The sequence below is a fragment of the Gossypium arboreum genome, chromosome 12 (genome assembly GCF_025698485.1).
Source record: "Gossypium arboreum isolate Shixiya-1 chromosome 12, ASM2569848v2, whole genome shotgun sequence".
NCBI lineage: Eukaryota > Viridiplantae > Streptophyta > Magnoliopsida > Malvales > Malvaceae > Gossypium > Gossypium arboreum.
Genome location: NC_069081.1, coordinates 115,353,027 through 115,467,440, shown reverse-complemented (window position 1 = coordinate 115,467,440; position 114,414 = coordinate 115,353,027). Strand labels below are relative to the sequence as shown.

Genomic DNA, 114,414 nt, shown 5'->3' with positions numbered 1-114,414 from the left:
CCAAGGAATTTGAGGAGATCAAGCCCACGTTTTAGATGAAATGTTATCCTAAAGCCAATCTTCCCAACAGTCAAGATGTGGAGGGGTGTATTGGACCTAGTGACAGATAGACTCCTATAATGCAACTGTGAAAGGGCAATCTTGGAGTAAGTGATGGTTATTTTCTTGATCCGAAGAGTAAAAGGAATACCGATCGATGATAGCCCAACCTCTTCGGGCTAAGAAATGATTTGTAGGAAGAGCTTTATGACCACACTTCCAGAGAAAGAATTTTAATTTAGGAGGTAGTTTAACTTTCTAGATCGAACTCCAAAGATTACTACTTGAGCAAGGGGTTACCCGAGTATTTACTGGCAAGCGCAAAGAAACCTGTTCCCATCCTATAAAGTTTAGAGCCATTCTAGACGACAAATACTTCGATAAATAGAAGTTTTTATCAATAAATTTATAAAATCATTTCATAAACCTCCTATTACTTCAATTCTTTTCTCATGTGATGGGATAAAATAAAAAATAAAAAAATAATAACATCTCAATTAGATTAAAATAAGTAGTCTACTACACATTATTGAAATCTTGGGTTAATAGTTGTGGGATACATATTTCTAAAATCCCATCAATCTATAGTTTTACTATAAAATATTTCTCATAGTTTTTTTTTTTTTTCTCGTCTTTTTATTCACGTGAATACACTTTATCTTTTTTTCTTTCTCGTAGGAGATTTTCGCTTTTGCTTTTTTTTCTTCTTCTTTAGCATATGAGAGCATAGCGAAATTAAAAGCAGAAAGTGTGATAAAATTGGAGACGAAAACTAAAAAAGATGAAGAAAATAATAATAATAAATGAGTAACAAGTTAGAAAAGGGGTGAAATCATAATGAGCCTAATAAGTGCACACATGAGAGACCATAGTTGTAGAAGGGTGGTCACTCACGTGAAGGTGGTCGATATTTCTCTAGAGCTTAACCGGTCCCATACATCTTTTTAATACAATAATTCCATAGGGCTTGTTTTGATCCATTTGTATCCTCATTTAATTTCGTTTCATACATTTTATGTATATATATTCTCAAAATAAGAATTATTTTTATTTTAAAAAAAATAAGCTGGATAATTTTGATAAATACTTAATAATTATTGTGATCTTTGAAGATATATGCATTGTTGAACACATGGTACATTTACGATTTATCTCGTTATGGACAGGTGTTGAGTAACTCTTTTATGTACATTTACGATTTATCTCGTTATGGACAGGTGTTGAGTAACTCTTTTATATAAAGTATACATAAAGCCCATGTGGGGTCTCACCAGCTTCACTTTAATCACATCTTGACCTATCTAGAAGCGCTACCATGTTCCTTAAGAGACCAACCATGACGAGACCAATGTGAACATGTGCTAAGTGTAATGCTAAGGAGTGACAATTCTTAACTATATACGCCTCCTTAGCCTTGATGGAAATCGTTGTCTTTTTTTTCTTCATGTTATATACTTCTCTATCTTTTCATCTAGTATCTTTGAACACCTCATCACTGTGTGAACAGCCATATCTCTCCACCTTGTTCTTTGATCATAAATTTTTTTTTTTAATACATATACACTTATTAGTATGTACATTTACATCTGGATTGTGTTTAGGACTCCATTACTACACCTATTTGAAATTTCTAAAAAGGTGAATCCTCTTAAAAGTCGATCCATTTAAATTGGACTTTGTTCAGCGGTGATATCACTATTGAGCCCATTTGACTTTTATTCAACCCAAATCCCTATAAATTACAAATTCAACCAATAGGCCCAACTCATATCAATGAAAAGAAAACTGATTCTCCACTTGTATTCTATTAATATAAGATTTAATATTGCTATGAAATATTACATCGAAAAAGAAAGAAAGAAAAAAGGTGATTAATTCTAATTAAAACACGTTACAAACAACTTAACCATACGTTTTACTTTTACCTCAAAATTGGACATCAAATTAGGCTGACAAGCAACTGCGAACTACGGTTTCTCTAATCCCATCAGCGACCAACAACTCATTGTTGTCTTGTCGAAATGGCGGCGGGCCGGTGGCAGCCATAACTTTCTTACCTCTTTTTCCGTTTTCTTGATTTCCTCCGCCACCATATATGGAGTCATGTTCCCACCAATGCCGGTTGCTTTCTTTTTTTTTTTCCGGTTCTTCTTCCTATTACATACTCATCTGGAATAATAAACATATCATTTTATAACTAATATACCCGAAATCGTATGGATTGCCTAAAATTATGGTTTGAAGAAACTTTGGTGAATGCAAAGTGCAGTGATTTTTTTTGAATACTATATTTATGGGAGAAGGGAATCCAGTCCACCAACATATGTTTTTTTTTTCATTTTAATTTTTTAATAAATTTATTGGAGTGAGTTCAATGATTAATTTTTTTTATTTTATGTAAGTTTATTAAGAGAATAAACGTTGATAACGAGTTTTAAAGTTATTCCACACCTAAGATAAAGATTAAACTCTCAACCACCAGTTAAGATAAGAAAAAAAAATTTCATTTCACTTAATCCCTGTGATTGAAGGCCATATGTTTTACAGTAGTTAACGCTTGAAAAGAAAGAGCAAGTGACAATGGCATGCTTTTGGACAATTATTAAGTGAACTGAAATTTTGATGGAGCCTATATTGGCTTTTGTCACAAACTTTTTCAACTCCCCTCCCCCCCTGTTTGTATTTCCCTGTTTCAGTTTCTGTTTGTTTTAAAGAGATAAGTGGTTCTCCAGGGAGTGATTATTTTACATGAATGCAGGCTTCCATGCTCAAATTTTGTTATTAATCCATTATTTAGTAATAGATTTACTCTTTATATTTTAATTTGGTTAAATTTAATTCATGTACTTATTGAATTTTAAAATTTTAATCCTAATCCAAATGATAACAACAGTTAAATTTATTTGGTTAAATTTTATTATTAATTCTATATTATGTGTAAAGTTGTAAATTTAATTCATGTTTTCTAATTTGATCATTTTAGTCCCTATACTTTTGAAATTTGAATTTTAGTCTTGACATAAATGTCATATGTTTAATCCATTTATTGGCTTTTTTTATAAGCAATGTGTGGAAATAAAAAGTGACATGATATTATACATGTGATAATATATTTGTAGCATATGATTTTAAAAATAACAAAACTTAATGAATTAACAATTAGCTTTTGGTAAGGACTAAAATTTCAAATTTTAAAAAGTATAGGGACTAAAAATGACCAAATTAAAATATAGAGATTAAAATTTCATAACTTACACATAGTGCAGGAACTAATAATAGAATTTAACTTTGTTGAGGGAGGTCGACACTTTTCAGAGAAGTCTTCAATGTGTCATCTGTTTAAAGTTGACAAACGCCTTAATGAATCAGTATTACCCTCGGGATGAATTGAGGTTTTATCCCTCGACCCTGTAGAAAATTCGAGCCGGAGGCAGAGTTCATAGAACGGAAATGCCTCGTTGGATCAACTGTAACTAAGTCACACGTAACGTACAATCACCTACAAAAAGAAAGTGAATGTCAAGCACTTGATAAGGTTTGAGCGATTTCCCTTTATAGAATCTTAGGGCATATACACTACCACTTGCTTGTGAATTATGATGCAGCGTTTCCTCTTCTAACCTCGCACAAACAGGTCTTGCTTGCGAATCTAAGGGCATATACACTCCAATCATAGTGTGAAGTGTATTTTACACTAAATGTGAAGAGTAAGTAGTTTTTACCTTTATATATATTATCTTGAAGAAAGAGGAAGATTTTAATTATTTTTTAAGTGAATTAGATTCGAGTCTTGAATATTGAAATATAAGTGTAGTTCATGTTCTAAATGGATTTATTTTTTTTTTTTGCCCAAACTCAAATATCAAATCAATATTTTTACTTAAACTATCTTAAATATTGAGCTAGCCTTCAAGCTCAGACTAAAAACCCAACTTTTAAACAAATCTAAAATACACAAATTATACTTTATTAAAAATATGCTAAAAATTATATTTTAACCTTTCAAAAAATTGTAATTTAAATTTCATCATAACATAATTTTTTTTTCCTTTTCACCCAAGGACATAGCTAGGGGGTTAGCAGGAGTCTCGACTTCTCCTAAAATGAAAAATTTTAATTTAAACTCTTTAAAATTTTTAAAATTTTAAACTAATAAAGATAAAATTATACTTTACCCCATAAAAATAATAAAAATTTAATTTAATTTATTAAAATTTATAAAAATATAAACTATTAAAATAATAAAATTATATTTTTACTATTATAAAAATTACAATTTAATTTTTATCTTCCTCGAAAAGTTTCTGATTTTCGCGTACACTATATAAATGCATTGTTTTCTTCACACACGATGCACGTTCATGAATTTTCGTAGTTGTTCAAATACATTTGCCGATTCTGTTTTAACGGTAAGAAGCAACTGTTGAAATCTTTGGACGTGTGATTTAATCCCATATATCTTAATTTATGTTTTATTTAATTGTTTGATTGAGATTCGGTTTGACCAATGAGAGACAAAGGTGCGAAATGGCGGTGTGCCTAGGCCCTGCTTGTTTTATCTATTAATTTTTCTTGTTTCCACTAATATTATATTTGACGAATATGTTTTTTTAATATTTATTTTATTTTAACCACAATTATTTAGTTATGTGAGATATGATCCTACTACATTTGTATCAAATCTATAAGTCAGATGCATTCCGTGGTCGGTTTCTTTGATTTCTTTAGGATAATTAATAAAATAATAACAACTGTTTTAGTAGATAATAATAACATTTACAATCATCTAAAACCATAAAGTCCTACACTTATCCCAAAAACAACAGTAATAATAATATTTTTGTTGATTGTATCTTAATTCAATTGATATAAATATTATTATCATTATAGGAAGGTACGAGTTTGAGTCTATTTGAACTATATTATTTTTCTATTTATCGTTAAAGAGGGTCTATAAGTAGTTCTTAACATTATATCAAATAAAACAGATATAATCGAATTTATAATAAAATTATTTAAAAAATTTAATTGTATATTATTTTAAAAATATTTATATTTTTTATTTTTATAAATTTTAAAATATATATATACATAATTTAAATCCGACGATTTCTTTTATTTCAATTTTACTATTTTAATTAAAATCATATTTAATTTTTATAAATTAATTTTTATAAGTTCGAAACCTTGGTGAGAAGTTGTAAATTTGGTGTTTGGTTTTATTAAAATTATAAAATTTTAATTTAATATATTCTTCATTTTCATCATTTTGTAAATTTATTTAAATTAATACAAAAATAAAATTATATTCTAACCTTTTAAAATTTATAATATAATTTTAGCTCAAATTTTTTGGCTTTGTTATTGTAATTATTAAGGATGTGTTTGATAAACCATTGAAAATTTTCAAAATTTTCATTTCATTGAAAGTGAAAATTTTCAACATTTAATATTTTAAATGTGTTTGGTAGTCATTTTATTTTTTTACTTAATATAAAATTTTTAACAAAAAGTGTTGAATAAGATAAATGGATAGATAACTACTTATCACTTAACTTAAAAATATTATGTTGATTTTATTTTATTAAAAATTAAAAAATTAAAAAATTAAAATTAACATATTTATCTTTCATCCAAAATTACTCAAAAATATACAATATTATATAAATAAGATTAAAATTAAAAAGTAAATAATATTTTAAAATCAATATTTATTTTTATCAAACAACCTAAATTATATTCAGTACCTATACTTATTAATTTATCAAAAAATTATATAAATTCTGCATTTATAAGTTGTATTTAATTTTAAAATAAATATAAAACATGTTAAACTCGAATAATTACATATATAACAGAGGTTAGTAGTTTTGTGAGAGTCTAAAAAGACAAAAGGTGTTCCAATATTTAAGTTAACAAGGAGAAGGGAAATAAAAAAGGAGTGAAAATTTTTGAGACGTATTTCAATGGTAAGTGAATTAAAGAAAATAGGAAATAATTAGTAATATAATATTATTATTGCCAAAACTATTTCCCCAATTGATAGTGATATCAAGGTCCATCTACTTCTAATTTGCAGTGAAGTAGGGGCATCGATAATAATGTCACAACTTCAACTCACAGGTAATACTGTTCAAACTCTCTATCACACCATAAAATTTGAAGCTACGTTTTAATGAAATTAAAAGATTTTAGGCGAACTTGGATTATTTTTTGCCACAATTAATCTATTAGACCAAACATGGAGACCTGTACAAATGGAGACAGACAAGAAGTTTGGCAAGTCGGCTGTCAAAAGATTTATATAAAGAAGCAAATCTACCTCCATGAAATGTTCATCAATTAATAATTTAAATAGGGTTTAACCAGCTTGATTGGGAGATTCTTTATCAAAGATATAATTGTTGTATTTTGGGTTTTACCAATTGGTGGACATTTGTTCAATTTTAAATGTTGAAATATAGGACATATTATAGAAAAGGGATTTAACAGAATATTTATTTTTTCAAACAGCCATACAAATTTTACAAAGAGTGCTATTAAGGTGTCGAATTCCACTTTAGTTAAAAGAATTAATTCACAATTAACTAAATTGTTATAATGGTTGATTCAATATGTTTCCAGATATCATAACAAAGAGGTAAATAGTCGAGCTAAAATATCTATTAATAATAATGATAATACTCAACTTTTTGAAATGTTCCCACGAGAACTTAAGATGTATCTCTAAATAATTTCTTTTGTAACATGTTTCATTAAAAAAAACATATAACATTTTGTTGATGAAGGTTCGAGGAAATTTACTTAACAGAAGCCACAAAAGGGGAGAAGAGAGATTCAGGCAGCATAAGCCATTGTTGTACATTTGCTCCTATGTGTTGGAGCACGGTCACATTTGGATCCCACAACCTTATAATGAATACTGGACTTTAAGTTTTATTATACATTTTTGATGTCTTAATCAATAATGTTGGAAAAGGTTTCTCTTAAAAGAGAAACGAGAATGAGTTTTTTTTTGGACGAAAATTAATTTTTCTAAACATGTAACAATATATTTATAATATGGAAAATAACATTACAAAATTGTACCTACAAATTTTTTTGTGACACGTAATTTTGTGTTAATTCTTTTTGTCAATAGTCAAAGTCATATATACATAAAAAAATCTTTTATCAATTTTAAAAATATAATTATTTATATGATTTTTGTATCATTTCATATTTTGATTATTTTCATATTGAATTTGTGTTATATAATTATAATGCGTTGGAAATTGTAAAGTCGAATAAATCATATTTAAATAGCTGTAAATTTGGTCTCATATATTATATAATAAATAAATTTATATTAAACATCCAAATTACCTCATTTTTAAATTTATTATATGATAGTATAGTGGTAGGGAAAAGCGGACATTTTATTTAATAGAAACGTAAAATAGTGGACACTAGTTATTTATACAGAAAAATTAAGGCAATAACGCTACTTGTCCCCAAAACTGTGTTTGGATAGTTGGCATAAATAAAATTATATAAACATATAATTCAATGTAGCGTCCATTTTCAGCAGCTGTATATTTGTTACACATATCGTGATCGTGAAGGACCATAAGAACTAATAACAACTTTTAAAGATCCTTACATTTTCAGAATTTCGTACCATTAATTAATAAGTTTAATAATAAATTTCAGTTTTGAGGAATTAATTCGTTTGTTTTAATTTATTAAAATTTGATATTTACACTTTACGAAAATGAAAAAAAAATTATGCCCTATTAAATTAGGAGGACGGGGTTTATAATTAAATAATAAAAAGTTTAATAATTAAAAATTATTTTATGAATTATTCTCACCACATTATTTATGGTCATTTTTTAATTATTTAATAATATTTCTGTAATTTTTTCATGCCATTAACTCATAGTTTTGGTGATTTTTTTACCTTGAACTTTGAATTTTGACTTTGAAGCTGAATCCAATCGCGGAGCCTGGAATATTTTTTGGGGAGAGGGTGGAATTAAATTGTATATTTTTATGATAGTAAAAATGTAATTTCACAATTTTAGTAGTTTATATATTTATTATTTTTAAAGGATTAAATCAAATTTTTATTATTTTAGGGGGGCAAAGTGTAATTTTATCATTACTAATTTAAAATTTTGTAAATTATAAAAGGTTCCACTTTAGGGAGTCGAGGCCCCTGCCAGCTAGACCTGTCCATGGGTGGCCCGGACCACAAGTGGGAAGGTTTGAGTGAAAATATAAACCCAAAAAATAGGTTTGAGTAAAAAATAAAACCCATTTAGAAAACGGGCCAAGCCTTGAGTAAGACTTTTTTTGCTCAAGCCTAACCCGAATATGCAAAAAAGAAACTGTCTTTTTTTTTTTACTGTTTTCTTTTTTTTTTCTTGCTATTTTCTTATTATTTTTTCACTTTTTTGTTACCATTTCACAATTATGTTGTTATTATTTGGATATTGTATAACTCTTGTTATATTGTTAATTTTGTTACTATTTTATAGGCATTTGCTTATTAAATTACATATATCTTAAGTATACATATTTTTTAATTTATTTTTAATTTGTTGAGAAATATTTATTTTAATATTTTTAGTATTTTGATGTATTATATATATTTTAAAAATATATAAAAAATTAACATGGAAAGGCTACTCTCGAGTTTTAATATTTTTATCTAGGCAGATTCGAGGCCTAACAAACATGTCTTAAATTTTTGTTGGGCCCAACTCAGCCCATGAACACCTCTACTATCAGCCTTCTTGGCTCCACCATTGCACAAATCCCGAACTTGAATCCAAACTCGAACTTGACCCGAAACCCTTCAAGGGGTTTTGATTTAAGTTTAGGGTTTGAAGTTTTGAGTTTAGAGTTTAGGATTAAAAAAAATTATTAAAATTATATGTTAATTGTATGAAAAAATTATTGAAATATTATTAAATAATTGAGAAAAGATCATGAATGAAATGCTATTAAATAATTAGAAAACAACAGGTGGGATAGATTTTATGTAGGATGTTTGTTTTCAGAATCCAGATTGAAAAATTCACTTCCGAAAGCAAAGAAATAGGGATAACATACATATAGTTTTGACCAGGTTTGTTCACTTATATTTTGCTTGCTTCTTGTTTCCGCAAGTGATGACATAAAAAGCTATACAGAATATCTTTTATTTCCTAAACTGTCGTGAGAACCATATCTTTATTTTAAGAAAGCTACTTTCATATAATACATATTTTATGTATAAACTTTATAATAAAAAAATAAAAGATGCAAAATTAAGCACCTTTCTCTTTAAATTTTCTATTTGTACCTACCACAACCACCCTTTGTAGTTTCCACCTGACACTTCCAAACACCTTCTTTCTCTCTTTCTTTCTGCTTTATCTGTTGTTTCTCTGTTAGTTTTTGTTTTTTTGGGTGTTTGTTAAAATCTGTATACAATTTTACCTTAGAAATTTGAGAGGGAAAGTGATATTGTATCAGTGGCTAAGTTAAAGGAATACGTGATGGGAGAGGAGGAAGCCAATAAAATGGAAGCCTCTGAACCCAAGGAGGACATGCAGCAGCAGCAGCAGCAGCAGCAGCAGCAACAGCCACAGCCTGTTAAGGAAGAAGAGATGGAGAACGAAGATGAAGCAGGTGCAGAGAAGAAGAGTGTGATCATCCCTCTTCCTCAAAGTATGAATTTTTTCCCTTCCTTATTTCTCACAAACTTCTAATTTGGTCATGGCAATCATTAAAAAAAAAAAGAGTATGTGTTTTTTTTTTCTGAAGATGTTGTTTGCACATATTTTGGAAGATAATATTGATTGCATGCGGTGTTGAAAAGAAAAAAAAGAAGAGGATTAAGCCCTCAACCTAGTTAAAATAATGGGTCGATAGATGTGGAACCAGTTTTGTTTAATCAAAGTGTTACTCTGTTGTTTCCCCTGCTTTCTGTGCCAAGATACTGCATCTGCTAGACGAATTTGGTCATAAACATGCTATGGATTGCATGTCCTACCAAATTACTTGTAATTACTTTTATGTGATTTATTTCCAGAAACACAACCCATCATGTTTGTTTGTTGAACTTAATAAGTCTGTTTTGGGATGGGAAAAATTTTCAGCCATTTTTTAGTTCCGAATCATAAAGTCTATCCCATGATTTTACATTATCTGACATGTTTTACATGGTTGAAAATGGCAGAAGTTGCAGCAGCAGAAACACCACCATCAGTTACAGAGAAAAGTCCAAACAACAGAGGTATATATGTATGTTGATTTAATTTCAATTTATTTGCAAAAATAATTGACTTTTATCATATCAATTATTTTTCAGATTCCGTGCTTGCTCGAGTTGAGACAGAAAAAAGACTAGCTTTAGTTAAAGCATGGGAGGAAAATGAGAAGGCAAAAATAGACAACAAGTAAGAGCCAGCCATACCCATCTCTAAAACTTTGTTCAAATCCTTGTTTTTCAGGTTTAAAAAAGTAGGCAAAGGGACTAAACCAAAAGGTTACTTAAATCATCTGATAAAATGCCATACTTGATGCTAAATCAGGGCATATAAGAAGATATCTGCTATTGGATCATGGGAGAATACCAAGAAATCTGCTGTAGAAGCGCAGCTAAAGAGCATTGAGGTAAAAAAAAACATTACCCACATTGTTAACCCCAATGCACAAACAAGCTTGGATTACAAGTTCTATAGATTGTTGGTACTTTTATTTAACCAAAGGGCTTTGTTATTTGATAGGAAAAACTGGAAAAGAAGAAGGAAGAATATGCAGAGAAAATGAAAAACAAAGGGGCTCAACTCCATAAACAAGCTGAAGAAAGAAGAGCGATGATCGAAGCCAAGAAAGGTGAAGATTTTCTTAAGATAGAGGAAACAGCAGCCAAGTTTCGTTCAACTGGATATACACCAAAGAAATTTCTTGGCTGTTTCGGTAGTTAACATCCTCAACTAATGTTTCATATATAGGACACATTTTTCTTCCTCGAATTTAGTTTGATTCTTTGCCTATGTTTTCTTATTACTTTTCCCCTTGTTGGTTTGTAATTGTCAAAGACATTGTAATATTGGTTTTTAATCATTATCTATGTGTGTATATATACAAATATATATTGTGAAATACATTAATTCCTATTTGAATATCACATCGCCATACACTTCAGTGTTAGAGTTATGATCCTGTTATAAAGGCAGTTCCAACTTGAGCTATAGCTCTAGTTTGATAACCATAACATGCTTGATTTCGTGTTGGCAATCTTTGATGTTGATCTATTGAAAAAAAATAAAAAACTCAAAAATCCGTGGGAAAACTCTTAGATATGACAGGCTTGACTTATGTAGTTCATGCAAGGGTGAGCTCTCATATTTTTGTTTAGTAAGAAACTATTTGAGAGCACATTTTTTTTAAATGAGTCACTTGATCTTATAGTTAAGGGTATAACTTAGTAGAGAGTGATGTAGATTTTAGTATGAATATGAAGTTGCTACATGAGGAGTTGTAGATTTTAGTATGAATATGAAGTTGCTACATGAGGAGTTGTACGACTTAAATTTTCTCTTGTACGAGTTTATAAGATAGTGAATTAGCTCAAGGTTGGATTGAGAACTAACTGGTACATTAGTCTTGAAGTAAGGAAAAAATTGATGAACCCACGAAACATTATGAATTGGTTGAATTGGACTAACGTTCTAAATAAACTCACAAATATAAATAAAAACTGAATTGTCTAACCAATTTATTTATATTAGTTCTGTTTGATGTTCCTCACCAATTACTTGTCACAATTGCAACTGAATCAATATCAGCAAACGTGACAAGTCATGTATACATATACATATATTATATCATGCTGGCACGTACAAAGGAGTGGATTATGTTAGATAACGTTGTGAACTTAAAATTAATATCTGGATCCATCAATGAAAAACTTGGTCAGGAAATGGTTGCATCTCTGTCACTCAACATGAAACGTGGGCCTATTCTTAGAGCAATAGAAGTCTATATATTGCCAAAGGAGTTAGGGAAGGACCATTGATTGCGTACCCTTAATAAGCGTTGGGTCATATATATTATTATATCCTCCACCATTTTTAAGGAGGAAAACAGTAGACAATTCTTTCTGAGTTCCTTCCCTATCTCACCTTTCTTCTGAGATAACGACTGGAACTCGGTGTTTGTCTTCCCTTGAATCTTCTCATCCTTTCTTTTCTAAAAGGAAAATGGCATTTAGTGGGACGACAGATAAATGCACGATTTGTGATAAGACTGTTCATTTCATTGATTTATTAACTGCTGATGGGATTCCTTATCATAAGACCTGCTTCAAATGCACCCATTGCAATGGCTTACTCGTGGTATGTTTTGTAGTAGTTTTTACATTGTCATAGGATTGCTGAATATGACAGTGATGAACTTTTTGTTCTTACAGATGAGCAACTATTGTTCAATGGAAGGAGTGCTCTATTGCAAGCCTCACTTTGAACAGCTCTTCAAAGAAACTGGCACTTATACCAAGAATTTCCAATGTGAGATAGCTCCTTTTCCTTATAAACTATTTCTCTCTTGATCTTGACTAACATTTATTATTCTTGTTTGTTTGTTTTTTCAGCCAAAAAATCCGACAGGCCAAATGGGCAGGTATTCGAATTGTCTCCCACCATTGCCTAAAAAACTTTTGTCATTTGCCATGTCAAGACTGATGTTCATTTTATTTTACTTGCAGACAAAGACTCCGAACAGACTTGCAGCCTTCTTCTCAGGCACACAAGATAAATGCGGAGTCTGTAACAAAACCGCGTACCCCTTAGAGAAGGTTTGCTTTTAGATTCTTGATCTGCCACCTTGAACAAAATTTTCATGTACAAGGATGATAACTACAATATTATAGATTGTGTATTGAAGATGAAAACAAGTGAAGAATATTTGTGTTAAAACAATAACAGGTGACAGTGGAGGGAGAAAACTACCACAAATCCTGCTTCAGGTGTTCACCAGGGGGTTGCTTGCTTACACCATCAACATATGCTGCAATGGATGGTATCCTTTACTGCAAACATCACTTTGCTCAGCTGTTCATGGAGAAGGGATGCTACAGTCACCTTGCCAAGCAAGCCTGCATGAAGAAAAACTTGGCAGGATCTTCACCGGAGCAAAAGCCCGAAGATGCAGTCGAATCGGAAGATGATGCGAAACCAGAAGCAGAAGCAGAAGCAGAAACAGAAGCAGAAGCAGAAGAAACAGAAGAAAAATCTGAAGAAGCTGGTGCAGAAACCTAATAGTGGAATGCTCACTGAACGTTGAGGGGATTTATCCGAATTGCGGTGCTTGACCTTGTTCTATTGAAGTTCTTCCTATGGCTCCAAGGGTCTCCCCAGTTCTCCACCTTGCAAGCAAATTCAAGGTGTTGGTCCAAATTTATTATGTCATTTGTCATTGGAAATGAGACGGGAAAAGGGAATCAAATTTGATTATTTGTTGTCCTTTCATCATTGGAAAAACTGTAATGGGACTAAGGGCAGGGGGTTTGTGTTCAGACTTTCACCATTGCTTTGCTTTTGAAATCAGATTCCTATAGTTTTCCATTGCTTGAAATGTTTGTCTCAAATCTTTTGTAACACCTTTTTTGTTTTTGGTTTTCTAAAAGAAAAACACTAAATAAAACTTTTGCTTCAAAATTTTAAAATGTTTTTATATGAAAATTAAAATATAAAATTATTTTCCTTGTTTTTGTTAAACACTATTTGTAGATGAAACTTATATAAATACAAAAAATCATTCTTTTAAAAACATATAAAATCTATTATCCTTATTCAAATCCATTTAAACTTTTTATTTTATTTCTCATATTTAGTAATATAAGCACAGAACTTGTTTTCATATTTGACATATATTTATTTTATTTGCCTTTTTTTATTTTAAAAGATATAAATATTTTTAAATAAAAATAAAAACAAAAATATTTTAAAAAACTCAACTGAGCTTAAATGATTTTATTTTTGCCATTATAAGTAAAATATCAGTTTTGATATTTAAATCATTTTATTATAATAACATTTGATATTTAATTTTATATTTTAATTTGACATAATTTGATTCTCAAATTTTAGTTAATTCAAATAATTAACATCTTTATTTATTTTAATTAAAAGTTGAGTTGATTTTTTTAAATATTATTTTAATAAAATTAATTTAACATATAAGTATTTTTTTAAATTCACATGGGCTACCAAAATATTAAGGATGATAATACTAACTAATGGCTCAACTTGTTTTTTAGTCATTATAATATGATGGTAAGATTGCAATTTTGATCACTCTGCTATGTTTACATTTGAGATTTAGTAATTATATTTTAATTTGACATAATTTAGTTATCTATTTTTGCAATGACATTAGTTAGTCCAAATAGTTAGAATCTTTACCTATATCGGTTAAAATGATAACATGAATTTCTCTTAAAATATTTTTTAACACGGTATGTGTGTGCACGCATAAAGTTAGAATGGATATTTTTTAAAAAAAATTGAACTCAAATTTTTATCGAATAATTAATGACATCATGCGAGAAACTAAATTATATCAAATTAAAGAATAAATACTAAACTCTAAATTTAATTATAATAGAGAGACCATAACCATTATTTGATTTAAAACAATCTATGTCTAACACAATCATTTGTTATTTGCTTTAATAAAAAATGATATTTTTTATAAAAAAAGTTGTTAATTTAATTGTAATAAATGATTATATGCTTATTAGATATAAATTGAGGATAGAAAATTACTATATATATATATATATATATATATTACAAATGATAAAAATATGTTTAAATGAAATTTATTAATATTTTATGATTGATATTAATTACTTTTGGTACATTTATTGTCTATAAAATTTTAAGAAAAAAAAATCATACAACATTTAAAATTATTTATAATTTTCTTTCCAAATTTTGAATAAAAGAATAAAAACGCTTGAATTCACGTTGTCGATTCAACCAACTAAAAAACTTATATTTAAACCTTCAGTTAACATTCGTTTTGTTTTGATCTATTGATAACATCTAATTATACTTTTTATGTAAAATAAAAAATAAAAAATTATGGAAGCAGATCCCAAATTGAATTTGAGACCCTGCTAAAAAGTCTTTCAGGCTTATTTGTTAGCATCCATGGCATCCCCTGAATCTGGGTTGGGTTGCTCTTGCTCCATTGAGTTCAGGCCTCAAAATTAAATGGAATTTCATTCTAAAAATTTACATGGCCTCTAAACATGCCACATGTTAGTGCCATTTCTCTTACGAACCTCCAGCAGAGTTGATCACACGTGGCGAAATACTAGGGGATGTCAAATTGAACTGCCATGTGGGCATTATTACCTTAGCGATAGATAATGTTGCTCATATCATATCTTCTGCTTGCTTCATCGCATAGTTCAAAGTGCTTTTTTTTTTAAAAATTATCCCTTCCACCAAGCCTCAAATTTCAATTCCAGGCTTCAAGGTTCAACAATTTTGGCAATGCTAGACGACGCCGTTTGATGAGCTTGCTTTCACTTTGGCCCTACAAATGGACTCTTTATCTTGCGCCGCCGCAACCACCGCCGTCGGTGCTTCCTTCTCTGTCTACAAGTTTTCGTTGTTCCCTTCTGTATCATTGTCAAGAGTACGAGTGAAAAGAAGCTCGAAAAGGGTTTCTTTTACGGTTTTTGCGCAGAAAGAAGAGCCAAAGCTTGACAAATGGGACCAAATGGAGCTCAAGTTTGGTCGCTTGCTTGGGGAAGACCCCAAACTCACCCTTGCGAAAGTACCCTTTTTCTCTTTCTCTTTTATTTTTATGTTTTTATGCTTAATTTAGAGAAAATTTACTTTTTTCTTTCTTTTTTGAAACACCCATATTTCTTATTGTTTGAATTTTCCTTTTTTATGACTTTTTTCAATGTTATTGCATTTTGGTTTTTTTCAGATAATGGGTAGAAAAGCAAATCCTGAAGCATCTTATATTGAAATTGAGAAATCATTTTATAAAAACAAGGGTCAAATGGTGGAAGTAGAAGAGGTCCCTTTTGATGTTGAAAAGAAATCAACTTCCACATCTTCTGATGGTTTAAATTTAGTTCGTCCTGTTCCAAAGAAGGGAATCAAGTTTGAAACTGATGTTAAGCCACCTGCATCTGAAATAAAGAGGCCAACTGTATCAGGTGAGAAGGCTATGGATAGTGCGAGAAAGAGTAAGCTTCCAAATGTTATACTGAGAAAACCAACTGTGGTTAATGAAGATGATGTAGAAGATAGGCCATCCAGGTTTAGGATGAAATCAAATTTGTCATTAAGAATGAGGAATGAAAAGGCAAAGGAACAATTTACTGATATGACTTTGTTGAGAAAGCCGGAACCGATGAGCGTTGATACAAGCATTGATGAGAAACAAGATTCTGATGATATTGTTGGGGTGGAGAAAGAGAAAGAAGTGGAGGACGGAATTGGTGATTTTACATTATTGAAAAAGCCTGAACAGTTAAGTGTCACTACAAAGATAGGTGAAGAAGTAGAGCAATTTGAGGATTTAGAAGTTGAGGCGGAAAGGTTTGAGGCAGAGATAGAAGCTCACATGCTGGCTAGTGCAAGAAAGAGTAGTGTTGAAGAAGCATTAGAAGCGGGGCATGGTTCGATCCCCAAGAAACCAGAGATAGAGGATCGCTCCTTAATTGGTAATGCACCATGTTATTTCATGAAGTTCCTTTTTTTTTTTTTTTCAGTGTCAAGTTTTACTTTGGTGGATTCTTAACTACCCCTTATCTAGGAGATTAGAAACCCTTTAATGTGAAGTATTGAAGATTGTGTTTTTCTGCGTTTTTCAAGGAATGCAGTCAGCTGAGCGAAGTAATAGGGTGTCTACTGAGGAATCTGGCATCGGTCTCTCTATGGAAGCTGCACTACAGGGGAAGCCAAAAAGGTGCCAAATTTATTCTTAATGTTGGGACATTTCTTCTTTAGCTGGTGAAGTTGTGATTAACAAATACCTTTCTTATAGATTAGATCAAACTGTGAAAGAAACATCAGACTCTGGTAAAGTAGAAACTGCTCCTGTTCCCACCAATCTTGAAGATTATGGTCATCTTCCTTCTGTATCACCTCAGGAGGTCAGCTTACTGTAGTGTTTTCTCCCCAAGTTTTTACTCCACATTTTTGTAGCATCACTTTAGATGTCTGATCATTCCTGACATCTCGTACAATTGTAGGATGGTGATTGGAACAGGGTGGAAGATTTGCTTAAGACCGGACGAAAGGCAGAAGTGGAGTTAATAAGCTCTAGTACGAGAGGTTTTGCTGTAAGTGAAACTCTTCCTTCTATCATGTCTATTTGCAAAACATGCACTTTGTTTGTGGCTTGTGATTTTATTGCATCATTATAGGTATCTTTTGGTTCTTTAATTGGATTTCTGCCTTACCGAAACCTGGCTGCTAAATGGAAGTTCTTAGCTTTCGAATCATGGTTGAGACAGAGGGGTTTAGACCCATCTGCTTATAAGCAGAACTTAGGAGTCATTGGAAGTTCTGATGTAATGAGCAAGAACTCTTCTCTAGATTCAACCTCAGATTCAGAAAACAAGCAACAGTTTGAGGGAAAATTTTCACCGGATATGAAATTGGAAGATCTTTTGAGGATTTATGATCAAGAGAAGCTTAAATTCTTGACCTCATTTGTCGGTCAGGTTCGAAGATATTGATATATATTTTTTAAATTGTTGTCTTTATTTCCATTTTGTATACTGATATGCTTAACATTTACAGAGAGTCAAAGTAAATGTTCTAATGGCTGACAGAAAGTTCAGAAAACTTATAGTTTCTCTGAGGCCAAAAGAAAAGGAAGAGTTAATAGAGAAAAAGAGAAATGTTATGGTGAGTAGGTATATTGTTTTAAAATATTTCCTTAAATACTTTACTTATATTGCTCATCTTCTATGTCTTGTAATAAATTTCTGCGAGTGTTGTCACTTTCTGCAGTAATAAGTTCCAGAAAATTATATTTAAATCTTTTGTCTTTTCATATAGATGAGAACTTGAACAAATGTTGGCAAACTAAAATCTTGACTGTGCTTAACTTGACAAAACAAGAACCTCTTCAAGCTCTTATGCCATTTTTTGTTGCAGGCCAAGCTTCGTGTTGGGGATGTTGTAAAATGCTGCATCAAGAAAATAACTTATTTTGGTATATTTGTGGAGGTAAACAATTTCTCAGCATTGTTACAATATGTTAACAATTAGTATACTAAATGCTCTTTCAGAAGAGAAGTGGCAGTTATTTGCTCCTTTCTGTTGGTTTTTCCTTTGAACATACACTTCCTTAGCATGAAGCCACAACATCCATGCCAGTTAGACTAGAAATCATTAAATGTATTCTTTTTTCCCCCCCTCAAATTGTGATTTAGTTGTACTGTATAGGTTGAAGGTGTGCCTGCTTTGATTCACCAGACGGAAGTATCATGGGATGCCACGTTGGATCCTTTGTCACATTTCAAAATTGGTCAGGTATTTGAGTTTACTGGCATATTAGCCCTATTTTTTTAGGGAATGAATGATAAATAAGCAGGACCTGGAAGGGTTAAAAACCTTATGATCTTTCATGTCTTGCTTTTTCTTGTGTTTCACCATGATGCTTTGTTTATCTGAAACTCCATGAAGCTCTTTATTTGTAGGCCATGAATATAACTTTCAAGTGATCTTCATGATTTCAGATTGTCGAGGCAAAAGTCCACCAATTGGATTTCACACTTGACCGTATATTTTTATCATTGAAGGAGATAACGGTAATCAACAAGCAACTGGGTACTTGAATTTTAAAATTTTCTCAGTTGTTTTAGGCCACGATTTTCAATATGTTGTGATCCTCTTTTTTCTCTTTTCACACGACAGCCAGATCCACTGGTTGAGGCCTTGGAGTCTGTGGTTGGTGATCATGATAACTTAGATGGAAGATTACAAGCAGCACAAGCAGACACTGAGGTTTTTGTTTAGACCCTGTGACAAATGTTTCTTATCTTCTATGTTGTCCTTTTTGTACTCGCATTTGGCATGGTTTATCCTCACACTGATGTTAAATGTTGACAGTGGCCTGATGTGGAATCACTTATCAAAGAATTGGAACAGATTGAAGGAATTCAGTCAGTTTCAAAGGGCCGATTTTTCTTGAGCCCTGGTTTGGCACCAACATTCCAGGTATGATAGCTTCAACATGTCAACTACATGCACTAGGCTAAAGTTGGTGAAAATTGAATAGAACTGTTAGAAAAAATCTCATACATGACTGTGCCATCTTTTAGGTGCCAAAAGTTTTGCTATATTTCAATTCTAGGCGTATGCACTTCATAATATAATCCTCAATTGGTTAGGTTATGGAAATGAAACTATTTACTTGAAACTTTTCTTACAAGTATTTAAGAAATTGGTCAGTTTCTTTCTTTATTCGGATTTGATTCGAGAATTATCTGCTTTCCGATCTATCTTCTGGTGCAGGTTTATATGGCATCCATGTTTGAGAATCAATACAAGTTACTTGCTCGATCTGGAAACAAAGTACAGGAGGTAAGGTTGATATTACAGTTCTGTCACACGCTCAACCCTCATTTTTTACGACGCACTTACACTTACACTGGGATAAGGAAAAAAAAAAGAAAATTTCCAAAAGGGAAATATGAATGTAAAAAGGCTTTTGAGGATCTTCTGTGAAATTTTTCCTCCCATTCCATTAGATGTCTATTATCTTAAGACAACCTATATGCAACCTTATTATCATGTCTGAAATGCAGTAAACAAGGCAGACATGGATGACAAATCTTGTATTTTTGGCAGGTGATTGTTGAAACGACATTGGATAAGGAAGAGATTAAATCCACAATACAATCATGCACAAATAGAGTGGTGTAGGGTTCTTTTTCATCTTATCAGGATATTCTTGACCTAATTTGGAACTCCTTTGATCCCGAAAGTCGCTTTCAAAGGGTGATAAAGAGAGCGAAGTGAAAGTCTGAAACCATGGGGAGACTTAGTGTTGGGGGGATTGGATTCTCTTCTCTCGTGCACCCCACTTACAGTGGCAACTATTATAATCATGCTGCATCAACAAATATATAAGCAATGTATCTTCCTTTCAAAAGAATTTTATATGTTTCATATACCAACTTTCATAAACATTGGATTAATGATAGAATTTATCACTGTAAACTGCCACTTCTAATGTTTATATAGTTTTTTTTTAAAGACTTCGCAAGTTAAATTTTAGTTTATTGCGATAAACATTTTCTTTTATATAGGATCCGTTAGTGGGGCTAGGCTGACAGCCAGCCACAAATAAGCCTACAAATCACGTAAGATACAACTTGACAATGAATGACTAATTCTAATATACAAAGAAAAGATTATTTATTTTTTGTTTGTACTCTTTTCTTGTAATGAATGACGGATTTCATTAGTGAGTTAGAATATACTGAATCATAATATCTTTTTATTTATGAATTGTGGGAGGTAGGAGTATGCCTAACTCATTTAAAATTATCAGAAACAAATGTTATTTAAATGATCGATGAGATTACTACATGGTCCACAAATTCTTAGGAGCAATTTCCATTCGGGTCTACGTTAATCAGCAAACGCCGTCGTTTCCTCATGCAAGATATTGAAATGAACCAATATTTAAAACCCAAAATTCCCATTTCTGTCTTAAACCCTAAACCCCAGCCATGTTCTCAGCGGTGCTCCTCCTACGCTCCAAAACCCATTCGATTCTCCGAACCCAAATTTTCACCCGAGCCATGGGAGGCGGTCCTCGGACCTTCCCCGGCGGCTTGAACAAGTGGCAATGGAAGCGCCTCCACGAGAAAAAAGCCAAGGAGAAAGAGAAAAGACTCCTCGACCAAGAGAAGCAACTTTACCAAGCCAGAATCCGATCCCAAATCCGCGCCAAACTAGCCGGGAGACCCGACCCGAGTTGCGATCCAACACAATATAGCCCCATGAGCCCCAACGACCACATCAAAGCCCTGGCTGATCGGTTCATGAAAGAAGGGGCGGAGGACTTGTGGAACGAAAACGACGGTCCGTTGAACTCAGAGGAACAGGAACGGCCACGATCCGTTGAAACGGCTAGAAATCCACGGTCAGGATTAATTCATTCGCCGCTTAATATAAAGAAACTGCTATCTGATAGTCGAAGAGAAAATGAGAAACCAAGCGGTGTAAGTAATAGTCAATTTATTAAGAGTAGGAGCTATTCAGTTCAGGCTAACGGGAAATTCAAGGTAAACGAGAGTTCTTTTGCTGGGATTCAGTCATACTTCGGTTCAAAGGATGAGTCTTTGAAGCGTTCAGGGCGTAATAATATATCTCAGGTGAGGCTTGGGAAGAATGAGACTTCTTCTAATCAACATGAATCTGATTCCGTGTCGGATAATAATTCATTGAAGCGTTTTGGGCCTGGTGGTAAAGGCGAGAAGGTGAGTTTTCAGAATAATGTGAAGTTTATAAAGAGTAGGAACCGTATGGAGAGGAGGAGGTTTAGGAGGAACGAGAGCTCATCGAGTGATGATGAATCGGATTTGGAATTGGAAGATGAAGTGGAAGGTGTTGGGGGTTGGAGGGATGTTAAGAAGTCAGGGAGTAGTGCATCGTTGGGAAAGTATGATGTGAAGATAAAACGGAGAGTGCCGTTGAAGGAACTAGAGAAGGAGATGGATTTTTCGGAGCAAGTGCAGTTGCTTAGGCAGGAGTTGGAAAAGAAGAAGTTGGCTGAAATTGAAAAGAAAATGGGGGAGGGAGAACCAATTTATAGTAAAAAAAGGTAAGCTAAGATGTTGGACTGCTTTAGCTATAGCTGTATTTATGGTTTGTTTTGGTGATTAGAAAATTGGTAAATCTTTGTTTTTTTTTTTTTTTTTGGTTTTACAGATTTGATGAATGTGGTATATCCCCATGGACAGTCAAGGCACTTTCTGCAGCGGGATATTTTCAGATGACTCGAGTACAGGAGGCAACACTTTCTGTTTGTCCTGAGGGTGTGTTATTGCATTTTGGCTGTTCTGTGATTCTGTATCATTTTCATTGGACTTATTGTGTTATTCCATGAATCCTTTACAAGCTTGCTCTGCTTTTCAGTTTTACGTTTGTTATAGAGTTATAGTAAGTTGTTCATTCTCTGTGCCTTGGTAGCCTTTAATGCAGCTAGTTACATCTGCTGGGTTAGTAAAATTGATGTAGAAGTTTCTAAATTGTCAAGAACATATCACATTTTGGAAGCTCAACTTATGACATGATATATTAGAGTCACTAGATGTGTAGAAGATGTGAAATTAGGTATTATATAAATGTCATTGCTGAAGGCAGACAAACCATAGGAATTTGAAGATAAGGGAAACAAAAATTTAACATTACAAGTTATCACCGTTGCTTATATGCCTCGGTAGACTGTTCTATTCTTGCATGAGATGTCACTCTCCTTTGCATATAAAAATTCTCTGTGTGGGTAGGGCTCTCCCTATAGTTCCAGTGAATTGTTTTCTTTAAATCTGTTGCTAGTCATATTGTATTGCTTTAAACATGTTCTGACTTGTTTGAGATTAGTCAAACATTCTAAATACAATTCTCATTCTAATGTGAAGCAGGCAAAGATGCTTTGGTCAAAGCTAAAACTGGCACAGGAAAAACTGCAGCTTTTCTGGTACACTACCAGTCCTTAGTTGTAATTCGTGAACTTGTAGATTATTGTTGCTCCTTCAACTTCTTCTGTTAAAGACAAACAGCTTCCTGCAATTGAAACAGTTTTGAAGGCCGCTAGTACTAGTACCGTTCAGCGGGTGCCTCCGGTTTTTGTTCTCATTCTTTGCCCCACAAGAGAACTTGCAAGTCAGCTAGCTGCAGAAGCAAATGCTCTGCTGAAGTATCATAATGGCATAGGAGTCCAGACTCTAGTTGGAGGTACGCGTTTCAAAGTTGATCAGAAACGTCTCGAAACAGAACCATGCCAGGTTAGCCTATGTTTTAGGTTTGGCAATTCTTTGAGCATTGTAAATGTTTCTAGAATCTTCTGCATCCTAATATTAGAAGATAAGCCTTTTCCAATTATCCGGGTTAAAACTTTCCTCAGATAATTGTTGCAACACCTGGGAGATTGCTGGATCATGTTGAGAACAAGTCTACCTTGTCTGTGCGATTGATGGGATTGAAAATGCTTATACTTGATGAAGCTGACCACTTATTAGACTTGGGATTTCGGAAAGATGTTGAGAAAATTGTTGATTGTTTGCCCCGTCAAAGGCAGTCATTGTTGTTTTCTGCAACAATTCCAAAAGAGGTTGGATTGCTCATCAACCTTATTTTTGTTGTAGACAAGGTTGATTTCCTTGTATGAATCAACTCAGATCTAAACTGTGCTGGATTATGCAGGTTCGTCGAATATCTCAACTTGTTTTGAAGAGGGAACATGCTTTCATTGATACAGTGGGTCTAGGCTGTGTAGAAACTCATGACAAGGTATGAATGGGAATAATTGCACACATTTGCTTTAAGGAAATATAATCAGCTTAATGCTTCTTTCTAAACAACGAATTTAGAATTTAAGTTCTTCAAACAATTTCATTTATTAAATGAAAATTTGTATTAAATGTATAGGCAACAGTGACCTTATCTGCAGAATTTTCCTTAATGACTGCAGGTTAAGCAATCTATTCTTGTTGCACCACATGAATTGCATTTTCAGATAGTTCATCAGCTTTTAAAGAAGCATATATCTGTAGCACCCGAGTACAAGGTAAAATGTTTTACATCTGGATTTTGGTACTTGCAGAAATTTCTTGAGAGCTAACTATTCTAGCACTCAGGTCATTGTTTTCTGTACAACTGGGATGGTAACATCACTGATGTATTTGCTTCTTCGAGAAATGAAAATGAATGTCAGGGAGATCCATTCCAGAAAACCTCAAATTTACCGAACTCGTATCTCTGATGAATTCAGGGACTCTAAGAGGCTAATTCTTGTTACATCTGATGTTTCGGCTCGAGGAATGGATTATCCTGATGTCACTTTGGTTATTCAGGTACCTTTGAACCTAAAACTCAAGCATGTCATTGGCTTATTAAGCAGTTCAGCACATATGCCTGCATTAATAGTTTAATACATTGAACCATGATGAAAAACCCTGTAAACGATAAGATCTCTTGCAGCTGTTGAGCTACCTATACGGTTTATGATAACTGCTGAGAGTTGAGAAACTTGCTGGTTGTCAAATACATATCTTGTTTTGTATCCCTCTATTTTTTTTTTAATAGTGATCTGTATAAATTTTTTTATTACTACCAGATGGGAATTCCTTCCGACCGAGAGCAATATATACACCGACTAGGAAGGACAGGACGGGAAGGCAAGGATGGAGAAGGTATCTTATTGATAGCTCCATGGGAAGAGTATTTCTTGGATGAAATTAAGGACTTGCCTCTTGAGAAAATCTCTTTACCAGATATGGACCCAGATGTCAAACAGAAGGTCTGCATCTAAACTCATAAAGTATTACTCTTCATGCTTCTATCAGAAGGATTTTCTTTATAGGTTGATGCCATGGTTTTTGAAAATATATTGGTTTTTTAATCTACCAGTTTCGGTGAATATTGCATTGATATCTCAATTTCATTTAAAAAAATGGGATGTGTGTGTGTCTAATGATTCTTTCATTAGTGTCTGTTACCAAAAGTTTGTAATGCATTGGAATATTGTTGCAGTTGGAGTTTTCAATGGCAAAGATTGATGGGAATGTCAAAGAAGCAGCATATCATGCTTGGCTTGGTTATTATAACTCGATCAGAGAAATTGGGCGGGATAAAACTACACTTGTTGAGCTGGCCAACCAGTTCTCCCAATCAATTGGCTTGCAAAGACCTCCATCTCTCTTCAGGAAGACCGCTTTAAAAATGGGTTTGAAAGATATACCTGGAATTCGAATCAGAAAATAGCAGTAATCAAACTAGATTTATGCAAATGGTTAAGGGTGAAGATTGCAGACCAAGAACACGGACAACAGTTACTGTCTGGATACTGGTACAGGGAACATACGAGACTAGCTCTTGCCTCTTTTCCCTCTTGGTACGACTTTCTTCTCACATTTGTACTTGCACTGAACACTCATTCCATTGGATTCTTTATTTTGTGCATCAAAAAGTTCATTTCTGCTTATAACTAGTCATAGTGAGTCTTTAAAATTTAATAAGTCATTAGCCTTGGGAGATAATAGTATTTGATAATATAATTGATAACCCTAATCTGAAGCTTAAACAAGGATTTAAACTGTACAGTTGTAGATTCTTCAAAATGTAATTTCTAAAACAAGAGTTGCTACGTTGTTCCTCTTAAGATCATCATCAACCTTAATAGGTACTCACAGGATCATTTGGGAAGTCAATGTCTTACTGAGAGTCAAAATTTGATAGTAGCCAAATGTTAACTTACCGGCAATGTTTATATAAACTTTGTGCTTGCTGTAATATACCATTTAAGAGCTCAAATTCAGCAGCACGTAATAAGTAGACATTGTGTGTGAAAGATTCAAAATGATTAAATATATATATAACTAGAAAATAATACAAATACATTCAAAATTTATGTAACATGGAACTTATAAAAAAATTATATTGAGTTTATAATATCTTCATCAGTTCATTATTATGCGTTGTATGTTGGATCCATGACAAATTTTTGGCATGAATTTCGTGAAGGGGAAGGGGAAGGGGAAGGGGAATGGGAAAGTAGAATTTCCGACCAATTATTTTTATGGAAAGACTTAAGACTTCCCTTTACCTCTCGATTTAAAATATATATATATATATATATATTCGTTAGCTGTCTTTAAACGCAACCTATCAATGTTGTTTGTAATCCCACATGAGATTGGCATAATCCAAGTGGATCTGATCTAATAATGGGTCTGTTGTTGGTGTTGACATTTTCATAAGCCATGTGCTTTACACTCAAGAGGTTCCGCTCTTAATTTTCTGCCGCTACCAGCCGCCTATATCTCTTTATTAATATCTATTTGGTTCAAAAGTCAAAGTTACATCTGACTTTATTAAAAACAAAAAATATAGCAATATAATTATATAAGTAATTTATTTAAAATATATATATCTGACTTCTTTTGTGTTGTTACTTAAACATTTATATATATTCTCTACGGTAAATTATACTTAAAGTTATTAAATTATCAGTGGTCAACTAAATTTAAAAAGTTATAAAATAATTATTAAATTATTCAAAAAATTATTTAAGTAATTGTATTGTTAAAAATACTGTTGAATAGTTTTTTTTCCCACATTGATGCATCAATTAAAGTTTTTTTTCCTCTCCACTTTTATGGTTCAATTTTTTTTATGAAATAATTTTGAATGTTGCAAATATGTAAATCAAAATTAAAATAACTTTCTTCTCTAATCTTTGACATTAATCATCAGATCAACGTAGATCTTGATGCTTTGTGAAACTAACTAAAAATTTAACAGGGTAAATTTACCTATCAATTAATAGTATAGCTATGATGAGTAAAGATATAGCTTTCACGAAGACTAAAAGTACTGATAATTATTGTCTTTTTATTATTTAACCTAATAATTCTAGTGATTGATTAAAAATTTTAAGTAATTAAATTAATTAACTAATAAACACGACAAAGAATAAATCACGAAAGTAATTGAGTAACAACCAACAAGCGAAACAATATCAATGAAAGATTTTACTTAGATTTCATCATCACTATCAATATAAACTATGCTAATATTTCTTTCGAGTAGAGCAATTGATTTTAGGTTATTAATTGAATTTTTAATTAAAATCTCTATTATCGCATTAATTTGTGCTATTGATTCTCTATTAGATTTAACTCTAATCTAGTAGATTTATATTGTCTATTTCTAGAATCGTATACAATTCTATTCAATTATACAATATTTACTCTTAAATAGAGTCTATTCAACTACCGATTTAAGTACATCAAATATGAATTAATAATCTAGAAATATCATACCAAGAATTAAGCACACTTAGTTGAGAATAATAAACTAAATATTTATTGCTTAAAATAAAAATCAAACGACAGAATCTATCCTAGTATTCATCTCCCTAGTTAATTAGAAAATTAGTTCACACTTGAAAATAAAAACATCGAAAGACACTATAACTGAAAAAAGTAAAGAAATTCATGATAACTTCCTACGAAATCAACCAAGAATATTCAATCTTAACAAAAATCTGCTTCAAAGTAGGCTTCAATGGTGCTTTTTAAGTTGTTTTCTTGAATATCTTCTTATTTTTTGTCATATATACGTCTTAGGATGTCCGAAAAACTTAAAAATTATGATTTTCCGTTGTTCGGTGCGTAATCCCATGAAATTGACATGGCCTATCACACGCCCGTGTGGCATCAGCCTGTATGGCTCTTGCAACTTCTCTCTTTTTGCTCTTAAGTGCTTTATTAAGTATTAAAACATGAATTTAAAGGATTAAAAGTATAAAATTCATAATTAACATCGAACAATCCCCTAAAAACTTGTTAAGAATGAGGTTAAAACATGTTATTTTTAGCACTTATCAGATCTAAGATATGTTCTACTTGTTGATGGGTATTGATCAACTATATCGATTGTCGAATCATAGCTTGGAGCTCGCTAGACATATTTTAAAAAAAATTTAACAATTTAGTAACTTAAATAAAATTTTGGGTAATCTACAAAAATAGTCACTTTTGTTTGTCTCAGATTACATTTTAGTCACTTATGTTTGAAATGTTACGTTTTAGTCACTTATGTTATTATTTTGTTACGAAGTGATCACTCTACCGTTAAGTTCCGTTATCTCTCTAACGATAATCCTACGTGGCAGTTCAACTAGATTTTAAGTGCCAATTTAGATTTTTAAATGGGATAAAAATAGATTTTTAATTAAAAATTTTAATTAATTAAAATTTTTAAACCTAAACCTTAACTAAAAAAACTGTTCATCTCCTATTTTTAATTTTTCTTCCACCTCTTCTTTTTTTCAATGGTTTTTTTTCTCATTTGACTGGAAAAACTATTATTAAGATCAAAATAGTTGAAATCAAATTGACTGCTTCATAAAGATGGATTCAATGAAGGGTTCAGGTATGTCTTCTTTGCATTCCTCTATCTCTTTTATTCAATGCTGAAAAACAAAAGATTAGATTTTTTATTGTTTAATGAAAACCCTAAATTAAAATTCTTGATATTTTCTTCTACTTTTTGAAATTGTTTGTAAACATGTATTTTATTTTGCGTCAGTAGACATCTCATAAAATACAACCAGAAACATGTTTCATTCAAGCTATTTTTAAAATTTTCAGAAAAAGGCTATTACTTTCACTGTTATTGTTCTTAATTATTATATTTTCTAGTTCTTTCACAGTTCTTGAATAATTGGTTGCTCAATTAATTTTTTCTAATCTGAATCAATTTGTATGTTCACAATCTCTTTGTAGGTATTTCAGGTTATTCTTTCTTATTGCTGATTTTAACTATTTTGATCTTAATAATAATTTTTTCAATCAAATGAAAAAAAAATCCATTGAAAAAAATAAGAGATAGAAGGAAAATTAAAAAGAGGAGATGAACTGTTTTTTTAGTTAAGGTTTCTGTTTAAAAATTTTAATTAATTAAATTTTTAATTAAAAATCTATTTTTATCCCATTTAGAAATCCAAGTTGGCACTTAAAATATAGTTGGACTGCCACGTAGGATTACTTTTAGAGAGATAACGGAACTTAACAGTAGAGTGATAACTTCGTAATAAAATAATAACATAAGTGACTAAAACGTAACATTTTAAACATCAGTGACTAAAATGTAACCTGAGGCAAACAAAAGTGACTTTTTTTATAAATTACCTTAAATTTTTTTGAAAAGTTTTTAATCATCATTTTGTAATTTTTCAAAGTTAAATATTAAAATATTAATTAACTAATAAATTAATAAATATATATTTGTATTTTTGGGAGGCAGTGTTAAGGTAACGTCAAAATTGATAAGTAAGATGGTACATTTGACAAGGTTTTCGTAAAGGCAGTAAGCTGTTATTTTCTTGATAATCGAAACTTCAAATTCATGCATCAGAAATGATTGAAATATAAATGGTAGGTAGCTGGCAAAGATGCGTGGAAGAGTCCGAATACGTACATTTGGAAATTGAAGTCGTGATTATCGTTTTAGGACGAGTTGATTCTCAAAAGTATTTTTGACATAAAAATATTCTAAAATAAATTATTTATTGAGAAAAAATAATTCTTTCAAATTAAAATTTGATTCAAAAGTTTTTCTTTTAAGAAATTGAAAATTTTAATTTTTTTAAAATATTTTTCTCGAAATTATTTTTGAGAAGCATTTCTAAAGTAGGTTTTAATACACCAGTTTTAAATTATTCTAAATATATGACAAATTAAAGGCTTGTTTGGTAATGCTTAAAAAAAATATTTTCGGCTCAAAAAATTTTTTGAAAAAAAAGTTGTGCTAAACAAATTATTTTTGGCTGAATTTTTTGACTATTTAAAAGTACTTTTGAAAAGCACTTAAAATGAGAAGCTAAAATTTTTAACTTTTCCTCTCTCAATAGCACTTGGTGCTTAATTGCTTTTCACCCTCCAATAATATAATATTTTCTCTTTGTTTTTCTTAGTGCTTAATTACAAATGTGTTAAAATTATTAATTAAAAATAAAAAATATTTTTTAAAATACTAATTTCAAATATTTAATTGTTATATCTAAATATTTAAAATATATTTTATATATTCTAATTAAATTTTATAAATAATTAATATTTATTGCTTAAAATTATTTAAAATTTATATTTCATATATTAAAATATTAACAAGAAGTTATAAAAAATTTATATTCTTATTAAAATATAATAATAGTAACTAATTTAAATATTATTTAAATGTATATATGTTACTTGATAATAATATATTTGAAATAGACATTTTATTTCTCATAAATATTTTTTGACAGTAATATTAAATACTTAAATTTTTTAAAATATTTTTTACAATACTTTCAAAAATATTTTTAAAAGCATTGTTAAACTAATACTGCTGCCAGTAGATTGTACGATACCACACAAGTACTGTTCCAAAGAAGTACTGTTGAGATGCAATTTCTTTTTGAGTAACGAAACAAGATGAAGACTTGCGTGATAAAAGTCTAAAAACTTCATAGCACGTGATTAAAGGTTAGGTTTGATTATTCTATAAGAAAAAAGAAAAAGTTTGTTTTGATTAGGACAGGTCTCTTATCACGAAAGACGACCAAAGCCAAGACTATATGCGCAACTTTGGCTTTGCTGTCATAAATTTGCATCTAATCATAAATTTTACTTTGAAGTAGCAACTAATCCATCATTTTCTTACAAAATAATCCAAAAAAACTATATAAACAAGATATATCCAGTTTAATTAGTTCCATCGTTTAATTTAATTGGTTTATGAATCAATTAATCTGATTCTTTATTTTAAATAAATATCTCGATCGAATTTTAAATTAATCATCCAATTTAATTCTAAATATTGTAATTATTAAATTGAATAATTAAGTTAAGAATTAATTAAACCCTAATTGTAACCATGATATGTTTGAAAGAAAAAAACCGTACATATTTATATAGGGTGAGACAAAAACATGAAATCTCAATTTTCTTGGACCTCAACTTACTATTTACCTAAGGTCTCATTGGCAATTAGTGTAAAATTGAAGCAGACATTTCCATAACCTACATTAATGGATCTTTTATATATATATAATATATTTTTATAATGATTAATATTTTAATAATCTATCGTCATATTTAATGTTTTAATCACATGGACTATGTATAGATTTGGAATAAAATAAAAATGTATAACTATTTATTTTATGTAAAAACTTTTAAATTAGTAAATATATATTAATAAAGATAATATTTTAAATTAATATAATAAAAATATTAAATTGAAAATTTAATTACGTACATGAATAAATATATTTATATTGATAAATTTAATAATAATTTATCTAATTAAAGAAATAATATAAGGTCATATAACTTTTTATATGGGTATTTATGAGTTGGAAATTTTGATGAAAGGTGATAGCAACTTGTGACGTTTTGTGCTGTTGAAAGTGCACAATATTATTAATACAGTAGCGCTATCTGAGTAATATAAAGACAACTGTTATTTGTTTTTGCTCTTCTATTAAACAAAACATAAGTAAGATAAACCAAATAGAACCACATGTTTGATATCATTTGGGAAGACCAAATGACATTTTATTTTTTGGTTCCAAGGCGCAGATTAACTATACCAAGAGATGATCCCTTTATTTTTCTTGGCTCTTACTTCCGACCATCTCTATATGAGGTGAGCCTCTAGGGCAAAACACGACCCTGTAATTGGAACCAGCAGGGCAAGTAAAGGTGCTCGAAGGATCATCTTGAGGATAACTGTATGAATCACCGCACCGGTCCTTGAAAAACCTTGAATAACGAGTCGGACCACAGGTTCCGTACCCTTGAGTGCAACAATATTCATTGGTCTTAAACACTGTGCATGGGTTGTTGCACCCACCAGGAGCTCTTAACTCATTCGGGCATTGTCCGTTGATGTCTGCAGTGCACCGAATGTTGTGACACCCGCCATTAGTTGGACCAAACACCATGGGGATATTAAACCCATCAACTAAGGAAATGTCGTAGAAATCCATGTTTCCAAATTGGTTAAGTGCATATTCAGCCAGGGTGTTTGGAGGTACACCCCAACCTTTGCATTGAAGGAGTCCACCACAATCACCGGTTTGGCAATGACCCCTACCACTGGCATCGAAATTGCAATTGGTTCGACCCCAAATACGAGCCATAGCAGTGCCAGCAGGCACATCGATGGTCCAACTTTGCTGAGGGTCTAGGCGACGGCCACCACCAGGAGAGGCTGCTGCCCAGACGGTGTAGGAGCACTCATTGCGGATTTCAAAGCGCGCTGCATGAGCGGAAATGAAAAGGACGCTAAAGAAGAGGAGGGAGGAGATTTGGGAAATGGTTAAGTAGCTCATGGTTAGCTCTTGCTTTGGGATTTGTTCATAGGGGATGAGGGTTTATATACAAGTAAGGCGGCTTTTTGGTACCATAGATATCATGGGCAAGTGCCATAATATTGTTTTAATAAAGGTAGAGGCGGCTAATCGAACATTTTCAAATCATAATGAAGATAAGGCCAAGCGTATTTGGATTTTGGGAGAACCATAAGATATTCCTTATTTTAATATCTACCAGTTGACTTTCTTTCCACTTAACTAGTCACTCTACGTTGCAGAATACTATATATCTTTTTAACATAATCGATTTTACGTATTTATCCTATCCGTTTTATAATTCGTTAATAAAATTTGTAATTATCTAAAATTACAATTTTAAAATTCAATTTATATTTCTCTTTAAAAATAAAACCTAATATTTGTTAGTAACATAACTGTTTTAATACAATATATTAAACTATTCACATATTATTGTTTGAATAAATTATCTAAGTAGTAACTAAATTTTAATGTTTCTTTTATCATCCAACTCATCATTAAATTTTAAGAAATTGTTTTAATAGCAACCATGAGATTAAGTATCAAACGGCACAGTGACATGAGATTAATTTTCGTTAGTAGATCCCACCATATTATTATCTTTTCTGTCTGTTTGTCCTTTTCTTTCATTCTTTATTTTTTTTTCTTTCTTTTCCTTAATTGGTGTGCCGATGATCTGGCAAAACCAAGTAAACCTACCTACTAAAAACCAATACCATGACACCATTAATCACCCTCAGGATCACCACCGTCCCACTAGTAATCTCATCACTCCGGGCTCGCTCTTTCGATTGAAATCAAGCCTCCAACTACACTCTAGCACAACTCTCTCTGTTCTCAAGCCCCACGCATCATCTTCACCATCCTTGCCAAAAACCACCATCTTCAACCCGAAACCAAGCACATTCATTTTCATCATCCGAGTTAGAATTGCAGAACGGACAATATCCAAAATATGATGATAAAAAAATTCACTACACGACCCTTCCCCACCGTCAAAATCCCCGACTAGGAATTGTTAAACTATCAGGCGGATAACTTTTCAACCCTCGACTTTAACTGCAATGCACCTTGCAGCCCGTCCCGTTGACTGCCTTATGGCCCTTCGCCGCTACCTCTCGTTGAACGATCTCGAGCCCGACACCCTTAGTGACGACTCTGACGTACCCATCGTCGATTCATGCGACCATTTTCGTATGTATGAGTTCAAGGTGAAGAGGTGTGCGCGTGGAAGGTCACATGACTGACAGACTGCCCGTACGCCCACCCGAGCGAGAAGGCTAAATGGAGGGATTCGAGGAAGTTCCGTTACTCTCAATCCGCTTGCCCGGACTTCCGCAAGGGGAACTGTAGAAAAGACGATTCGTGTGCGTTCGCTCATGGTGTTTTTGAGTGCTGGCTCCACCCAATTCGTTTCAGGTTGGAGATGGTGGTTTTTGGCAAGGATGGTGAAGATGATGTGTGTGGCTTGAAAACCGAGAGAGTTGTGATAGAGTGTAGTTGGAGGCTTGGTTTCGATCGAGGGAGCCAGCCGAGAGTGATGAGATAACTGGGGGGACGGTGGTGGTCTTGAAGATGGTCAATGATGTTATGTTATTGGTTTTCATCAGGTAGGTTTACCTGGTTTTGCCAGATCATCGACGCACCAATGAAGGGCATGAACAACTTTTTGATAATTGCATGGATAAGATTTTTTTTTTCGGGTTTTATAATAAGTTCATCAGGAATTCAAGTTGACGAGGAAAGGCTAAAAGCATTAAAAAATGAAATTACCTTAAATTCGTTATTTTTGAGGTAATGTTATTGAGTTTAGTTGGTTTCTACCAAATGTTTCATTCTACTTACAACTAGTTGAAACCATGTGATGGCATGATTAGGCTGTTCATCATCCAAAATGTGATCTGAATTAGAATCAGGAAAATAGTTTATTATTCAAATATTTTTTTTGTTATTATAATTCACCAAGAAAAAATAGTATTTACTTGTTTTTGCTCTTCCATTAAACAAAACATATGCAAAATAAAACAAATACATCCATAGGTTCAGTATCATTTGGAAAGACTAAATGATCTTTATTTTTTATTCCCAAATGCAAATCAACTACTCCAAGAGATCATCCCTTTACTTTTCTTGGTTCTTGCTTCCGACCATCTCTATACGGGGTGAGCCTCTTGGGCAAAACACGACCCTGTAATTGGAACCAGCAGGGCAAGTAAAGGTGCTTGAAGGATCATCTTGAGGATAACTGTATGAATCACCGCACCGGTCCTTGAAAAACCTTGAATAACTGGTCGGACCACAGGTTCCGTACCCTTGAGTGCAACAATATTCATTGGTCTTAAATACTGTGCATGGGTTATTGCACCCACCAGGAGCTCTTAACTCATTCGGGCATTGTCCGTTGATGTCTGCAGTGCACCGAATGTTGTGACAACCGCCATTAGTTGGACCAAACACCATGGGGATGTTAAACCCATCAACTAAGGAAATGTCGTAGAAATCCATGTTTCCAAACTGGTTAAGTGCATATTCAGCCAGGGTGTTTGGAGGTACACCCCAACCTTGGCATTGAAGGAGTCCACCACAATCGCCGGTCTGGCAATGACCCCTACCACTGGCATCGAAATTGCAATTGGTTCGACCCCAAATACGAGCCATAGCAGTGCCAGCAGGCACATCGATGGTCCAACTTTGCCAAGGGTCTAGGCGACGACCACCACCAGGAGAGGCTGCCGCCCAAACAGTGTAGGGGCACTCATTGCGGATTTCAAAGCGCGCTGCATGGGCGGAAATGAAAAGAACGCTGAAGAAGAGAATGGAAGAGATCTGGGAAATGGTTAAGTAGCTCATGGTTGGTTTTTTACTTGGTGATTTGTTCATAGGAGTGGAGGGTTTATATACAAGCAAGGCGGCTTTTGGGAAATCCGAGGCATGTGCCATAATATTGTTTTAATAAACGCTGAGGCGGCTACTTCGTTTCTCCGAAATCATAATGAAGATAAAGTCAGAATTTTTAATGTGTACAATTGTAAATTTATTAACGATCTATTATATAATCTAATGATAAATAGAGTTTTATTTGTTTTCTAAATTAGATATTCATGATTTTAATATAAATTATTTTACTAATAGTTAAAATTATTATAAGTTATGATTATATCTGTTTTATACAATATTTAAAATTAATCATAATCTCTCCTCAACTTATAAATAAGAGAATAATGCGCTTCAAATAATCGGACCCACATTTTTCTGTATTGATAACAATATTCATGTTAATTGAACTAATACTTAACAAAATAAATACATTTTTAAAAATAATTGTAGACGTAGATCCATCTCTAAACCTCTAATAATGAGCAAAGAAATGGATTTTTTTTTGTGTGTTAAACCTTGATTGGACTGTAATTTTAAAATCCCCATAATCTGTCATTTATTTAATAATTTTCCTTAATAAATATTTCATTAATTTAGCTAATAGGACACCATCCATCACATAATCATGTATGTCCATGGCATTCTCGAAACCAAAAGAAGATTCCACCGGTCCACTAAGCAGCTCGGAGTATGCGCTACTCTGTTACCTTAACCCACTACATATTGAAAACCAACCTTATAAATAACTAAACAAGTTGTGGTAAATCAATGCAAAGTTTTAAAATAAATTAGTAATCTTATATTTGAGATTAAAAGAAAAAATCAAGCCAAACCCCATTTATTGTTATAATAATTAAGGTATTTATCGTCTCAAGTGTGGTCTGATAATATGTTAATATCATAAATTAATTTTAAATATGAACACATTTATATGAAGAAACTAGCATACAGTTTATTATGATCAATATTGATTTTTTCTTTTTTTTTTTAATTCATGAACAATATTGAATTATTAATAAGGATTATATTTGATGTATTATCAATGCATGAGCTTGATGTAGTATCAATGTATGAGCTTCATGAATTACACTATCAATGCACCAGGGGCGTATGCCAGCCTCGGCCCTTCTAAAATGTAAAATTATATTTTAAACCTTTAAATTTTTTTAAAAATTTTAAATTGATAAAGGTAAAATTTCACTTTGGCCCCCTAAAATTATAAAATTTAATTTAATCCTTTTATAAATTATAAAGATATAAACTATAAAAATTAAAATTTCATTCGGACCCCCTAAAAAATTTTACGGCTTACACCGCAATGCACCACAAATTCATGACATCATTATGAACAAAATAAAAAAAATTAGAAAACTTTCTAATAAATATTTAAAATTTTATTTAAATCTCAATAAAATTAATTATAATTTCTCATATTTTATCTCTTAATAAAATTAAACTTTTTAATTAATTATTTAAATTTAAATAAATTTTAAATATTTATTAGAAAGTCTTCAACCTTTTCTTATTTTGTTCATTAATGATGTGACAAATTATAGTGCATTGTGCATAAAATTCATCCATCAAGAGTGCATCAAATATGATCTTATTAATAAGCTAACTAAAGAAATTAAAATGTTAATTATAATACTACATATACATTAACTTCTTCATATCTCAAGTAATAGCTTGAAATCATTTTCATTTTTTATTAAAATTCTGTAAAATTCATATATTGAAAATTTGTAACATTTTATAACAAAATTATTTTAAAAATATTTTATAGTAAAATTCATATTCAACTTTTAAAAATATGTTTTTTTAACAATTTAATTATAAGTTTTGATTATATATATATATTTACACAATGTCTAGAATAACTCATAAATAAGAGAATACACTTCAATGCATTTGAACTCAAATCCTCTTACATTAGTAACAATATCTTTACTAATTGAGCTAAGACTCAATCAACCGAAAAATGCGACTTTTTATAGAAAAAAATTATAGGTACGACTTTCTTCTTACATTTGTATTTGCACTGAAGATTCATTTTATTAGATTCTTTATTTCGTACATTAAAATGTTAATTTCTGTGAACTGTCAAAAAGTATTTTAGTTTTTAAAAATTTCTCATTACATTTGGAGATATTAGGTTATCCATTATAACCTAAACTAAATTGAAACTAGTAAGGCCCCAAAATTTCATTTATTTTTATTTTATTTTTATTAAACATAAAAATAAGAAGGAAAAGGTTGAGGAGGTTTAAATATAAAATTATATTAAATAAAATAAAATTATCGAATATCAAATAATAATGAAAATCATACTTTTTTGTGTGTGGAAACAGAATCTAAAATATGATTTTTTCCATAATTATTTAGATATCATTTGAATAAAATTACCAATAAATGTAACAAATTGAGCATTTAACTTATTTTATTTTTCCTAAATTTGATGATTAAAATTATTTTGCTTTTAATTAATACCAATAAATACCAGTTGTGAAACCCAAATTCATGGTACAATTGCTTTATTTGACTAATAGCTGAAAGGATACTCTTTATATGTTTTTGCTGATGCATCAAGCAAAACACGTCAAGTATAAGACAAGTACGTACAAACACAACAACTCCAACTTCAATATTTGATCTATTGATTATGGATGTTCATTTCACATATCAAGTTATGAGTTTAAGTCGTAGGAATTATTTACTTGTGATTTATGCATAGCAATGATTTGATTCTCTTGATATCACACGATGATTATCATTTGAAAAGGCTAAAAAATAACTTTTTATTTTTATAATTCCCAGGCGCAGATCAACTATTCCAAGAGATCATCCCTTTACTCTTCTTGGCTCATGCTTGCAACCATCTCTAGATGAGGAGAGCCTATGGGGCAGAACACAACCTTGTAATTGGTTCCACCAGGGCAAGTGACTGTGCTTGAAGGATCATCTCGTGGATAAGTATAAGCACTGGGGCATCTTGCCTTGAAGAACTTGGAAAAATCCGTTGGGCCACACTTCCCGTAATAGCAACAATATTTTTGAGTCTTGAAAACGGTGCAAGGATTATTGCACCCACCTGGGGCTTCCAATTCCTTAGGGCACTGCCTTACTATATCAGCTGTGCATTGAATGCCCTTCTTGCACAACCCAGAGGTTGGGCTAAACTCCATAGGAACATTAAATCCATCAACCAGAGAGATATGGAAGAAATCCAAGTTTTTGTACTGGTTTAGTGCGAATTCAGCCAAGGTGTTTGGGGGATTACCATAGGCTTTGCACTTAAGTCGCCCCCCACAATCACCGGTTTTGCATCTGCCTCGTCCGGCTTCATCGAATTGGCAATTGGTTCGAGCCCAGATACGTGCTCCTCTAGTGCCGGGCTTCACATTTAGATTCCAAGTTGCACCGCTCTCTAGCCTCTTACCACCACCACCACCGGAGGCGGCCACGGCTGCTGCCCAGACCGTGTAGGAGCAGTTGTTTCGAATGGTAAAAGTGGCAGCAGTGGCCACCGTGAAGCAAAGAGCAACGAAAGGGAAGAAAAACGGAGAGAGGCTTTCCAACTTCATTTTTGCTAGCTTTGTATTACATGGAGTTTATGAGGGAGAAGGTGGATTTATGTTAGATGTTATTGACAGACCAAGTAAAGAGTGGCTCTTGATTGTAATCAAATGTTTGTTGAAAATTGGTTTGGATGACCAGTCAAGATCTTATCATGGAAATTAATATGGTTATCTTCCAATTTGTTGTTTTTATTTATTTAACATGAATTAATCATTGATGCTAAAAATAAGTTAACCATTCAGATCTGTTTCATGCTTCAACTTTCTTTTGTGTTAACAAACCAACATAATTTGTACATTTTTTACTCAATTGAATCTCGACAAATTTTTCAAAACACCACATTTAGGATGGACGTCGACAATTATAAAAATTATAAAAGTAAAAAGAAATATATATATATATATATATATATATGAAATAAATGATAAAGAATGTAAAAAAAACTATGACAGCAAAAGAAAATCAAATAATCTATTAATATTGAAGGTCATAGCTCTCTTATGAGTACATATATTGTTAGAATTAAGTGACCCAAATTCTTATTTAAATAAAATACGATGGAAAATAAAATAAAAGTAAAATCCATATTTTACTAGACTTCTTTTATTTTATTTTAGAATAAGGTTTTTAAACCTTATTAAACTCCATCTATTTTATATTGATTAGGATAAGGTGTTTCAATCCTACTAGAATATGGCTTTGCAAGCCTATAAATAGACATAGTCTATTCCTCTTGTATTTGAGTAAAAATTTTTCGACATAGTGAATTTTCTTCTCCTCTGCCCGTGGTTTTTTTCTCGAAAGGGTTTCCACGTAAAATTTATGTGTTCTTTATTTTATTTATTTTATTCTATTTTATTTTTCACAAATTGGTATCGAGCTTAGGGTTATTCATCTCGATCACGGTAATGGCGTCTTTGAAGTATGAAATTCATTGTTGGATCGCAACACCGATTTGCATTGTGGCAAATTAAGATGCAAGCGCTTCTTGCACGATGGATCTAGAGGATGCCCCGCTAGGATAGATAAGATGCCTTCGACATTAACGAGATGAAGAGAAGAAGCGTAAGGATCGAAAGGCATTAACACAATTACATCGCATTTGTCCAACGAAATTTTGCGGGATGTGATGAAAGAGAAAACTGCCATTGCATTATGGAAGAGGCTAGAACAAATATGTATGTCGAAAACTCTAACAAGCAAGTTGCATATGAAGCGGCGTCTTTATGCTCATCGTTTGGAGGAAGGTGCGTCATACACGAACACTTAATGATGTTTAAAGAAATTCTCTCAAACTTGGAGGCCATGGAGGTTCAGTATGATAAGGAAGATCTAGGTTTGATTCTTCTTTGTTCGTTGCCCCCGTCTTATTCAACCTTTAGAGACACGATTTTATATAGCCGCGAGTCTCTCACAGTTGATGAGGTTTATGATTCTTTAACCTCGTATGATAAGATGAAGCATCTTGTGGTTAAACCCAACTCTCAGGGAGAGGGTCTCATTGTTCGTGGGAGACAAGACCGGAATGTTGATGATGATCGTGGTAGAACACAGGAACGGAATCCTCGTGGTAAATCTAAGGGTAGATCGAAATCTTCAAACAGAGGTAAAACTTGCAACTTCTGCAAGAAGAAAGGGCACATTAAATCTGAGTGCTATAAGCTACAAAATAAGATTAAAAGGGAGGCTGCGAATCAAAAGGAAAACAAATGTAAAAATTCGGTGAAGGCGATGTTGTAGAAGACTACAGCGATGGTGAACTTCTAGTTGCTTCATCAATGATTCTAAAGTAAGCGAGGTGGATACTTGATTCAGTCGCACCTTCCACATGAGTCCCAATCGGGATTGGTTTACAACTTATGAAACAAGATCTCAAGGTGTTGTTTTGATGGGAAATAATGCTTCATGTAAAATCGCGGTGTTGGAACAATTAAAGTTAAGATGTTTGATGGAGTTGTCGAACACTTAGTGACGTGCGGCATGTTCCGAATTGAAAAGAAATTTAATTTCGTTGAGTACTCTTGATTCAAAAGGGTACAGATACACGGCTGAAAGTAGGGTTTTAAAGATTTCCAAAGGGTCCTTGTTGTGATGAAAGGGCAAAGAAAGATTGCCAAGTTATATGTTTTCTGAGGTTCTCTCATCTTGGTGATGCAATTGTCGCTTCCTCTTCCTTGTCGATGATGATATTACTAAACTTTGGCATATGCGCCTAGGGCATATGAGTGAGAATGGCATGGCGAATTAAGCAAAGAGGACTTCTTAATGGGAAAGGAATTTGCAAACCGAATTTCGTGAGCACTTGTGTTTTGGGAAGCAAAGAGAGTTCGATTCACTAGAGGAATCCATAACACGAAGGAAACGTTGGAGTATATCCATTCGATCTGTGGGGCGTCCAGTGCCTTCGAGAGGTGGAGCTAATTATATGCTAACCTTTATTGATGATTTTTCCGAAAAGTTTGGGCGTTCTTCCGAAGCGAAAAGCGATGTGTTTTCCACATTTAAGTCTTGGAAAATTATGATTGAAAAAGCAGACGGAAAAGCAGATAAAATACCTCCGCATGCACAATGGCTTAGAGTTCTTCGATGAGTTTAATAGATTGTGCAAGTCGAAGGATCATGAGACACTTGACGATTCGTCATACTCCACAAAAAAGCGGCGTTGCGAACGAATGAACGAACGATCATGGAGAAGGTTCGATGTATGTTGTCAAATGCCAACTTACAAGTCATTTTGGGCGAAGCGACCTCATCGCATGTTTTTGATCAACCGATCTCCATCCGTTGCCATTGAGAAAAGACTCCACAAGAGGTATGGTCCGTAATCCGCTAATTATTCGATTTGAAGATTTTTGGGTGTCCTGCGTATGCTCATGTTGATAATGGAAAATTGGAACCAAGATCCATTAAATGCGTTTTCTTGGTTATAAAGTGGTGTAAAAGGCTATAAGTTATGGTGTCTGAAAATAGAAAAGTTGTGATTAGCGAGATGTTGTTTTTGATGAAACCGCTATGCTACCTAACTTATCTCTTAAAGACTCTTCCAATAAAGAAAACCAAAAGCGGTGGAGCATCGATTAATACGTAATCAACTCCTCAAGCCAAGACAAAATTGAGAATAGAGTTGCTTCTTCACCGCAATACTCTATCGCCAAAAACAGGACAAGAAGAGAAATTAAACCTCCAAAGAAGTATGCCGAGGTTGATCTAGTTGCTTATGCTTTAAATGTGGCTGAAGATATAGATGCGAATCAAGAGCCATTTAATTATTCGAGGCGATTAGTGTGAAGACTCGAAAAGTGGATGTTTGCTATGCAAGAGGAGATGGAATCACTCCACAAAAAAGAACATGGGATCTTGTAAAACTTCCTAAAGGTAAAAAGGTGTTCGTTGTAAATGGGTGTTTAAAAGAAAGAAGGACTCGGGAGTTGAAGAACCCGGATATAAAGCAAGGCTTGTTGCAAAGGGTTACTGATCAAATTCGAGTGGACTTCACAGATGTGTTCTCTCCAGTTGTTAAGCATAGTTCGATTCGAGCTTTGCTTGGTATTGTGGCCATGCATGATTTGGAGCTTGAGCGGTTAGATGTAAAACGCATTTTGCATGGAGAACTTGAGGAAGATATTTACATGCAACAACCGAAGGTTTTATAGTCTCGAAAAAGAGGACTATGTTTGCTTGTTGAAAAAGTCCCTTTACGGTTTGAAACAATCACCAAGACAAGTGGTACAAGAGGTTTGATTCCTTTATGACTTCTCATGATTTCAAAAGAAGTAGTTTTGACAGTTGTGTCTACTTTAAGAAAAACAGTGATGGTTCTTTTGTGTATCTACTTCTTTATGTTGATGACATGTTGATAGCGACTAAAGATAAAAGAGAGATAAGAAAGGTTAAAGCCCAACTAAGTGAAGAATTTGAGATGAAAGATTTAGGACCAGCAAAGAAGATACTTGGTATGGAGATTCTCGAGATAGAAAAGCAAGTAAATTGTACCTAAGTCGGAAGGGTACATTGAGAAAGTTCTTTGCGAGTTCAATATGCGAGTGCTAAGCTTGTTAGTACTCCTTTAGCGACCATTTCGGACTTTCATCGGCCTTATCTCCTCAATCGATAATGAGATTGAGTACATGTCACATGTTCCATACTCTAGTGCAAGAGGATCTCTCATGTATGCTATGGTTTGTTCACGTCCGATTTATCATATGCGATCGGTCAGCTTAGCGATACATGGCGAATCTGGTAAAGAACACCGGAAAGCGATTCATGGATTTTAAGATACTTACGAGGCACTACTAATGTTTGCTTACAGTTTGGAAGAACTAAAGATGGAGTTATAGGGTATGTTGATGCTGATTTTGCTGGAGACCTTGATAGAAGAAGATCTCTCACGAGTTACGTCTTTACAATCGGAGGTTGTGCAATTAGTTGGAAAGCCACTTTGCAAACTACGATCGCTTTGTCTACCACTCGAAGCTGAGTACATGGCGATTCTTGAGGCTTGTAAAGAAGCTATTTGGTTGAAGGGACTATTTAGTGAACTCAATGAAGACCTTCAAATCAGACAAGATTTTGTGACGGTCAGTGCCATCTTTCTTACAAAAGATCAAATGTTTCATGAGAGAACAAAACACATTGATATTCGGTATCATTTTGTTCGTGATATTATTGCTCGTGGTGATATTGTTGTGAGCAAAATTAGCACTCATGAAAATCCTGCAGATATGATGACTAAGTCACTTCCTATAACCAAGTTTGAGCATTGCTTAGACTTGGTTGGTGTTCATTGTTGAAGTTAAACCCTTAAGGGGTTTTTGGAAGAGGTGAAGAACTTGTTTATTGAAAGTTCGCGATGAAGAACTTGTTCATTGAGAATTTGTGTCAAGGTGGAGATTGTTAGAATTAAGTGACCCAAATTCTTATTTAAATAAAATACGATGGAAAATAAAATAAAAGTAAAATCCATATTTTACTAGACTTCTTTTATTTTATTTTAGAATAAGGTTTTAAACCTTATTAAACTCCATCTATTTTATATTGATTAGGATAAGGTGTTTCAATCCTACTAGAATATGGCTTTGCAAGCCTATAAATAGACATAGTCTATTCCTCTTGTATTTGAGTAAAAATTTTTCGACATAGTGAATTTTCTTCTCTCTCGCCTGTGGTTTTTTTCCGAAAGGGTTTCCACGTAAAATTTATGTGTTCTTTATTTTTATTTATTTTATTCTATTTTATTTTTCACATATATATATTGATATGAAACATTTTCAAGGACAAAAAACTACCTTATAATTAGTAGCAGTAGGACAAGTAAATGTACTTGTTTCATCGTCTTTAGGGTAACTGTAAGCATCGGGACATCGTTCTTTAAAAAAACTTGAGAAATTTGTCGGACCACATTTCCCAGAATTGCAACAATATTCATCAGTTTTGAACACAGTACAAGGATTGTTACACCCACCAGGGGCTTGAAGTTCACTAGGGCGAAGTGCATTTTATGCCTCTGTTGCACCCACCAGAAGTTGGGCTAAATTCCATGGGAACGTTGAACCCATCAACAAGAGATATATCAAAGAAATCCATACCATCGAACTGGTTCAATGTGTATTCAGCCAAGGTATTTGGGGGTAAACCATAGCCTTGGCATTGAAGGAGCCCCCCACAGTCACCTGTCTGGCATTTACCTTGTCCACTTTCATTGAATTCGCAACCCGTTCGAGCCCAGATACGGGCACCTCCTACTCCAGAGCTCACGTTGAGGTCCCACACTTGGCCGTGGTCAAGTTGCCTGCCGCCACCAGGCGCTGCGGCGGCCCAAACTGTGTAGGGGCAATTGTTTTGGATGCTGAAAGTGGCTGCATCGGCTAATGTAATACCGTGAACCGCAACACAAACGAAGTAATACATTGAAATGTTTCTGAAGCTCATCATCTTCGCAATGCAAGGGAAATTATTATAAGGCTTAAGTTTGATTTTATGATCGAAGGTATATGATATTTATGACCAAAAATAGAACAAATTTATAATGTTCTGCATAAATGTAATTCACTTAACTTACCAATAAAGAGAAAAGGGAACTTTCGGTTTTTGGTTTTTATGGAACAGTGAGGTCTTAGTTTTGAAGTAACGTAACATAAAAGAGATGTCCCAAACTTAATTAAAAAGAGGCTTGTTTCATAAATTTCATGTCAATTCTCATGAACTAGGCTAAGGAACATGGGTTATCATAGATTGGTCCGTCATATATTTGTATTACATCCATTAAATCATTTCTAATCCTTCATGCATAAGTGAGAGCTAATTTTACGTCATGTTAAATTTGAGCTTAATTAATTAAATAAAATTTTATTTATTTGATTTTTACAGTCTTCTTATATAGGTAACATTGCCCATATTAATTGAAAGTAAATTAAAAATAAAACAACCTTAAATAATATAAATTGAACCGAAAACTTAATAATAAAATGTAAAAAAAATAGCATAAATAAAACTTTACATGAATATAAAACAAACATGACACATAAAATAAATGAGAAAAATAATAAACACAACAAAATGGTATGATGCATTCTTAAAATGGAAAACTCTAATTTAAATATTGTTGGAAAGATAATCATACATTTTAAAAATATTTTTATATATTATAAAATGAACATAAATTAAGTCAACTTAAAAATAATAAATTAAAAACATAATTTTATATTTATATTATATATTAATATAACTAAATTCTAAGCAAAATATATTTTTAAGATTATTTAATTTAAATTTAATTGGTCCGAAATTAGAAATCTTTATCCATAATCGGACCAGCCTATCAGGCTAGACAAGCCTTCAATTCGTGGACAGATTTATTCATATTATAAAATTATACAAATTGTTGGGGGTACATAATTGATTTGGACATGATCGAAATAGGAAAACTATAGTAGGCCAGCAATAAAGACTACTTAAAGCAGTAGAAACTGACCCAAGTCACCGATAGCCCAGACCTGAGTTAAGTGGGCTTTTATAGAAGCCATAATTTCTTTTCTATCATCAATTGTCGTTAAAAGCCTTTCGAGTGAGATTATATTTTATCTCATTTATTTAAAAAATATTTTTTATGTTCTAGATTAAAGAGTAAATTAATTTTTCTTATTAAAATTTTTACTCATTTTTACGGTTAAAAATTGGTGTGGTTGATAAAATAATTGACAGTTACACGTGACATATCAAGTATATCTTGTGTTGACAAGAAAATGATCGATTTACTTTTTTATCTAATCATATAGAAAATAATTTATTTATTTTTTAAGTAGAAAAAATAAAATAAAATTCCACTTTTAATATAAGAATATCAATGTATGCTTAGAAATTTCATACTGATTGTTGGACCCCAGCATGAATTGCTATATGTGGAGAAGAAGCTTGTAGCTTTTAGTGGAGATCAAATCTCTGTTTTTTGGCTTTGTGACGAGAATGGGATACATAATGTAATCTCTCTTTATTCTTTGCTTTTTGCTTTTGAGACATTAGAGTAATCAACGGATGGGATGATTTCTAAGTGATTTGATATGCATGATGATGTCTTGGAGTGACTAAACATCACAAGGAGAATGAAAAATGGTAGCCAACTTCCCAAAGAAGCTGAACCCTTTTTTCAGATCTCAGCTTTTACTTTTGGGACTCATTCCATATGCTCAGCTTCATGAAACCAAAATTTCTTAATTCAAACTATATATTCAGCATCTTTGCTTTTTGCTTGTAATAAAAGGCCTTCCATAAGTGAACAGCTTCAATCCATGCCACTGTTAAACGTTTGTGAATTTGTTCTTCAAAGCCACTTGCAGAGTAAAAGCATAATTTTTTTGAGGTTTTAGTTTCAAATGTGTGGGTTTAATTTATGGAAAATTATTTCATACATGGTAGAATTATTTTTAGATTATACAAGTAATTTGAGGATTTGATAAGTATTTTATAAGGTATAGTAAAAAAAATAAAAAAAATTAATTGTATAAATAAATGCGACAGATATCTCACTCTCAATTTGTTTGTGACTCTAAAAAGCTAGAGTTAGTAGTTTGAATGAAGTTTATTATTATTATTTTTAATATCAATCGAGTTAAAACTCCGTCGATTGAATAAAATTAATTATTCAATTAACTATTTGCAATAATTAATTTTAATAGTATCGGGTAATATTATTATAAATCATATATATGGATAGGGTTAAACAATTATACTTATTTTAACTCTAAAATATAATTCAAAAATTATAACACTCACTCTTTTTATATAATTTTTTTGTTTTAATTATATTTTGTGTTATTTTAATAATTTTACTTGTAAAATTTAAAGATATTCTTAATAATGTGATAGGATTTAATCTCTACTCATACAAGTGGAACACATTTTGTGGTCAATTTTTTACTTTTTGAAAAGTATCGACAAGGAGATTACAATTAGCAGTGAATATCTTGATTTATATTTTTATTAATAATTAAATATTTAATTAAAGGATGAGTATTTAGTTACATTAACAGTGTATTTTTTCATTTCACAAGTTATGTTAAAAATTATTATATGTCCTTTTTTATATATTTATTTTTAATATTTTATTATATCTATATAAAATATTTATTATGATTTTGATCTTATTTGTAAAGTCTAAAAATTTTACTGATAATATACAAAATATTTTCTCTTAAAATTTATTAACTCCTCCTTGGGACTTAATTCGTCAGCTAAGCAATTACGCCATGTGATGCTAATCCCGTAGATGAGAGAAATTCTTGGATTTAGATTTGTTAATCAAAGAAACAGGAAGATCTACAGACATCCCTTTAGATTTGCTAAAATCTATAAAATATTAGAGATAAGGGATCTTTAAGAAAAATCCATAACTACATTGGAATCATAAATACGGCATGGTTGGATTATTTGATGTTGAAATTGATGTTGAAATTGATCGATTCAATCAATCATCATACATTAAATAATAATTCATAATGATGCCAACTTTTTTTTTTGCACCGAAACTACGAAAAGCGCGCCAAAATAGTAAAGACAGATAACTACCGAGTGAAATTGAGTTATGGCTGTCTCAGCCATCTCTTTTTCTGATAAGGACTGCCTCTGTGATGCTTATAACACTTTCCACTATTTCAAAGCTTTCACAACTATTTTTGGGATTATTACACAATCATTGCCATTACATATTCTAGGCATTCTCATCCCATTGATTTGGCTAAAAGATAGTTTCCTTGATTTTCTCAAACTCCTCCTCTTCCATACTTCCAAAACTGTCTTCTTCTTCCCACTATCTTGTCATAAAAAAAACAAAAGGTTTCTTTATAAACCCAATCTCCCTCTCTCTCTGAATTCAATACAGAAATATTCTCTTTATAATCTTTTCAAAAATGGGTTCTTCAGAAAAAACTATTCTTGTTACTGGTGGAGCTGGGTTCATTGGCACCCACACTGTGGTGCAGCTTCTCAATGATGGATACAGAGTGTCAATTATTGACAATCTTGATAATTCTGTTATTGAAGCTGTTCATAGGGTTAAGGACTTGGTGGGTCCTGAGCTTTCCCAGAAACTTGACTTCAATTTGGTAAGAAATTCACAAAAAAAAAAAAAAAACATCTTTTCTCTGTTTCTTTGTTATTTTTCTGATAAACCATATATTGGGTTTTCTGGTTTTAATACCTAACGATAAAGGTTTTATTTATAGCTTTGATTTTGGCTTTGTTTGGTTGCAGGGTGATCTGAGGAATAGGGATGACTTGGAGAAGCTTTTCTCTAAGACTAAGTATGTTTACCTGGATCTAGTAACTTCATTGGTTTTCATTATTTGTGGTTTGTTATGAGTTTTCGTGATTTACATTTGAGTTGAACTTATGTTATTCTACTGTTTGCATTTTTGTCTAAATTATTTTTTATCTAAGTACACGGGTTAATTGAAAGGTGAATATTGTAATTTGATTTTTGTTTTGCTTTAGGATTATGCTGAAATGGCTTGAAATGAATGTTATGAGAAATTGATTTCTACTCGTAATTACTAAACTCCATAGGTTTGACGCTGTCATCCACTTCGCTGGCCTTAAGGCCGTTGCTGAAAGTGTCGGTAACCCTCGTCGTTATTTCGATAACAATTTGATTGGAACTATCAATCTGTATGAGGTCATGGCCAAATATAATTGTAAAAAGGTATGACAATATTTTAAATTCTTCACCATGCTTCAGCCACTGCTAATAGAAGATAATGCTTCTTTATTTATTTATTTATTTATTTTGGTGGGGGGGAACAGATGGTATTCTCTTCCTCTGCAACAGTCTATGGCCAACCTGAAAAAATACCATGTGTTGAGGATTTTGAGCTGAAGGCCATGAATCCTTATGGAAGGACCAAGGTAAATAGTTGTACATTACTTGGATTTAAACCGGATAAATTCTCATGAATTGTTATCGCTAAACTTTGTTTTAACTGAAAACTCTACCAGCTTTTCCTAGAAGAAATTGCACGAGACATACAGAAGGCAGAACCAGATTGGAGTATTATTTTACTGCGGTACTTCAATCCTGTGGGTGCTCATGAGAGTGGTAAAATCGGCGAAGATCCAAAGGGTATCCCCAACAATCTCATGCCTTACATACAGCAAGTAGCTGTCGGCAGATTGCCTGAACTTAATGTATATGGTCATGATTATCCAACAAAGGACGGCAGTGCGGTATGTGTTTTAAAAGCTAAAGTTGCTTCTTGAAGAAAGAACAATTTTTTGTAGGATAAGAAGTTTTTGTTTGTTGATTGCAGTCAACATTATCAACTGTATCTGTTTCATGTGTGCATATAAATTAACTGTCTTTCTCCTAAAAGAGATTGCTAATTTATTGACAGGTTCGAGATTACATCCATGTTATGGACTTAGCTGATGGTCATATTGCTGCAGTTAGGAAGCTTTTTTCCTCTGAGAATATAGGTGATCAATTTGTTTCATTCAAGTTTTTTCATATCATTAATTTAAGTTCATTTATTGTACCGTTCGGCAAATATACTGTTTGTATTAAACTCGTATGCTGTTCTAGGCTGTATTGCCTATAACCTCGGAACCGGCAGTGGTACATCTGTGCTTGAAATGGTTGCTGCTTTTGAGGAAGCTTCTGGAAAGGTAAATGCTATTTGTCAATTCCCATTCAACATTCTCTCTCAGCCTCGCTCTCATATATGCTAATATAAAACTGTTGCTGCTGAAAATATTGCAGAAAATCCCCATTAAACTATGCCCCAGAAGGCCAGGAGATGCTACAGCTGTTTATGCTTCCACTAAAAAAACTCAAAAAGAACTTGGTTGGAAGTATGTTTACAATCCCATCTTTTTCCTAATAGCTTATTCAGCTAACATGGATAATCTTTTAAAAAGAATTTCCAATTACAGTACAAGATAGGTCCTTTTAATCTTAAGAGTTTGCTATATTGCAGAGCAAAATATGGTATAGCAGAGATGTGCAGAGATCAATGGAAGTGGGCAAGCAACAATCCATGGGGATACCAGTCAAAGCCTTAGGCTTCAACTAAATACTAATTTTCTTCCCCAGTCTTTTAAGAATGTCTCATAGGGAGAATTAAGTGTACAAATACTTGTTTAATTTAAACAAAACTGATCCTTGATGATCAAAAGTTAGGATTTATCAAATGTTCGAAGATCTTATAAAATTCCTTTGTGTTACATTTATAAGTCTTTGTAAGAGTGATATTTTTATCATTTATGGAGTTTAAAAAACAAATGGTTTTAAATTGACCATAAAGAGTTGACCTAAACAAAATCCCTTTCAGCTTTGATCTTCAATCTTATCTATTGATTGTCTCACCAACCATGCTCAGCTCACTGATAGGAGGACTTCAAAGCTCATTCGAAAGAACAAACGTCAGCTCTGAAATTTTCTAGTAATTCAGTATTGTCCAATTGCCAACCATGACTAAGAGGAAATTTCCCTTGAAAGTCCCATGAATTATCAACTATTTTTTTTTATTTGAAGGATCTCTATATTCATAAAAGTCCCAACTTAAAGAAATAAATCGAATTTCAGTTTAATTGAAATAAGCAGAGGCTTCAGAGGAAGAAGTTTGAACTAAAGAATGGAGCAGGTAGATGAAGCAGTGAAAGATGAAAGAGAACATGTCTTGGCTATTGGTTTTAGGATCATGCCTGGTGTTTCCCCTCTGGCATCTATTTCTCAGTCTCAGCACCAGCCATTTCCAACCCCTTCACCGTTCTCTTTCTCGGTGGCTTCGACAAGGTGGAGCTCAAGACCTTTGATACATCGTCACTCGAATCTCTTCCTTCGGTTCTTGGTGCTTCTCTTCTCCTTTATCTCAGCTCTCACACTGGTTACCCCATCCACAAACAATAGACACCATCCATCTCCTAGCTTCACCGATTACCCAGAATTGATGTAAGCACAACTGTAATTTTGCATTTACTAGTTGCCTTAATCTGAGAGAAAACCTCAGAGATTTGTATTGTCTTGGTGTAGATACTGCTTCATTGTAGCCATTATAGCTTTGGTGTACACAGCTTTCCAATTGTTTAAAGGCATTAGTGACATTGCTCATAGAGGCATTCTGATCTCGGATTTAACCTCAGACTACCTAAGCTTTGTCCTTGACCAGGCAAGTCCACTCGCCGTTGTAAACACACTATTTGTATCGCTGCTATTTATAATTCTTGTGTGTAAAAGCTAATTCATGGGGTTGCTCTGAAAAACAGTTGTTGGTTTATCTTCTCGTCTCATCTGCTTCGGCAGCAGTGCCAACCATTGGACAGGTTGAGCGAGGCACAGCACTTAGGAAGGGAACCATCGCATCAACCAGCATGGCCTTTGCAACATTTCTAGTTATGACAATTTGTGCTATCTTGTCTGGCTACAAGCTTTGTAAGAGAATTGGCTGGTGAATTTGCTGTGTGGTTGCTTCCTTCTGCAAGTAATTGTTTCAGTGTTTAAATAAATAAACTGCATAATCTCGTTTGTGTGCATATATTATTATCTACAAAATTGGTCTTCATATAACATGGGGACTTATATGACTGATTGCTGGTTTCTTAGGTGGTTCGATTTTCCTTACCTTTGGGTTGAGGATCTCATAGCCTTAAAAGTAACTCCAAAGTTCACTGTAAGAAAAGAAAACCCAGTTTCTTCACAGAATTAAATAAATAAACCCAGTTATATATATATTTTTTTGGGATGGGCCAAAATTAGCACTCAATATCAAAAGGTCGGATTATATATATTTTTGAAAAGAATCAAATACTATCGTGTATGAATGAATGGAAATCGAGTAAATTAAGTTGATTTTAAGTTCGTTTTATGATTTTTTTTCTCTTAGCATTGCTCCTCATTAAAAATAATTTATATTATTATTGCAATTTCTAAATATTAAGTTTAATAAATTCTAAATTTAATATTTAAGACAAACTTTTCTCTTTAAAAATAAATTTGTATTTAAATTAAAATTAAGATAAATTTAGATAAAATTATACTCGAAGACAAATTTCAGTTGTTCCTACTCTGTTGCAATCCTAATTTCCTTTGAAAGCTATTGACCATAAACAATGACTAATTGTCACTAAAGATACAATTATGGTTTATGCGGTAAAGTCCAACTCCCATATAAATGTTGTGTGATATTTATATATTATCTTTTCCATATGAAATCCAACCACTGTTATTTTACGTCCTCCACGTGTCTTAATTGCAAACCCCTTAATCTCCACCAGGTTATCCAATCATATCGCCAACTTCCCATCCATTCCAATCAAAAAACTCTCATCATCCGTTAAAACAGACGCTACTTTATAAACACAACCTGCGGTCACGCTGTAATAAATAAGTAAATCCTTAAAACCTTTTAAAATTTTAATCACTTTACCAAAGAATTATATTATCCAAAAATGAAAGAGAAGCTTCTGAAAAGAGATGGTGTACATCGTAACGTATAATAAATAGTACGCCCTTCTTCTGGCACCTTCCTTTCCTTTCTTTCTTACAGTACAATTTTTCCCTTTCTTTCTCCAACTCACAATTTCTAAATTTTCTATTTTCTTCTCTTTTCACTTACTCCACCCAGAAGAACCTTCTAGAAATATGATGAAACCTAACCTCCCATCCTCCGCTCTTAACGTCCCGGCTTTCAACTCTGTTATGGTGTTTGAAACTTGACATTTGAAAACTTTTGATTCAACGGTCACTGCATGAGCCGTGTTTCTTGCTTTTTGTTTGGTTGGTAGGAAAAATTTTCCAGGTATGAATATTTATTTTAGTTTTCTTATATCCACTTTTTCTTCTCCCTGTTAGATTTCAACATTTTGATATTTCTTTTAATGTATTTCTCAATTAATTAGATAAAAATGATCACATTTGAAATTGTTTTTGTTTCTTTGAGTCTGAATTTCGCCAACTAAACTAAATATTTTTTTCTAGAAACATTGAAGATATTTTTTTCTTCATTTATTTATTTGATCTTTTAGTAACTTTCTCGGCTAACGAACGTACATTCTTATTTTACCCGATTAGAGTTTAATATAATCAACGAGTTCAGAGAGCTAAAGGCACGGCAGAGGTATCCCTCTTTTATCTGGAGAGTTCTGGTTGTTTAGGATTCGGATCAAGGACTGAACCGCATGGCCTGCGGATCCACAGCCAGTGCCACCGCTGACTCGCAACGACCTTTGCCAACTCCGTTCCTTGCCAAAACCTATCACCTCGTCGATGATCCCGCTGTCGATGACCTGATTTCGTGGAACGAAGACGGATCAGCTTTCATCGTTTGGCATCCCGCCGAATTCGCCCGCGATTTGCTCCCTAGATACTTCAAACATAACAACTTCTCTAGCTTCGTACGCCAACTCAACACATATGTAAATGCTAAAAATAAGGCAGTAGCAAATACAATTAGCCTATTAGAGAAATTAGATGAGTTTTTAATTATAATATTACTATTATTTTAGGGATTTAGAAAGATGGTGCCGGATCGGTGGGAGTTCGCTAACGCTTGTTTTCGAAGAGGCGAGAAGAAACTTCTCCGAGACATACATCGCCGTAAAATATCTCCTCCTGCAGCTACTCCGGCGACTGTGACCGTAGCAGTTGTTCCTTGTGAAGTATCCCCCTCTAATTCGGGTGATGAGCAGGTGATTTCGTCACACTCGCCCCCTGTAGCCACGATTTTGAATGGAATGACGAGCTGCACTACAACATCGGAGCTTTTAGAGGAGAACGAGAGGCTTAGAAAAGAAAACATGCAGCTGAGACAAGAGTTGACTCAGTTGAAGGGATTGTGTAACAATATATTAACTTTGATGACGAACCATGCTTCCGGTCAGTTGGAGAGTCATTCAATTTTGGCCGAAGGGAAGGCGTTGGATCTTTTGTCAGCGAGGGATTTGGCGAGAAGTACGGAGGACAGTGGTTCGAAGGAGGTGGCTGAGGAGGAGGATGTGACACCTACGTTGTTCGGAGTTTCCATTGGGGTGAAGCGCGTAAGGAGAGAAGGTGAGGACAAGATGCGGAATAGTTGTCAAGTACGGCAGCAGATACTGAGCCTGCGTCTAAGATGAAAGAAGAGCCGTGGATGGGGAATGTGATGATCAAGAATCGTGGCAGTTGGAGCTTGGGTAATGATCAAACGATATATAATGCTATTTAATTATGAAGCATTAGAATGGACGGTATTGATGAGATGATGAGGATGGAGGAAGAACGTGGTCTTAAGGGAGCGTTCTTCGAGGATCACGTGGGGGGAGCGAAGATGCATTTGTTCTGGTTGCTTCTGAAATGCGAAGACCCCAATATTCCTTGTCATCAGGAATCCAGGAGCGCGATGTTGTAAAAGTGAAAAGCCATTTACATATGAATCAAACGACACCGACTCAACAACCATTGTTTGCCAGCGAAAAGGAAAGGTAGTATATTTCTACCAAATGCTCAAATAATTAGGTAAAAGATCTGTCCAGCCCTTATCAATTTCAAATTTAATCAAATTGGTTTCTTTAACAAAAAAAAATCAAAGTAATTTAATCTTCGTTAATTTTAAAATATTTAAAATAGACAATTAAGAATAATTAATTATGGTATTAATATTTTCATCTATTGTACATTATTTTAATTTGTATGATAATAAATTTATCTATTAAAATTACACATTCTATCATATTGATCTTAATTTAATAAATTTATTCAACAACATTTATGTAAATGTTGAGGTTGAATTTGTTTAACTTTTAAAATTAAGATCAAATTGATAAAATATGTAAACATTGAAGATTAAATATATTATTATATCAATTAAAATTATGTGTAATTGATGAAAGATATTAATGTCATGATTAATTATTTTTAGTTGATCGTTTTAAATTTGTAAAAGATTATTTTAAAGACTAATTTTGAAATTAAAAAGCGTAAAAAGTTTACCCAAAAAAATATTAATGTAGATATGAAACCAACCCCGTGATTCAATTCGAATTGGAAGAAGCAAAAAGAAGTTTCCATTTTCCAAATTCCCTTCCCGACACTTTCATCACTCTTAGATAACACATTCCCACTCAAAATGAGAATGGTGGTGCATGCATGGCCTGTCATTTTTAGCTTAAATTTTCCGCTCTAATGAAAGGTTTTGTATTCGTCTAGACTTTGAGTCATATAGATATACATTTTACTTAGCATTTGAATATTTATTTACATAATTATTATTTATTAAAGAATTATAATTTTATCTTCTTCTTGTTGAATTATTAAAATTCAGATCAACTGAATTGGGTTTAATTTTATTAATTTATACTTTTTCAATTTTAATTTTACAAACTTAATGAACATCCCGAGCAGATAAAAAATCGGAAGTTACGGACTTTGTTTAGAGAATAAAATAAAATAATAAAATTGAGGGGTAAAAAATTGTGTTGAAAAAAAAATTAAATTAAATTATTGAAAATGTAATTAATTTTTGGAGGAGCTGAAGAAAAAATTATTCATTTATTTGAAGGACCAACCTAACAAGAATAAGGGGGATCATAGTATTAAGTCACTTTCATTAAATTTAATTTCATAAATAGAAGCCTCATTAACTAAAATTTTATGCATGACTAAACCTTATGTGATAGTTTGATGGTAAAAAATGTTCATTGCTTCGATGTGTGATCTGAGTTTGAGTCATGCTAGTCGCGTTAGTTGTTTAGATTTTATCATATTATTATAATTTACCAAAAAAATATATGCATCACTCTGTTTCTTGTATTGTATTCTCTTCCAATTCATATATAATATACACATGTTTTAGGATATTATATTATATTATACTATATTATATTTATGTAAGTAAAAGAGAAAACAGTTATATATAAATATATAAATCAGTATCAAATGAAAGCATATTAAAATTTTGAGATAAATCTTAAAATTATACATTAAATTTGATTTAATGTACAAATTGATACATAAACTTTAATTTGATATAATTATACACATGAAACTTTGTTTATCATTTAAATGTATGCATGAAACTTTAATTTTTGATTTCTTGATGAGAGTATCAATAAGGGAAGAGACAAGAAGGACAATGTGGCGAGAAAGTGAGGAAGGAAATTGAGGATGTAAAGGAGAATGTTGAGGACAAGAGGATGGCTAAAATGCTTAAGAGTTGATTCATTCTTCATTTGAGTCGAGAATAAGAGCAAAGGATCGTCTGCAAGTGCCTCTTCAGTAATTTCTCATGTTGCCATGTGTCCAAAATTGGAGGGGGTATAACATGATTCAATCATACACATTTTAAGAAATAAATATATCAATTTATTTTAATATTAGATAAATAAATTATTTTTTAGCAATATATAATAAAATGATGTTATATCATTAAATATGTTAATAATTTGAGAAATTTGGATCAAATCATAATTTCATGTATAAAATCGTGCAAAATCAAAGGTCATCTGTACAACTGCACATCGAACCAATGTCTATGTACAACTTTGAAATTTATCCTCAATTTTTTTAATTTAATCAATCCATTTTAACGTCTATACTATTATTTAAGTACTTTACGGACCAACTCCGTTAAATAAAAATATGTGTATAGTGAATTTGAATTCACACCAATTAGATTAATAAAATCTTAAATTAACACTCAACCAAGGCTTCATTTTAATATTTTTCAAACGTTTTATTTTAATAAACCTACACCAATTAGATTAATAAAATCTTAAATTTACCACTTAAGCAAATCTATCATTTTAATGTTTTTTTATATGTTTTATTTTAATATCCACAATTTATTACCTTCACTATTTGCATATATATATATATTTATTACAACATCATGATTTCTATCTTAATATCATACATATTTTATGTTTTATTATTTTATTATTTATTGTAATTATTTTTAACACACTTGTGTATTCTAAATATATAATTTTCAATGAAAAACTTCTACTTTACTTTAATGTTGTAGCTTAAGCAATTTATTTTAAAAATCAAATATAAAATTATTGAATTTTTAATTTTACTCAATTTGTGGTTTCAGTTTGTTCATGACACTAAAAGCTTATATATATATATATATTCTCAGAACAACCCAAATCAATTCAGAATGCAGAGAAAAAGCCTTAAACAAGAGTAGGCATGACATATTATTATCAAATGATGGAATAAAAGAGGAGAAAGAAATGAGTACTTCAACTCAGTCAGTGCATATAGATGCCCCGGCAAAATGTAAAACATTGAATATACACAAGACTCCATGAAGGCCAGAGCTAAAACAAGCACATCATGATTATCACCAGCACTATGATAAGACCACCACAAAGGCCAAAATTGAATGCTGTGCATATATTCTGTCGAGCTAAAATCGCAATCAGAGGTTGCAGATGTGACCCTAAATAATTGTTTCCCTTCTTACTACACTTCCTCGTGGCTACTACTCTTTAAAATGTTGTATTTGCAGAGTGGACAGTTAGCATTGATGTGTAGCCACTTATCTACACAGGCACAATGAAAATGGTGACCGCAAGGAAGTTCCCGTAGCTCAACTCCGTCATCGTAAGCCGAAAGGCAAATGCAACATTCCTACAAATTAACCCAAGAATCGATATCAGTTCGGCACTTGACTTAAACTCCTTTCAACTTGCACAACAACAAAATGAATTATCTTATAATTTCCAAGGGGCAAATCATAGAGGAAGGAGAAAGGAAATAAACAGAATAAAAACAAAAAATAGATTTCAGCTCACTGCATCATCCGGGGAAAGCACATGTTCCCTAGGGGAATCGGTTCCACATTCGGTCATTATTCCCCCAACAGGTTCTTGGACATTAACAGCAGATTTCCCATCATCGTCAGTTTTACGGAACTTGAATTTTGATAACTGCTCGATGTCTTCCTTGGAAGCTCCCTCCTGATCCAAGAGGTCATACGAAGCAAGTAAAAGAAAAGTGCATCAAAAAGCTGAAAAGAGTTTAAACGTCCAATATGTGTCTCACACAAAAGCCGCCTTGATATTGTATAAACTTTCTAGAAACAAACAATTATTTAGTCCACTGTGACTAAAACAATTACCTGAGTTGAACCAGATCCATGTAGGAAGTTAGAAGTTCACAAAACAGCACAAGGATCCATACTAACTAAATTTGCAAAGCATGTTACCTCCATTAACAGAACTATATATATTCAAGCACAAAAATCAAGCATCAAAAGCACACAGACAACCATTGGTGCATGTGCAGTGATGATAATCTTGCAAGCAGGAAGATGAGACGGTTACCTGATCTGCCACAGCATATAGGATTGCAATAATACATGGAAGACAGCAGCAGACAGCAATACCAATGATGCATGCCAGTGCAACGCAAAAAACAACAAAGAAGACATCAAAACCGAGAAAAATTATACAAAGCCTGCAGAAAAATAGCATTACATTAGGGTCCGGTTATAGGGGAAAACCTTCAAAGACCCAAAAATGCAGATGGAAGAACAACACCAACTAACCAATAAAGTTGAGGCGAGGTGCGTGCTAATGCTTGGCCACCTATAGATACCCAGTAGAATCCGACGATCCACCAGATGAATGACAACATTGTATTTGTAGATTCAAGATGCTTTGCAAAACCGCTGAAAACATCAAAATTTAAAATGATTTTAGCCATTAAAATGAGTTTGCAGTAACATCATACACAACTTAAACCCTATAACAGATGAGGCTAACAATATCCAAGAACATAGTTTAACTAATTTCAAATGCATAGGGCAGGTTTTACATACATGAAAATCCCCAACCCACATTAAACGCATTTCCTACTGAAACCATAATTTCACTTTATACTGCAGAAAGTAATGTTCATCTCAACTTAACAATTAACATATAAGAGGGAACACTCAAAACAAATAAAAGAATAATATTTTAGCTTCTCAAATTCATCAACTACAAATATGGGTCTGAATCAATAAGAACAGTATACCTTCCACTATCCTCTTCCAGCTGAGCCAATGTCACGTACTGCTCCGAATCCACCGTCGATCCCGGGCTGAGAATCCCTTCCTCTCCGGCATTAAATGGTCTGTACTCCATGCTCTGCTGCCTCCTCCGCCGCCTGTACTCCACACAAACACAAACCATATGCAACAAGCACTGCAAAGCGTACCCTATTATCCACAGCCTCAACGGCGTATCAGGCCTCTCTTCCCTGCTCGAGAGCAAAACCCCAATCGATACCGCGACGAACGCGAAATTCCAGATAATGTCGAGGACCACGACGGGCTTCGAATACGCCCAATCGCTCTGGCGCTCCTCGAGCTGCTCGGCGGCGGTTTCTCGAACCAGCATGGACGGTTCACGCATCATTCTTCGGCTGCTGGCTCGGCGCAGGAACCGAGCCGCTTCACGAAGGCTCTGGCGACGAACGGATCGACGCGGGTTGGACTCGTCCCGTGACGCGTTGCTTGTTGATGAGAGAAGCGGCGTCACATCGATGATGTCATCCAATGAGGATCTGTTCGTTGGACTCGTTGAACCCATCTTCGATAACCTCTCTCTCTCTCCCAGAAAAGAAATCCTATAATAATTTTAATATAAACAAAAACAAGTAGATTTCAAATGATTCTGAAACTTTTTTATACCATGAAAGCAAACAGGGGATTTACGGGTTTTATTAGTATGATTAGTTTAGGGAATTCGGAGAGTTAGGGTTCTGAGGAATGCTGGAGATGGATAGATGACGATGATGAATTAATGGTGACGATGATGCTGGTGAAACCAAATCGAATGGAAATTTTTGTTTTATTTTCCATTTTGGGGGATTCGTTGTCAGGTAATGTTTGGTGCGATTCTTACAGTTACTATTTTGCAGTTTTGTCTTAAAATATTTTTTTGGAAGGTTTGTCTTAATTTCTTAGGTATTCTTATTATTTTTGGATTACTAATAACAAAGCTCCAACCTTTCAGTTTTAACCCATTTGTTTGTATTATGCTTCTCCCAACAAAAAAACAACAAGAGTAATTATTCTTCCCTTTCAATTATTAATAAATTTATATTTTAATTATTTAATTTTAAAAATTATAAAATAATTTCTGAACTATTTAAAAGTTTTTATTTATGTCACAGGGTTGTTAAGGTTTTATTTTTTAAAGTCTAGCTAACAAGCTTCAAACAATAATTTGACGATCGATACAAGAATCAATAAGTATTGACCAATAGAAGAACATTCTTTAGATCCAAATCGAAATGATTGTTAGTGTCAAAGATTAGAGAACAAAGATGTTTAGATTTTAGTTTACTGATTAATAATATTCAAAATTATTTTTATAAAAAAACTAAATTGTAGAAGAGAAGAATAATGAGAACTTTCAATTTGTGCGGTGTAAGTAGTACAAATAAGAAGATTATACAATAACCATTTTAATAATCTAATAACTTAAACAAAAATTTTGAATAATTCAATAATATTTTTGTTACTTTTTAAAATTAAATAATCAAAATATAAATTTTCTAATAATTTAATTATCTAGGTATAGTTTACCCTTATTCCTTTTCCAATTAAATTTCATTCGTTTTTTGGCTATTTGGTTATTACCTGGCTCATTTATACAAATTAATATATGGTATTTATATTATTGTTAATTAATTGTATTTGATTTCAAAAATCAGACATCCATAAAATCGGTAAAAGTATACCAAACACAAACAAAATTGTAAAAGCAGAATATAAGAAGACAATCAACTATATCCATTAAAAACAATAAACTTTTCTAAAACGCTGTACGTTAAAAACTATCAATTCCTTTTCTTTAGAGTAGAGGTGTTCGGCCCGGTCGAGCTGAATTTGGAATTTGGGTTGAGTTTAAATATAATATTAACATCTTTTATACTTATTAAGCTTGGTCTAATAAAAAATATTAACCTAAAATTTTATCTAAACCAACCAATATTTACAAAAGATTAACCAAAACTCATTTTCAGCCTACTCATATTATTTTTATTTTTTAAAAGTATTTATTTTATTTTAATATTAAATAATATTAAATATTTTTATTTATTGAAATTAAAGTCATCTTAACATTATTTTATTTTTACATTAGAATAGGATTATATATTTAATATATATTTATCTTTTAATGTGTTCTAAATTATATAATATATAAAAATAACATAATATAAAATATTATAAACTTAAAACCGGGTCGGACTCAAGTCTTGAATATCTAAGCCCAAGCCCAAATCCAAGTCCAAGCCAACCCATATTTTAAACGGACTTAATTATATAATATATAAAAATAACATAATATAAAATATTATAAACTTAAAACCGGATCAGACTCAAATCTTGAATATCTAAGCCCAAGCCCAAATCCAAATCCAAACCCAATCCTCTCAAATTTCGAACAAATCTCAAATCTAAATAAATATTACAACCCATAAAAAGGTATACTTTTACGGCCAACTTCCCCATTTTGGCTTCAAGTGCCTCGTTTCTTTATTTGCTTCATTAGATCAGCTATTGAACTAAAGGGTATATATCTTTTATTTAACATGCAATGTGACATGCATACATATATTTTACGTATAAAAGTAGAGTATATATATATATATATATATATATAAAAGTGGCCAACAGCTGAATGTAACGGGTATTTTTGTTAGTAACAAAATTCAATATTCAAACTTCGTGTAAACCTTTTTCTTTAAAAAAAATATAATTTTAGCTTATTTCATTACCTATGGGAGTTCTTCAAACAAATAAGAAAAATGCGAATATAGATATTGAAATCTTGAGTTTCACATTTACTTAAAGTTTATAATAATACAAAGCCAAATCTAATAAAACTGTTGGAATGCTTAACGCTTTTCTAGATTTCTATGTTTAATCGTTTGACTTAGACTTCAACAATAGAAGAAGGAATGGGTGGATGGAGGTCTGTCACCATCCTTAAAATGAGCCGACTCTGATTTCTTAATGATATAATTAAGGACTATCTCATGAACTGAGAAAAAAAGGTTGTGTTTTCAGCTTCTAAGATTTAAAAAAGAACAAAGTTTCATTCTTTTTCTCTGTACTTGATGAAGCTCTCTCTTTTCCCATTAATTTATTCTTTTTGTATAATTAAATCACTCTCAACCCTCACATTCCATAGTAAAAATCGTGTAGTCCAATCCTAGTAATTTTGCTTCATTTTTTTAACAAGCAAAACAAATACTATTATTTTAACTTCAACTACGAAAAGATCACAAATTTATACATTTAAAGAGTGTAAAGGAAGGACTTTTTTTGGTTTTGAAGGAGAATGGGAAGTTGGGATCCAGAGAAAGGGAGTAAAGGTAAGAAGAAGAAAACTGATAGCAGTTACGAATGTGAAAAGCCATGGATTCCATGGCTTCTTCCGACGATTGTGTTGGCTAATATTATTATATTTGTTTTGATGATGTATACCAATAATTGTCCTAAGAACAATAAGAGATCCAAAGGAAAGTGTGTGGCTAGGTATCTTGGCAGGTTTTCTTTTCAGCCTTCCAAAGAAAATCCTCTCTTTGGTCCTTCGTCTAATACGTAATTTTCATCTATTCCATCTCTCTATCTGTTTTCTATTTACAACCAACTTTCGTATAGGCTTTGGTATTGACTTTTCTAATATCCCTTCACCTCATTTTTCTTTAGAATGGATAAGTGGGGAGCACTACATTGGAGCAAGGTAGTACATGGCAAACAAGGATGGAGGTTCATCACTTGCCTCTGGCTGCATGGAGGTCTTATTCATCTGTTTGCAAACGTGTTGAGCTTTTTCTTTATTGGAATACGCCATGAACAGCAATTTGGATATGGTATGTTTTGTGTTATATTATAATTTTTGGGTAACGTTTCAAGTGTTATAGCTCATGTATTCTTCACCTGGCAGTGCGTGTTGGGGTTATCTATCTATTATCCGGTTTTGGTGGGAGCATACTGTCTTCCTTGTTCATGCAACATACTACAACTGTGGGTGCCTCTGGTGCTTTATTTGGCCTTATTGGGGCAATTTGTTCAGAGTTTCTAACTAACTGGACCATCTACACCTACAAGGCATGTTTGTCATGGTTGTATCATTTGACAATTTATTTCCTACTTGTTGCTTGAAAACTGATCTATGGGATTTTTTTTTAAATGTATAACAGGTTACGGCTGTGATCACATTCATAGCCATCATTGTCCTTAACTTAGCAGTAGGGGTTCTTCCTCATATTGACAACTTTGCAAATATAGGAGGCTTCTTCACTGGCTTTCTACTCGGATTCGTTTTGCTGTTCCGTCCCCAATCCGGGTGGATAAAACCCCAGCATCGTCCTGCTGGTGCTGCTGTAATACCAAAGCACAAGCCATACCAATACGTTTTTTGTGTCATTGCTGTGCTTTTACTCATTGTTGGGTAAGCTCTAACCCCGAGTCTTGGTTTAGCTTTTGCCTGTCATGTAGTGAAAACGAAAGACTTAAATTATGGTTTGGAATGATGCAGTTTCGGGATGGGTTTATTCCTGGTGTTTAAAGGAGAGAATGGAAACAAGCATTGCAGCTGGTGCCATCACCTGACCTGTGCGCCTACATCAAAATGGCCTTGTGGATACTAATGAAAACATTACCAGTACTATCAACACCCTTCACTTACATCTGCCTTTTCATTCATTCATTTTCTTTTTTGTATTTTATATACTTTCATTTATTAATTTCTTCTTAGTTGGTCTCTCCTATATATATGCATATTTGAATAGGAAATTCATTATTATCATATTGCTGGAAATTTATACAAGATCTTGTACGGTTGTACCTGCTGGGATCAGATCTACTCCAAATTCTCGTATATAATTTCTCATTTTGTCACCATTAATAATATATGCATTTTATTAAGGGAATTATATATTATCAACAACAATACTATTATACATTATCATTGTGTAAAAAATTTAAAATTTATAAATACATACTTACTGATATTAAAATTAAATTGTGGTTGAAATAAAGTATCAACTAATTCTGAAAAGATAAAAAAACCGTCATGAGAAAAAGAGAGAGAGAGAAAGAAAGAAAAAGAGTGTCATCATCCTTTCTACCAAAAAAAAAAAAAAGAGTGTCATCCTCTTGTATATATATGAGGAGTTAGAACTGCCACGTGGGAACATCCATTGGTGGAAGATCATCTCGTTCTTTATTAGTGAAAGCTACAATGCGATCTCATATGTTTATAATGTGACACCTGTCATAGAGTGAGTTATTGATGGGTGATGATTATCCTATTCATTACAAAGTTTATGAGAGATGGTGAGTGGACCATACCTTTAACAAGGGTGTGTAGAACAATAGAAGTGCTATCAGGTGAGGGACTAATTCCGTGGAAATGCTTACTAATAAAGGTAGTATAACAATACTAATAATTTTATTTAAATATAATTAAATGTTAATTATAATTATTACAATTTTTTTCTCTTATTATTACAACTAAAACCTAATTCCTATACCTGCTAAAACTTCAAACTTGTAAATTATAATAAATATTAGCCTATGACACACGATGTAGGTAAAAAAATTTATAGCAATTATATTTAAGAAAAATTATATTAAAAATAAATAAAGATTTAGTTGACTGGTAATTAAAATTGAGATTTATCAATTATAATAACTTATGCTCAAATCTCTTTATACATTGATTTAAATTGATATTTATATATTTTATATAGCGTATAGAAAGAGAAAATATCCAAAAGATTCATTATTTTATAAGGACAGGTTTTAATTATTTCTCAATTAAGCTAGTTTTCAGTTAACTTGTAACACAAACTCGGTAAAATAAATTTACAATACTATAGATTAATTTATGACACATCCACATAAATTAAGACAGATGCTAGTATTATTTAAAAAGATATCTAAAATATATGTGTGAGAATTTGATACATTGATTGTGCACTTTTTTACTCCACTAACGGAGTTATAAATTTGTCACGTGTTCATTATATATATATTACTATGCTCTATATATATTTCTCATCAATTCAACATTGTATCAAATATTTTCTCAAAATATTTTTTAAAGTATATAAATTTATATGCAAAATATTAAAAAACTAAAAATCTAAAAAGCTAGAAAATCCAAAAACTAAATTTTTCTAAAATTACCTAAAAATATTAACTTTTATGTTTATTATTTATTTCAAAACTATTTATCTAAATTCATTATACATGGAGTAAACCAATTAGTTCGGTGTAGTTATCTCTTGTCTGGTTTTTCTTCTATCTTATCAATTTTTTCATCAACTTAAAAAGTGTTAACTTGGTTAATGATTTTAAGTTTAGTATTAATTAAGTTAAAACATGTTTAAATACTAATTAAATACAAGCCATCAAATTTAAGTGTTACAAAATATATTAACCCAATATAATTATCATACAAACTCAAATAAAATCATGATGAAGCAACATTTATCTTCTAAATTTGACAATTTTTTCCATGTTGGTCCTTAAACTTTATTTGGTTCACATTAATTTTAAAATTTGAAACTTTTTTTTAATTTGATCCTTGAACCTGTATTCAATAAGATGTGATAAGGTAACACTTTGAGATTTATCATGTCATCATTAAATTTTAAATATATATAATTTCTTTATATTTTCTATGTATTTTTTATTTTATATAATTTCTAAAAAATTTTGACACATATGCAAAGTGCATGCCGTTATGCTTTAACGGATCCAAGTTCTGGAGCTAATGTGAAAAAAAAAAAAAAGGACCAATTTGTATAAAGTTGCCAAGTTCATGGACTAAAAGGTGAATTGGGCCTATTGATAAAACCATAAAACGACGTGGTGTCAAGGAAACAAATATAAGTGATAAGTGGGTTAATGGCAGTTGAAAACACCGCCCAACTCCCTCTATAACCGCATTCAGGAATCAGGGATTCCCAATTGTCCAACACCAACGGCCAACGGAATAAGAATCAACAATGAGAATGAAACCATGGGCGGGATTTCTCATCTACATTTTCAGTCTCCTCTCTCTTCAGAGCGATGTCGTTTCAATCCAGATCCTCTTAAAATCTAAGCTCGAAAAGTGCGTGGAGAGTACGGACTCCCACCACGAACTGAATTGCACCATCAAGATTGTCATCAACATGGCCGTCCCCAGTGGTTCAGTGAGTGAACTTCCTTTTTATGGTAATAATTTAGGAGTTATTTTCTTCTCTTTTATTAATTACTTTTTAGAGTAGCGATGACGCATCGATCGTGGCGGAAATAGTGGAGGCGGAGGAGAATTCAACGAACAAGATGCAGACATTACGGATTCCGCCGGTGTTAACGGTCAACAAATCCTCTGCCAATGCTGTCTACGAATTAACATATATGAGGAAAAAGCAAACAATTGCACCTTATTTTTTTCAGTTTATTTATTCAGGATGTTTCTTTTAAACCTCAAGGAGTTCTTTGTTTAGACCCACAAATGCCAGCCAGATGCTGGTGTTAACGTTCTTAAGATATGTGAGAGGCAAGTAACTCTTTTCATATTTCGAGTAATGTTAGAATTTTTCTTAATTTACACACGAACATGATAAATTAAGAGACCGTCAGGTTTCTGGTTATCTGGAATGGCTGTGTAGGTTGCGGGATGAGGGCGGTCACATCATCGAGCATACTCAGATTGCTTTTTAACTGTTGACATCGTATTCTATCTTAATAGAATTTCATATTATGTGAACTTAACTGTTGCTTCGTCTTTCATGCTGTAATCACTAACTGCCTAGATAGTTACCTTTGCCTTTTTCCACGGTGGCTATAGGTGGATGTTCTCATATTTCTTGATATAAAGTGAAAGTTTTTGTTTAGTGATTCCTTGTGGTCCTCGAAGGCAGGTAACTTCATCTTGTGGAAACATCTGTGAGTGCTCCCTGTGTAATATCCTGATTTTGGGCCTAGTCAGAATAGTGGTTTCGAGACCACAAATTTGAGATAGAAATAATTTTTTTTATAATTATTTTGAGGTCTATGATATGATTGCATGATTGTATGAAAATTTCGTGAAGAATTTCTATGCATAAAGTGCTTAATTTGAAATTAGGGACTAAATTGAATAAATTGCAAAACTTGTGTTCTAGAAGCATTTTGCATAAAATTGAATTAGATTATTAATTAGAGGTCCTTACAGAGCAATTTGACCAATTTGTAAGTCTATGGACAAAAACTGGACATGGATGGAATTTTTGAAAAGTTTAGTAGTAAGGGCATTTTGGTCATTTAGATATTAAATGAAATTATGTAGTATAGGAAGTTGTAGATAAAACGAAATAAAAACGAGGTATCGAGACCTAGAATTCATAAACCGAGCCATAAATATTTTTAAAAATATTTATGGAGTGTAAATAAGTTAGTATTAAAGTTTCATCAAGAAATTTTAAGGTTTGATAATTAATTAGGTGAAAAGGACTAAATTGAACTAAGTGCAAAATTTGTGAGATGTGATTAAATAGCTTAAGTATTTAAAAAGATGGATTTAAAGAGCAATTAGACCCAAAGGTTAATGGCTGGACGGTTTGGGTATGAAATAAGCAAGAAAACAATGTGAACAAGGGGTAAAATTGGAAATAGCATAAAAGTTAGTAATTAAATAATGATGTAATTGAAAATTCTAGACATTTTCTTCATCTTTCTCAGCCAGAAACGCCGTAGCAGGTCTCTTATGCTGGTTTTTCATATTTTTGTACCGTGTAAGTTAAATTTTTACTTTTTCTTAGTAATTTTTATGTTTTTGTGACTTTTACAATTAGGTCCAATAATCTAATTCATTAGTTTTTGATTTGGTGGATGAAATTGGAAGTTCCCCTGGCTGAGTAAGGGCAGTTTATGATGAATTATTATGAAATTGAAGTTCTAATTTCATATTAAGGTTGTTTTATTAAATCATTTTGATAGAAAATGGTATTTAGGACCTAATTGTGAAAACAATTGTGAATTAGATGTTGGTGTTGAAATTCAGAATATCAAAGGTTGTGAAATAGTTTATAATGATAAAATAAAGTGTTAATTGAGAAAAATTAGTTCAATTTATGGGTGAATTGAGTAGGGACTAAATTGTAAAAACTGTAAATTTTGGGGTAAAAGTGCAATTTCGAAATTTGAACAGCATAAATTGTGAAGTGAAATAGAAATCAAATAAATGCTAATGAGTAGAAATAATTTATATTATAGATCAAGAGAAACGAGATTCAAGTCGTGATCGAGGGAAAAATAAAGTTTACGAGGAATAAGCTCGATTGCTAATATTTTATATCGAGGTAAGTTCATATGATTTTTAATAATGCAATGTGTAATTTAATGTTTTGAAATGAAAATTTCATGAATGATATAGTATATTATTGCATATAAAATGTCATTAAACTGTGATAATTGTAAAATGATATTTGAATAAAAGTACAAATTAAATGGAACAACGGACTTGAGTACTTTCATTCAGTGGCTAAGACGAATTGACGGAAAAGACCATGGTTGGACCATGGCAGCACGTGAAATGTGATTTCCGTATAAGACCATAGCTGGGTTTTGGTTCCGAGAAATGTGATATGTGCTTCAGTATAAGACCATATCCGGATATGGCATCGGTGTGATATGTGCTATCAGATAAGACCATATCCGGATATGGCATCGTGTGATATGTGATCCGTGTAAGACCATGGCTGGGCTATGGCCTCGGTATGTGATATATGACTATGTGCAAGATCATAGTTTTACTATGGCATTGTGATAATGAGGTACTCAATTCCGTAATCGTTCCCTAATTTGATTATGAACGAAAATATAAAATGGCCCGAAAAGATTAAGAATTGGCGAATACTATGAAAATGACACGATTTGGAATAAGTTCTTGATACTTGATGACATTGAGATTATGGATTATGTGTTCTTACCATGATGGATGAAATGATATTGTATGGATTTAGTGAATAATAGTGGTGAATGAATAAATATGGCCTTGGCAGTTTTGGGTTACTGCAGTAGTGTATATTTTGAAATTCACCATAAATTGTGGAAATTGAGTTAAGGGCTGAATAAAATATGAGATTAAAGCCTGATGAGTTTAGTTTCATATAGACGAAACGGTGCATGCAATTGGATTTTATGTTATAAGATATTTAAATTGTTGTGAGACAGAGTTTGAATGATTCGAGATCCCCTGTTTTGATTTTAGAAAATCATTAGAAATTGTACAAAAATAATTATGAGTTTTAATTTATATATTTAAAATCCTTATCGAGTCTATTTTCAAGAGGGATAGACGGGAACATCATCCAAGTCCCGAATTATGAGATAAATAGTTTTTAGTGAAGAGAGATCAGAACTGTTGGACAGCAAAACAGGGGAAACTTTAATGAATAAACTGTACTAAATGGCTGAACCAAAAATTCTGGAAATTTTATGGCAGAAAGGTATATGAATCTAGTTCCAAGGAAAATTAACGGAACTTAATTTGAAGTTCCGTAGCTCTAGAAATAAATTATTTAGTAAATGTATCTCGATAAAACAGTTTAAGCTGAGTATGTATAATTGTACAATTGTGGTGTTTTATCTTAAAAGCATGTTGGTAATTGCTTATTAATTTCATATGGACTTACTAAGCATTTATGCTTACTCCCTCCTTTTCATTCCTTGTAGTTTTGATAAGCCAGCTCGAAATCGAACGGTCGGAGGCCCACTCACACTATCCGTATACGATCATGGCGTAATGGCTTGTATATTTTGAGTATGGCATGTATAGCATTATAATCATTTTGTATATATGGTCTTATGATATGGATATTGAGTGGTATGGAAATGTTTGGTAATGATTAGCCATTGGAATGGCTAATTATGATCATATTTGGTGTTATATATGCTAAATTGCTAGCTAATCCATGGAAACCATGAAATAGGCAAAATTTACCATAAAATAGATCCATACAGCAGCAGTGATGTGAGTTTGAAAAATCATTAAAAATAGTAGAGATACAATTATATGATGAATAAAATATGGAATTGAAGAATTATTAGTCTATTTTCATATGGATGGAACAAAACAAGTATATGAGTTATATTTTATGAGAAGTTTAAATTTTTGTGAAATAGGGCCAGAGCGATTTCTGGATCCCCTATTCTGACTTTGGAAATTCACCATAAATTGTACAATGATAATTAGAAGTTATGCTTTATATGTATAGATTCCTTATTGAGTCTAGTTTTATTAGACACAAACGGCATAGTCATTGAAACTTTGTACAGGGAGATATCTGATTTGTAATACACAGAGGTCAGAGTACTCGAACCCTAAAACAGGGGAGACTTTAACTAATAAACTGTACTAATTGGCCCGACCAAAAATTAAAAAAAAATTTAGTAGATAGATATATGAGTCTAGTTTAAGGAAAAATTTACAGAATTTGATTTCGAGTTTCGGAACTCAAGATATGAATTTTTAAGCAACTATGACGCAGTTGGACAGCTTGTCCGAATTTGTTTAAGTGCTCAAATAAGTTTAGTAATGCCTCGTGCTCGACTCCGGCGACGGTCTCGGGTAAAGGGGCATTACACCCTGTGTTTTCAGCATCACCAAAATTTACTTTTGAATGCAGGGTTTAGTCAAATCTTATTATTCTCGCCTCTATGTTTACATTTGAGCAGTTGACAAATTGGTGAAAAGGAAGGCCAACACTGTGCACTGTCTCCGTTTTCCAGGTGATTGGTACTGCCTCTCACTTACCTTATATTCCCTTTTTTATTACTTCTCTAGTTGTTATATTGTTATTGTCTTGCTGGACCAATCCCTATACCAAAGGTTTAGAAGACCTCTGTCCCATCCATTAGATAATGGATGCTTTTCATTAGAATTTTTTACATTTTGACTTTTTTTTTTCTCTCATTCAGTTTAAAATTGTATATGTACTGATGATTTTCTTTCTGTAGGTTTATTTTTGAAAATGAGATTGCTCATATAAGTTACAACAAAACATCCTACTGTGATATCCAAAAATAATAATATATCCTACTGTGAAGTTTTTGACAATTGTATATTTACTCATCTGAATCTGAAAATGAAAGCGGAACTAAGAGCTTCACTTTCTTTCACAATTCAAAATGGAAGAACTCTTGCCTCTTGTTATTTCATGCTAGATAACAGTTTTCAACTTTGTACAAGAACTTAAGTGCAATATATTGAGGTATACTGTGAAGGAAAAACATATGTTTAAGTGGACAAACAAGCTTGATAAATATATATATAGTTGTTTCTGTTTTCTTATGATCTCTTGTTGCAACAACTTGTTCTAATTTCAGCTGTATGAGCTTTTTCATGCAGTTTGACTGCTCAAAGGGTGTCGCCCTCATGGAGGTATTTTGTCTATTTTTGCACATGATGTGTGTACGTTATTTCCATTCATGATTCTTGACAAATAATGTCATCAAAGTTGTGCATGTTGCAGGAGCAATTCTTCATTATGAAGCCCGACATTTCATCTCGATCTTTAAACTCTATCCAACAACTGATCAAGCAGCAAAATACTTTTGTTCTTGTAAAAGATTAACAGGAGGCTATTAGCATCTTACATGATGTGCCACATGGGGTTCATCATTACCTCCTTTTATATTTCCAACAATTCTAAGATCAGTGAGATTGATTTATTTCACTCAAAATGCTTTTGCTTGATATATTGAATGCACAGCTGTTCTGAAGGACTCTGAATTTAACAAAGTTGACAGGGCAAAGTGCGAATTTAGTACTACAGCTACTACTTTTGACAATGGATCACAGGTATTAGTTTTAAGTTTGAAAACTGCGTACATGTGGTCACTTCCTTGAGATGGAAATTTATGCTAACAAATGTTAGTTCTAAATGGTGTCTGAGTTTGCTACAATGATGCACTATATGTGCATTTCTTCTCTTTAATTTATTGACTGGATGATGAAAAGAAAACTTAAGATTTTAAGAATAATGCAAGAAGTTGAAGCATTCTCAGGGATACTCTAAAGTGCTGCAGTTTTAAAAATAATTGTTACGTCCTCATTAGGCATTTCTTCCTTTACTTGAGTACCGAAGGGAATAAATATAAAGGTTCAAAACAAATTGCATACTTCCGTTTTACCATTTTTTAACTTCATTCATTAGGCATACGTGTCAACCTTTTATGAGCATATGATAATTACTACTGTGGAAGATGGAGTTGTTTTACACAAACTTAAGATTTATGGAACAAATGTCATCAGTTTTACATTTTGTTTCAGATTACTCCTTTTCAACCGCTAAAGGCCAGCATAAGTGGTTGCCTTGAGTATCTAGAATAAAAATGAAAAAAAATGTGGAGACGTTTGGTAGACTCCATCACTGGAGAAACTTGCCGGTCATTTTGGCAATTATACATGTTCTAATTTCTTCTATGTATATGTTTAAATTTTATTTAGGTAGTGTTTGGAAAGCCACCTAATAAATAGGTTTAGGTATAATTACTATAATTACACAAAAATAGCGTGTTTAGGTAATTATTTTGATTGGTGAGTCCTACTGAATTGGATGTAATTGGAACATCCAGTTACACTTTTCAATATCTATTACTAGGGGTAAGAATTGGAGTAATTATATTATAAGTATGAACACATATTAGTGTTTGGGATGGTTATGACAAACAAATTATATTATAAAAATAATTTGTATATTTTATAAAATTATAACAAAAATATCGTATTATTTAAATCTTAAAAAATCCTAAAAATATTCTAAAGTTATGGCAAAAAGTTTAATATAAAAATAATTTACATGTTATAAAAGTGTTATAATATATTTATTTAAAACTTTATTGCGAACAAGTATTGACATAACTTGTGTCCATGCTATTTATTATACAAATAACATATTTATTCATAAAAATATTTATAATTTTTATTTTAATTTATTTATAAAAATAACTTTCAAAAGTTCAAAAAATTTATATTATTTACAAGTGTTATGAAATGTTATATATAATATAAATTTTATATTATTTTACTTAATTTACACATTATAAAAATATATAACTTGCATTAATTTTTCTTCAAAGTAAGTTTATATAAGTTTTTATAATTAAAGGTACGAACTATTTGGATTGTGAAGTCAAATATCATAAGTTCGATGCTGACTATGCAAATAGAAATTTTCTTTGCACCATATAGCTTGCGAACTTTTTAATTTGAGACATTTTAGGTTCTGAAATGTGGTTGAAAAGATATTTGCTATTCTAAAAAAAATATTCATAACTTCAATCATAGGTAAAATGAAATGATCCATACTTCAAATAGTATTTGGAAAAAAGAGATCTTAATAATTTTAATGATGCGGATTCAAATTTACATGATGATGAACTTAGTCAAAATCTAACAGATGATGATAATGAATTTATGTTAAATATTAAAGAGGGAATAACTCAGCTAACATGTATTAAAACAATTAGATAAAATTACATATGTTTATTTTTCTTATTATTTTTATTAGTAATAGCATAATTAAGTATTTTTTAGACTAAGAGAGTAATTTCGTTGACTTACTTTGTGTTATCCAAACATACCCTTACTTAAAGAAGCCATTGTGTCATAATGTACTTCCTATCCTGGGCAATTTACAAGAAAACACTTTTTTTTTTAATAATTACAGAAATGGGCCAACTTTTTGATTATTTATTGGAAAGGGTCGAATTCCCCAAAAGTGCTTCCACGTTAGCGCGATGTCAGGTGACATGTTAGCAAAATGCTCCTCCAGGGTTGCGTTTTGCCCTTTTTTTTATGGTTAGAATTTTTTTTGCATTTAGTGTTAGTGTTTAGGGTTAGGGTTTTAAGGTTTAGGGTTATGGTTTTTAAGAAAAATAAATAAATAAATTAGGGTTTTGGATTTTGGATTACTTAATTAAATTAATTATTAATTAAAAAATAAATTAGATTAGGGTTTAGGGTTATTAATTAAATTATGAATTAGTTTTTTTAAATAATTTTGTGTTTAGGGTTACAAAAAAAATACATTAGCAATAAAAAAATTTCTACAGTAGTTTCTGAAAAAATAAATTAGAGAAGACGTATCTGAAAAAATAATTTTGAGAAGACGTTTCTGAACAAATTGTGTCAAAAACGCTTCAAGCAGGATGCATGTCAGCAAAAGTACTGAAAAAAGCTCCCACGTGGGCACTTTTTTTTTACAGTAGTTTATGAAAAAATAATTTTGAGAAGATGTTTCTGAACAAATAGTGTCAAAAACGCTTCAAGCAAGATGCACTGTCAGCAAAAGTACTAAAAAAAGCTCCCATGTGGACGCTCTTTTTCTACAGTAGTTCCTATTTGGCCTAAGGCTATATATGAGCCAAATTTTATTCTCAGGATGCGTAAGTTACAGCAAAAAAAATTAGAGACGCTAAGCAGAATAGAAATTGAAGATGAGTGAACGTATTAATGATGTTATTTACTATAGTGGTGAGGTCCGTCACACCGAGAACGACGTTGTTTTTTTATCGAAGAATACAGTGCTACTGGTTTTTAACCAGAACATAGATTTGACAAAACTTCGTAAAAGAATTAGGCGTAAAATATTCGGAACGACGCCAATGAAAGTTTTGTCTATTAGGTATTGATTTTGTGCTTTTTTTGATCCCGTGACATATAACTCGTTCGACATTAAAAGTGCTCGTAGCTTGGAGGCAATGGTGTAAACTCATCTCACTATTGGATCACCCTATATTGAGTTATATGTACATTTTTTTTTGCTAAATGATGTATTTGCGACTTTGACATCTACTGCTATTAGAGAGGAATACACGACCCCTGCCCAACACTCCGTTAGTGGGTTGCAAAACACAAAAGCGCCTGTGTTTGGTAGCAGTATGGAATACACAACCCCTACACAACATGTAATACCCCAAAAATTTTTACAGTAAAATATTATCCGTGATATAGTAAAATAAGGAAATAAAGTGACAAAAAAGGAAATTTTGGGTTAGGAAATTTTGGGTTATGTCAATATTGGGAAGTATATTATGATATATTAATTCAAGAAAGGACTAAATTGCAAAGATGAGAAAAGTTTTGTTGCACAAGAGTAAATATTCAAAATTTAATAGGTTGAAGTATAAATATAAAAAAGTTGAAGGACTAATGGTGCAAATATTTTAAGGGTGGAATGATCTAGAAACCAAGGAAAATTGATGAATTAAGACCAAATTGAATAGGTGAAAAATTATTAGGGACTAAATCGTAATTTTACCAAATTAAGTGATGACTCAAGGATGGAATTCTAAAAGATCATGAAGGGCGAAATGGTCAATTAGTAAGAGAGAGAATTCTAGAATGTAATGATTATGTTGATGATATTTTAAATTAATTAGTTAGATAAATATTATTTTATTAATAGTTTTATGAGATATTTATTATTATTATATTATTATTTATTTAGTATAAAAGGAGGGAAAGATGAAGAATTATCATCATCTTTCCTTTCCCATGCAAACCAACGTAAGAGAAGAAGAAGAAAAGAAGTTTTTTTTTTTTTACAATTTAGTTCTTCCACCAAAAATTCATTATTTTCACCTAAAAATTGAAAGAATTTCCATAGCCATCAAGAGATAAAGATAGCAAGGAGATGATGGGGAGCAAGAATATCAAGTTGGATTCAAGAAATAGAAGCTGGAGGAGAGAGAAAAATCAAGTTAAAGATTGAAGTCAATAAGAAAAAGTAAGAACATCAAGATTTCAATATATTTTTAAGTTTAATATTGTTGAAAAAACATGGAATTGATGTTGATTTAGAGTTTTATTATACATGGTCTTATGTTCTGGTCATGTTAGTGAAGAGAAAATAAGAGAAAGTGATGAGAAATAGTGTAGAAAAAGAAAATAAGGGTGTTATAAACATGGTAATTAATATCTTGCACTAAAACAGTTCTGGACAGCAGCAGTAGTCTAACTTTAAAAAATCACCAAAAATTGTAGAAATCGAATTATAGAATGAATAAAATATTAAATTAAATATTATTGAGTCTAGTTTCTTATAGAAGAAATTATGTAAGAAATGGAATTGTAAATCATGAGATATAATAAATTTTGTGAGACAAGGTCAGAATGATTTCGGGTTCCCCTGTTATAACTTTGTAAAATCATAAAAAATTGATAAAAATAATTATGGGCTTAAATTTATATTTTTAGAATCATAAATGAGTCTATTTTCAATAAAAATAAACAGGAACATCATTCAAATCCTGTACGAGGAGATAATTAACTTTTATTGAAGAAGGGTTAGAACTATCAGATAGCAGAACAGGGGTAAATTTAAAGAATAAACTGTACTTATTGGCTGAACCAAAAATTCTAAAAATTTTATGGTAAGAAGATATATGAGTCTAATTTTATGGAAATTTATATTATCTTAATTTGGAGTTCTTTAGCTCCAGATATAAATAATTTAGTGACTATGACATAGATGGACAACTTGAATATTCATAAAAGTAAATAATAAAGATTATAAATAATGTTACTTACAAGTGTGTTATATACATTAAGGGTGTGGAATGGAGAGGAGGAGAAGGAAAATATATATATGAATATTCAGCTAGCATGGCTAATTTGCATGTTTTAGGCTTAAGGACTAAATTGAATAAAAATAAAACTTCAGGGGTAATTTTGTAAAAATATCAAAAATGACCAAATTGAAGGGAATGAATTGTTTTATTATCTAAATTAATAAATTGAATGAAATTATCAATTTAAGATCAGGTGAAAATTCGGAAAATGGTAAATTACCAAAATGCCCCTGAATCTTGATATTTCTGCAATTTCGCCAAGTAAGTTCGTATAACTTAAATTATATTTTTAAATACTTAAAATGTATGTTATTGATGTGATTATGATTTAAATATTCCTTGTATGAAAATTGATGAAACATTGATATATTTGATAATAAAGGGAAGAAATCCTGGTTAAACGAAAAGGAATTGACGGTAAAAAGGATCTAGCCCGGACGAATGATCCTATCCTGATATAGCCCTCCTGAAGAATACGTGTAAAATGGATTTAGCCCGGACGGGTAATCCGAATTAGGGTCTGAATTTAGCCTGGACTGGTAATTCAGATCCAAGCTCATTAAAGTAATTGTCGTTGCAGAGGATTTAGCCTAGACTGGTAATCCCGACAATGCTCTATGAGTTTATATTACAGGGGATTTAGCGTGGACTGGTAATCCCACTGTAAGGATGAGGTTCGCGGAAGTGTGCTCATTGATATGAAATGTGTAAGACCATGGTTGAAAGGTACCATGGCAACCTGATATGAAATGAATAAGACCATGTTTGAAAGATACCATGACAACATGATAGAAAATGAGTAAGACCATAGTTGAAAGGCATTATGGCTTCATGTCAAAGATAAATAAAACCGTGGATGGGATACGCTATGCCATCTATTGAACAATTGATTTTCAGGTAATATGTATCAGATGACGAATGGTTATATGAAATGGTTGTGTGAAATGTTTACAAGAACTGGTTATATGGAAACATATATACAACATAGTTGTATGAAATAATTATGAAAATAGATAAACCTAATAAATATAAGTACATGGAATATAATTCATGTTAAGTTTGATATAAACTATTACCGGAATAAATATACATAAAATATATGGAAATGATGGAGCATGAAATATTGATATAACGAAATGAATGATATATGCTTATAAAGAAACGGTAAGAGCATGATATGTTGTACATATGTTTATCTTTGATATGTTGATACAAGAAAATTATGTAAGTTAAGACTATTATTAAACTCAAGTGATATATGTCCGGAAAATAGGTATATCAATGTTGAAGTTATATGAAATATGTACAAATATACTAACAATGTTGTTGTTTGATGCTTAGACAAGTGCCAAGCTATTGATTGAATGGTAACATGTTTAATTATAAGGAGCATTGAAATGGTAAGTACTTAGATGAAAATATAATTTAAGATTTTGTGAATTTTTTTCTATGATCCCGATTTAATTTTGGTTGGTTTTTAATGTGTATTTTGGGTTTCAAGGGCCCAATAGAAAGGTGTTATGATTATTTTCAAAATATGAATAATAAATGACTTAGAATTGTCTGAAAATGTTCAGTAAACTCCGATAATGCCTCGTACCCTATTCCAACAATGAATACGGGTAGGGGGTGTTACACAACACTTCGTCAGTGGATGGGACATACACCTTGGTGGGTCGATGTTTGATGCTAGAATACGTACTGGGGAATAACATTAACTTCTAGTGGTTGACAATCTACATCTAATTGGGAACGTTATGAAACGCCTAGAAGAAGGGATGATGTACTCCCTACGACGTCCACCGGTGAGGGGACCTCGTACGTTGCAGATGGTGGTGGGTTAGATAATAAGTCTAGTGTTGTTCCACCTCGAGAGCCCAGCCCCGATGGTGCAAAAGTTGTATTATTTTCTAAACCAGAGCCTATTCCAGCCGAACCTGAAGATATTGAAGGGGGTTCAGATCAAGAAGAAGATCCACAATTCAGGGCATATTCGCCTCCAGCCCACATGCATAATGTCGATCTTTCTGTAGATGATGCGTTAAAGCTTCTAGATCTACCACACAGAATGCGTGATCATACAAGTTCATTATTGGATTCGGGTGAATTGGAAATCGGTAATGAGTTTTCCAATAAGGATAGTTTTCTTGGTGCATTGAAATAATATAGCATCATGAATGGGGTTAACTACCACGTGGTTAAATTCAAATCCAATAAGTTTGATGCGAAGTGTGCAGTGCAAGAAGGTACATGTTCATGGAAAATCTATGTCTCATTGAGAAAGAACAAGGTTGTGACATATAAATAAGTACAAAGGTTTACATGTGCTGGAAATACAGTATTTAGGGTTTTTGAATAATATTTTTATTATGTAATGTTGCATTATTTAATGTACTTCGTTGACAAGTGTTTCACAAGATCATCCCAAGATGGATTCAGATATGTTAACTAGCTTATTACTACCGACGGTGAAGGCAGATCCCAGGACCTCAGTACCTGTCTTAATTGTCAATATTCGTAGCCAAATGAGGTACACGCCCTCTTACCGCAAGGCTTGGATAGCTAAGTAGAAGGCGTTGGAAAATATACATAGTAGGTGAGATGCTTTATATAATGAAATGTGGCAGTGGTATCAAGTGCTAAAGAGATACGTCTCGGGTTGCATAATAGACCTTGAAATGACACCTACGTACTATAATACGTGATATTAGTGACAGGTTTTAAAAATTTATAATTAATCATTCTTGAAACTAACTATTATCATGATAAAGGCAAGTGTACCTATCGAATAATAATATAGCTTTAGCAAGACCGGATTGTCGAACCCAAAGGAATCAAAAGTACTAGTAATTACTTTTTTTTATTATCTAGTCTAAAAATTAAGGGATTTGTTTATCTAAACTAATTAATTAAACTAAGGGTGCACAGAGAAAATTGGGGAAAAGTATTTGGGAAAACTCAACTAATTAAAACAATATCCAAGGAAAAATCCACCTAGACTTCACTTATTATTTGACTCTGAATCAGAGGATTTATTCATTTGACTTGATCTGTAGAAATCCCTAAGTTATATTATTATCTCTCTTGAGACTAATAACGTCTAACCCTAGGTTGATTAATTGAAATCTCTTTCTAATTAACATCCTAGTATTGCATTAACTCGATCTATGAACTCTCTTATTAGGTTTCACCCTAATCCGGCAAAATCTTGTCACCTTATCTCTAGGCGTGTAAACAACTTCGCTTAATTACGAAAAATGTACTTTCAGATAGGGACTTTTGCTCCTCTGAATAAGCGTATTAACTTGAATCAATATCCTGAAATATTAAAACAAGAATTAAGAACACATAATTAAGAACAAGTCAAATATTTATCATACAATTCAGATAATAATAACAAGATCCGTCTTAGGTTTCATTCCCCTTAGGTATTTAGGAGGTTTAGTTCAAAACTAAATAAGAAAACATCTGAAAAGAATAAAGATAACAAAACATAAAGAAAACCCAAAACTCCTAAAGGAAATTGAAGGGAGATCTTCAGTTTTGACGATGAATCCGGCTTCTGAGTGGATTAATCGACTTTCCTTGAGTAATTCCTTGCCTCCTACTCCGTGTCCTCCTTTCTAAGTGCCTCCTCAGGTGTTTAAATAAGGTTTAGAATGCCTAAGAGCCCTCAAAAGTGACCTTTTCCGAATAGGACTATACTTGGGCTCGACAAGGACATGCCCGTGTGCGATTGCTTTAGACCGTGATCAAGGTTGTTAAATAGGCATAGGCGTGTGGTCTACCCACGTGAGAAAGTCCAGGCCGTGTTGATTTCCCATGTTGACCCATTTTCTTCTTTTTTGGCCCGTTTCTCGCTCTTTTACTTTCCTACGCTCGCCTAAGTATAAAATATGAAATTAAAGGATTAGGAGCATCGAATTCACCAAATCTAAAGAGAAATCATCCATAAATGTGCTAAGCATGGGATAAAAATATGTATAAATTACGATTTATCATACTACAAAGACCAATTGCTTCGTGGATGCGAAGTGTTTAAACGTCTATTTTAGAGCTTTAAGCAATGTCGAGACGCATTTCTATACTGCAAGCCATTGGTACAAATTAACGATACCTTTATATTTGGTAGATATACCCATCGGCTATTGCTAGCTGTGGCACAAGATAGTAGTGGGAGAATTCTTCCAATTGCGTTTGCAATAACACCGGGAGAGTCAGCTAACGACTGAGATTTCTTTCTTTCTAGGTTTAGGAGGCATGTCTGCCCTCAACCTGATATCTGCGTTATATCGGATCGGGGCACTGGAATACTAGCCAGAATTGAGCGACAGGGAAGCCTATGGTATCGCACACACCATCGTTATTGCCTAAGGCACGTTGCGTCTAACTACTATGGGCAATTTTGATCTACAAGCGAAAAACGACAAGTGACCAACATGGGTATTTAATCTCTATTAATATAATTTTGTTTGTAATATTGAATTTATTCTAAATGGAATAGTGGTATGTAATTTTCGCTATGAAATTATATTGGCAGGGTATGAGATAAGTAAGGATCGTTTTCATGAGATGTTGGAAGTTTTGCGTTCAGTTAACGAAGAAGGCGCAGACTACCTCTGTAACATACCTTTCGAATAGTGGACACAAGCATACGACGGCGGCTACGATATGGTCATATAACCTCAAACCTGGCTAAATGCATAAATTATGTTCTAAAAGAAACGCGTCATTTGCCGATAACATCGGTTGTATGAGAGACATATTTTTGTTTAGTAGCACTATTTCCAAAATGAACAGCGAGTTATGAATGCTAAATACAGGGAGGCCATGTATGGTGCAGGAATGTATTGCAAAAAATTAACAAGGCGAAGGCGCGGGCGAACACCATGCACATAATGTGTCACGGTCGAGACAACCTATGGTTTCGTGTGACGGAGTTTGATAGACTGCACCAAGGTATTACTGGCGGGCAATATCGTGTACGCTTGAGAAATAGGACTTGCGAGTATGGGAGGTTTGACGCATTTCATTATCCATGCGCTCATGTAATTGCAGCTTGTCAGTATTTCCGTCTGGATCCCATGAGCTATGTCGATGAAGTGTAAAAAATAAAATACATGTACAACGTGTGGAGACATGTATTCTCACCGGTCTCAGATAAACATAAATGGCCGTCTGTATCACTTGCTCCGTTTAAGTTGTTATCGGATAAAAAATTACATCTCAAATCAAAGGGTCGACCTTACTCGAATAAAATACGTATTAATATAGATATCTGAAAAACAGCCAACCAACAGAAGTTGTGCGGATGGTGTAGGAACCCATGCCATACAAGTCGATAATGTCCAAATCGAAATAACTGATAGTTGTTGTAATAAAACTATGTTGCATTATTTATATTTTATTAAAAATATAAAAATATTCAAAATATTGCTTTATTTAAAAGAACTTCTATTTTATTAAAAATATAAAAGTAAATTATAATTAATTTCTTCAAAATAACTTTTATTTTATTAAATGAAACAATACAAAAAAATTTGTACAAATATATTAAAAAAATCAATGTTGGTGCCGGCCAGATTCAGTGCCACATGAGGCTTGTCGACGGTTGCGCATTGAATTCCTCCTTTGTCCAGCATCCGGCGGGGGTTGTAGTTGCTCCAGCTGGGATTTTGGTTCTTCCGGCATGAGATCTGGTTGTGGGTGTTAGGAGGATGAAACACCTTGATAGAACAATGAATGTGGAGGTGTTTGTATCACCCATGGCGAAGGTGTTTGAATCCCATAAGGCAATGGGGATTGGTAAAAGGAAGAGCTCCCTGACTGGTCCTCGTACTATCCCTCATGCGACGGTGGCCTATAAATCGACGGCCCACTCTGAGTAATCCAGAATAAAGATGAACCGGGTCATGCATTCCAACCTGCCATAGAACTGGAAAAAGGAAACATATAAGAGTTATGATACATAAAAGGGCTAGGATACGCACCTGGCATATTCTGAAAAGAATGTGATGTGGGTGTCGTCGGTTGAAGTGTTGGGCTCGGTGATTATGTGGGCGCTGTTGATGGGCCTAGTGATTGTATGGCCGCTGTTGATGGGCTTGGTAATTGTGTGGGCGCTATTGATGAGCTCGCGTTGTCATCCATTCTTCTTGGATTTAAAAGGCCCCGTCGTTCCCTTTCAACACGAATTTGCCGTCGCCTCTCATCTTCCGACAATAAATATGGCTTGTCATGGATCCTAAACCATGCCATATATTCTGGTACGCACGCTAACTCTGGAACGATGATCGGTTCCCGAGTAGGTATGTAATCATATCGATTTTCCCACATTTCGATATATGTTGACTAATATATCAGCCAATTCATATGCAACTACCGTAAGTTGATTTCGTACTCATCATCGAGCACTTCAGGTGCCACGAGAATCGGTTGTCGGAATTCAAATTGCCGCAATACTCTATCTGACTGGTGCATCTCCACGATGGCATAGTTGACCAATGAGACCTTCACATGTCAAATGTTTGAATTTTGAAAGTATTCATCCGGAATTACTGCCCGAATTGCCGAATCCTCGTATGGTGTCCATTGAAACTATATAAACATGATAAAAATATTAGTTATATACATAATACTAAATACTAAATACTAAATACGAATCGACTATTTTATTATGTATATCTATTTTATTTAATACTTACTTGTGCTTCCGACCGTTGATTTAATAGAAGCCGTATATCTTTAAGAGATGTAGGTAATCCAACATAACTTGTCGAACGGTTCCACCTAATTAAATAAATTTTTAGCATACGATTATATTTTAAATCTACTTAATAATTGTAAAATTTAATTTAAAATTTACCTCGTTATGAGTGGGAATGTATATGGGTAATCTACTTGATGACGTAAAAATAGAGAGCGAAATTGTGACCATGATTGCAGTAGTGATAGGCAACCTCCGATTTTGGCTTTATTCGATCGCGTCGCCTCACACATCTCCCGGTATAATATTACCAACACGGCAGACTTTCAACTAAATTCATTAGCTACTCTAAAATTAACGAGTTTTAGCAGCCGTCTTAGATGTACGAGGTTTCGTGACAAGTCCTGCATCAGATAACCTCTAATTATCTCAAGAATGTATGTCTGAACATATCGTATTCTTTCTAGTTCAGTCGAATCATTATCTGGTTCAGGGAATTTGTCTCGTAACCAGCACATCTCGATCCAACCTCTGTTAATATTATCCGGAATAGCACCCAAAAGCTCGTAGCATACGGCTCCCCAATCAATAGATTAAGTGAACCCTGTGACTGCGTACCCATCCACCGACAATCCCAATTGTAAATGCACGTCTTCTAGAGTGATAGTACACTCTCATTATAGAAAATGGAATGTTTGCGTCTCGGGTCTCCACCTATCCCAATTGCAAATGCACGTCTTCCAGAGTGATAGTCCTTTTGTTCTTTTCATATTTTCTTTCAATAAAAATTTCATTCCCATTATATTTATTTGCTTTTCCTCAAAAACCATGAGCCACTGAATCTATTTAGCCGAAAGTTGTCAAAATTCCCCAAAAAAGGTTCTTGAGGCTTAGAATCCGTACTTAGCCTTGTCGATGAATATTCATCGTTTCTCCGAATTATAGGGTTGACGCTTCCTTCCATGTCCCTTAAAAAGTGATCTTTTTAACATGTGCAAAGGCGGCCGCTTTGTATGTTTTAGAAAGATTGCACAGTCGGTTCGTTAGCTTACTGCGTCAGAGGTTGGCGAGCCCAAGAGACAAAATGGCGTGAGATTCGTTGTTGAGAAATAATGATTTAGCACAAGATGATCCCACAAAAGCGATTGTTGGCTAGAGTCAGGTTCTGCTAAAATTGTAAGTCTAAATTCTTAGAGCTGGTGGTCGTAAGCGTCCTCTTTCACTATAACTGGCTTATTCTGTTAGACAAGGATCACCTAAAAGCCGAGGATTAAACCCAAGGCAGATCGAGACAACTGAAGGTTGAAATCTCTCCATAAGAACACATTTTCCTTAACTTTATTTATTTCTATTATTTTTAATTTTCGAAATTCCAATCAAAACTTTTAATTCTGTTTTTTTTCTTTTCCAGTTACGCAGGTTTTTTTTGGCACGATTTTAACCAAGATTTTGAGGAACAAGTAATTGTGCAAATCCGGTCCCTGAGGATTTGACCCTACTTCCCTTATACTATTATTTTTATTATTTTCAATATTTTATAGGGATAGGATATTTTTAGTGCTCTTGACGACGGCATCGTGTCCCTTGAGGAGCGTTTTGCTGACATGTCACCTGACATCGTGTTGGCGTAGACGCGCTTTCGGAGAATTCGAACCTTTTCGATAAATAATCAAAAAGTTAGTCCATTTACGTAAATATTAAAAAAAAGGCTTTATCTTGTAAATTGCCCTCCTATCCTTTTTCAGAAGGAATTGCTCTGTATGAGTTGGATTGTACTGTTTGGTTTAATTTTGGTTATATTTCAAACAGTTAAAGCCTTCTCTTATCAAGACAAGGTAGGGAGAATGCAAGAACATATGCTTATGTTACATTTTGTTTGGAATTACAGTGCTCGTGTTACTATGGCTTTTACATCTAAAGGGACTTTTTGATCCGTTTATGATTGGCTGGAAGATAATTTTGGGTTTGATGATCAGAAAGCCAGAGATATATACAGGCACACTTTGGTATTGGCCAATCCCACATGCATGCCAGAAAACACATTAAAGCCAAGCACCACAAACATGATTCTCGACATGAACGAAATGGCATTCACCATGAGCACCAGCACAACCATTCAGAAAAGGACACCGATTATTATCATTATTATCTGCATCATATTAGCAAGGACAAGCACAAACTTAGACGTGTTAAAAGTTCTAGCATTGTTTGGCAGGTCCATCTGGAAAGGAGAAAAATGACGATGTTGGGAAAAACAAGCATAGAAGGGCAATAGGGACTACAGAAGAACCATTGAAGATAAGATAGTGGACACCTAGATGAAGTCTGAGTTCAGATTTGGGAAGTTCGATCATAGTTGCGTGGCTGAAAATTTGCCTCGTTTTTTCCTCATTCATTAGAGGGAATTGTGAAGTTCCTTAAGGTTCCTTAAGTAGAATTCTTAGAAAAAACTAATATTTAGGAGGGAAAAGATAGGACAGGCTTTAAACATGTACAATATTACAAGTTAGACCTGTTACCCCAAATTCTCGTTCTTTTTTCTCTTTTTTTTTTCTCAAGTGTATGATGCGATTAAGAAATTCTTATAGGAGGCATTGGTAAAACCATGATTTAGTCTGTTGGAAAAGTGACAAATATAATGAACTCTCTATTTTCTAAAATTTTCTACAACATATCGATAACTGTTATCCTCTTCTGCAGTCCAAGGAAAAAGCAACAGTGAATGGTAAAATGCAAAGTTGTAATATTTTGTTGTTTGCTTCTTAGCCAGGTATTTTGACTTGGCTTGACATTGGTTTCTGCTTTGTTTCAGTGAAGTTACTCCATTCTAGTTTTCTCCAGGAGCTGAATGTGAAAGCCATCTGGAAACTGTAAACCTGGAGTTCGGAGTACATTTCCCCCTTTGATTGGTTTCCACCTGAAAGGATGAGGATCTAGATGAGTTTCTTTCTCTTGATCTTCACAAAAGTGTACTGAGCAGTTATAAAACATTTTGTAGTTTGTAGCAGCATTCTTTTACCTGTATTTTGTAACCAGGCAATGGAGAAACACAGCCATCTGTACTTTAGTGAAGTCTGTTCCGACACAAAATCTCATGCCACCACCAAATGCCATGAAATTCTTTGAGGCTCCATTTATTTCTGTTCCCTGCAGTTATGTGGTTCAAAGTAAAATTTCTGTGGATTTTGTTTTAGAAATTAATCTTGCAGGTTAATAAGGATACAGTTTCCAGTATTCACCCACCTCCCATCTTGATGGATTGAAGGTGAGCGGATTTTGGTATTTTGCTGGATTCAGATGCACAGCTGGGGGACAGACCATTACTGCCCAACCTGCTGGAATGGTATATCCTGCATTATTATCAAATTTTATTTGTTAATTTTCATATTTATTGAATGGCTAAAACTTGTTTATAACAATTGGAGAGTGGGTGAATCATTTTAATGTCCACCTTTGAACTGGATTTCCCTTAGTGTTTTTCTGAAGATTCCTGGAACTATATTTGCCAGTCTAACTGTTTCATTGATGAACTGCATGCAAGTTGCACTTTTCAGGTGGAAATAAACACCCTTATGAAAATTGATAAATGCTATTAGAAGTATGAAGTAGTACAACTCTCTCACCTGGAAGGTATATCTCATTGACTTGTATTCTTTCCATGTAAGTCCAGAGTTGGTATTTTCCCGGTTTCGTAGAATTGCCTCGTGCTCATCCTGGAAGGTGAAAACACTTAAGTCTGTTTGGTAGGAAGAGGATTTTGCAGATAAAGGATTTTAGCTAAAATAATTTCACATACTGTTAATGTGTTCAGCACTGAAGGGTTGTCCGAAAGGAATTTAACAGCTAAAGTTAGAGCTAGGGACGTTGTTTCAAAGCTGGCAAATAGTAGCACAAACATCAAATCCAGAGCTATTGCCTCTGTGAGTATTGTTCCCTCTTTCTGAAGTTCTTCAAGGACGAAATCGAAAAAGTCACTTTGGTGTTTCCTCGGCATAGACCGCCTTTCATTTAGCAAGTCCTTCAGCATTTTCATTGCATTTTTTCTTCCCTGTATAGAAAAACCTTCAAGAGTTAACACAAAAAGAAGACAGGCTCATGGAGGCATATTTTCTAACTCAGGGGAGCCTGATTTGCTTCATGAATAAAAGAATTTCCATGCCAACTTGTGTTTTGGAGATTAGTCTTTAAAGTTACAGACATTGATTTTTACCATGATGGCTAACTGATGCTAGTGATAAATTGGTACATATAAAACATTATTGTACCTGTAAACATTTGTGATAAGCTGTTCCAGGAATATTCAACGGAAAGGAGATTAAACCCTGGATGAATGCAACAAAGTTCTCCCTTAGATTCTCCGGGGAATTGTCTTGGTCATAACTTATCAGCTTTTTGGCTGTCAGATCAAATATCATCTGCAAAAGAGACCAAGTTATCATTTTAGACTTGACCAGAAACTTTAGACGGATGATGAACCATGAATGAGGTAATATAAACGTGAATTACACTAGCAGTTGCTTCTTTTAATTCAATAGTTTCTTGACTTGACCAGCTTTGCAGCCTTCTGCAAGCTGTGTTCTCAACTTCAGGTAGCATCCTTTTGAGGCTTTCAGGACCGAAGAGGTTAAGCACCATATTCTTCAGGTACTTATACATGAAACCATGTAATGAACCTACATTCTGACGTCCAAATATCTCTGTGAATGTATCAGGATACCAGCTCTGAAACAGTTGGCCCTCTTGCAGGAAGATGAAATGGTTGAGATCCGGGTCAGTCGACACAATTACCGGTCGCCCCACTAAGCTAGTCTTGAATATTGGCCCATACCTGTAAGTAACACCAACAATCAACATGTTAAGAATGGAAGGAGATCTACAAAACATCTTCTAGCAATAAAAGCAAAGAGTGACGGAGATTGATATAATTTTTTTTTACCTTTTCATCCTCGCTTTGACAAAGGGAGGAATATCGAAAGTAGTGTTGGAGGTGAAGAACTGAAGAGTCTCGCCAACAAGTGGGAACCCCATTGAACCTGGTGGAAGTTTACCATTACATCTAGGATTTCTCCATTTGTTAACCCAATGTGTGATGCAGATAAGGAGCAAAGTTACAATGCACATTAACACCAACATCTCTTACACAAAAAGAAATATATAATATCCTTTGATTGATCGAGGAAAGCAGGCTATAAACGCAGGTACTGGTTTTTATAAAGAAAATAGATGTTGAAGTAAGAAACGTGGGAAGATAGAATCGACAGATAAGAGAAGAAAATGCCGAAATGTATGTATGTATTGCATGTATCTCCTGCTTCTCATCAACTATGAGAAAAGCTCATGCTTATATAGGAAGGCAATGCATTGCATACAACTGTACTCAAAATGAATTTAATTAATTAATTATAGTTTCCTCATCACTTTTTTTTTTTTTTTTTTGAACTTTAAAGATAGCATAAAATGGAATATAATATATGAGTTAACTCTGTCTGTCTGTCTGTCTAGGAACTGTTCATTACTATTTTGTCAACGGTCTCACCAGTTGAAAGATAGAGAGAGAGAAAGCCTAGCATGATTTTAGACCCTTAGAAGCTAACACGATGCTTCCCGATATCTCTTTCTATTTCTTCATCTAGTGGTTGGATTTTCATTATTTTTTTCCTCCCCCTTCAATGGTAAAAGGAGCTTTAACATGAAAAACTGAAGGAGCACAAGGCTGAATTTTAGCCTTTTTTAAGGAAGAAATTGGAACAACAGAAAGGGAAACTGTAGGTTTGAGAGGATCGATGGAAGTTCAAAGGAATATGTCTGACCAAACCAAGTATCTTATCACCAATCTACATTAAATCATTAAATATCAAAAAGAACAAACAAAAAGAATCTAATGGCTTCTTTGAAATAGTCTTAAAATCTAAGCTAAATTTTCCCAAATGTACAGCAACATCTAAATTTGAGATCTCCTGTAAATTCTAATCTCATATTATTAGATCCCAATGTAAAAGACCCAATCTTAATGCATACATCACTAAGATTTCGAATGAAGTATCTATGGATATGCATGCAACTACTGTGATCTTTTTGTCTAACTCTAAACCATTTCATGCTTACCAAAACCAAAAAAGAAAAAGAAAAAAAGGCAAAAAATTGAGACTAGTTAAAGCTAAGGTAATTATTCAGGTAAACCAATTATCAATACATAGAGCACCGGCCCACATGGCCATTGAGCCACGGACTGAACTCCCCCATGCAAACTAAAATGACTACTACTACAATGTAGGTAGGTTACTGTGAGAGTTTGTTTGACCATTCATTATATGCGTTTTGTCACAATGATGTAGGACAAAATTCCGTTTATAGGCCACAGGGGGAATGGAATTCATGATGTGTTTTACTAATTAAAACAATTGTATAGGCACGCTTGCTCGAAACATGGACTTTTGTTTACAGCTGATTTTGAGATGAAATATTCATTTCTCTTATTTTCAACTTGGGATATATCATGTTATTTAAGATTTATCCATGAGAGATTCTCCATTTCTTTCATTAATTAAAACAGGAAAGGGGAAAGCCTACTGCCACTGCACTGCCGATCAAGCATTGTGAAATACTCCCATTTCAGTTAACTCAATCTAGTATTGTACAACTCAATTAGGGACTTTTGGAACATCTGGCATGAGGAAACTTTCTTCTTCTTACCAATAAAATCTTCTACCATTTTGCATACATTTAAAGCATCATATCAAGTTGAGGGATCTTAAGTTGCACCGCATAGTTTCATTGTTTCTTTTTTCCAAGTCAAGTTACAAATTGGGATAATTAGTGTCCTCATCTTTTTTATGGTCTGAGTTTAGTCTTATTTTGATTTTATTTGAGTCAAAAATGATGTTCAAGTAAAGTCCTTCTAACAATATCAATTTTAATAGTTGAATTAAATAATTAAAGTAACAATATGAATTTGGTGGTGGAGTATAGGCAAAGAGAAAGGACCAAATCTTTTTGGTGGGTAACTGCACAAATAAACAAAACCAAACAGGATCTTCATTTCTTTCCTTCTAAATTTCCATCTGATTACAATCTTTTTTCTTTTTTCTTTCTGGTCTTATCATTGGACGGCTATGATTATTTTATCTGAAGCTATTTGACTCCTTGATTAGTTGGTGACTCAACTCAACCATTGTCTAAGGGAAAGACGGTTATGATGCTGCTAATTACAGCAGGCTTGTATCCTATAGGATCCCTGGAAGATTTTTTTTTTTTTTTGCTTTTAGAAAATGAATTCAAATGCTGCTTTGCTTAAAAAAATTTGTATGAAGTTAATTCAATCAATCACTCGAATGCAACGTTAAGGAAACTATTTATCTTGCCAAACATAACACACAATGTGTATTTATTTATATTTAAAAATAAAAAAGAAACACTATATTGCGAAATTAGTTTTAGGTTTGTGGGATGTTTTTTTTATGCAATTACTTAAATAATTCAGTTATAATATTATTATAAACTAAGCATTCAAAATGCTGCATTTGGGCATTCAAAATACAATATATTTGCATGTAAAAGTTTTAGATAATATGTATATAGCAATAATTAATTAAATTAAATTAGTAATATGTGTTTGTTTATCAACTTAGAGGTGCTCATGAATCAGGTTGGGCTAGGTTTGGACCGGGTTTATACATGATATTGACATATTTTATGCTATCTCAAACTCGGCTTGACCCGAAATATGGGCTTAAATTTTTCTCAAATTTGCCCATATTTGCAAAAGACTAATCCAAACCCATTTTAAACCCACCTATATTATTTTTAAATTTTTAAAATGTATATTTATATTATATTATTTTAATATTTAATAATTTTATATATTTTTATTTATTGAAATATTTTATATAGTTATCTTAACATTATTTTAATGTTTACATTAAAGTAGTATTTTATTTTTAGTACAAATTTATTTTTTTAATGTTTCTAAATTACATTATATAAAGTATTATAAACTTTAAAATGACTCGGACCTGGCTAGGCCAGGCTCAAACCTTAAATATTCAAACTCAAACCAAATTTTTTTTACTCAAATCCATTTTTCAAATCTTATATTTTATTAAAATCCTTTCAAAATAAGTACTGTAGCCCATTAACAAAGTGTAAATAAATAATGTTGCATAACCCATAAAATCTTAGAGGGCAAAACACAAATCGATGTACAATACGTCACTATCAATACTCGACAAATGCCACTTTGGGCTAAGGACACTAATATAATCAACCGTCACTTATAAGAAGAAGGATCTTCAATATTAAATATGAGATAATTACAAAAAGAGGGTCAGTTGATTTGGAAATCCATTTTGGTCATCCTTTAGTTTTTATGTAAATAATTATTGACAGTCGAAGCAACTAACAAGATAGGTTTTGCTTAGTGATGATAGATGTCCTAAACTTCTAATAATTATGTAATTAAATGTCTGTAGTAATTTATTTTTATTCTAGATTGATTTAAAATTTTAATTTAATCTTTTATAAATACAGTGATTAGATATTAAATTAAATAAAATAAATTTTAGAAGAAACGATTTATTACAAGAAAATTAAAAGAAACAAACGAGGAAAATAAGACTGTTATATCTGAGGCTTGTCTATACGTCCAATTCTAATGTCCGACCTCCATATTACAAAAATAAAACATTAATGACTTTAAATATAATTTAAGTATAACGATATTAAATCAAAATAAATTTAAACATAACCCAAATAATTTCTACAAAATAAAACTAAAATATAAACGCTTAAAATCCTAAAAGCCTTACAAATATACTTGTTTTATACAAAGAAAGTAGTTAGTTAATCAAAGCAAGAAGGTGTGGAAAAGTGATCGATGGCGTGCGAGAAACCCCATATTGATGCCCTAGCAAGCAGCAGGAGCACATGACCATGGCTTGCCTTCTCAATTATGGAGCCTTCAACACCAATCAAATTCCACGTTCTCCTTTCTCATCGTCTATCTCTTCGCTTTGCTTACGCCGTAAATTTTAGTTTTTGGGGTTTTATGTTATTTAAATTCCATTTACGTACTTAAAATAAAATTTAATATTATGATGATTCGTATTTTAATTATTTTTCATATCATATTTATCTTATATTTATAGTTTTTTAATGTATATATATTCCATTTAATTACTTTAATTAAGTTTGAATTGATTTATTTAAGAATTACGTTTTTAAGTTTAATTCTAAAATCTATTTAATATTTTCAAGAGTTTAGATAAAAGTATTAAGCTTAAAAATAAACTTGAGCACTAAAATCAAGCCCTTTAAAATACAGACCTAATCCAATATTTCATGCTAGAGGTCAGCTTGACTTAACTCTGTTTTAAGTTTGTAATATATTTTTTTATGTATTATTTTATATCATATAAAATTCAACACATTATGTCATAATGTAAATATTAAAAATATATTATAACAATCAAGAAGATGTTGGTTCGAGTGCATTTAAAAGTATATTATCTTTCAACTTAAAATTTGATGTTTACACGAAATTTAATAAAAAATATAATGGTGGTAAAATGATGTTTGTATGTAGAATTACTAAATACTAAATAAATAAAATTTAAAATATAAATATGTGTGGACTTAAATAGGTTGGAGTTAATAATTTACAAATATAAGTAAATTTTGATAAAATTTCAGGCTCCATTTGTTTCATATAAAAGTTTTTACGGAAAATATTTTTTAACTTTTTTTTTTTATGTTTGTTTCATATAAAATAGGATGATTAATGTAAAACATTTTTTAGTCAACGTAAATTTACCTCCTTATTTCAGTAAAATATTTTACCAAATTTTTTTCGATAAGACATGTTCCAAATTGATAAGATTCTGTTCGCTATCTTCACTATCGAAGAAACAAAAATGGGAAGCTTTCAGAGCAGCAAAAGTGAAGCTGTCTTCACTGTCGAAGAAACAACCCATTCGACACCTCTCCCTCTCCGATGACAATAACTCAAGTAAGGATATCATCTTTTCTTCAACCTCTCTGCAGTAAAAGAAGCATTTTTCATATATCTAAGCCCCTTTCTACTATTCTGCATTTTTAAGCTTGTCTCTGCTTCATGATCTGCATTTCTATTTTTCTTCAAAGTTGTTGTATTTTACCATTTTTCGTTCTTCATGTTTTACGATTTTGATTGTTTTTAATTTATATATTCTAGCTTAATAATTGAGTAATATTATATATTTAATTTGATGTATTTATTTATAAATAAATCATTACAATATATACAAAAATCATGTCAAATATAAAATTATTGATATAAAATAAATTTAATTAAACAATGAAAATAAGAAAATCTAAAATGTATTTTTTTAATTAAAATAACTTTTATGAAATATTTTTAAAAATCTGCCAAATAACAGAAAATATTTTACATAAATTCATCCAAATAAAAAAAATACCAACTTTTTTCGGAAAAGTAAGTACCTTTTTAAAAATCATTTTAACAAAACCATTTTCAATTAATTGATCAAATATATATGCTTTTAATACCATATATGGGTGACGCCAGGTCTGGCCATGTTGATGTCTAGTTTGAACCATATTATTCATTGGACTAAATTTGGGCTTGATCTATATCAATCAATTTGGGTCAACGTACAGCCCCAATACATGTTTCCTTTTTAAATCCAGGTCGTTGCAGCCTGCGGGCCTTCATAATTTATTTTCTTTTTATTAAATATATTAGTTCAAACACATTTATTATGTAGGTGAAAAATAATTTTTAAAATAATTAATAATAAAATTCATAAAAACATTTAACAAACTTTTGAATGCAATTTAAAGAAAAATATTGAAAATTTTTGTTGAGTTGTTCAATTTGTGACTCTTTTGAATTTGGTTTTATTAAAAAAATATTTAAGAAATATCCAATTATTTTTTATCCAGTTGATTTTTTTCATCGTTTATCTAATTAAATTGTTACCTCATTAACTCGGATAGGTAAATTTTTTAACACTTTTGAACTTTATTTTATTAAAATTATCTATTATTTTTCAAAAATTAATGCGGAATTAACCTGCCACATTAATTCTATCACAAATTTTACCTTGAAAGTACGAAAAGCATAAAGCTCAAAGGATTCCTGACTTTTCCTTTAATTATCGGATATGACTTTATTGCCGACCATTTTTACAAACATATACACATAAATACAATAATAGAGTTAATGCAGTTTTTTTTCCCCAATTGCTTTATTACTTCAATTATGATCATCATGTTCAATACAAGCTAAGCTATATTTTGAGTAAAGAAATTATAATTCATTTATAAGGACAAATACACCAAATTAATTATATTTGTAATCAATAATTGTCTCTACAAACACCAATCCTTTGAGTTTAATTCGATGGAATATTAGTTCAATTGATGTTAATGCTAGAGGACGTGAATTCAAATCCTTTTATTTATGGATTACGAAGAGACTATGAATAATTTTAAACATTATATTAAAAAAGAATAGATTTTTAACATGAAATCTAATGAAAAATAGATTAGCGAAAAAAAATTATAATAGTGACTAATTCATAAATTGGGCAAATTACCAATAAAAGCTCTTTTTTTAAAAATTTACCGAAATGGACGAGGTCAGAAATTATTTACCGGAATGGGCCAGTTTTTACAAAACGCGTCTACGTCAGCGCATTGTCAGGGGAAAAAGCAGGAAAATGTTTCCTCAAGGAAGCGCTTTCCCCGTGTTTGAACAGTAGCAACGGCTACTTTTTTTTACCGTTGGTAACCCCCCAGCAGTCCAAAAAAAAACTATAAACCCCCCACCCATTTCATTTTTTTCACACTTAAATCCTTTCAATCTTCAATCTTTCAATATTCTCTCAAATTTCTCTCAAATCTCTCAAATTTCTCTTAAATTCCTCTCAAAACTCTCGTTAATTTTTTCAAAAAAGCTCTAATTTTATTTTTTCTAAATTTATTTTTTAAAATAAAAAAATTTGATTTTGTCAGCAATGGCCGAATAATTAATTCGCTTCAATGATAAACACATATCCGTCCAACAAATGCAAATGATAAGTGTTAAATTTAATATTTAAATATTATTTAAGATTTTTGTCATTTATGCAAATTTAAATAATTTTTATTTTATTATTTCTTATAAAAGTCTGTAGATCGGATATTGTAATGTTATATCCGTAACATGACTGGTCTTCATCACCGTTGATAGAGGATTACCTACGGGAAGTGGATTTTTAGCACGTGGCGATGATAGGCCGGGGGTGCAAGTTGGACCCGAACTTATTAGTGCATTGATAGAAAGGTGGAGACCCGAGATGCACACATTTCATCTTCCATGTGGAGAGTGCACTATCACTTTGGAAGACGTGCATTTGCAATTAGGATTGCCGGTGGACGGGGACGCAGTCACTGGGTCCGTTCATTCTGCTGATTGGGGAGCGGTATGCTACGAGCTTTTGGGTACTATTTCGGATAATATTAAAGGAAGTCGGATCGAGATGGGCTGGTTACGAGACACATTTCCAGAGCCGGATGATGATTCTACCGAACTAGAAAAAATTCGATATGCTCGAGCATACATTCTTCAGGTAATTGGAGGTTATCTGATGTCGGACTTGTCACGAAACCTTGTACATCTGAGATGGCTGCTGAAACTCGTTGATTTTAGAGTAGCTGGTGAATTTAGTTGGGGGTCTACCGTGTTGGCAACATTGTACCGGGAGATGTGCGGGGCTACGCGACTGAATAAAGCGAAAATCGGAGGTTGCCTATCACTACTGCAATCATGGGCACGGTTTCGCTTTCCATTTTTATGTCCTCGAGTGGACCACCCATATACATTCCTACTCATAACGAGGTAAATTTTATATTAGATTTTACAATTATTACGTAGATTTAAAATATAATTGTATGCTAAAAATTTATTTAATTAGATGGAACCATTCGGCAAGTTATACTCGATTACCTACCTGTCTTGAAGATATACGGCTTCTATTAGAGCAACAGTCAGAAGCACAAGTAAGTATTAAAAATATATATATACATACATAATAAAATAGTGGATTCGTATTTAGTATTTAGTATTTTTTATTTAACTAATATTTCCATCATTTTTATATAGTTTCAATGGACACCATACGAGGATCCAGCAATTTGAGCAGTAATTCCGGATTAATACTTGCAAAATCCGAACGTTTGGCACGTGAAGGTCCCATTAGTCAACTTTGCTATTGTGGAGATGCACCAATCAGACAGAGTATTACGGCAATTTGGATTCCGACAACTGATTCCTGTTGCACCTGAGGTGTTGGATGATCATCACAAAATCGACTTACGGCAATTGCATACAGATTGACCGAGATTCTGGTCATACTATATCCAAATGTGGGAAGATCGGTATGATTATATACCTACTCAGGAACCGATCATCGTTCCAGAGTTGGCGTGCGTGCCGGAATACATGCCATGGTTTAGGATCCATGGCAAGCCATATTTACTGTCAGAAGAGGAGAGGCAGCGGCAATTGCGTGGCCCTTTAAATCCTAGAAGAAGGGATGACGAAGCAGGCCCATCAACAGTGGCCACACAATCACCCGGCCCAGCAACAGGACCTACACAGTCACCGGGCCCAACAGTTCAACCGTCGACACCCACAGCACAGCCTCTTCAGATGATGCCAAGTACGTATCCTAGCCCTTTTATGTATCTTAGCCATTATATGTTTCCTTTTTCTAGTCCTATGGCAGGTTGGAATGCATGGCTCGATTCATCTTCATTTCTGATTACTCCGAGTGGACCGCTGATCTATAAGCAGCCGTCGCACGAGGGATTGTAGAAGGGGCCGTCGAGGAGCTCTTCTTTTTACCAATCCCCATCACCTTATGGGTTTCAAACACCTCCGCCATTAATGATGCAAACACCTCCACAGTCACTATTCTATCAAGGCAGGTCATCCTCCCAACACCCACAACTAGAATCCTCGCTGGAGCAAGCACAACCCCACGGAAGTGGACAAAGGAGGAATCCAACGATAACCGCTCGGCGACCTCCATGTGGCAATCGAATCCGACCAAGACGGACATTGATTTTTATTTTAATATATTTGTACAAACATTTTGAATCTTTTATATTATTTCATGTAATTAGATAAAATGTTGCTTTAAATAAAGTAATTGTAATTTACTTTTATATTTTTAATAAAATGGAAATTATTTTAAGTAAGGCAACATTTTGAATATTTTTATATTATTTCATGTAATTAGATAAAAGGTTGTTTTAAATAAAGTAATTATAATTTACTTTTATATTTTTAATAAAATGGAAATATTTTAAATAAGGCAACATTTTGAATATTTTTATATTATTTCATTTAATTAGATAAAAGGTTGTTTTAAATAAAGTAATTGTAATTTACTTTTATATTTTTAATAAAATGGAAATTATTTTAAATAAGGCAACATTTTGAATATTTTTATATTATTTCATGTAACTAGATAAAAGGTTGTTTTAAATAAAGTAATTGTAATTTACTTTTATATTTTTAATAAAATGAAAATTATTTTAAATAAGGCAACATTTTGAATATTTTTATATTATTCCATGTAATTAAATAAAAGGTTGTTTTAAATAAAGTAACTGTAATTTACTTTTATATTTTTAATAAAATAGAAATTATTTTAAATAAGGCAACATTTTGAATATTTTTATATTATTTCATATGATAATATAAAAGGTTGTTTTAAATAAAGTAATTATAATTTACTTTTATATTTTTAATAAAATGAAAATTATTTTAAATAAAGTAATATTTTGAATATTTTTATATTATTTCATGTAATAAAATATAAAAATACAATATATTGACAATTACAACAACTATCAACTATTGCGATTTGGACATGATCTACTTGTATGGCCTGGGTTCTTACACCATTCACATAACTTCTGTTGATTGGTTGTTTCTCGGATATCTATATTGTTGCGTATTCTAGTCGAGCAAGGTCGACTCTTTAGTGTACGTCGCAACTCTCTATCCGGTAACAGCTTAAATGGAGCAAATGATACAAAGGGCCACTTACGCTTATCTGGGACCGGTGGGAATATGTGTCTCCACATGTTGTACATGTATTCCAATTTGTACACGTTGTCGACATAGCTCATGGGATCCAGACGAAGATTTTGACAAGCTGCAATTACATGAGCGCATGGATAACGAAGTGCGTCAAACCTCCCACAATCGCAAGTCCTATTTCTTAAGTGTACACGATATTGCCCACCAGTAATACCTTGGTGCGGTTTTTCAAACTCTATCACACGAAACTATAAGTTGTCTCAATCGTGACACACTGTGTGCATAGTGTTCGCCCGTACCTTCACCTAGTTAATTTCCTGCAATACCTTTGCACACCATACATGACCTCCTTGCATTTGGCCTGCATAACTCACTGCTCATTTCGAAAATAGTGCCGCTAAACGAAATATGTCTCTCGCACAACTGATGTTATCGGTAAATGACGTGTTCCTTTCAAAACAGAATTTATACATTCGGCCAGGTTTGAGGTCATGTGACCATATTGTAAGCCGCCGTTGTATGTTTGTGTCCACTGTTTGAAAGGTATATTACATAGGTAGTCATGGCCCTCTTCATTAACTGAATATAAAACTGCCAACATCTCATGAAAACAGTCCTTACTTATCTCATACCCTGCCAATATAAGTTGATAGCGAAAATTACATACCACTTTTCCATTTAAAATAAATTTAATATTCTAAACGAAATTATATTAATAGAGATAAAGTTAAATACCAATATTGGCCACTTGCCGTCGTTCACCTTTAGATGGATATTGCCTGTAGTAGTTGGAAGCAATGTGCCTTAGGCAATACCGATGGTGTGTGCGATGCCATAGGCTTCCCTGTTGCTCAATTGCAACTAGTATCCCGATGCCTCGATCTGATATAACGCATATATCAGATTGGGGGCAAACATGCATCCTTAACCTAGAAAGAAATCCAGTCATCCGCTGACTCCCCCGGTGTTATTGTAAACGCAATTGGAAGGATTCTTCCACTTCTATCCTGTGCGACTGCTAGCAATAGTCGATGGGTATATCTACCGTATATAAAGGTACCGCTAATTTGTACCAATGGCTTACAATATGCAAATGCGTCTCGGTATTGCTTAAAGCTCCAGAAGAGACGCTTAAATACTTGGCATCCACGGAGCAATCGGTTGTTGTAGTATGCAGGTTCTGTTTGAAGCTCTGTTATGCAACCTGGGACGTATCTCTCTAGCACTTAACACCACTGTCATATTTCATTATATGAAGCGTCCCACCCACTATGCATCTTCTCCAAAGCCTTCTGCTTAGCTATCCAAGCCTTGCGGTAAGAGGGCGTGTACCCCATTTGGTTACGAATATTGGCAATTAAGACCGCAATCAAGTCCTAGGATCTCGCCTTCACCGTGGGTAGTATTAAGCTAGCTAACATAGTGAATCAATCTTGGGATGATCTTGTGAAATACCACAACGAAGTACGTTAAATAATGTAACATTACATAATAACAGTATTATTCAAAAACCTTAAATACTGTACCTGCAGCACATGTTTGTGGACCTTTATACTTTTTTATCTCCCACAACCCTGTCCTTTTCCTCAACGAGGCGTAGATTTTCCATGAACAACTTCCGTCTTGCACTGCACACTTCGCCTCAAACTTATCGGATTTAGATTTAACCACGTGGTAGTTAACACCGTTATTGATGCTATGTTGTTTCAATGCACCAAGAAAACTATCCTTATTGGAAAACTCCTTACCAACTTCAAATTCACTCGAATCCAATAGCAAACTTGTATGATCACGCGTTCTGTGTAGTAGATCTGAAAACTCCAATACATCATCTGCAGATAGATCAACATTATGCATGTGGGCTGGAGGCGAGTATGCCTTGAATCGTGGATTTTCTTTTGTACCATCGCGGCCAGGCTCTCGAGGTGGATCCACATCGGACTCATCATCTAACCCACCATCATCTGCCACGTATGAGGTCCCTTCACCAGTAGACGTCATGGGGAGTACATCATCCCTTTTTCTGGGCGTTTCATAACGTCCCCAATTGGATGTAGATTGCCAAGCACTATAAGTTGATGTTGTTCTCCAGTACGTATTTCCAACATCAAACATCGACCCACTTAGGTGCATGTCCCATCCACTAACAAAGTGTCGTGCAAGGGTTGTGTATTCCATACCACTACCAAAATCCGACGGTTTCGTGTTATGTAACCCACTAACAGAATGTCGAGTAGGGGTCGTGTATTCCTCTCAAACAGCAGCCGCAAATGTATCATTTGGCGATGCAAATTGTACATATAACTTAATATATGGTGCTCCACTAGCAAGATGAGTCTGCACCATTGCCTCCGAGCTACGAGTACCTTTGATGTTGAACGAGTCATATATTACTGGATCAATAGAAGCACAAAATCGATACCTAATAGACAACACTTTCATTGGTGTCGTTCCGAATATTTTACGCCTAATCCTTTTACAAAGTTCTGTCAAATCTATGTTCTGGTTAAAAACCAGTCGTATTGTATTCTCCAAAAAAAAACAACACCGTTCTCGGTACGACGAACCTCATCATCATAGTAAATAACAACACTAATGCGTTCACTCATCTTTAATTTTTATCCTTCTTAGCCTCTATATTTTTTTTTTATTGTAAGTTATGTAACCTGAGAACAAAATTTGGCTCATTTATAGCCCAAGTTATTTCAGAAACCACTGTAGCAAAAGAGCGTCTACGTGGGAGCTTCTTTCAAGATTTTTTTTTGAAAATGCATCCCGCTTGAAGCGTTTTGACACTATTTATGTAGACACGTCTTCTCAAAATTATTTTTTCAGAGACCACTGTAGCAAAAGAGCATCCACGTAGGAGCTTCTTCCAGTAATTTTGCTGAAAATGCATCCCGCTTGAAGTGTTTTTACCACTATTTGCGCAGACACGTCTTCTCAAAATTATTTTTTTAGAGACTACTGTAGCAAAAGAGCGTCCACGTGGAAGCTTCTTTCAGTAATTTTGCTGACAATGCATCCTGCTTGAAGCGTTTTTGGCACTATTTACGCAGACACGTCTTCTCAAATTTATTTTTTCACAGACTACTGTAGCAAAAGAGCGTCCACGTAGAAACTTTTTTAGATTAACAAATAATTTAATTAAGTTACCCTAAACCCCAAACCCTAATTTATTTGATTTTTTTCTTAAATACCCTAAAACCCTAAACCTTAAAATCCTAGTCTAATTTTTTTTTTTAAATTTATAATTAATTTACTCAAGTAACCCTGAACCCAAATTTATTTGATTTTTCCTTAAAAACAATAAACACTAAACCATAATCTAATTTTTAAAATTTGTAATTAATTTAATTAACAAACACTAAACCCTAATTTATTTAATTTTTCCTTAAAACTTTAAAATTTAAAACCCAAAATTCCTAAAACCCTAACCTTAATTGCGAAAACCCTAATAAAAACACGGAGAACGCTTCCTCAAGGAAGCGCTTTTTACGCGATGTAAAGCACCCTCAAGGAAGCGTCATTCACATAGGCAAAGCGCTTCCTTGAGTGAGCGCTTCTGCTTTTCTCCCGACAACGTCTTTGACGTGGACGCGTTTTGTAAAAACTGGCCCATTCCGGTAAATAATTTCTGACCTGACCTATTTCGGTAAATTTAAAACAAGGGGGCTTTTTGTTGGTAATTTGCCCACATAAATGAAACCTATTTTTTGTGAGTATTTTTTATTTTTATTTTTTCACTTTATAATGGCCATTGGCTTTTCGGCTACTTCACCTTAAAAACGTTTTATTGCAGCTTCAACTGATTCAATAAGCATAGAAGACTGGAGAAACTCCTATATATCCCAAATAAATAAAAATAAAATTTTCATTAGAAAAAAAAAAAAAAAAAATGACCGAGCAAGTCCTCAGATAAAAGCTCCTGCCCCCAAACAAACTTTCCACAAAAATCATCTTTCATATTTTCTTTTTCTCTACTTATTTACATAAAAAGGCCCCTGCAATTACAAGCTGGGAAAAATTAAATTAAAAAAGGAAAACCCTAATTTCGGCAATGGCCAGAACTGATCAAGAAGCAATCGAGACTTTCATCAACATCACCAGGGCATCAGAAGCTGTTGCCATTGAAAAGCTTGAGGTATTTTTTGGAAATATTTTCTTTAAATTTGAGTTTAGTTTTTATTTTGCTTCTTTTTAACTTGATTGTCTAATTGGTTTCTCGTTATAGGTTAAGAACTGATGGGATGATTGATTAGTTTGTTAAAAATTTGGGTTTCTGTTGCTTCGCATTGTTGATTTAGTTTGCTGATTATCGTATGGTTCATTTCTTGATGGTAATTGAAGTTTCATTGCTTGCGTTTGGATAAGGATTTCAGTCAGTGACTATAATCAATGGGTTATTTTAAGGGTTAGATGGATTTTACATGGTTTTCCCTTTTCAATTAGGCTTTATATGTGTATGTAACTTGTATGTCAAATGAACAAGCCTTTCTTTTTTAATAAGAAATGGAGAAAGAATTCGGATGGTTGACTGGTATCCAGCAGGGGGAAAATTGAAAGAAAAGAAGAGGTTGCACTCGTTTGAAATTTGACGTTGTATTCTTTTCATGCTTTCGCTAAAATGAATTAGATGTTGATTAGTATTATTCTAAGGTTTTCTGAACCTCCAATAGTTTGTCCCAAAGCTCTTAGAAAGGCCATAGATACAAGGGGCAACTAAGGTCGACTGGTGCCCCTCGAATGTGATTAATAATTTTAGAAGTCTTTCAGTTTGTGTGTCTTTAGAACTCTTACTTTTGGACTCCTTAGTGAGGTTTCTTGAGTTCCATTATTTACTTGGGTTAATTTGGATTCTTTGCTTCTGCTCCTAGAACCAAGTTAGATATGTGCATCTCTCACTTTGTCTGTTATTTATTTTGCTTGGAATCAGGAGCATGGTGGTGATCTCAATGCAGCTGTAAATGCACATTTCAGTGAAGGAGATAGAAACACGTTTGTGAATTGTGCTATCCTTTCTTTTGATTACTAATTCTCTGTTCATTGCTTTATTAATTTCTTTATTTTTCCCTATTTACAGCACAAGGTCAACGTCAACTGTAGTTCCTGTAGATGACGCCATGGATATAGATGATCCAATAGAAGCTGTACCAAGCAGGCCAGCCTTTCCACTTCTTCCAGCATCTAGAACAATGAATGCATTCTCATTGCTTGATCCAAACTTTCGTAGAAGCTTCTTTGATGGTGTTTCCGATTTTACAACTCGTGAACCATTGGTTACACATCCAAGAGAGGTGAGGGAGGTACCAATAGAGGTTAAGGATAGCAGTGAGCCATCACGTCGTTCTGGTCATGCTCCTTTGATTGAGGATGTCTCTGAAACTGCACCAGGACATGAACCAATTACCAATGAGACTATTATAGTGGATGAAGTGGATGAGGATTCTACCATGCTGCCAAGTCAGCAGAATGATCCCTCTCGTGACCAACATGTTACACCCAGTGCTCCTGTCTTTGATAATTTGCCAGACTATGGCAATGACATTGAAGAACAAATGATTCGAGCTGCCATTGAGGCTTCCAAATGGGAAGTTGAGGTAAGTTTTTACAAATGAGTGGTTCCAGTGTCATGCTGTTTTGGTGCACTTCCTTCTTGTAGATGGTGTAAATGTTTGCCTCACAAATTGCCTTTTAATTTTTGTGCAGGATTTAAGTGATCCTGGCCCTCCACCTAATCAGCCTCATGTGGCAGAGGATGCTCAACTTGCAGAAGCAGTTTCTTTGTCCTTGAAGGTTTGTTGTGCTGTATTTCGTTAAAATCGTGTTCTCATGTAATAATCTCTTCATTGTGTTTAATGTGAACAAATTCAGACAGCGGAGCAAGAGAAGGCATTGCATGAGCAGGGTTGGTCCGGAACATCAGAACCCGAAGCTTCTAAACCAGCTGAGGTGCAACATGGGCACTTGGAAGTCTCAAATGGGAGGTACATCTCAGGGTCACTGGTTAAGCATTATGCTTTCTGTTTTTTGTTTTATGATTATAAACCTGTAACTCTATTTTGCCTTTTCATCATTTTATGGTCTACTTTTTGAGTTGGTTTAGGTTAATGAGAGGAAGCTCTTCCATTCATGATGATGCCGAAGATGTGGAGGAGCAGCCTCTAGTTAGGCGCACGACCATACAGGCATCATCTGGCTCAGGGGAATCTGAGAAAGAAATTGGAGTTGTTGAGGCTAGCTCACCATCAAATCCTGGACAGCAAGATGCAGGCAATCTCCCACGGAACAATGGAAATGCCTTTCCTTCTGATGAGGTTAAATCTTGCATGATTTCCACTGATGCCCAATGAGAACTTAAATATACATATTATACATTGCATTCCAATATTCATGCAGGAGTTTCTCTTCTAACTAATGCTTTTCACTTATGTTCATTACATAAAAATAATATTTGGCTTCTGCTCTCTACTAAATTGTAGTGGGGAGGCATCTCCTCTGAGGAGCATGATGAGGCAGTCATGCTTGAGGCTGCAATGTTTGGGGGAATCCCTGAAAGTAGATATCACTTTGCATATGCACCTCATCAGTTCATGCGACCTGAGGGATCCAATACCTGGCGTAGCCCTCGTCCTCCATCACCCTCTTTGGCAGCTCAACGCTTGATACGGGAACAGCAAGTTAGTTTTATTTATTGATTTCTCATTGACCGGAAGTTGCAGGTCTCAAGTTTTGGTCTATGAGTAATGGTTTAACAGTTGCCTACTATCATGATACATTCAGGATGATGAGTATTATGCATCATTGCAAGCTGACAGAGAAAAAGAGTTGAAAGCAATTGAAGAAGCCAAAGCTCGCCGTTTAGAGGAAGAAGCAGCTAGAAAAGCTGCTCTTGAAGAAGAACAGCGAAAAGAGGAAGAGCTTCGCAGGAAAGTGGAGGAGGAGCAGGTATTAAATTAGTTATTGTTCAGGATAATGTCAGTCCACGTAGCAAGGAAAATGATATGTTCTATCTTGTATCTTCATTTCGTGTATAAAGAATTAACATTCTAGCAATAATTCAAAGGCAAATTATCATATAGATGCTTGTTTTTAAATTAGTGTGGGTTGATTAAATTTTACCAGCAAATTGGTTTCTGTAGTTAAACAAACTTGTTTTAGTGGAGATGTGATATAAAATGCATTTTATTATTCTGATAATTTAGGTTTTTATGTAAACGAACTTGATTTAGTCTGTTGTAAATATAGTTTCACTCGCTGTAGATATATTTTATTCTTGGTTCTGAATTGTATCATGTGTGGTTTTACTTGCAGGAATGTGAGAGACAATTAGCTGCTAAAGAAGCTTCTCTGCCTCAAGAGCCAGCAGCCAATGAGCAAAACGCAGTAACCCTTCTTGTGCGAATGCCAGATGGCAGTCGCAGGGGCCGCCGGTTTCTCAAGTCTGATAGACTGCAGGTAAATTTGCAAAAAAGAGTTGTTTCTATCACTTGTCCTTGTGCGTGCTTATAAGACCTGACTTTGGTTTTGGTTTGCAGTCTCTATATGACTTCATCGATATTGGTAGAGGAGTGAAGCCAGGCACTTATAGACTGGTAAATTCTCATCCCAAGTCTTTTGCCAAAGCTATTTCTCATCCCGTGCTAATATGCAATGATTGCACAGGTGAGGCCATACCCAAGGCGTGCTTTTAATGATGAAGAGAGCAGTTTGACACTAAATGAACTTGGGTTAACAAGCAAACAAGAAGCCCTATTCCTGGAGTTGATCTGATCTTAATAACATCTCATTCCTACACGAATATTTGTAGAAATTTACTCTGAAATTTATTTAGTTTTATTGAAATATGAAGTGCTACATGGAGTAGTGGAATTTCCTAAGGGTTGCTTGGTTGTATTTGGTTGATGAAATTTCAGGAGAGAGTACAATTAATATGACTTGACGATGGTCAGTGTTCTGCATTTTGTTGGTGGTTTTCGATTTGATTTAAAGAGAAAGCATTGTATGTGCGGTTATTAATGGTTCACCTAGGGTAAAAGTACCATGTAGTACTAGTATTAAGAATTGAATTGTATTTTGTTTATATTATTTTAAAACATAGATAAATTAATTCTGTATGTTAGGAAAAGAAAGTGAAACTGACCCATTTGTTAAAAATTTTAATTGTTAAGTGATGATTTGGATTTTTCAAAGTTTTTTATTTTATTTTATTTATGTGACGTGTAGTTAAATGATGAGTAGGATTAGGTAAAAGTATTATTTATGTCTTTGTATTAAGAATTAGATTGTATTTTTTATTCAAAAATAGATAAATTAATTCATAAATTTTAGATCAAAAAGCATTTTAGTCTTTCTATTAACAATTTTATTCTAATCTATTTTAATTGATTATGTTACGAATGTGGAGTAATCAAATAGTGACACTTAAAATATATCTCATGTTGATGTGGTATATGTTACTATATTAATAAATATTTAAAAATTAAAAATATTAAAAATAAATAATTTTTAAATAATTGTTTTAATCAAGATAAATCTAAATAAATGGTTGCATAGGTTTATTGTGAGAGTGGTTTTTAAATAATTATAAAAATATAGAAATTTATCTAAATTTTATTATTAACGTCTAGAATGAATATAGACAAGTAAGTTTAGATTAAAAGGAGTTAGAAAAATGAAGTTTAGATTAAAAGGAGCTAGAAAATCATTTTTCTAAGTTCATTATGGAATTGTTTTTTAAATAATTATACAAACTATATATAATTATTAAAATTTATTTAAAAATTATTAATAATTATAAGAATTAATAAAATAAGATTTATCAACTTATTAATTAAGAATATCAAGTCGAATAAGAAGATATATATATATATATATATATATATATATATATATGTGTGTGTGTATATATATGGATATATTTGAATTCTTTAAACATGTTATTTTCTAAATAATTTTAGATTTTTAAAATAATCATTATTTATAATTATTAATAATTTTTAAATACATTTATATATTTTATAATTATTTAAGAAACCACTCTAGAATGAAAGAAGATAAATGGTTGTCCAAGTTCATTCGAGCCTAGACAACCATTTGTTGAAGATCATTCTAGATGTTATTTTTAATAATGATGTAAGCACGTCCGAGAGCTCATCAAGCATGAGCCAAGAATCCCTAGAGCTGCCTAAAGAACCCATAACTCGAGCTCGTGCTAAGCATCTTCAAGAAGCTGTTTCGACATTGTTAGCTCAATTTTGGAGTGACATTGAGCTCTATGACAAAGGAGAAGTCCGGACCAATTTGTTAAAGGCTCCTTGCACCTTAGTGCAAGCTGATCTCAGCTCGTCTCCAACTTCCCGAGCTCCAATCAGCTCAAATCAGTTCACTTGAGCTTAATTAAGCTCATTTGAGCTCAATTTAGTTTCTTTCCAGCTCATTTCTTTTTCCATTTTAATAAACTAAGTATTAGTTTTATTTAAATTCAATTTGATACAGCTTATGCCGAATTTCCTAGCTCAAATCAGTTCATTAATTGTTTTCACATGTTTGAGCTAGCTGAATTTAATATGTTAGCTAAGTTCATATTAATTGATTTTTAATTTAATTATTATGTTTTTTAATATGTCTAAATTATGTTTTATCTTGGTGCAGCCGAATGTTAGCTTGATTTAATGTGTTCATTGCTTGTTTAGGTTCAGTCCAATGCATGAATGGAGATTAAATGCAAGGTGCAACGCATGGAAGAATTCATGCATGGCCGGCTACAATGCATGGTGTTCTGATTATTGGTTTCCCCAAGCACCCATTCTGCGAAGGAGTAGCTGCCAATTAATTCCAAAGTTGACTGATTAGCTCCCAAGGCAGCCTTGAACATGTTCCCACCTTGTTTTGACCAATCAGCTTCTATACATGCATGGATGAATTCAAGAACGTCCAATGAGGGAATTAACACATAAATTCAGCCTATTAAATTAACAACATGCATGCACAATGGGGAGGACGAATTTACAAGATACATGCTACTGTTCATGAACCTACATGCCATTAAAGTGCCTATTTATGAGAATACATGTTCCATGCAAGTGCATGAATGTCCCAAGGAGATGAATGAAACTTTTTGGTGCTTATACAAGGCACTTGAAGCTTTCTTCTATGCTAAGAATTCATGCACAGCAAAGGGAAGGAAGAATTTGACTATTGAAGCTCCATTTAGCCGAATATGGACTTAGTCTTTTAATGATTTGTTCTAGAATATTCAACTGCATTCATAGCCGAATTACTTAGCCTTTAAGCTAGTGATTTTGTCCATTCGGTTATCATATTTTAGGTTATAAATACTTAGCATTTTTCAATTGTAAAAAAGACTTTTGCCATTTTATTTGAATGAACATTTGTTCTTGTGAGGTTAATTTCCTCTCCAATTTCATACGAGTCTCGAGTGACTTATCTAGCTCGCTAGTGGCGTCAACCCAAACTTGTTTCTGAACTTATCACCAAGCATTGGTGTGGCGTTCAACTATCCTTCTACCATCCATCTTTATCACCTTAAATAATATAGAAACTGGGGTGACACTCTTCATAGTGTTGAATCGCTCCTGAAGTTTAAGTCCATTTTTCCATCCCCATGTTATTTATTTAGCAAACTATTCACTTAAACCAAGCCATTCAAATACTTTCTACCTTTGTTTCTTTTAGCTGAACCTAGCTCATCCAAATAGACACTTTTGAACCGCATTCCATTAACATTCAGCCTTCTAAGCCATTTTAAACAGATCGATAATTTGTGAACGACCCTTTTCGTAGACGATCAGGCAAACTACGTGAACTCGACTCAATCACCCTAGCTGGATCACATCATTTGGTATCAGAGCTTGTAAAACGAGAAGCGTCGACTTCGTATCAAGTTTGAAATAGGTTCGTAAAAAAAATCAAAATTAAAAAAAAAATTGAATTCAAGTTTTCATATTGTAATCAGCAAGTATTAGTGAAGTGAAAAAAATATTATGAAATTAAAAAAAAGAAAAAAAAAATGAAGTATTGAAAATCTTGTTATATTCCTTCATTTGAATCCCGATCATCTAGTTGTTGTCCTACTATCAAATTACCCCCCCAACGCCACACTTAACCTAAAATTTTCTTTGTTCAGCTACCCTACACTCATTACATTACAACCCTTGTAAACCCTTTGAAACCGACCCCCTAAGCAGTAAATAAGCCAAAGAGACGAAATATGAAACCATGAGAGGGAGTTTGAGTGGTAAAAGGCGCGAGTGAGTGAGAACATTTGAGAGGAGAAAAAGCCTTAAAACGAGTGCAAACACGAGCGCGAGTGAGCGTCTAGAATGAATACAGACAAGTAGTAGTTTATCATTATGGATTTTTTTAAAATAATTATTAAATAATTATACAAACTATATATAATTATTAAAAATTATTTAAAATTATTAATAATTATAAGAATTAATAAAATAGGATTCATCAACTTGATTAACTAAGAATATCAAGTCGAATAAGAAGATATATATATATATATATATATATATATATATATGTGTGTGTGTGTGTGTGTGTGTGTGTGTGTGTGCATATGAATATATTTGAATTCTTTAAACATGTTATATGTGCAAAATATAATTTTATATTTTTAAAATAATTATTATTTATAATTATTAATGATTTTAAATACATTTATATATTTTATAATTATTTAAGAAACCACTCTAGAATGAATGAAGATAAATGGTTACCTAAGTTCATTCGTGCCTAGACAACCATTTGTTGAAGATCATTCTAGATGTTATTTTTGATAATTTCAGTGACTAATTTCATCATTTTTTTGAATAGAGGAGGTGTAATGACCAGAAATTTACAGGTATCAGAAATCGAGTTTCTGGCTTACTATTTCAGAAAATTGGGTTCGTGAATATTTATTAGAAATATTTACGAATGTTAGTTGAGCGATTAATTGGATTTTGGCTAGGTGAATTAGCTTGAATTAAAGTTAATTTGGTGTAAGGACTAGATTGAATAGAGTGTAAAAGTTTAATTACAAACTAAAGAAAAGTGAAGGGACTAAATTAACAAATAACCCATAAAAGGGCATAGTGCCAAATGTATGGAAAATAATATTCCATGTGTATGTATAATATACATATATTATATACCTAGTATTTAAGAATTTAATATAGTAATAATATATTAATATAATATAATATAATAAAAGAAATAAATAAACAAAATAAGAATAGTGAAAGAAATGAAAAAGAGAGAAAGAAAGAAGGAAAGAAAGAAAAAGAAAAGGGAAATTTAGGTTTTGAAGTCTCAAGCTTAATTTGGTAAGGCAATTAAGTCCCTTTCTTTATAATTTTGATGTTTTTGGAGTCCTAAGGACAAATAGTACATGATGTAAGTGGAAATTTTGAAAGTTAGATGATTTCTAGACATGGGTTATGTTGAACAAATTGTTGAATTAGGGATTTAATTGAATAAATTTCAATTTAGAATTAATTAAGGAAGCTATGAGTTTTGTGTTTGAGGGACTAAATTGAAATAAACTTGAAACTAGGGTTTTACCATGGATATCTAATGTTTAAGGTGAATATGATAGGAAATTGAATAGTAATGAAGTATGAATTGAGTGATAAAAGTAAAAGTGTTAATTAGGATTAAATTGAAAATTGAGGTTTGAATTGAATAGAAATTTAATTATTTATTGTGAATTTTTATTGTATTAATAGTATAAATTGTTTAATTTCCGTAGCTAACGTAGTACCGGAGACATCGACAAAGAAAGGAAAAGAGAAAGTTGACGGGGAGTAATCCGAAAAAAATTACGGTTTGTATTTCTATAAACCAAACTTAATAATTATTTTTGCATTCATTATATATATGGTAAGTGGTATAGAGGTAAGTATTGTTATTATTATATTGAATTGATTTGAGTTGTGAATATCTAAACTAAAATGTATATTGACTGTTATCTAAAAATTTAAGTGAAATGAATACCCTATTAACAGTGTCGGGCTAAGTTGGATATAATTGGCATGCCATAGGATTGGAAGTGTATAGGGATACTTCGACCTTGAGTCGATGAGGCACTAATAGTGTCATACTGTTACTTCGACTTTGTGTTGATGAGGCACTTCGTGTGTCGTACTGTTTCTATTACTTTTGTTTAATCCGATGAGGTACTATATACCATACTGCTACTGTTTACTTCAGCAAAGCCGATGAGGCACAATGTGTCGTACTGGTGTGTTGGTTGGATCCGTGTATCCGCCAAAGTCCGAATTATGTTAATAGGGGTAAATTTACTGTACTGAACAACTGAATGACTGTGCTACTCTACTGAAAATTATACTGTTATTGATTGACATATTATTGAACTGAATGTTTCGTTGAGAAAGAACTTTGAATATAAGTAATGATATTAGATTTAAAGTTAATAGCTTAAATGCATTTTGTGTTAATATTTGTTTTAAGTGTTAGTTAATAGAAATACCACTGAGTGAATACTCAGCATACGGTTTGCTTCCGAGCGCAGGTTAGATACGAAAGCGACTAACAACTCAGCATCCAAGCCAAGCTTAAACTCAAATACTCGGTGACGTATTTTATTTTGAAAAATGGAATGTACCTAGGTTGTCTTTTGGAAGTCATTTTGAATGTGAATGTTAATAGTGTAAGAATGATAATAGTTAATCCATGAATGCAAAGTTTATGTTTATAATATGGTCATTTATATAGTTTAATTTGAAACAATTCAATTAGTACCAAAGTACATTGTCTGGAAGTTTTATGTTAAACACTTACTAATATACTCGAGTTAGACCGTAACATTAATGATTTTAATGTGAAATGGATGTATTTATTCACGTTTTGGATTAAGTGAAAGATTGAATTTTAAGTTGCTTGTTATTAAAGTTTGCAGGGTTGGTAAAATTGGACTATAAGGTTCATTTTGAGTCCACACGGCCTGGCACACGGGAGTGTGATTAGACCGTGTGAGACACACGGCCCTTACACGGGCATGTGAGTAGACCGTGTGTCCCTTGCATCTAAAATTTGACAAACAGAATGCTCAGGTATGGCCAGCACGGGCAGAGACACGGGCGTGCGTCTCAGCTGTGTGAAGCACACGGCCACAGTACACGGGCATATGCTTGGCCGTGTGAAAACTGCACTAGATTCGAATTGAAACTAAATCCACAGGGGCTAAGCATACGGGCGTGTGTCTTGGCCATGTAAAACTATTTTGTTCATGAGCAACAAGTCAGAGAAGTACACGGGTAGAGGACATGGGCGTGTCCTAGCCGTGTGAGTCACACGGGGTGACAACATGTGTAATACCCCGAAAATTTCTATAGTAAGATATTATCCTTGATATAGAAAAATAAGGAAATAAGTGACAAAAAGGGAAGTTTTGAGTTATGACAACGTTGGGAAGTAAATTATGATATCTTGATTCAAGAAAGGACTAAATTGTAAAAGTGTAAAAAACTTTGTTGCCTAAGAGTAAATACTCAAAACTTGAGGGGTTAAAGTGTAAATATGAAAAATTTGAAGGGCCAATAGTAAATATTTTAAGGGTGGAATGAACTAGAAACTAAGAAAAATAGATGAATTAGGATCAAATTGAATAGGTGAAGAATTATGAGGGATTAAATTGTAATTTTACCAAATTAAATGATGACTTAAGGATGGAATTTTAAAAGATAATAAAGGGCAAAATGGTCAATTGGAAGAGAGAGAAATCTAGAAAGTAATGATGATGTTGATGATATTTTATAATTATTTAATTAAGATAAATATTATTTTAATATTTTAATGAGATATTTTATTATTAATTTATTTAATATATAAGGAAGGAAAGATGAAGAATTTCTATCATCTTTCCATCCATGTAATTCATGTTAGAAGAAAAGAGAAGAAAGAAAGTTTTATTTTCTTTACAATTTGGTCCTTCCACTAAAAATCCACCATTTTCACTTAGAAATCAAAAGAATTTCCATAACTATTAAGAGAGAAAGATGACAAGGAGACTATGAGGAGCTAGAATATCAAATTAGATTCAAGAAATAGAAGCTGGAGGAGAGAGAAAATCAAGTTAAAGTTTGAAATCAATGAGACAAGGTAAGAACATCAAGATTTCAATATATTTTTAAGTTTAATACTATTGAAAAAGCATGAAAATGATGTTAATGTAGAGTTTTTTTATATAAGGTTTTATGTTCTTGATATGTTAGTGAAGAGAAAGTAATGAGAAATAGTGTAGAGAAAGAAAATAAGGGTGTTATAAACATGGTAAATAAATATCTTGCACTAAAACAGTTTTGGACAGCAGTAGTAGGCTAAATTTAAAAAATCACATAAATTGTGGAAATCGAATTAGAGGATGAAAAAAATATGGAATTAAAGCTTATTGAATCTAGTTTCTTATAGAAGAAATGGTTAAAACATTGGAATTATGAATTATGAGATATAATAAATTTTGTGAGATAAGGTTAGAATGATTTCGGGTTCCGTTGTTCTGACTTTGGAAAATCATCAAAAATTGGAGAAAAATAATTAATGACTTAAATTTATATGTTTAAAATCCTTAATGAGTATATTTGCAAGATAAAAAATCGGGAACATTATCCGAATTTCGTATGAGGAGAAAATTAATTCTTAGTGAATAAGGGTTGGAATTGTCAAACAGCAGAACAATGGTAAATTTAAAGAATAAACTGTACTTATTGGCTAAATCAAAAATTCTGAAAAATTTATGGTAAGAATATATGTGATCCTAGTTTCAGAGAAAATTATAGGATCTTAATTTGGAGTTCTGTATCTTAATATAAAAATAATTTAGTGACTATGACACGGATGGA

At 32.8% G+C, this 114,414-nt stretch overlaps 15 protein-coding genes, 2 long non-coding RNA genes and 2 pseudogenes across 17 annotated transcripts; 13 read left to right on the top strand and 6 right to left on the bottom strand.

Annotated features, from left to right (window-relative positions):
• Positions 1 to 9,320: 9,320 nt before the first annotated feature.
• Positions 9,321 to 11,203, top strand: LOC108481995 (remorin-like). Its single transcript, XM_017785101.2, has 5 exons — positions 9,321 to 9,738; positions 10,250 to 10,306; positions 10,382 to 10,469; positions 10,605 to 10,686; positions 10,800 to 11,203. Exons 1-5 carry the CDS (start codon positions 9,567 to 9,569, stop codon positions 10,998 to 11,000), a joined length of 600 nt encoding a protein of 199 aa, XP_017640590.1. The 5' UTR covers positions 9,321 to 9,566; the 3' UTR covers positions 11,001 to 11,203.
• Positions 11,204 to 12,089: 886 nt separating this feature from the next.
• Positions 12,090 to 13,650, top strand: LOC108482395 (LIM domain-containing protein WLIM2b-like). Its single transcript, XM_017785520.2, has 5 exons — positions 12,090 to 12,413; positions 12,488 to 12,584; positions 12,668 to 12,696; positions 12,782 to 12,871; positions 13,002 to 13,650. Exons 1-5 carry the CDS (start codon positions 12,279 to 12,281, stop codon positions 13,332 to 13,334), a joined length of 684 nt encoding a protein of 227 aa, XP_017641009.1. The 5' UTR covers positions 12,090 to 12,278; the 3' UTR covers positions 13,335 to 13,650.
• Positions 13,651 to 15,407: 1,757 nt separating this feature from the next.
• On the top strand, positions 15,408 to 20,321 carry LOC108483706 (uncharacterized). Its single transcript, XM_017787260.2, has 14 exons — positions 15,408 to 15,867; positions 16,027 to 16,771; positions 16,923 to 17,016; positions 17,095 to 17,203; positions 17,303 to 17,392; positions 17,477 to 17,776; positions 17,856 to 17,963; positions 18,216 to 18,287; positions 18,507 to 18,593; positions 18,800 to 18,871; positions 18,978 to 19,067; positions 19,173 to 19,280; positions 19,578 to 19,646; positions 19,914 to 20,321. Exons 1-14 carry the CDS (start codon positions 15,631 to 15,633, stop codon positions 19,986 to 19,988), a joined length of 2,256 nt encoding a protein of 751 aa, XP_017642749.1. The 5' UTR covers positions 15,408 to 15,630; the 3' UTR covers positions 19,989 to 20,321.
• A 194-nt stretch (positions 20,322 to 20,515) lies between these two features.
• Positions 20,516 to 25,281, top strand: LOC108480180 (probable DEAD-box ATP-dependent RNA helicase 48). The gene is made up of 10 exons (XM_017783080.2): positions 20,516 to 21,897; positions 22,005 to 22,111; positions 22,718 to 22,773; positions 22,856 to 23,080; positions 23,200 to 23,406; positions 23,499 to 23,585; positions 23,767 to 23,862; positions 23,933 to 24,148; positions 24,412 to 24,594; positions 24,828 to 25,281. The coding sequence occupies exons 1-10, from the start codon at positions 20,801 to 20,803 to the stop codon at positions 25,056 to 25,058; spliced, it is 2,505 nt and encodes an 834-aa protein (XP_017638569.1). The 5' UTR covers positions 20,516 to 20,800; the 3' UTR covers positions 25,059 to 25,281.
• Positions 25,282 to 31,238: 5,957 nt separating this feature from the next.
• LOC108482136 (protein P21-like) lies at positions 31,239 to 32,215 on the bottom strand. Its single transcript, XM_017785244.2, has one exon. The coding sequence runs from the start codon at positions 32,179 to 32,181 to the stop codon at positions 31,453 to 31,455; it is 729 nt and encodes a 242-aa protein (XP_017640733.1). The 5' UTR covers positions 32,182 to 32,215; the 3' UTR covers positions 31,239 to 31,452.
• A 655-nt stretch (positions 32,216 to 32,870) lies between these two features.
• Positions 32,871 to 34,139, top strand: LOC128285589 (zinc finger CCCH domain-containing protein 49-like; annotated as a pseudogene).
• LOC108480620 (thaumatin-like protein 1) lies at positions 34,099 to 35,065 on the bottom strand. Its single transcript, XM_017783672.2, has one exon. It carries the CDS (start codon positions 35,050 to 35,052, stop codon positions 34,324 to 34,326), a length of 729 nt encoding a protein of 242 aa, XP_017639161.2. The 5' UTR covers positions 35,053 to 35,065; the 3' UTR covers positions 34,099 to 34,323.
• A 2,645-nt stretch (positions 35,066 to 37,710) lies between these two features.
• LOC108482388 (thaumatin-like protein) lies at positions 37,711 to 38,871 on the bottom strand. Its single transcript, XM_017785514.2, has one exon. It carries the CDS (start codon positions 38,658 to 38,660, stop codon positions 37,926 to 37,928), a length of 735 nt encoding a protein of 244 aa, XP_017641003.1. The 5' UTR covers positions 38,661 to 38,871; the 3' UTR covers positions 37,711 to 37,925.
• Positions 38,872 to 43,854: 4,983 nt separating this feature from the next.
• On the bottom strand, positions 43,855 to 44,644 carry LOC108483677 (thaumatin-like protein; annotated as a pseudogene).
• A 3,163-nt stretch (positions 44,645 to 47,807) lies between these two features.
• LOC108483676 (bifunctional UDP-glucose 4-epimerase and UDP-xylose 4-epimerase 1-like) lies at positions 47,808 to 50,373 on the top strand. The gene is made up of 9 exons (XM_017787205.2): positions 47,808 to 48,251; positions 48,400 to 48,449; positions 48,712 to 48,847; positions 48,949 to 49,050; positions 49,141 to 49,368; positions 49,536 to 49,617; positions 49,724 to 49,806; positions 49,901 to 49,992; positions 50,118 to 50,373. The coding sequence occupies exons 1-9, from the start codon at positions 48,057 to 48,059 to the stop codon at positions 50,200 to 50,202; spliced, it is 1,053 nt and encodes a 350-aa protein (XP_017642694.1). The 5' UTR covers positions 47,808 to 48,056; the 3' UTR covers positions 50,203 to 50,373.
• A 154-nt stretch (positions 50,374 to 50,527) lies between these two features.
• Positions 50,528 to 51,691, top strand: LOC108483678 (CASP-like protein 4A4). The gene is made up of 3 exons (XM_017787207.2): positions 50,528 to 51,091; positions 51,173 to 51,308; positions 51,406 to 51,691. Exons 1-3 carry the CDS (start codon positions 50,775 to 50,777, stop codon positions 51,589 to 51,591), a joined length of 639 nt encoding a protein of 212 aa, XP_017642696.1. The 5' UTR covers positions 50,528 to 50,774; the 3' UTR covers positions 51,592 to 51,691.
• Positions 51,692 to 52,510: 819 nt separating this feature from the next.
• Positions 52,511 to 54,703, top strand: LOC108481041 (heat stress transcription factor B-2b-like). Its single transcript, XM_053022573.1, has 3 exons — positions 52,511 to 52,937; positions 53,210 to 53,553; positions 53,644 to 54,703. The coding sequence occupies exons 2-3, from the start codon at positions 53,317 to 53,319 to the stop codon at positions 54,250 to 54,252; spliced, it is 846 nt and encodes a 281-aa protein (XP_052878533.1). The 5' UTR covers positions 52,511 to 52,937; positions 53,210 to 53,316; the 3' UTR covers positions 54,253 to 54,703.
• Positions 54,704 to 57,291: 2,588 nt separating this feature from the next.
• On the bottom strand, positions 57,292 to 60,106 carry LOC108480686 (E3 ubiquitin-protein ligase At4g11680). The gene is made up of 5 exons (XM_017783759.2): positions 59,141 to 60,106; positions 58,671 to 58,793; positions 58,447 to 58,579; positions 57,916 to 58,080; positions 57,292 to 57,751 (listed from the first exon to the last, which is right to left on the bottom strand). The coding sequence occupies exons 1-5, from the start codon at positions 59,695 to 59,697 to the stop codon at positions 57,584 to 57,586; spliced, it is 1,146 nt and encodes a 381-aa protein (XP_017639248.1). The 5' UTR covers positions 59,698 to 60,106; the 3' UTR covers positions 57,292 to 57,583.
• A 2,352-nt stretch (positions 60,107 to 62,458) lies between these two features.
• On the top strand, positions 62,459 to 63,775 carry LOC108481414 (RHOMBOID-like protein 2). The gene is made up of 5 exons (XM_017784554.2): positions 62,459 to 62,723; positions 62,832 to 62,995; positions 63,070 to 63,233; positions 63,326 to 63,576; positions 63,664 to 63,775. Exons 1-5 carry the CDS (start codon positions 62,461 to 62,463, stop codon positions 63,773 to 63,775), a joined length of 954 nt encoding a protein of 317 aa, XP_017640043.1. The 5' UTR covers positions 62,459 to 62,460.
• Positions 63,776 to 70,677: 6,902 nt separating this feature from the next.
• LOC128285724 (uncharacterized) lies at positions 70,678 to 71,167 on the top strand. Its single transcript, XR_008276268.1, has 2 exons — positions 70,678 to 70,902; positions 71,124 to 71,167. It is a non-coding gene; the product is annotated as an uncharacterized LOC128285724 (long non-coding RNA).
• Positions 71,168 to 71,452: 285 nt separating this feature from the next.
• LOC108482738 (uncharacterized) lies at positions 71,453 to 71,907 on the top strand. The gene is made up of 2 exons (XR_001870926.2): positions 71,453 to 71,547; positions 71,639 to 71,907. It is a non-coding gene; the product is annotated as an uncharacterized LOC108482738 (long non-coding RNA).
• A 14,191-nt stretch (positions 71,908 to 86,098) lies between these two features.
• LOC108482648 (cytochrome P450 87A3-like) lies at positions 86,099 to 88,768 on the bottom strand. The gene is made up of 9 exons (XM_017785771.2): positions 88,385 to 88,768; positions 87,955 to 88,276; positions 87,714 to 87,863; positions 87,245 to 87,496; positions 87,072 to 87,161; positions 86,900 to 86,978; positions 86,692 to 86,798; positions 86,468 to 86,595; positions 86,099 to 86,365 (listed from the first exon to the last, which is right to left on the bottom strand). Exons 1-9 carry the CDS (start codon positions 88,579 to 88,581, stop codon positions 86,266 to 86,268), a joined length of 1,425 nt encoding a protein of 474 aa, XP_017641260.1. The 5' UTR covers positions 88,582 to 88,768; the 3' UTR covers positions 86,099 to 86,265.
• A 7,015-nt stretch (positions 88,769 to 95,783) lies between these two features.
• LOC128285531 (protein MAINTENANCE OF MERISTEMS-like) lies at positions 95,784 to 96,823 on the top strand. The gene is made up of 3 exons (XM_053022996.1): positions 95,784 to 96,231; positions 96,449 to 96,486; positions 96,677 to 96,823. The coding sequence occupies exons 1-3, from the start codon at positions 95,784 to 95,786 to the stop codon at positions 96,821 to 96,823; spliced, it is 633 nt and encodes a 210-aa protein (XP_052878956.1).
• Positions 96,824 to 102,324: 5,501 nt separating this feature from the next.
• LOC108483742 (plant UBX domain-containing protein 8) lies at positions 102,325 to 106,671 on the top strand. The gene is made up of 11 exons (XM_017787307.2): positions 102,325 to 102,683; positions 103,476 to 103,537; positions 103,623 to 104,139; positions 104,249 to 104,335; positions 104,414 to 104,526; positions 104,646 to 104,856; positions 105,022 to 105,219; positions 105,323 to 105,487; positions 105,854 to 105,997; positions 106,078 to 106,134; positions 106,205 to 106,671. The coding sequence occupies exons 1-11, from the start codon at positions 102,600 to 102,602 to the stop codon at positions 106,310 to 106,312; spliced, it is 1,746 nt and encodes a 581-aa protein (XP_017642796.1). The 5' UTR covers positions 102,325 to 102,599; the 3' UTR covers positions 106,313 to 106,671.
• Positions 106,672 to 114,414: the final 7,743 nt, after the last annotated feature.

Coding starts and splice junctions, on each gene's coding strand:
- LOC108481995 (XM_017785101.2), top strand. CDS start 9,567: ATGGGAGAGGAGGAAGCCAATAAAATGGAAGCCTCTGAACCCAAGGAG. Junction 10,470..10,604: donor AAGGCAAAAATAGACAACAA/GTAAGAGCCAGC, acceptor ATGCTAAATCAG/GGCATATAAGAAGATATCTG. Junction 10,687..10,799: donor CGCAGCTAAAGAGCATTGAG/GTAAAAAAAAAC, acceptor GTTATTTGATAG/GAAAAACTGGAAAAGAAGAA.
- LOC108482395 (XM_017785520.2), top strand. CDS start 12,279: ATGGCATTTAGTGGGACGACAGATAAATGCACGATTTGTGATAAGACT. Junction 12,414..12,487: donor ATTGCAATGGCTTACTCGTG/GTATGTTTTGTA, acceptor TTGTTCTTACAG/ATGAGCAACTATTGTTCAAT. Junction 12,697..12,781: donor CCGACAGGCCAAATGGGCAG/GTATTCGAATTG, acceptor TTTTACTTGCAG/ACAAAGACTCCGAACAGACT.
- LOC108483706 (XM_017787260.2), top strand. CDS start 15,631: ATGGACTCTTTATCTTGCGCCGCCGCAACCACCGCCGTCGGTGCTTCC. Junction 16,772..16,922: donor AGAGGATCGCTCCTTAATTG/GTAATGCACCAT, acceptor GCGTTTTTCAAG/GAATGCAGTCAGCTGAGCGA. Junction 17,017..17,094: donor CTACAGGGGAAGCCAAAAAG/GTGCCAAATTTA, acceptor CCTTTCTTATAG/ATTAGATCAAACTGTGAAAG.
- LOC108480180 (XM_017783080.2), top strand. CDS start 20,801: ATGTTCTCAGCGGTGCTCCTCCTACGCTCCAAAACCCATTCGATTCTC. Junction 22,112..22,717: donor ACTTTCTGTTTGTCCTGAGG/GTGTGTTATTGC, acceptor AATGTGAAGCAG/GCAAAGATGCTTTGGTCAAA. Junction 23,863..23,932: donor CTGTAGCACCCGAGTACAAG/GTAAAATGTTTT, acceptor TCTAGCACTCAG/GTCATTGTTTTCTGTACAAC.
- LOC108482136 (XM_017785244.2), bottom strand. CDS start 32,181: ATGAGCTACTTAACCATTTCCCAAATCTCCTCCCTCCTCTTCTTTAGC.
- LOC108480620 (XM_017783672.2), bottom strand. CDS start 35,052: ATGAGCTACTTAACCATTTCCCAGATCTCTTCCATTCTCTTCTTCAGC.
- LOC108482388 (XM_017785514.2), bottom strand. CDS start 38,660: ATGAAGTTGGAAAGCCTCTCTCCGTTTTTCTTCCCTTTCGTTGCTCTT.
- LOC108483676 (XM_017787205.2), top strand. CDS start 48,057: ATGGGTTCTTCAGAAAAAACTATTCTTGTTACTGGTGGAGCTGGGTTC. Junction 48,252..48,399: donor AGAAACTTGACTTCAATTTG/GTAAGAAATTCA, acceptor GTTTGGTTGCAG/GGTGATCTGAGGAATAGGGA. Junction 49,618..49,723: donor TTTTTCCTCTGAGAATATAG/GTGATCAATTTG, acceptor ATGCTGTTCTAG/GCTGTATTGCCTATAACCTC.
- LOC108483678 (XM_017787207.2), top strand. CDS start 50,775: ATGGAGCAGGTAGATGAAGCAGTGAAAGATGAAAGAGAACATGTCTTG. Junction 51,092..51,172: donor ACCGATTACCCAGAATTGAT/GTAAGCACAACT, acceptor GTCTTGGTGTAG/ATACTGCTTCATTGTAGCCA. Junction 51,309..51,405: donor TAAGCTTTGTCCTTGACCAG/GCAAGTCCACTC, acceptor TCTGAAAAACAG/TTGTTGGTTTATCTTCTCGT.
- LOC108481041 (XM_053022573.1), top strand. CDS start 53,317: ATGGCCTGCGGATCCACAGCCAGTGCCACCGCTGACTCGCAACGACCT. Junction 53,554..53,643: donor TACGCCAACTCAACACATAT/GTAAATGCTAAA, acceptor CTATTATTTTAG/GGATTTAGAAAGATGGTGCC.
- LOC108480686 (XM_017783759.2), bottom strand. CDS start 59,697: ATGGGTTCAACGAGTCCAACGAACAGATCCTCATTGGATGACATCATC. Junction 58,794..59,140: donor CTGGAAGAGGATAGTGGAAG/GTATACTGTTCT, acceptor TGATGTTTTCAG/CGGTTTTGCAAAGCATCTTG. Junction 58,081..58,446: donor TATATGCTGTGGCAGATCAG/GTAACCGTCTCA, acceptor CTCTTGGATCAG/GAGGGAGCTTCCAAGGAAGA.
- LOC108481414 (XM_017784554.2), top strand. CDS start 62,461: ATGGGAAGTTGGGATCCAGAGAAAGGGAGTAAAGGTAAGAAGAAGAAA. Junction 62,724..62,831: donor TTTGGTCCTTCGTCTAATAC/GTAATTTTCATC, acceptor ATTTTTCTTTAG/AATGGATAAGTGGGGAGCAC. Junction 63,234..63,325: donor GGACCATCTACACCTACAAG/GCATGTTTGTCA, acceptor AATGTATAACAG/GTTACGGCTGTGATCACATT.
- LOC108482648 (XM_017785771.2), bottom strand. CDS start 88,581: ATGTTGGTGTTAATGTGCATTGTAACTTTGCTCCTTATCTGCATCACA. Junction 88,277..88,384: donor GTCAAAGCGAGGATGAAAAG/GTAAAAAAAAAT, acceptor TGTTACTTACAG/GTATGGGCCAATATTCAAGA. Junction 87,162..87,244: donor CAGTGCTGAACACATTAACA/GTATGTGAAATT, acceptor TTCACCTTCCAG/GATGAGCACGAGGCAATTCT.
- LOC128285531 (XM_053022996.1), top strand. CDS start 95,784: ATGCACACATTTCATCTTCCATGTGGAGAGTGCACTATCACTTTGGAA. Junction 96,232..96,448: donor GAATAAAGCGAAAATCGGAG/GTTGCCTATCAC, acceptor CCTGTCTTGAAG/ATATACGGCTTCTATTAGAG. Junction 96,487..96,676: donor AGCAACAGTCAGAAGCACAA/GTAAGTATTAAA, acceptor TGGCACGTGAAG/GTCCCATTAGTCAACTTTGC.
- LOC108483742 (XM_017787307.2), top strand. CDS start 102,600: ATGGCCAGAACTGATCAAGAAGCAATCGAGACTTTCATCAACATCACC. Junction 104,140..104,248: donor CTTCCAAATGGGAAGTTGAG/GTAAGTTTTTAC, acceptor ATTTTTGTGCAG/GATTTAAGTGATCCTGGCCC. Junction 105,998..106,077: donor TCAAGTCTGATAGACTGCAG/GTAAATTTGCAA, acceptor TTTGGTTTGCAG/TCTCTATATGACTTCATCGA.